Source organism: Acanthopagrus latus, chromosome 4 (assembly GCF_904848185.1).
Source record: "Acanthopagrus latus isolate v.2019 chromosome 4, fAcaLat1.1, whole genome shotgun sequence".
Classification (NCBI taxonomy): domain Eukaryota; kingdom Metazoa; phylum Chordata; class Actinopteri; order Spariformes; family Sparidae; genus Acanthopagrus; species Acanthopagrus latus.
This window is the reverse complement of record NC_051042.1, coordinates 4,635,355-4,777,718: the sequence shown is the minus strand read 5'-3', so window position 1 is coordinate 4,777,718 and position 142,364 is coordinate 4,635,355. Positions and strand designations below refer to the sequence as shown.

Below are 142,364 nucleotides of genomic sequence, written 5' to 3'. Positions count from 1 at the left end.
GCTGCTTGGAGCTTCGGTATGTTGGTGCTCACGTTCGCTCTGTAATAGATATCCCATTTAAGAAGCATGAACGCCACACACCATTTAACACGATGTCATCATGGACTGACTGAGCAGCATCCCAGGTCTTTGGTGACAATATGAATGTTCCTGTAGCACCGCCACAAGGTTTGCATTGAAGGTATTGAGTGAAATGTCTCAACAACGATCAGATGGCTGTAAAGGTTGTTACAGTCAGCTCTAATTTGTTTAAAGCACTATTTTGCAATTGATAGCATGCTAAAATGCTAATCTAAGACGGTCAACGAAACGTTTCTCCTCACTCTCTAAACTACGTATTTGTACCAAAACCCCAAAAATTCGCAACAGCTAACTTGAAGGCGGTATCAGCATGCTTACATCAGGAGAAGCAAAGGAGACACAATAAGGAATTTATTATGAAATTTGAATAGAGTTTTGTTTGCCTTCATCGCCCGCTTGTGTAACGTTCAACATTTCCAAACGTGAAATCAGTGTCAAATGTTTGAATCTTCATGAGGCTCATATGACATTAACAGTATTATAAATCAGTAAAGTAGCTACATTCTTATCAGCCTCGCTGTTCTTCATATCCAGCAGTGACTAGCAAAAGTTTGCATGCTAACACGCTAAACCAAGATCAAACCTTAAAGCCTTCCTGCCCAACCTCATCATGTTAGTGTTGTCTTTGTTAGCTCATTCAGCTCAACCTACGTACAGCCTCAGAGGTTAGCCGTTAGCATGTTAGCTGTTCAGTCACAGTATTTCAAACAACGTTAAAACCACCTTTTCGACACACCACCCGTCCCTAAACAACCACGCGAGTTCAACAACTTATAATGTTGTCAGGTTCATTCGGGTTCAGGTTCAGGTTCGTTGGTTCACTGATTCCTGTCAGCTCTAAACGACGTACAGTATAAATCATTTCAACACCCAGACTTCTGACAGGCCCAACCTAGGACAGGCTGCCAGAGCTCAGAATAATGCTGCCAGGCTGACAGTAACATACTATATCTGTAGCCTTCTTTTCCTGCTTCATTTAATTTTGTTCAGGTCTCCTTTTTACACTGTTCTCTGTTGTGCTTTGCTTGCAGCTCCACTGCAGCTCCAACACTGTCAACTGTTTAGATTATGTACATGTTGAGTTGAAGAGCTGTTCTTCAGTGGAAAAAAAAAAAAAGGGCTTGGTCAACAGTTAAAAGATGCCTTTGGGTCAGTTTGGAGTGCTCAGACAGAAATAACGAGTCCTGTCCTCAAACACATTTCCACAAGATCTGAAGCGAGCTGAATGAACAGCGACGGGAACAGAATCGGGAGAGGGCGGAGACTCCTCAAGTCTTCTCTCCCAGCGAGAGGAAACCTGAGCAGGGTCGGTACCGCGCTGGAATCTACCGCACTGGCATCTGCCGGAGCCAAAACCTCATTCTGGAAGTTTGGAGAGCAGAGCGGAGTGACAGCATTTCCTGCATCCATTTAGAGTCCCACAATATGGAAAACATTTAGACCTCTTCAAGAAGAAAAGTCAAGTCATACATTGGTTTTCTGGTGGTATTTTGGGTAAATGCAAGTTTTTGTAAAAGGAAACCTTTTATCTGCGAACAATAACAAATTGAAACCAGAAGGGGAGCTGGTTTGATTCTTGATTGTGTGGTCTCTGGGCAGAATTGTTCTTTGTTATGGATTTGTAAAATGAATTACATGAACATTTCTATAAAAACAGTCAAACATCCTCTGTGTCTCTGCAGCTATTGTCTGGGTGGTTTGGCTCTGTGCCAGGATAACCAGGCATGATATTTACACTAACCACTGCTGGACCACTATTTAACCACCATATGTTGTATACATTCTCACTGTTTATAAAACTGTAACTGCATCCTTTTCAAAAGTATGCAGGGAGCATTATTGTCACGTGTCAGTCCAGAATCCAGAGACGAAGCCTTCCTGTTTAACTCCAGAATCATTCCTGAATCGTGTTTTTTTTTAAATTTGTGAACGTGTGTGTCAGGTTTAAGACAACACATTCAGCGTTAATGAATATAAAACACCCAAGTGAGGTTTTCTGGAGCTCATTAGAGGTCAGGTCTGCTCTATAGATGGAGCTGAAAATCCTTTCGAGGTGTTTGGGCTCTTGTCACAGCGCTGTGCTCATGCTCTGGTTAGGTTCAGGCCCAAAACCCACTTGGTTATGGTTCAGAAAACATCATGGTTTGGTTTCAAATAGCTGTTTTGGTCCCCACAGACTCAAACAGTGGCCACCTGCACGGCAGCCTTGACTGTAATAATGCCACCACCATCTACCTATATGCGAAAGGTGGTTGATGAGCATATAGTATCTGAAATTTCCTGTTCCACACTGACATGTAGAACAAGAAAAATATCAGCATATTATTGTGCGAATGACTGTTGAGCAATTAGCTTGTTCTTGTACACGTGTTCAGCCATTCTGAACAAAGGCTTGATACATTATCATCATACTTTAAAAGCTGCGTTTTCATTGGTTAAAAGTGTTCAACAATATCAGCACGTCTGTCCTGTGAGAACCACGTACCTCCAAATTAAGACTGTTTTGTGATGGTGTGATTTGTGATTATTTACGTCATTATTTGGCAGAAACCTCAACTTCAAGTCGATTGTTGTAGAAAAAGAACAGATATATGATCTTTAGAATAAAGGTTAAAGATGACATGTTGTATATTCTATTGGAATTCAGCCTTAGTATTCATATGTTGTATGTGTTTGCGCCAATGTGTAAGTCGTTTTGGGAGTGAACACAAAATAATAAATAAATGAATGAATACGTGAACTTTAACTACCAGCAGCAAAAACATGAACTAAGGGAATATGTCAAAAGTCTGAGACATTTTGAGTAATGACAGATAATTACAGAGGAAACCTTCTGTACATTTTCTGATTGATTAGCTCACAAAATCCGTTCAATAAATTGTCCGTCTGTCACTTTCTTTGACCTTCTCCATTTGGTTTCTCTGCCTCGGGGATCGGGACTCTTTTGAGGAAACCGTCAGGTGAATCGTAAGAATAAAGCTCTTCGGGTGATCTAAGGGGTTAAACGGGAGTCGAAGAGTCTCTTGGCTGCTTGTCAAGAGGCGAGCAGCTTCAGGCGGTACTGGTCGCGGCTCACAGCAGCTGAAAGAGAAGGCTGTCTCCAACGCCTCCCCCCCTCCTGTGTCTCTGTCTCCATATAATTACACTATGGCTGACAGACATGGTGCTTAAAGTAACAAAACAAAGACGGACTGGAAAATAAACAGCACCTCAGTCATTCACTGGAGGGCTGAGCCTAGGATGTGTACATTACTGACTTTTATACTAATAGTTTAGTGGAGACAGGAAATAGTTTACAGTGAAAGCAAAGTCATGTCGCTGGAAACCATGAAGGTGACAGCCGCTCATCCTATTACTCAGTGCTGTGTTTTAATGAGGAAACAAGAGGCTCAACCACAACTGTCGTTTCTGTTTTATTCACAGTCACACGAGTGAGTCATGTTTGTTCAGGCTGTAATTAGTTTACAGTGACTTCATGCTCTGAATTTCAGAAACACAACTGACAAAACCCAGCGGATGGATGTTTGTGTGAGCAGATGTATACAAGGTTGTTTGTGTGAGAGCGGAGGTGTAAACGTTTGCTGGAATGAAAGAGGAGTGAGGAGGTGGAGGTGAAGAGATGGAGGTGGAGAGAGCAACCTGACACTCTACACGCTGATGTCCTGAACACTGGAATGAAGAATTAACTAAATGATAAATGTGATGACGATGATCATTAAACATTATTGTTACTGACTGACATTATGTGTAATTAATCAATAAATGCATCTACAGGAAACTGTGGTAACAAATTAGCTTTCAAGTATCAAGTAAAATCACAGATCATCTGCTGGTTACAGCTCCCAGATCAGCTTACCATCCACTCTCTTGTAACAACACAGCGAGTTAAGACTGGATTAGTTTACCTTACATATTCAGATTTAGATGTTTTTACCACATCACGACAAAAACATGATACAATAGTAAACAATCAGAAAAGAGTCCCAGCACAAGTTAAGTTATTTAATGAGCCAACATGGGACTCAAAAATGTTCCTAGTGTACATACAATCTTTGGTTTATCAGTCTGCAGTAAAAATGTAAGTTTAAACACAGACAGAGGTATTCTACCAAATATTTCAACCATTATCAATGAGACTTATCAAACAAAACATGATATTCATCCTGTAGACGATTTTCATTACATACAGCACATCTTGTGTTCCAGAACTTTGTATATTCTAACCCATATCTGTTGGAGTGTTGGTTTGTAAGCTACCGAACAGATTTCCATTCTCCATTCTCCCTTTCTCTAACATTATGAGACTGAGGGTTTTTTGCAACAGTTTTGTTGATTCCTCAGGAAATAGTGCATGGATCTTGATGATAAGCATTGATGTGTCCGATGCACAAAGACAGGACCCAAACTCAGACACGGAAGCAGGCAGGCGGATTCAAAACCAGCAGTGAGCTTTAATTCAGTCAATAGTTAAAATGAAAACAGATGACAAAGCATAAATCCAAGGGGAACACAAGGAGCGTATGAGGAGCAGGGGAAAGACACAGGAACGCTGGATAAAGGTGAGACAGGGACCAACAAAGAGTGAGGGAACAACACAGGCTTCAATACAAAGTAAACTAACGCAGGGAGGAGACGCAGGTGGAGAAACACTAGAAACAGGAGAGTGCTAACGAGACAGATGTGAGACAGGTGTGGGGAAACAATCAGCACAGGAAACAGAACACCAGGAACACAGGTGAGCACGACACAAGAGGAAAGGAACAAAAAACTGACAAAATAAAACACAACGCGTGACACAGTGAGTGAGTGAGCAAGATGTGGTGCAGATCCAAGTAAAAATCCAGATCTTGTAGAGTATAATTTGTTATATATAATAGAGGGCAGGGTATTGTACTGTGTCAGACACTGAGAACATACCTTTATAGTTTTGGTATAAAAGTATATCCCAATGGATATGATAGATTTCTGTGCAGATCCAAGATCTACATTCAGCAGCTGAAGGTCTTTTTAATCGTATTCCAAATGACGCCTGCTTAAATTGGTTTAAAATTTGGAGTGATACACAGTTAATCAGTTTGATATTAGATCAGGCCTGATTGAATTCGTGTTTGTTGGGTTGAATAAACCAACCCTAAGTTAAACTGATGATATTATCATCAGTTGAACATGTGGAAAACATGGCTCTGAGGCTTTAGAAGAGCTTCAGTTTGAGGATTCTGGTGTTGTTGACTCAGTCTCATGAATTACTGGGACGTTTGAAAACAACAGGTCATCAGTTTCACCTGTGGTTTTCTACACCGAGTCCAAATGTCCCAGATGTATTAAACCCACAATCAGCAATTTTGACTTAAGATGAACTATTGTTTTATAACTTTATAAAAATCTTTACTCTTGGTGAAAAACTTCTTCGTGGCAGTTTGCTTCAAACCAGTGTCTTTATTGTAATTATTGTAATTGTCTGAACCAGACTTGATAATGTCTCTGGTTAACCAGCGTGGCATGTCTGCAGTGTACTTACCTTTGTTTTCTTAAAGTTACCTGATTTAATTAAACTCATTAGCTGCAGTCTTCCGCTCAGCCACAGACATTTACCTTCATTCCTGAGGCAGGGTGTCTCTCCTTCGGAGTGGGTGTGCCTATGAAAAATAAAAGGTTTCCCTGCAGTCAGTCTATCAGGGCTTGACAGTAACGCCTGAAGCGAAACATTTACTCCGTCCATCACAGAGACAGAAGAGGACTGAGAGGCGGGGGGCGACAAAATAAAAAGGGCAGGTCGTGATGCAGTTAAGGTGCAACAGTTCCAAATCCATAGCTTAGATTAACAAGTAATGGATGACATTTTAATTTAGGAGATACAGAGGCAAATTATAGAATCTAGAATTTCAGACCATCAAAATCAATGTGGACAGACACAGTTTGATGCTCGGTGCTGTGCCTTCAGATTCTGGCTGGCCTGGGGTGCGCCTTGAGCTCAGACAGATTAAAGACCACTGCTCCAGAAGACACTTCATCACCCATTCATCTTGCTCGAGGACACCTCACCATGCAGCTAGGGGTGCCAGGGATTTGAACCAGTGCCCTTCTGATTACTAGACGACCCACTCTACCTCCTGAGCTACAGCCATACTGTATTCCAAAGAGAATCTGGCCACTGAAAAAAAAAAGAAATTTTCAGGAAATGAGAAAGGAAATGTGATGTCATCATGTTTCAACCACCAGGTCTTCATCAGGGCTCCAAACAATCAACACCATGTGACCCCACATATATAGTGGCATGTATATATATGTATATATCTGGTGTAGACGTGTTTCACCATTTATAAAAGCCCAAGTGCACTGAAAGTGTCCCACGCAGTTGTTTCTTTCAATGGCTGAACTTGCAAACGAGAGGTGTGAGATGCCCACAGCTACCTTCAGGACCTCCTCTGACCTTTTCTAGATTTTTTTGAACCAACCAATGACCATAACTGCTTTTTCCTGCAGTTGTGGTCCTGTTTGGAGAGAGCTAGAAATAAATATATAGTTTCAATGTGATGCCTGCAGTGTGCTATAGAAACATTAGTTAAAACGTGTCAGATGAGGCCCATCACTTATCTGTTTCAGTGCATGTTGGCCTAAAGCGTAAAAACCAATAGACACTTTTAAAGAGATGTTTAAACATTTTCCTGCCATGCTTCTGTGCAACAAAACCAGGTATTTAAAGCCAAAACATGATCTTCTCCTGATCCTTTCCAAGTGATTTTTGTACCTAAACCTAACCAGACCATATGCACAGCGTTGTCGCAACATAAAACTGAAGATTAAACCTAAAGAAACATAACTTTCCACCATAAATAACTTCATAAAGATTCACATATGTAGTTGGTGGTTAGATAAACTGGAAACAACAAAGTAACTGAACTGAGCCTGAACTCCATTTGTACCCAAATCATTGGAACATAAATTTGTTCTGATGTGTCTTCTGTTATTAAAATGACTGATGAGGTAAAAGTGACTCAGTGCTTTGGGCGACTGAGTCACAGAGGCGTCTTTAATCAGCTGCGACCTCGCTGGATGTTTATTCTTCACTTTCTGATGACTCGACAAACACCCTCCACGTTTCAGGATAATACCTTCAAATGTTTTTTAGCATTGTAGCATATGTCAGCACTGCACCTTCAATCCTGGATGACATGCGGCGAGCAGACATCAGAAATATGTGTGCAAGCCTCATCTTTGTCTAATATACTTCATAACAGATTTATGAGTTTTCAAAAAAACTGCCTATTGTTTCGTGGTTTTAGACCCAGTGGAAAAACAACCTGGGACTCGCCTGTCTTCATTCTTTGGTTGGGAGAATGACACTGATAAACAGTGATGATCAATCAGCAACAAGACAGCAAGGACGTCTGAGCTGTCTGCGGTTTCACACAAGAGGGCTCGCTAACAGCCGATGTATCGATCCACATGCACTCTGTGCAGCAAAGTGACAAAACACTGTCAGGATGATGATGATGACGGTCCGATGAGGAGGTATAGTTGTGTGTTGTTCTCTGGTGATCACTTGTGCTGCTTCAGGTTTCTGCACTCATGGGATACGTCAGGGCTGGATTATCACCTGGAGACAGCTGGCTTTAATATCTAGATTAGGATTGGTTAGATTCATGAGGTGTCGTGTTGGGCTGTTTTTTAATCGAATGATTTAATTTTCCAATTAACGTCAGTGAACTCAGTAATGTTTTTTCCTCTTCCCCTTAGTGCTATTTATCCATCTAGATCTAGTTTTAAAGTGAGATGCAGAGTTTTGGAGATGTCAGCCTTCTACTGAATATAACAGAACTAGTTGCACAAACCGCCTAAAAAAAACACATTGGAAAACAACTCCACAGCATTATGTCTTTCCAGAAATCATGACCTTGTTACTCAAGATCATCTATAGAATGCTAACAGAGAAATATGACATGTAAATGTATCACAAAATAAAACAAAAAAATCCATATTGACTCATTTGTGCTACAACTATGTATGGATTTACAACTATTGATTTCTTTTTACTTCACATCAACGATAATAAAATTCAAACGAGAACCTTCTATTTAGATCCATCCTCGCATCAAACTACAAATGTTAATAAGCATGAATCAACACATTTCAGCTGTAACATTTGACGAGGTGTGTCCACTTCAGTCTCAGGACTGATATTTTATTTTTGCTCTAATTAAAGTATTGTGCTTTTGCTGGATGACAGAAACGGGTCCATGAAAGAGGGCACGAGTGATTTGCAGGTAAAGAGAGCAGACTTGTAAACACACTGCTCCTCGAGGCCTTCACTCATCTTGTTTGCAGCAAAAACAGAAAATGTCTCCATTAATTACCCATCCCCGATGCATTCATTAACATAATTATAACATCATAATCTGGACAGGGATAATTATATGGTGAAGGGGTGGAGCGGCAGAGCCAGCGGCAGAATTAGCCCATTTTCCTTCAGTTCACTGTGAGGTCAGCACACACCGCAGCCCTGAAGACGAGGGCCAAAAAAACCCTCCTCCGTGTGCCGCTCGCTGCCTGGGATCCATTTCATCGTCTCCATGACTCTGAGTCCTGACAAAGGAAAACAATTAAGACAGGAGACGGGGTGTTTTCAGATGAGAAAACCAAAAAAAGAAAGAGATGGAAGAGAAACATGGTACGTTTTTCGGACGAGTTCTGCCAGCAGCGCCTCTCCCACCCCGCTCCCTCCTCTGAATCCTTCCATTGTATCCTGACCACAAATCCCACACTTTGCCTGGAAAAGCAGAGAGGAGACTCGACTGAAATATACATTGGAATTTTTGGGGGCTGTATGGGAATGCCCAGAGCTTTTCGAGCTTTATTCAGTTTTGAATGTTGTTACATACAAATCAGAGTTAAGAAGGACGGATACTGTTCATCCAGCGCACATGTGTGACTGCTTGTTGTGTCCTTTCTTCTGTGACATGGTTCTGAACCCAGGAGAGAGATCTCTGAATGCTGTAATGCTTCACTTTTCCTCAGGAGTGCTGCGACTTTGTAATCAACCCCTCTTTACTTTTACAGCTAAAGTTAATTACAGGTTTCAGTGAGCAGCCTGGAGAGGTTCAGGGTCACAAACAAAAATGCCAGACTGCGAGAGCCGAGCGAGGCGCTGCTTCTTAAACTCTCTGGAATCGTTCTTTAACTGCTTGCGTCGCTTTTTCATCTCACCGTTCTTGCTCTAACACAAATATGACTTTCCATAAATGATTGTGTTGTTGAAAGACTCAACAGGATGCCATTACACTCCAAACACAGAACTTTCTCCGAGCAGAGTCGGTTTGGGCCCTGCTGTGGTTTGTTGTGTAAGCTCTCAGTTATGCACTTTATTTTCTTACCACTGGCACAGTGACGCCTCGCACTGTTTTCCATTGCCACTGATCCCTTTTAATGCCAAGAAGATAGTTAAACTTGATCATGAGTCACACGGTTTGCACAATAAAGTATGTAGTGCATACGTTATGAAAGCTTGTGCACTGTACTGATGTACAATGTACAATGTACTGATACAAAACAACAAAACATCCGAGCCTGAAAGTCCATTCTTGACTTTTAGGATAGTCAAAAAATCTGAGCTCAAATTTCCTCTTAGCTTCTCAGAGCTTCTAAAAGCATCTCACGGTCTTTACTAGAAAATATCCCATTACAGTAAACTGGTCATGGCGCTCACACATACATGCAAACACATAAAAACACCCTTATACATGTTTAACAGAGATGAAGCCGCCCCTAATCACATCATATGAATTTGCACACGCTGCAGGATCACGCTGTACCAGATCAGGCAAATCATACTGTACCACCTTTGTTTCCCAAAGCAGGACAATGAAAATTAACATCAAAGTAACAAATATGGAGTACATCATAATAAATACATTCTGATAAAAAAAACTATTCTGATTGTTTTATGCATAATATCTGCATTTAATATCAAGTTTTGTCCAAGTGTCACTGACCATGTGGTCGTCTTCACGCTGAGGTTCTCCCAGTTCGAAGACTTCCTCTCTCTGATCTATACGAAGTCATTTTGATTAAATTTAACTTTGATTAAATTAAATCACATAGTGTGTAAACTCAGTTTGTTTGAGGAGGACCTTCACCCATCAGAACCTGGGCGTTCCAAAATGAAAAATAATTTTTCTGTAACAATTTTCTCTTGATAATGTGGCAGAATTTTACTTTTACTTGAGCAATAAACCCCTTGAATTCATCGTTTGTACTTATTTTTGACCAGGTATTGTTTCCAGAGTTCCTCTGCGAATAAAGCTAGTGTGATCATGACACCTCGAGCTAAGTTTTGCCTGACAAGGTGAGTGTTTAACCATCTTATTGCTCCACTGCATCACACACCAGATAACCTCAATCATCCTGACATCACCATGTTTATGTTCTTTTATTCACTATGATAAAAAGTGATGAAAACTGTGTTGCAGCAGCGACGGCTTTGTTTCATGAGTGATACTGAAAAGTAGAAGGTAACGAAAATTTTCCTCAGTATTTTCTGTCTTCACTGTCAACAATTTCCACTAAAAGTCTAAACTTTTAGGAGAAAACACAATATCCCCAGTGGAGGGTTCATACAGCAGTCTTTGTCATGACATTTTTTATTCACATGAGTGACTTTGGTCTGGGATGTGATTCTCCGTTAGGGTGCGAGAGGTGGAGGAGCCTCCACGTCCTGCTCGTTCAGGAGGGCCACACATCAGCCACATCCAAACAGTGCAGTGGGTGTGGCAGCTGGATGCCTGGAAAACGTAGCTTCTAAACCACGTGTACAGTGAACAAAGGCCTAAACTCAGAACACAATCAAAGACCAAACAAAAAGAGTGAGGAAGCTGTCTTAAAAAACACCGAGCTTATGTAGGCCTCAAGCAGGTGATTTAACTGTCAATGTGGTGGGAGGGGCCAGACCAGCAGGTAGAACCTGAAAGCAAACCAGAGGCACGTTCTATGGCTGTCACCCAATCAGAACCGCTGACACTTCCTGTACAGACCGGAAGGAGTCATACTTGCCAACCCTTTGGAGACTCCCACTTTTCATTACCCTCTGCTGGTTACCTTCCTTCAGATGCCCTGCAGGGACAAATTACCGTTTTTCACATTCGATTTTGTAGGAAAGGGGCTATAAAATCTGCCACCTCGTTTTCTCTGCCAGTTCACATGGGTGGGGGTGCACAGACTCCTTAAGGGCAGGGCAAAAGAGAATGAATGAATGAAAAGAGCTACATATTTCTAGCCACAGATATACACAAGTTTATACTAGAGGGGGACAATTCTGTGGTGTTCCTGGGATTTAACGGTATAATTATTTATGTGATGCTTTCTGAACATCCTGCAGTTGTATTTTACTTATTATTTTGTTATTTCCATCCTTCAAATGTCACCATAATGCAGGAAACACAGTCCTTGAAACTCTTTTGAGGGTATGAATCCCCAGAACACCGCCGTGGTTTTCGAAATGCTCGTGATTTTGTTAAGGTCTTGAGGTTGGCGAGTATGAAAGGAGCATCTAAGGTTACAGTCATAAACCTCTACGTCAAAGAATACGACTAGATACGTCGAGCAGAAGCACATGAGACGATCACAGAAAGCTTCATTTAATACAAATACTTTATTGACAATGTGTGTATGGCATACTTTTTGATGGAATTGCTAAAACATGAGAACATAAACCAGGTTTGTTTTATCTGAGCAGTTTACAAAATGACACTGAGAAACTGTAATGCATATATAGAATCAAAAGTGCATATTCTTGTTCCTTTTACTTTGTCCATATACACATTACACTATACATAAATAATTGCATTGTAAAAATGACTCAAGTATTTACATGTATAATATACTTTATATAATATATAAACTTTATATTAAATCTAGGTAGATTACAATAAGGATACTGGGTCAGGTGAGTCTGTGAGTGTCTGTGTGCTATCTGTGGTTGTTGAGTAGCACCTCCAGCCAGCACGGACAGGAAGTGATGAACTGTCTGGAGTAGCAGGGGCCCCATCCTTTAGCAAAACTGATGCGAACACTGTGGGGGTCCCAGGGCCCCTCGTGGCTCTCTGGCTTCATGCCGTGCTCCGCCATCCAGCTGGAGCGCTCATAGTCAAACACCTTGAGGGAGAAGCCCGGCATCACCCTCTTCACACTCAGCCCTCGGGCACTGGGCGGGTCCAGAGTGGGCGAGTGGATGAACACCGGGTGCAGGCTGCGGTTGTACACCCACACTCCGTCCGGCTCGCGGCTCAGCACGATGCCGTAGCCGATTTTACTGCGAATCTGCTGCACACTGCTGCTGTTGCCGCTGCTGTTCCCTCCACTTCCATGGCTGTGATGTCCATGAAGACCCAATGTGCCGTGTCCGCCCGGGTCCTCCCGGCGGCTGTGGTAGGCGTTGGCATGGAGCTGGCCAAGGCAGAGGCCCGTGCCCTGAGGTAGGTCATAGAAGATGTTGAGCGAGGGTTCGTAAGCTGGATAGAGGCGACCCACGCGCGTTCGATGCTCCCAGTAGGCGACGCTGCACCAGTGAGAGCGATGTCCGCCGGAAGTCGAGGAGCCGATGGAGGTACCAGTGTCTGGGGAGAAGACAACAAGAGGAAGGATTAATGATTGCAAAGTATTGAGTACTTATTTTTCTGACAACTTTTGACTTTCCTCCCCACATTTGATCACATATATCGGTGCAAGAAACAACAAGGAAAAAAAACAAGATGGGAACAGATAGAGAGGGAGATTGAAATGGGGAGAAAGGGGCTTGTTAGCGTCTCATGGGCAGGGAGCTTCCAGTGTCTGAGCAGAAGAAAAGAGGAGGAAGAAGTAATGTTTACAATCTCTGATGGCATTAATTCCTCTGGAGGGGAGGTGAATGATGTGTTAAAGGGGAAGATGGGAGAGGAAGTCCTCAAGAAGGCATGAGCCACACTATCGGATACTCATTCTCCGTTTTCGGTTGCTATCTGATTACAATCAGAATCATCGATATTATTACCCAACATCGTTATTAAAAATAGTGGTGAGCCATGTGTCGTGATTTATGAGGAGTTTACATCATCAGTGGGACTTTGTGGTGTTTTCATCACCATGAAATACCACAAAACAAGTGTTTCTTCACACTTTATGACTTAATTAGATCAACATTCAAAGACAATAACGTTTATTAATTATCGGGTGCCAAAACTGAAGCTTAATGGTGGGTCAGGGGTCAGAAACAAACAGCTACTGTATTATATTGTTAAGATGCCAGTTCCCTTAATCGACTGTCGCTCTATTTTCTCTATGTAAAGGGAAAAATAACACAGCATTAACAGCGATTTATGTGACCTTTTCAACAGAAACAGCTGCGAGCAGAATCCAACATTCTGACGGGTCAGCTCCGGCCTGCAGGCTCCACTTCAGGCTGCTCTGCTTTAAAACTAGAATGTGATTGCCATCAGAACTCTAACAGTCCCATTGATCCTATTGAATCCGTCCTGTTGATTCAAGTCAATACTCAGGACTTCATTTTGATTTACTTGACAAAGGAAACAAACTCATCCAACTGATTAATGTGCAAAATTCAGTACAGCCTTTGACCCGTAGACACATGGTATTTCCTCAATTACAGTATTCAAGTATACTGAGCAAAGTACTTAAAGTATCACTAGTTAAGTATAACAATACTCACTGCGCAGTAAAATGTTCCCTGTTGTCAGTGTTCGTAAAACTGTCTTTTACAATGAATGTGATCGATAAAAAGTACACACATAATGAAAATACCTCAGTGGCTCCAATATTTAAGTGCAGGAGTTGAGTGAATGTACTTCACCACATTCCTCCACTGTTTGTGATCCATGTTTCCGCGCTCATTAAACCACTCAGTGACCCCTCAAGCGTCAGCCCTCACCATGTTTCTCCACTCATTTATTCATGCTTCTCCTCACTCATCTGAGTCTAAACTGCCAACGCTGAGCAGCCCACTTCCTCCTCTGACATCCCTCATCGTCTCCCTCCATCACACTCCTTCAGGTCCGCAGAGGAAGAGGAGGTGGAGAGCGGTGGAGAGAGGAGTCGGGGGTTGGGGAGGGGGTGGTGGCGGGTGGAAAAGCATTCAGCTCTCTGTCAACCAAGCGCAAGCCCATGAACCCTTGAACCCCCAGCCCTCATGCTATCAGCTCACATTAACTCCCACACAGAGTGATGCCATTATTTTGCTCCAGAGACTCTATTGACACAGAGGATTTAAAGACCCATGTGCCTGTGGCCCCATTCCTTTCATATTCCAGAGAGCACCCCCTCTTCATCCGCCAGGGGCCGGGGCGGCTGCCGCGCTTCTCCCGTTAACAAGCTGCTGCGTTCGGGTGAAACTAGACTGAGATTAGACTAGGTGTGTTATGTTTGCACAGCGGCCATTTTTGTTTTCGGGGGGGGGATGGGGGCAGAGGAGGAAGAGGTGGTGGTGGTGGTGGTGGTGGTGGTACGTGGAGCTGCTGGGAAGAGCAGGAGGAGATGTGTGTGGGTGTTTGTGCGCAAACACACACACACACACACACACACACACACACACACACACACACACACACACTAGATGATGAGATAGGGCCTCACACAAGCACACGTACACACACAAATTGGGCCCTCTGATCCAAACAGTATGACTATAACACACACACACACACAAAATTGCACTTCTCATCTGAGGCCCACGTGTGTCATTAGTGAATTCCAGGCTGGCAACTCCTGCGGTCTGGAGTTTTTTACAGCTCTCCAATAAGAGAGCAGGCTGCTCAGCTCGCAGGATCTCTCTCTTTCTCTCGCTCTATCTCTTCCTGACTCTCTCTCTCTCTCTCTCACACACACACGCATATAAAAACACACACACTTTTACAAGCCATGCTCTTCCCTGTAATAAGGTAACACAAACATGTCTGGGGAAACACAGGGAGACTTTATGAGCTCACGATCAAATTAATTCCCAGGACATAAAACAAACTGGGACTTTTTAGGGTTTTTTAGACTTTGTGCACTTTAATTTCTGTCATATAATGAATGATGCTGCAGAAGATATAGTATTAAATCTTGTCTTTTAAGTGTTTAATGCATTCAGCTTTAGTGTACTGCAAAGAGAGAGAGAGACCAAAACTCAAGTATATGATGTGATTCTAGAGCTGTGACTAGTCAACTGAAAGAAATTTGCCATAACTGTTTTGCTCACTTTTTAAGTTTTCTGGTTCCAGCTTCTTGAATGTAAATATCTATGACAGTAAATGAGGCCTTTTTGGGTTTTGGACTCTTGGTTTGAAAGAAGTAGTGACATGAAGATGAAGATTTGAGTTTTGGCAGCTTGTTTCGACAATTCTCGATCAATCTTTGACAGACTGATTGAAATAATGGAATCAAGTCTTCAGTACCAAAGGATAAGTTCACTACAAAATGAAAATGGCTGAAACATGCTGATTTCTTTAAAACATTAAAGAAATCACTAAAATTATCAGCAGGAAGTGAAGACATGACAGTTATGACAGTAGAAGTTAGCATGCTAACCACTTAGCCTTCACACATCAAACTTTATTTTCCACTTATATTTCTTCATCCTCTGTCGGGTGTAATTGTTCTGAAATCTTCTCTCGGAGCATTGGGAGACAAATAAAACGTATTGAAAGTTTAAAAGGTCATCAAAAGGCTGTGAACGGACAAATGTCACATTAAACATTAGCACCAGAGTCCTCCGAGGATCGACTGATAAGCTGTGAAGTATGAAACACTCCATCATGATTTCCACAGTGTCTGACAGCGCGAGTGGTACAGCATGTCATGTTTAATGTTTCTGGCACCGTCCTTAGTGTCATCGTGCTCAGCCTGGCTATCATCCAGCTCAAGGTATAATGAGCGCTCGTGTGAGAATGGCGAGGGAGAGCGGGGGGAGGAAGGGAGGAGGACGTCCGACGTCTTCAATGGAATTTTTCTTAAAGGCGGGTTCAAACTGAAGGTTATCAGTATGTTTATGTTAGAGCGGAGGAAGTCGAAAAACTGTGTGCGACTGCATGAACGTGCATGCCTGCGTCTGTATGTGAGGGCTGGCAGCAATTACGCCGTCCTGCAAGCGTTTAGGCCGACCACCATTTAACAGCTCTGTTTACCAATTAGATAAGTAGCCTTTGTTATTTCATTTCAAAATCACTGTCTGTTAGTGCCAATCTCATCCAAACAGCCAGTACGCTTCACGGTTGTTTTTATCCACGGCCTGAACAAAGGTGGAGAGATAAAGTGGAGGAATGTAAAACAACAGCTGTAATTAAATCACAGGAATCCACGTCTTATACGTCGGGACCTGGTTTGTTTGTGAGCTGATAAAAAGCAGTAGCAATCGCAGGTCAGAGGTAAGGCGGTCGGTTTCCTGCCAGCTCCACGCAGACTGTCAGCTCCAAACAATAAGAGCAACACTCAGTATCAGTTAGACATTTCGGGAAATACTCTTATGCGCTTTCTTGCGGAGAGTTTGACACCACGCTCAAGTCTGTGCAGTAAATATGAAGCCGCAGCCAGCAGATGGTTAGCTCAGCTTAGCATAAAGACTGGAAATGGGGGGAAACAGCTAGCCTGTAACAAAATATGCCTTCCGGCATTTCTGAAGACCTCTAATTAGCGAGTTGTATCTCATTTGCAGAACTTGTAGAAAAGAGTGTGGAAACAACAATTTGTAGTTTCATGGGGCGTTGTGCACCAGATTATTTGTTCACAAGGAGACGGGACATCTGAGAGTGTTTGCATTTTGCCCTCTGTGATGACAAGACTCCAGGAAGTCCCTCACCTGATCCTCTGTACAATCTTTGCTCATGCAAATTAAATAAACAGGGTTGTTTATTAGAATCGTTTTACACAAGACAAATTACCCACCATCTGGCTTTTGTCTTCAAAGTGAAAAGGTATAATTGACATTCGATTCTGGGTTAAATGACTCTGAAGCAGTTGCACGTATTTATCGGCGCCATCTCCGATTCGATACCTGCGATCGACACATGACAACCCAGGTGACATGCTTTCAGGTGCAAGGCTATGACAAGTGTTAATGTTGAGTTCAATGGCGCGTGAACTACAAGCAGGGCTCAACCATTGTTCAGTCAGCGCTGAGTTCAAAAAAGAGACTGAGCTAAAAGTGATTTTAAAAAGTAACCATCATAACATGGTCAGTGACCTCCATGCTGCTTTCTGCTGTTTCCTGTTCTCCGGCACGCTTTTGACCTTTTGCAGCTCAACACTACATCAAGTGAGAAACACAGACCCAAACTGTTACAGTGAGTGTGCTGTTTACGAGGCTGACGTGAAGCAGAATATGTTCTTTTCACCCGCCACCCATGTAGAGCCCACAAGACAAAACAAGATGGCATGCTTTCATCTTCTGGACAGGATCTTCAGTTTTTGGACCCAGCACCCCGCTGAGTTCGATGTCAAGTTTAATGCTGACAGGATGATCAAGACCCCAGATTTGAACCCTGCAAGAGTAATTTCCTGTATACAGGTAGCGTAGTTTAATAAATACTGACACTTCATAACGCTTTTCTATAGACCACACACACCTAATGCAAATAAATACAACTAGAAAACTGGACTATACTCATTTTTTACGCTTCACATGTCCAGTGTAGCCGGAACAGAGCTGTTTCCCCATTTCCTGTCTTGATGCTAAGCTCAGCTAACTGGCTGTAGCTTCGTGAGCAATTCCATCATTACTCAGCCATAAAACAAATAAATGTATGTCCCCAAACTTTTCCCGTAAACTCGCTGCGCTTCCTCCAGTCTGAGCAGCGGAGGCTTCCTCCTGCTAACCTTCACCTACACGGAGAGGAAGACAGTTGAGGGGGGCAAAAAAGGGGGAAGTAGACGAGTAAAAAAAAAAAAAAAATAGAAAAGAGAGAGAGACTGGGTGAAAGAGGGAGCGGGAAAATGAGAGGGAGAGAGGGAGAGAACCTGCCAAGCATAACCAGCATTCACGGAAAAAATGAAGAGAGAGAAAGAGACTGTGAGAAAGAGAGGGAGGGAGGGAGACCCTCGTCTTTCATCCATTGCCAAGGATTAGATTCCCCTCCAGTTATTAGACTCTTCCACTGTGCTGAAAGAAGTGGGTGGGTTGGGGAGAGGGGGGGAGGAGGGGAGGGAGTGTCGGGGGGGGGGACAGAGGGACGAGAGGGGAGGATAGAATTCGGCTACTGACCATTGTCGCTTGCCTCTGAGATGCTTTGTTTTGGTTCAACTTCCTCAAATTTCCCCCCGAAGATCGAAAAAAAAAAAAAAAAACTCGAAATAAAATAAAATGAGGGGGGAAAAAAGAAAACACCCCTCCCTGGCTACAAATGGTAGGTTCTGTGTTGTTTGAGACAACTATCATTACAGAGCAACTTCAATCCAGCAAGCCACATTTAAGCTGGCGTCTCGACTATCTCTGCCATCAGAGGGCTGCGTTATCGCCAGACATGGGCTTTACAGTCGAACACAACGGGGCCCTCGCTCACAAACACACACACACACACACATACACACATTCTGGCAGGCAGGCAGGCAGGCACACACACACGCACACACACACTCCTTCCCTCTCTTTTTCCATTGTAAAGTGGATTTTGTGATGACGCCTGCTGCAGCGTGCAACAAGACATCTTTCTCCGCTTCTCAGATAATCACACAAGAAATACAACTCTCAAACAGCCATCCATCATTTCATACAAACAGACGACCACATTCCTTGAACCTGCAGGTCAACTGAGCCGCAGGAAAGTTACAGCCTGCCCCGGTAAAATTCCTAGGAAGACGTGTTCGGAGGCAGTTTGGAAAGCTCCTCCAAGAGGAAGAGAGAAAGTAACCAGTTTCCTGCATTTCTGCAGCTGAAACTTCAAAGTGCCAGAAAACTTAAGCCAAGGACTGTCTCAGGGTTGCAGACATCATCCCGGACAAACTCTGCTGCCATGCTGTACATCATCCAGTGACCCTGTTGGTTCTGTGCATTAATTCGACAGGTGGACAAATCGTACATATTGCGTCGTTAACATTTGGAGAAAAAGTGAGAGTTCAGAATCCAGGTTCTCCTCCTGGAAACATTTTGTTTTTGGTTCAATTGCAAAACTCAGAATGAGGAAAATTGACTAAATGAATCAGTTTCTGCAAAGGTACTGGTTTAGCTGTTGGTCAAATGCTCAGTTTCGGTGACTGCAGCACAAAGTTCTCACTAGTGCAGCTTGTTTTTTGCACAACAGCCACTGGAGATCGAGAATTTGTCAGTGAGTCAATGAAAAACATCTTACAAGTGAAGCTCGACAATTATCACGCAGTAGACGAGGAACTTGAATACTGAAGACGCACTGCAGCTATTATTATTCTTATATGATGGCTAACTACCTCACCAGAGGTATTTATTAGCTTAATGAGCTAAAACTCACTGTGCGTTCTCGGCTGGTGAGACAACCTCCTTGATTTCTGAACCTGAATTAATCTAAATAGAACTGACTGACGGACTGACTGTCTTGCTGAAGCAAGTTCATTTCCAACAGCAACTGTTTTTAGTGCAACTTAGCAGGAGGAGGGTGTGGCCGGAGCTTAAATTATACTTCTACAGTATATTAAGGTGTCACAGCATGAAGTGATTTATTGTCCTGCAGAGAATCTCCTCAGTGTTGCCGCACCAGTGTTACAGTAGATTGTTTGATCGATCGCAGTTCACTCATTCATTCCACTTGTGACAGAAAAGGGTGGAAACAATCACATCAAAGTCAACGTTTGAGCTGGAAATGTCACTGCTGGCAGAGGATGAGCTAAGATGTGGAGCATTTTTTGATAACAGTCAGGCTGCTGCATGTTGTTTGCACGATCAACACAACACGGCAGCTCGATCACACTTCATGTTCAGCCCCTATAACGTGTGGTTAAACTTTCTGAGAGGTGCAGACAAAACCTGGTCTTTTACCTACAGAGGCACCCCAGCAGAGACTTGAATCAGCCCTGATCGAGACACACTTTGCTGCTTCATGAAAGACCATCCTTTATTTCATAAGAACAACCAGACTTTCCCACAAACCCCTTCAAGAAAGATGATTTAACTCTGAACAGAGACACAAAAGCAGACAGAGAGAAGCCGAGCCGTGCAGTTGACAAGCCTCCCCTCCCAACACATTCCTGGACAGGCCCTCTTCCTCGACACTTCCTCCCCCCGCTCAGCCAGTCACTGGGGTCAAGTTGACAAGTCTCTCATTGAGCCTCACGTGGTCCGACTATATGGCCTTCACTCCTCACAACATAATTACACACATTTATTGGTGGAATGGATCCATTTGTTCCACTATGAAGAAGGAATTATGAAACTCCCTCTAAAACTTGATTTGGGAGAATTTGAAACTCTCTCAGTGCAGACGCGCTGATATGTGGACTGATAACACAATGCACAATCGCTATACATAACTCAAACAGTCAGGAGGTGCAGCGAGGACTGTGAGAACTGAGTGCTACGAAGACAATGTGTAGAAAAACAAGTGCCAACACATTCTGCATGAGCGTTCAGGACATCTTTTTGTATTTTTCACTGATACTTTGAACATGTTAGCAACCCTCTTTCAGTCTCCAGCAACTCCTGAGAGAAATGTCCGGCTGCTCAATGCTCCACTATGTTCACTGGCTAGTTGCTAATTAGCTTATCGGAGACTTATTGCAGAAAACAGCTATGGTCCAGCTGAAAATGACTGTAAAAACACTTAAGCTGTGGCTGTTAAACCTAAACAATGATCTGAAGGAGAGGCGCTGTAGAGTCTGAGGATCTGTGACTTCATCGCTACTATAGCAACACCTCAGATATTCAGCTGATTGATTGTTTATATGAAATATTGATTTATGCTGCATATCCATGAACTTTAATGCAATCAGAAGTTTCTAACTCGTTATGAAATCCTCTCAGTCTAACAGGATTCTTTAAGACCTACATAAGCACTTTCTGTACATGCATTACATGCATTTTGTATGACGGAGTGCTGAGGATGAGCTGAAGAGTCTCACTCTGTAGTCTGGTGGTCCAGCACCAAAACAAAGTTCGTTTTGTTTCGTCATCTTGATATTACAGACAGTTATCAATCTTACAGCCTTGAAAAATACAAACATTAGCTCATTGCTGTGTGTCCTGTGAACAGTTGTTTGAAATAGTATTGAGTATATGTCTTTTCTTTTGCTCATTTCCAAAACTAATGCACATGCTGACCAGGATCTTTACTACAGGTGGAGGTAACGCTCATACTACCTTCGACCACAGGGGGCGCCAGAATCAACACAAAATCCCCTGTGGCTGCTTTAGGTAGTCTTATCTAAGACTTTTAACAGGTCTTTTGTGGATGTTGATCAGTATTGTGCTCATTTAAACTTTATTTTGAACTGACACTGGTCTGAGAATCACATGTCAAACAGCAAATGTTGCCTCTGTTGTGTTAATCACAAATTATTTAGCCACTGCAAACAGTAAATCATCATTCGATCTATATAAAAGACAACTTTTAACATAATTTCAGAATCAACCAAGATAATTTTTGCCCCAACGTGAATCGCCCTTGCATTTATCATCTAGTCATCCCCTGTTCAATCTCAGCATTGAGTAATGATAATAAAGGAGCTGACAGAGAAATACTGTACATTAAACACTTCAGCTTCCTGGTTGAACAAACAACTTTGGAGCATCAGAAGTTGCATTTTATATCTCTTTAAGTGGGTTACGTCAGGGCTAGATCATCACATGACTCTACTCCACAATGCTCACACATGAGTTTGCAGTTTGCAAAATCTGATAGCGAAGCTTGAATAGTGTATGTGTTTGGTTGAACTCTCGGGTGAAGCACAAAAACACACACACACGCAGTTGTTCTCACTTACAACAGGCAGCTACATCGGCTGAAAACCCCTGAAAATGTCACCTCCCTCAAACATACTTCAGCCTTAACTCAGCGCTGCTTTCAGCGCTCGCAGCACAGGCGACAGTTTCCAACATTTCTTAGAGTCAGAGCCTGTCGACATCTGCAAAGAATCTTTAGGTTCAGCAGCATGGCAGGATTCCATTAAAAGCCAAATTGTGGGTTGGCAAAAACTCTGAGGGAACAACGGAAAGCCACAGCCAGTCCTGTAATTTAAACCTTATTTTAAATTGTGATGGCCTGACAACATGGACTGAAAGAGAGGGGGCGAGAATAAGAGTTAGAAAGACGGAGAGAAACAGGATAAGAGACTGAGAGAGAGAGCGAAAACGTGTGTACAACAAACAGTAGAGGCTACCAGGGCAGATGTCGAATTAACACCGAGACAAAGAGCAGTAAAAGTGGAATTAAACATGAGAGGGAAAAGAGACTGGGACGGCAAGACAAGGGAGAAAAGCTAATAAAAGCATAATGTGATTCGTCACAATATCAGACCATGTCTGCATGAGAATCAGGACTTCATCTGATGCATAGCACTTCTTCAATCCATGAGCTTGTAGCAATATGTCTGAAAATGTAAATGATATGCTTCTCTCAGCACTGTGGTATCTGCCCGCACACTCAACAGTGTTAACACAAGTGCATAAAGCAACGTTGCATCTATAAAGAAACCAATCACTAATATGAAATATCAAAACATATGAAACTCAATGATGTGCGTGGGACACCTTCAAGTCTTTGGTGAATACCATTTTCTGGTAACCGACATGATGCTTGAGGCAGTTACATTTGTGTGTTTGCCATTTTGGAAAACCAAGAATCTCAGTCTGCTGTTGTTGTGACTTTTCAGATTATAAAAAAAACTTCTTTGCAGCAGATGATGGACAAACAATGAGCAGGACTTTGACACCAGAATGTGAGGTCTGCATCCTGAGTCCTGTCTGTGGTTTGACTTTGGCGACAGAAGCACTCTGGTTGAGGTCAAGGAGAGACTGTGGTTTGTCAAATGTTGACAATCACGTTGAGTTTCCCGATTTTAATCACTGCAGACATTTCTGTATTAAACCAAGACCACAAGCTTTCCTTAGACTTTGCCCAAGTGTTGGCATTGGCTAAATGTTAACCATAAAAACTTTAATAACGCTACAGTCAGTATGAGCGGATAGTTCATATTTAATTTTGTTTTATATTTGGTTTATTTCAGTGTATGATTTCTAAAGCCAGATCTACAAAACAAATAAAACACTGAAACACAAACCACTCATACACATCATGATTGGAAAATGAGCAGGGCAAGAAAAACGTTTAATACCTGTTAACGATAACATAACTATGGTTTACCACTAAAAGGTCATTCCTTTTCTTTCTTCAGACCATATAGGGGTAATTATGTGTCTCAGTCAGAACCTAGTGCCTACATCACCCACAATGCAACATAGTGACATCACTGTAGGCAGTTTATCAGATTACATGCAGCTTCCTCTGGAGCCACAAAAGGCTTTATACTTCCCTTTTTCACATGCGCAGTCACGCTCCCTAAGACCTGTAAACACACTTTAATGTGTAAAATTGGTGGAGTTACCCTTTAACAATGTTTTCCTTCAAAATCCATTTGCTGTTGTGAATTAGGCACATGTAAACAAACGGAGAGAGAGTTGTAATGACAGTGTTAACATTCTGGCCTTCGGCCTAAAATGTGAAAGCGTTCAAAAAGCGAGTTAAAAAATGAGATGAAAAGAGCTCTGGGTGAGTTATGAGCTGCGTCCCTGGCTGCGTGGCCTGCTTGTGGTGAAAAAGAGCCATGATGGAAAATATTTGAGGAAATGGCAAATGCTTAATGGGCCAGCACTTGATGTTGAATTCCATAGTCTAATGTGTCTCAGTCAGGCATAAGAGCAAGTGTTGTACGCGTGCCAGCAAACAGGCTGGAGGTTCAGGTCACTGAGAGGACCCGTCCGGACTTAGATGGATAGATTCTCACTGCGCGCAGCTGAACGTGGGTGTTTACTTTCTGTCTTTGCATTATTTCAAACAAATTCTGAGAGGGTGTCTCATTTAATCTTCATACTTCTGTGAGTTAAATCCTGACTGCAGACCGGCAAGGCCTCAGTAGATCATTTGCAAAAAAACCTTGTCCAACCTGGACTGACCTGCAAAGCTTCGCACTCTCTGAACTAAACTCACAAAAACAGCACGGTGCAGTCACACTCTTAAAACTGTCTCCCAAACTTCCAAGAATGTCGGTTCAGCACCGTGTTCCTTCAGTATTAACGGCGATATGTTCAAACACGTATCAGATGTCACTCTCCAGAGTCAGACCCCCTTATCCCCCTCCCGCCTCTTTCACTCAGAGACCCTACTCCCCCTCCTCACCTTCCCAATTTCCCAACATTCCTGGGCCGTGCCCCATCAGTCAAAGGGCCAATTCATGGGGTTAATGCAGCAGCGAGTGCAGACAGGGCTTTGAGACAGGATGTTTGGCTGATACCTTGCTCTGCTTAGGCAAACAAGCCACCAAAATATGATTACTGAGGGCAGAGAGGGAGCAGTCTTCTTGTCTTACTTCAGTGCATCTAGGCCGCACTAATGTCCACTAAGTATCATTGCTTTACTTGTTTCCACATGTTCAAAAGCCAGAGCCTAATGACAACAAGGTGGACGAATGTTTGACATGTACAATGATGTCAGATGGTAAAAGCTTGCAGGAACATCACTTAGTTTTTGGCATTGTCTCTTGATCCCTTAAAATAAAAATATACATCGCAGAGTGAAACGCTGGTGAAAACAAGAGCAAACGTGTACTTTGTTTAAGCTAGAGGAGCTTTGAGGCTGTAATGCTCATTGCACAACATAGTGTTGCATAAATCAAAAGGGTTTATCACTGGTACGGTCGACATTTTATGACAGAACTGAGTTTATCATCAGAGTTAGAATTAGCCTAATTGCATACAGACTCCAAATATGAGCAGTCATTAGAGGGAAAGGGGGAGAAATGTGGAATTTCTGACATGTATAGCATCTGCTTCAAGAAAGACAGAGCTACAAGAAGTATAGAAGTGCCCACAACAAGACAGAAATCAATATAAATAATGTCCAAGTTCATTAGAAATGAGGTAAATCCCACTGTTTGTTAATATGTAGGATAATTTAGCCTGCTAGCAAAGAGCTATTAAAATGTTAAGCAAGGAAATGTTGTGGATTTATGTTACTTTTTCATTTATATGGTGCGCTAACCTGCCAAAGTATAACATGTGGACCAACCACTGTTAGCCCAGTTAGATTTAGCAAATAGGCTATCATTTAGCATGTAATCATGCTAATGTTAACATATGCTGACATACGGTGCAGTTTGTTTATACACTGCCTAACCTGCAAATGAAGATCTATTCAAATGTTGGGGAAATCGTTTAAATGGCGTGACATTGCTAAAGTGCTAACCTGCCATTAGGTATGTTGGCTGTTGTGAGATTTAACACTTTTTATTTAGCATGCTAGTATGCTAATGCAAGCATATGCCTATATATGGGTTAGGGTGTTCCCCTGAAGTCAGACTTCTTAAAAGGAAAGTCAGATGCACTTCACCAACCCTGACCTCAAAATCGTAGATGGCTGCTCCACATAACAACAGCTGTGAAGGCCATAAAAAACACAGATCATTAGCACTTCTGTCATATTTGTGTCTCATTATATCAGTCTTGCACACAGTACAGTCCAACTTCTAGCTATGAAAATGTTTCCGTGTTTGTAACCTGACAAAAACTGGTTTTCGAATTTGTTCTACTGGAACACAGTCAACTCCTGACTCCGACTTCTGAGGACTATGGGACAGCCAATAGAGTCACCATGCAGGTCTGGCATGCAAAAATGGTTTGAAGTTAGCACGTTTGTTTGACATCGTACTAATTTTTTGCATGCTAACTTAACTTGCTAATCAGATTGAATTGCCAATGATTTCTGTCTGGTAGGAAACTTATTTAGTAGCCTACAGCTGAGGTTGACAGGAACTAACTAAATTTGAATGTATTTCAGTAAAATAAACGTATTTTAAGTTTATATTGAGTCTGTCTGTGAAATTATGATAAAACGTTGGTGCAACTAAACACAAACAACTCTGCCATGTTCTAGCTGATAATAACAATAATATTTGCGTAATACCGAATACTGTGATTTCATTACAGCGTGACATTTTCTGAGATGGTTATCAAACCGTGAACATCTCACACTGTTGTCACGAAATTAAAGCGGCTTGTGAACATCAGTAACAATTTGATGACCAAATGATTAACTTGTCTGCTGACAAAGAAAGAGCGGAGAGGGAAAAAATGCAGAAGTGCAAATAGTCCAAATAATGTGCAGTTAGAAAAAAAAGCCGCACGCGCTTTATCAGATATATTATACAGCAGACTGTCTTTGTTATCTTGAAGTTATGGAGCAATTATGAAGGAAAAACAGCAGAACTTTGTCTCCCCTCCAACAAATCGCGTGATTTGTGAATGTGTGCGTGTGTGTATGTGTGTTTCTGCCCTGATAGAACCCCTATGTGAGTACTCTGAGACGATCTTATCACTGAGTCAGACAGAAATTCCTCCCTCTCTGTCTCCCTATCACTCACACACACACACACACGCACACACACGCACACTGACAAGAAGCAGCTGAATGACACGAGTCACACAGGGATGGTCCGTGCAGATATAAGCCTCCTAAACTTCCAGTAGACGTTTCCCTCTTTTCAAAGCGGGGGCTGTTTGCTGCGGTTTAAAGGGAACGTTAACTGATCGAATGATAAAAGAGGCCGGGGCAAAGGTATGTATGGACCACACCCTGCCGCAGACTGCTTTTTTCTATAAGCTCAGGCACACAGTCGGTTTGAAAGGAGTAAAACAAAGATGCTGAAGTGCTGGAGAACACGTTCAATGCTTGTATTTGTTCTAAAGAAAACATCAGAAGCTTTAGATGAGCTGCCAGAGGATCACCTGCACAAAACAAGATTCATTTACCCTCTTTAAAGGTCTCACCAGCATCAATGGTTTTGCTTGAGCTCCAGACAATTCTTTGATACGAGCTTCATGTTCAGCTTATTTCCTGTTCTTACACCAGCTTTAGCTAAAAGTAGAAAGAAGTCTGACAACCTGCAGAAGTTAACAACAAAAGCTACATGCAGATTTCTTGGCTGCCTCTGTTCTGCTTTCCTACTCGTGCTCTTGGCCTGAGCTCCAGCTCTTGGCTCCAGCGTTCTGGTGTGGGGGGCAGGGGATCAGACCACACACACACACACACACACACACACACACACACACACACACAGTCACCCAAACACTGCACACACCACATCGTGTATGAAAACCGATCTATTTCCACTCGTTTCACCAGGCAGACAATAGGAGGCCGCCTCTCTCACTACTCAGCTTGAACATGGCTTAAAATCACATCATAAAACTCGACTTCTGATTGATAGGAAACATCGACAGAAGAGACTCTGGGTGATTTTTTTAACACAGCTTCCACAAACAACACCTTTTCTCCCTATTTAGTCAGGGAAAGTCATTGAGAAGTACCTTTGACAGTAGGCAGGGTGCAACTAACAAATATTTTACTCATTAGTTAATCTGCTGATTATTTTTACAATAAACCTATACACTGCCAAAAGAAATAAGACAAAATCTTGTTAAAATATTCCACAACTCGAAGAAATCGTCTTTAAACTGCTTCTTTTGTCAACCGACAGCTGACAACCAAAAGACTCTTAAACTATAGGCATAAATAACACAGAAGATCAGAAGATCCTCATGTTTAAGAAGCTGCAACAAGCAAATATTTAAAAAAAAACTGCAGAAATAATGATAGACACTATGAATTTATGGGGGACATACTGATTAGCTGTCAGCTATTAAATTAATCACAAGCTATGGTGGTAATCGATAAATGGGTTTGAGCATTCTTTTAAGAAAAAAAGCTCAAAATTCTCTGATTCCAGCTTTTTAAATGTGAATATTTTTACTCCTCTAGGTGAGTGAACAGAATTATTTTGGGTTGTGGGCAAAACAGGAGATCTTGGGCTTTTTCACCATTGAAATTTTATAAACCAAAGAACTTATTGACTAATCGAGAAAGAAGTCAACTGATTAAACAAAGTTCTCTTCCTGACACTGCGGAGAAGTCTTTGAGACAGTTTAAAAACCTTCATGTTCGGGAAAAAATGCCCAGAGAGTAGAATCTAAGAAACTAAAGCATCTTGTTTGTGGTCAAATTGTTCCAAGAGTAGTGAGGTGTCCTTCGGGAGGAACCAGGACCCTCACTGTCTCTAACGTTTATGGCAACGGCCCGGCCCATCAACATGGAGAACAAACGTAACAACAGAATAAATGACTCCAACTTTAAGCATCAGCTTTAACGACAAGGCTCAAGCTAATTCCTGGACACATGACGGGAAAGCAACCCCAGAGAGAGCCTCACTGGGGTCCTGCTGACTCCTCAGACAGCTCCGTGATGCCGTGACTACACTAAACAGACTTCATAGGTGCCCATTCGCCTTTCAACACCGTCCACAAGTGAGCCCGGGGAGGCTTGATCGAGTGGGTTTGTGGGTTTCTTCTAACGCTACAAGGACCTCTCCAGCCGACCCCAGCACGTAAACAAATAAAGCTCCAGTTTCATCATCTAGAGGGGGCTGTTTCCTGTCCAAACGCAGCCCTCAGCCTGCACTAACCCCCCCCACACACACACACACATATACACACAAAAAACTCTACACCTCCGCCTCATCAGAGCCGCTCAGCTCCCCCGCCCCCAAAATGCCAGCCTCTTTCCACTGCTCAATTGCCGAGAGGAATGGAGGGATTTGAGGGAAGAAAGAGGGAAAGAGGGGGATGGGTGGCTGGAGAGGAAGAGGGGATTGGGAGTATGCGCGGGGATCTTATTGCAGCTTCATCCCACTGAAATATTTTTGCTGTGTAGAAAAGTAAAGGGAAGAGAGAGAGAGACAGAGAGAGACAGAGAGGCTACACTGCTGGGGCATCGAGATAGCCAGAGACCCCGGACCCCCACCAGGCCCTCCGTGCCTCCCTGACAATAGGAGCTTTATGCAGGGGAGTGTTTGGTTGTCTTAACAGGCTTTGAAAAAAAAAAAGGAAGGAAAGCACAACGTAATAACACCGGCAAATGTAATTTACCCGTTCATGTAAACAGTCAGAGAGGATGCACGCTCGGTGTGTTTGCATGCACGAGTGTGTGCGTCTACAAGTGCACACACGCACAGGCACACACACACACACACAATGCAAAAACTTTTTCCAGCTGTGCTTCCAAAACATATTTCTTCGCGGTGACACACACATCTGTCCGGTCACAGTGTTCGTGTGTCTGCAGCAACGATGCTCGTGTCTCACCTGTGTAGTCTCTTGGCGTGATGTGAGGCGGACTGGAGGGGAGCGGGGGCACAGGTTCAGTGTAAGACAGACTTGAGTCTAGGAGAGGAAGAGGAAGCACAAGACGAAGAGTGAGAACCAGATCATCATTTGACAACAAGACATTATCAAGCAAAATATAAGACTGTCCCTTAAATATTCTCTGGTGAGAGCTCCTTAGAGGAAGGACGAAAGAAAGTTGATCGTCGAGTCTCATTCTGGGGAAACTTTGGGTCGAACGTTGGTATTCAGCGAGGTCGGAATGGGACTAAACAATCAACTATCTTTCTCCAGAATCCTTCCCTTCAAGTGTGAGGATTTGCTGGTATAAATATTTTGGGTTTAGGGCTGGGGGGGGGGGGGGAAGCTAAGCTATTTCAACCTAAATACAGTCGGTCAGAGTGAAGAGCAGACACAAACAGAGCCCGCCTCTTTCAAACTCTGGATGTCACGCTCATCAAAAGGTAAAAAGGAGAACAGGTGAAGTCGGCAGCTTTTCAAAGATAATCTGTGTTTCCAGTTTTAAAAAAAATGACAGTGACGACATCCTCCATGTCTTTCATTGGTTTGTAATGTGGTGGGACATTTTTCCAAACTCACCCAGTGGCTTGTGTTCGTCTGAACGGGACAGAGAGTATGGGGGAGGAGGTGAATCTGGAAATACAACAAACAATTCCAGTTAAGTTGGCGGCTGTCTGGTCTTAAACCTGAACTATCAAATGAGCAATGAAACGACTGAACGTCAAGTCTTATACAACGGTTGCTACCTCATTGTTTGTCTGTTTGTACATATTTTATTCACTGTATCATGAACGAGTGCTCATCCCACGCGGACTTTAAGGACAGAGGACATGTTTAACTTCCTACATTAAATTCCAAACAAATAATTAATTTTTCTGCCACAAAAACAATTTCCTTCCTGAAATACAGCTCATGTTAATTACCACATATCTATCAAGAAGAACTCACGGTCAGCTGTTCGATCATCAAGCAATAAAAACAGAAACATAAAATGTGCATATATCGATCTCTTACTGCTGATCCAAGGACTGTATTCAAGTATTTTTGAGGTACTTTACTTGAGTATTTACATTTTCCACTACTTACTGTATAAAATAAGAATTTAAAAGTTCAGAATACTCACTGTGCAATATCAACTGTAATAAGAAAGTTGAATCAAAGAAGGAATTATTGTTAAATCTTGACTATAAATATCAAATTGCGGTAGTGGTGGAAGTGACAATATATTTTTTTAGGTACTTTACTTGAGTATTTCCATTTTCTGCTACCTTATACTTCCACTTTACAAACTTTTGGAGCTAAATATTGTACTTTTTTATTCCACTGCTACTTTATTTGATAACTTTAGTTACTTGCTACCTTGCAGATTACACACTGCAACGGAGCCAAAGACGTGCTTTTTAAAAGTATCTAGACTCTTAATCAGATAATGAATATAGAAGATAATGCTGACCTGTGTATACATGTAAACATATGTTTAATTGACTTTCGCTTGTACTTTTGACACTTAAACACATTTAATATCAGCTCATTTAAGACTTTAAGCCCAGTATGATTCATATAAGTGACTTTCAGCTTCACCACAGTATTTTAACAAGATATCTTTACATTCCTGCTTCAGGCTGTGTTTCATGAGATATGCTCATAATTTGGGATTGTACCAAACATGAAGAGAGGATTTAATCTAAAACCTCATGACTGCATAACTGTCAACATACGTAGACTTTGTTTTGAACTTTTAAAATCCACCATCATAACTCACATCCAAGTGTTTCATCCCAAACACTGGATCTGTCTTTTCTGGGAGAGCGGCTCGACTCTGAATGAGTTTGCCTTCCATCTTTATTTAGTTTTAACAGACATTTTCACCCACACAGGCTCTCAGGGTGACTTCTGTGTGGAAGCAGAGAGCTGTGAGCTGTTCTGCTGCTGTTCCTTCAGTCCAAAGTGGACATGGGTTTGTGGCTGCGGCCCCTTTAAGAGCAGAGCCAGTAATTGCCGGAGTCCTCAGTCAGTCAGATACCCAGCGAGTCAGTCTGGCGCCAGCGCTATGCAAACTGTATATTATCGGCACTCCTTCACCTAAATAACAAGAGGAGGACCTCCTTGTCAGAGAAAAAAGAGCCTAAGTGCAACTCGAGAGCGACCTTCAATTGGATGATGTGGGAAGCAGCAAAGTTTGTGCGCACATTTAAATAAGTGTGTAATGTGTTTGGAATGTGGAGAGGAAATCAAAGTAATGGTTGAACAAAGTAAAAGGCGAGTTATGAAAATAAAACTGGAGGGCAGGCAGTAAAACTAGAGTGGCGGTGACATTTGTTCCCAGCGGGGCTCAAGTTTATGTATTTACGCATGCAAATGCTGGATGACTTCATCAGTAACAGACGAAGAAAAAGGATGATTTAATGGGTGTTTTCCTCTTTTTTTTTTTTAAGACACTTTCATCAAACCATGCATTCTCTTTGAGCTGCAGGCCTCAGGCACTCAACACTCCGGTTTATTGGAAATCCCCATCTTTCATAACGTATCAATATTTATGATGCATAAAGTGATTAAATTAATGAGATAGATTTTAGTCTCCAGGCCCTCCCCATGACTTCAGGCCTCACGAAGATGTGTGATGCTCGTCATTTATTAACTGCTGTCATTGTTGATCATTTGCAAGTTGAAAGGTCTGACGGGAGATGGTTCTTCTCCACTGGTACGGTCCTTACCTGGCCCACATAGGCGGCTGTAGTGATAGGGGTTGCAGCACACCTTTGCGCTGTCCACTGCGCCGAAGCTCTGGCAGTGGCTCAGCGTTTTGAGCCTGGCTGACGGCGGCAGGTCGCTCCAGCGGTACATCTTACACAGGAGATACTGTGGAAAGACGTGATGCGCCCCGAGACGCAGCTCAGTGCCCGGCACCATGACGCACTCGCTGGACATCCCTCCTTTGGTCTCCACAGCCTTCACCAAGGCGTCCAGACATCTCTCCTTGAGTCTTTTAAGAAAAGCGTGAGCAGTGCTCGCCAGTTCCTCCTCCAGCCCCGCATGCCTCGGTGCGCACTGAGGGCCCCCTCCGTCTTTTTTCGGGGCCCAATAAGCGCTCCGAGGTCTGAGATCCCATTCCCCAAACAAACAACACGTCACCGTCCTACTGTCGCCCTCCTGTCCCCGCCGGGAGCCTCTGTGCTCCGGGGCGCACATGGCACCCCGGTCATCGTCCGCCTGCTCCTCTTCCTCCCTCTCCGCACTCTCCGCCAGGTCTCCAGCCTCCCCCGTGAGTCCCGGAGCCGGGTCAGTGTGTGTCACCGACCGCTGCTCATGCCTGTGGAGCTTTCCTGAGTGTCTGCCGCACGGACCGGTCCGTCCTCCCTCACCTCGTCTGCTTCCATCCCGCCCGTCGCTCTCGGTGACCAGACGGCTTCTCCAGAGTCGCCGAACAAGACCTGAGCGTTTCGACTTGAACATACGACAACCTAGACAGTTTTGGATGCGTCCTGTCGGTCCCGTCCGGGTCCCGGGAGATGCCACATCGATTTACACTCGTCGCGCAAGACCGGGGGTTTGTGCACGGTGCGCGCAACATGCGCAGCCGGTGGTCACCGTCGTCTGGCTCTCCCGCAGCATTAGAAAGACATATTCAATCATGCGCTGCGTTAAACATCACTGAGCGTCTGAAGAAGGAGAAGGCTGACCTGCTGTCGCCAACTCAATTAAGCCACAACTTTTGCCACTAAGCCTTCAGCTCCCCCAACACTCTGGCGATCCCGCACACAGCCCGCAAACCATAGTTAGGAGCAGTATCAGTTTACATTAACGCGAACAGCATCAGGCACATACATCCGAAAGTTTTCCCAGAGTTTCTCCTTCAGCCCCGTGAACCCCCCTGATCCGTAAAATCCCTCCTTCACCCCGAGATAAATCCTGAAAGATCCCGACTGCCACTGAGGTTGGAGGCAGTAATCCCGCTGCAGAGTCCCGGGACAGAGCAGAGGTGGTCGGGGACTCCGGTGCCAAACTCCGGGACGGATTCCGTGCTGAGAAGTTGTTTTAAAGAGAGCTGGAATTACTCCACTCTCCACTCCCCTACACACACTCACACACACACACACACACACACACACACACACACACACACACACACACACACACGCGCGCACACACACACACACACAGTCAAGGCAGAAAGGACACAACCGAGCTTGCGCGACTAAGACTTTCAAAATAAAACCCACATAGAGAAAAAAAACTGCAAGTGTTTGTTCACAAAACGTGTCAAAAATTGAAATAAGTGGTTGTTTTTTTTTCTTTCTCTTTTGTGATCCAAAAGTGTGTATTAAAGTACATGTACTAAAAAAGGCCGTAGATGCTTAAAGGCCACTGTGTTGTTTTAGAGAAGCATCAAAACATTTTGAATTTTGATATTTGCAATATTAATGATACAATAATACAAACTCAGATACAAACTTTGATAGTTTCCATTTTATGTCCAACTGACCTGCTGCACCCAATCTACAGTAACCTAAACGACTCAAAAGAATAAACCAGCCATGAATTCTTTATTATTGTTTGTATTCATTATTTTCTTTATCACTTTCGAGAAATCTATTATCTAAAAAGTTTTCTACGGTGGCCCTGAGGGTCAAAACACAACGACGTTCCATAAAACAAAACGTTTTTTGAGATGTTGTCTTGTTTTGACTCTCAGGGCCACCGTAGTTGTCACTGAGACGAGTGAAAAAAGTGAAAAAAACAAAACAAAAACAAAAACAAACATTGAATCTTTCAGAAATGAAACATGGTGCTTTTATTTTGAAACCAGGATCCCTGAACCTCCCGTGTAATACTGTCTGTACTGACTCTACCTCTCTCTCTCTCTCTCTCTCTCTCTCTCTCTCTCTCTCTCTCTCTCTCTCTCTCTCCCTTCCTCACTCTCTCTCGCTTGCTCTCTCTCTGTCTCTCTCTCTCTGTCTCTCTCTCTCTCTCTCTCTCTCTCTCTCTCTCTCCCTTCCTCTTTCTCTCCCTCTCGCTCCCTCCCCCCTCCTCCCTCTCCCGGGGCCCCAGAGGAAAGCTCTGGAGCCATTGGTTGATTCCCGCCATCATGTGCCAGTCTAGACACTTTGGCGGCTGCTGGGAGCCGCACTGATTGTTGCGCAAACAGGTTTCAAGTTTCTTAACTCTTAAAGACGCAACATCCTGCTCTGCTGTGCTCTGCACGCTCTGGACACGTCCTGCAGCGTCCTGATCACACTGATAAATCACATCGATCTGCTCAGCAGATACATGATAACAGAATATATGCAGAGAATAATCCGAGCCTTCATGGGCTGGATTTATGAATGAGCACAGAGTCTCTCCAGAAACTCAATAATGAGGACAATACCAGTCTAACAGGTAAAGACTTATTAATGAATCTGAGGTGCGTCATGTCGTTGTGTCCCTTTTATAATTATTATTCGCTCATTAAAGGTGAATAAACGAGCCTAAATGTGGAGTCACAGCCACCTCATGCTTTAAGAATGTAAAGCTGCTTATGTGTGTTTATTAGTCCAGACTTCCAAGGTTCAGCTCTAAATGGAGACATGGAGAGTTTAACTGTGAACACATAAAGCTGAGCATTACAGTGAGTCCCTGCAGCTCTTGGATCAGATGGCAAATGTTTATTTCCCTTAGTTTAACCATTTGTTTGTACTCTGATTGGTCATAATATTTGATGACATTAACTTTCAGCAGCATTTCAGTTTTGTAGCATTTATTAAAGCAGGATTTTTACATCATGTATAGTTAAATCAGTTGTAATGCATGCATCCTAATTTATCATTTTATTTTTATTGCAATTAATTGATATTTCAGTGCAGCCAAAAAATATCTGTTGCATTTGCAATGTTTTCCTTTTTCTCATGTGTTTTATTTGTAAAGTGATACAAGAAACAACACTGAAAAAACATCAATGAAAAACTGTATACACATGTTACATCTCTACGTATACATACATGTATGAAAATGTATTTTTCAAGATGAGTTATGTGCATTCATTCATGCCTACAAACTGATCTAAAAAACTTTAAAAATGTTTCCATCCCTCATTTTTGTACGTTCGTCTGACGTCCATTTCTTTGACGTTGTTTAATTAATATCATCAATTATGGTTTTTATACATAAAATCTTCATTTTCTAAGTACCTACTGTATATACAGCATAGTAGGAGTTGTTATTATTGTGATAAATATCTGCTTTAAAAGAAATGCAAAGAATCCAATGTTTTCCCCTGACATGTGATGGAGTAGAAGTAATGAGAATACGTGCGCTTATAAGTTTAATATTATTGTTATATCAGTTATTATTACTGTTTCAGTATTTAAATCATAACTGTACAGCATTAAGGTATTCATGAAATATTAATATAACGATAACACGACATTTTAAATGTTATTTTTTATCACATCAAGTGACATCACATTTTTACTGCAAATCCATCCAAAGTTCAATGTTTAATGAAACTTGTCTTTGTCTTACCTTGAACAGGTATCATGGCCTGCAAGGAAGCTGTTAAGCTAGAGACCACTGTTCAGGATGTGTTTCAACCTTTTGTAAAGGTTTGGATATTTTAAACAAGATGACATTTTTCCAGCTGGAAATTTTTGATGAGACAGTTTGGAGCTAAAAACCCAGTTGCCCAGATAAAATGCTGAGTTAACTACTTATATGTTCTTTAAAATTGAACATAAAGAAACATAAGCCTTTCAACATATCACACTAAAAGTCTGTCCTTCAGTGTACCTGTCACACATTCAAGTGGTCAGAAATTAATTTCAGCCTGTAAGAATTATGCGCAACTTTTGATACAATCCTTCCAAATTGGTCAGGAATCTTTCACAGTAGCTCAGTTTGTGAATGGGAGGACAATTGTAAAGAGCTTTGGAAGAAATATATAAGTGCAGACTTTTACAGATTGAGGTTAAATTGCAAATCCCAACAGTCTGAATAGAGTGTTCACACAGTTGAGCAGAGGGAGCTATTGAAAGTTAGTAACAAGGAACATGGGGGGTAGACTGGGGTAAACAGGGGGTAAGGGTATCCCCCAGTGGCATCAAGCCAGTCCGCCAACAGCCCTGCCAACATGAGCGCCTCCACCACCGCTCAAGACTGGCATTTTAACAACTCTGCAAACGTTGGTTCAGAGGATGTTATGGCCGTAGGATTAGCTTCCTGGTGGCTGACCGTTCACACCTCGTAGCAGAAGCGTTAACCCTGCGTGTCAGTGACATGTCCAGTAAGAAAACCGAAAACGAGTGTGCCCAAACTCTGCTCGGGTATGTGAGGGAAGACAGGGCTGGCTGAAGACGTGGGAGTCAGGTTACAATGACAGGAGGAGAGAGAGAGTTGAGGAAGAAGAGAAGATCTGTGTGTGTGTGTGTGTGTGTGTGTGTGTGTGTGTGTGTGTGTGTGTGTGTGTGTGTGTGTGTGTGTGTGTGTGTGTGGCTGCAGAGGGGTTCACTGGGCACCTGTTCAAAATGTGTTCCCCTGTGTAACTCAATCAGATCCAGAGATGCAGAGAGGGTGTTTTGGAAGAGCTTCATCCAGAGTTGAACGCTTCAGCGGCCACATAAACACAACAGGCACTCACAGCCGCGGGAAACATGATTTATTGCTCTTTAAATCGACATATAGCCACATATGTTTTATTAAAACGATCTCAGAGGAGCACTGACCATCCAACATCAGCTGGCATCTTTTACTGTCAAAACTGGTGTTGTTTTCCATAAATTATTGTTTGTTTCATTATTGATTTAAAAAAAAAAAAAAATGAAAGTCAGATAAGTGAAACACAAATCAAAGTGGGCGTAACGCACATACCTACAAGTCAACACTGGAATATAATGCCAGTGGTCAAAGTGACACAGCAGATCTATTTCTAGGTGTGGCTTAAACACCGGATGCATTTTTATCACGAATATGACCACTGATAATAACCGTTCATAATCATACAGTCAGTTAAATCTTACAGGCAAGGAAAAACTCAATAAACGTGGGATACGTGGAGATGTGGCCTGTGATTGGATAAAAACCATGTGTGTGATATGAACCCAACAGCAGGAAAACTATGTTGTAATAACAGCAACAATGACATCAAAAGGCCGAAAGTCCAACCAAGTGGTAATTAATGTGAGTCAGTTTGCCGTCAAGGACGCATACAGTTCTCATAGTGTGCAATAAAATTTACTGTGCACATAATGAGTGACTTATATACATACATGCCAAGTGCAGCATGTTGATATCATTCCTGCATAGTGCAATACAAGAATTATCTGCAATGAATCGACAGCTAATATGTACAGGGAGCAATCAGCAGATACTTGAGTCAAAGTAAAGATAGCGTGTTGAAATGGTCACTCATACAAATAGTAAAAGCAAACAATGTTTGAGTCCTTTGAGTCATGCTATATATACTTGCAAAAATGGCACGTTGCTGTTGAATTGAGGAGTCTCACCGCCTGAGGAAAGAAGTTGCTCTGTAGTCTGGTCCTACGGCAGCAGATACTTCTGTATCATTTGTCTGACGGCAGCAGGGTGAACAGACTGTGGCTGTGGTTGTGCTGTCTTTTAGTATCCTTTGGACTCTGTGCAGATGTCTCACTTCTCCGGTATACAGCTCAGTACTCAAGAAAAAGTCTTAAAGTTATTTGATTTTAATTGTTCTTAAGTATCAAAAGTACACTACATTGCCAAAAGTATTCGCTCACCTGCCTTGACTCACTCATGAACTTAAGTGACATCCCATTCTTGATCCATTGGGTTTAATATGAAGACCCTTTGCAGCTATAACAGCTTCAACTCTTCTGGGAAAGCTTTCCACAAGGTTTAGGAGTGTGTTTATGGGAATTTTTGACCATTCTTCTAGAAGCACATTTGTGAGATCACACACTGATGTTGGACGGGAAGACCTGGCTCTCAGTCTCCTCTCTAATTCATCCCAAAGGTGTTCTATTGGGTTGAGGTCAGAACTCTGTGCAGGCCAGTCAAGTTTATCCACACCCAACTCTCTCATCCATGTCTTTATGGACGTTGCTTTGTGCATTGGTGCACAGTCATGTTGGAACAGGAAGGGGCCATCCCTAAACTGTTCCCACAATGTTGGGAGCAGGGAATTGTCCAACATCTCTTGGTATGCTGAAGAGTTCCTTTCACTGGAACTAAGGGGCCAAGCCCAGCTCCTGAAAAACAACCCCACACCATAATCTCCCCTCCGCCAAACTTTACACTTGGCACAATGCAGTCAGACAAGAACCGTTCTCCTGGCAACTGCCAAACCCGACTCGTCCATCAGATTGCCAGATGGATATGCGCAATTTGTCACTCCAGAGAACGCGTCTCCACTGCTCTACAGTCCAGAGGCAGCGTGCTTTACACCACTGCATCCGACGCTTTGCATTGCACTTCCTGATGTGTGGCTTGGATGCAGCTGCTCGGCCATGGAAACCCATTCCATGAAGCTCTCTGCGCACTGTTCTTGAGCTAATCTGAAGGCGAAATGAAGTTTGGAGGTCTATAGTCATTGACTCTGCAGAAAGTTGGTGACCTCTAGGCACTGTGCACCTCAGCATCAGCATCCTGAATCTGCTCCGTCATTTTACGTGGCCTACCACTTCATGGCTGAGTTGCTGTCGTTACTTCCACTTTGTTATAATACCACTGACAGTTGACTGTGGAATATTTAGGAGTGAGGATATTTCATGACTGGACTTGTTGCACAGGTGGCATCCTATCACAGTACCACGCTGGAATTCACTGAGCTCCTGAGAGCAACCCATTCTTTCACAAATGTTTGTAGAAACAGTCTGCATACCTAGATGCTTGTTTTTATACACCTGTGGCCATGGAAGTGATTGCAACACCTGATTTCGATTATTTGGATGGGTGAGTGAATACTTTTGGCAATATAGTTCAGTTTTCTGGCAGTAAAAGAACTTGAATACAAGTAAAAGTAAATCATACATCCGGGCTCGGTTCTAGGCATGGGGGGGGTGAAATGCCCCCTCGCGTTGCTTCAACTGCCCCACTAAACCAACCCCACTTCATTCTGAAAATCAACGAAAAAAAGAAAAGTATATTCAAATATAAAATGTTGTAATTTATTCCCATAAATGCTGCTCAGAGAGTAATCACAGTCCATGGCTCTTCTGCTAACAGAGCCAGGTCTCTCTCTCTCTTGCACCATGCATACCATCACTAGCAGCTTCTCTCCGTTAGCATCACATTAGATACCATGGGCACTCCAGATAGTTTTAGCCACAGGCTTGTTAGTTGTTAGCATGCCTGCTAGCCGCTGCTAGTAGTAGCATAGTCCCATCAGCAGTTGCTGCGGAGTTTGTCTCTGTCGCGCTCCGTGGCATGGGAAGCTTCACAAGGGCAGTCTACGTACCGGTTGTGAGGTACGCGAGCCTCCCCCGCCCGCAACGATGCGCAATGATACAGCATCAATCAGTCAGTCAAGATTTATTTTTATAGCGCTGTTTACAAAATTGCATTGTCACAGATTACTGTGTCCTTTCTCCTTTCCGACGCACTATGCTACATGAGAGAAAGTCAACTTTGGTTATTCTGGCACATAAGAAGGCCATAACAGCTGGGCTGGATATGGATGCATTTGTTAGGGTTTTTTGCACACAGAAACAGAAGACTGATGCTGTAATAGGTTACAGCCTAAGCCATGTTCTGTGTAACATGAAAAGATCTTTAGTCACAGAGCCAGCAAAACAAAACAAAGAGGATACACAATATGAAACTTGACCAACAGTGACTTTATTTACCCAAACAATATGAACAACTAAAATGTTTCTTGTGATAAAAAAAAAACATAAAACACAAAAAACTTTTTTAAAAAGACTGTTGTAAAATAGTTATTGTTTTTACTCCAAACTTGAAAACTTGTAACATTAGCAAATGCTGGAGGATAATAACACAAATAATGATATTTAGCGTTAGATTCCATTTAATATTAGATAACTAACTATAATTGGGCATTGATAATTGAAGTTGTCCTCCTATAACAGGAGGGTGGAGGTGGGTTTAAAATTTAAAATGCCAATTACATTGTAGCTTCACATTTAAATAGAAAATATGTTGGTAGACTGACATCAAGAATTTGTTGGCCACAGAATTTGTTTTCTTCATCAATCCACAAAAAGAATTCCCAGTAGAGCTTTGCCGACGGAACCACGGCGAATCTGCGATGCTTACGTCTGGGTTGGCATCATAGACTGGTAGGCATACAAAACATCATCCCTATGGCACTCAACACAGTAGCAGTTGGTGACCAATTAACATTTCTTACTGCCCCCCAATCAAGACAGTCTAGACCCAGGCCTGTATACATCTATATACATCTATATATTACATTCATATACTGTATACTATGTGTTGACCGACTATTGTTAGATCAGATATTCATCTTTTGTTTTTAGAATCAGTGTTTTGTGATACTCAATAAATCATCAACATGTGCTCACATGTTGATGGAGCAGACTAGTACATCATTTTTTATTTGACAATTGAATGTAAACATATATACATTCATAAACTTGACATTTTCTAGCCATCTTATGACATTTTTGATGAGACATTGATTATTTATTATTTGCAGCTTAAAACCAATTACTTTTCACAATTTCAAGCCTGATTTGTTGCAGCTGAATCAAGTTCGCAAAACACAATTGCGTGTTTTTATTTATCAGAAGTACCTCTTATTCTTTAAACATATTGTGCCACAAAAACATCTTTACTTTTATATGTGAGACCTGTAAACAACGAAAATAATTCCAAGGCACTGCCTCGCTTACTGCTGGAAGATTTAGTTCATGAAACATTTTGTGATATAACTATCATAATATCTAGTAAGAGACCACTGTTTGACACTACAAGTGTGAAAACACTGGGTGAGTTTTAGGAGACGTCGGGACATTTTTCAGCCATATTTTTGCCAACAGAACCAGATAAGCCAAAACATGAATGTTTTCTAACCCCAGCCTCACCAAGTGTTTTTTTGTGCTGAATCCTAACCAGACCAAGCACAGAGTTGTAACATGGATTGTGAATTGGATATAAGAAAAATTAAACTCTATCCAACATTTATTCTGCCAAGTTGGTTGACTGGATGAGAGGTAGAAATGTCCGAGATACTAAAATGTCAGCACTCAGAACCGGGACGCAACCCCCCCCCACAACTATCTGCGTGAATAAGCTCCAGTATGAAAATATTTGCATAACACTTTTGATGAATTGACCTTCTAATAGAATCTGTGTGACTCCAACAATCACTGCTGACGCCATGTCAAAGCGTCCCGGTTGCGTGTGTGCTGGTGATAAGGCGTGTGTGGGAAGAGGCGTGTGGTGGTGTGTAAAGGTTGGTGGGAGAGTAGACAGGGTGTCCGGCACCAAACCACCTCCCAAAATAAACGCAGTCCCTGTGTCTCTGTCTGTCCAGTGGCAGACCCGCGGGCTCCCACAGCTCCAGCAGCCGAGAGGAGTCTGAGGCCAGGCGGCCCGTCACAGGAACAACATGTCATCAGCTTCATCGCTCCACTAATGGCCCTCCTCTAGACCAGAGACATGGCAGACAGTGTGTTGCCCCACCAAGGCGGCAGTTTACTCTGCACTCACACACATGCGTACATAAACATTCATGCACGCACAAACACTCTGCTGCCCACTCCCATCCACTTACAGGCCAGCACTGGAGAGACTAGGAGGCCCCCTTATGAAAACATGCAGGGGTGCTGGAGATAATGTCTAGCCAGACCTCTGGACTCACGCCAGGCTGCCCTCTTAATATGAGCTTCATTGGAATCTCTGCACAGAAACACTGCCAAGGGTCAGTAACGTTAGCCAGCTAAAATATTTATGTGTTTGGAGCTGATCCTGACCTAAAGGAATAGTTCAACAATTTAGGAAATACTCTTACTCACTTTCTTGTAAAGAGTTAGATGAGACGACTGATACCACTCACATATGTGCTTATACAGCCAGTGGAAAGTTAGCTTAGCATAGAAAAACGGGAAAGAGAAAAACAACCAGCTCTGTCCAGTGGTAATTAAATACAATACAAAACAGGAAAGCACCAATTGTTTTTATGCACATTAAAAAACAAGATATAATCATAATTTAATAGTTTTAAAAGTGCTGGTTGGTGGCTTTTGCTTGACCCCTTGGACAGTTAATGTTAGGCTAACTGTAGGCTTCTTGCTGTTGACTGCAGTTTAATATTTATAAAATTGGAGACTTGTATTAATATTCTTCACTGATTCTCTGCCAAATAGTGGATACCCATATTTGCCAAACACTTTAACACAAAATTAAGATGCGTACAGTTGGTATTAAGAGATGTTAGTAATCAGTCTTCTCATCTAATTCTTTGCTAGAAGGTGGATACAGATAACCATTCACTTAGATATTGAGTCACAGATAGTCGCAGGTTAGCTAAGCCTAGCTTGTCTTGAAGACAGACAGACAAGGGGAAAGAGTTAGCCTGATCCCTAGCAAAGGTAAAAACAAATCTACATCACAGAATCAGTTTAGTTTGGCTTAGTAAATAACAAGTTGTGCCTTTTGTTTGGTAACTCACCCAGAAATAAAAAATGTGCCTTGTTATGAGACAGAGTCAGACTGGCTGTTTCCATGTCTCCTCTTCATGCTAAGCTAACTAGCTGCTGTCAGTTGCTCCATATTTGACAAACAGAAATGAGACACATATCAACATTCTCATCTAATTAAAGTTAGCTTAGTTAGCATAATGACTAAAAACAGGAGGGAAACGGCCAAATTGGCTCGACCGAAAAGTAAAATGCCGGTATATCAGCACCACTTCAGCTCACTTATAATAATTAAGTTGTATCTTGTTTGTTAACTCATACAAAACCAACAAAAAAGATCAAGCTGAACCAGGCTAACTGCTTCCCTAGCAAAGCTAACTGGCTGCTTTTTGTAGCTTTATATTTAGCATACAAACATGAAAGTGGTATCGGGCCCCTGATCTAGCTCTGGGCAGGAACCTCACACCTTAAGAGAGCACAAGGAGTCAAGAAGCCGCCTGAACTGCTTTCCTTGTTCACAGATCTCAATTGAGCACACACCCATCCCTGTCTGCTGGACTTCTGGCACCAGAGAGGGCGTAATCAAGCCTCGCTCTGCCCTCTCACTCACAGTTCAGCTCTAATGCTCCACCATCCCTTTGAAACTGCACTCAGCTCCCCTTTCAATGAATTTCCACGCACTTTTTTTCAAGGGCCACTTATTTATTTTGTTTCTCTCTCTTTGTGGGTCCGACTCTCACGCTCACCACTGGGGCCGGCCGAGCCGCTGACTGCACTAGTTAGCTCATTAATCACTCTTCTCCTCTGCCTTGTTCTGAGAAACGGAGTCACTAATTAATGGAAAGCACTTTATGACAGAACACAGGGGTTTCCTGGAAATTAACCATTAATCTAGACTTCCATTATAGGTCTAATAGCATGAAGTGGGCGGGGATGGATGGGTTTGAAATGGTGGAAAAGGGTGATGACAGTAACACGACGCTGGAAACAAGAGCTGCTTAAAAAAGTGCGTAAAACCTCATTAATGTTAATGCAGGCATTAGCTGAGTTAACAAGTGGACAGGTTGATGGATGATGCATCAACTAGCTGCATGGTCAAAGAGACGTGTCAGAACATTTAGAAAGGAAGCTGGTTGTGTTCATGTGCACTGATGCAGACTCACATACGGATTAATCCGGGACATTTATGATGATTTAAAGAGAAACTGGGACAACATGAAGCAAAGGTCTGAGCTCACACACAACATTGAGAACATTGTAATTACACAGTACATGCTTCAGATCGTCAGGACATCAGGACTTTATCAGTATCAATTGTTGCACCATATTCCCCCATGCCTCACAGAGCTACTGGTGCATAAATTCCTCTCAATTTGAGACCCTGTAACACTCAAAGTACATTTGAAGTTTGACAATATCCTTCCTATCACCCAGCACACTGGAAACTTGGATGCTTCGCTCTCAGGGCACAACATTCAACTAAACATTTTGAAATCACTTTGACAAAAAGCTACTTTGGCAGAGCTTTTTAAAATCTGATGTGGGTCTCAAAGTAAAAAAATGGCCAGGCAACGATTCCTGCTTTCAAGTTTGTCTGAGGCAAACCTGTCATCCACTCATTATACCATCCCTCAGGAGTTTGCAGGCTTTTTTGTGATGAAATTGTGGGAGCCACTGAAAATTGTTAAATGGCCGCCTTTTTACATATAATCACACACACAAACACACACACACAGATTTAATCACACATCCAACCTTGATGTTTTGATTATAGCTTCGACACCATGTTTCAAAATTTTATTTTTTTTTACTTTTTGATTTAAACCATCCTGACATCAACATTTACCACATATATTTGATCAAACTCAAGTTGATACTTTAAAGCAACATTATGTAGAAATTGGAATTTTGTGCAAATTGGCGTCCCCCTCAGTTTCTGAGTGCGACGCCACGGTCGTAAATGCGTTACACGTCATGTAGGTGCTAACTACAAACATAAGTCATTACGTTACATAGTGCTGAAACAAGGTGGAGAGGCTGAGACCGACTGCAAGACACTGTACCATCAACATGATCCTGAAGTTGGTACTGAAGGTAAAAACAGTTGCTCAATGTTACTTCAGGCTCTAATATATCTGCCATTCAACAGCCTGTCATGCTGATTTGTGTTTGTCCACACATTTCAGTCATTCTCCAGGCGAGTTTTACAACAGAAAAGTGTTTGTCACTGGATGACTGTAGTTTGTGTTCCACTACAGTGTTGCACTCAGTTTAGCTCCTCGGTCATAAGAGGCCCCAGAGGACTCTCATAACCCTTAAGATAATGTACCGGGGAGCAAGACTATCATCAGCTCTGAAACCCTCTTTTGTGAAGAACATCAGGGAATTGTCTTTTTTTAAAAAACATTTATGTTGTTTTGTTGGTAAATGTGAATTGTTGGTGTCATGTCTATATATCCACAACCAGAAAACAAGGAAGTGAGTTTGGTGAGTTCATGCAGGTTCCATGTTTTGCACAGGGGGCTGTTATGATACATGTTATGATACATTATGACAAAAAGATTACTGGTTGAATTTGCAGAGAAGCTGCAGTGATTGGAACAAACTGTCACAAAATTCATGGGGATTGGTTGAATTTGCATTCATTGTTTTGATTGCAACATTGTGACCAACTGGAGAGACAGTGATACCATCTTGTTTATTTCTGAATAAGCACAGTCACTTAAGTTTCTTAAACTTATTCACATTCACACAGTAATCACGTCTTTTTCTGCACCAGTCACAAACATATTCACATACGGAATTGCAGTCGATCAGTATTACAGGTCTTATATGGATAAAAAAAACAAAACCTCGTCCCTAGATCCCCATAGAACTGGGTCTGGTTTTGGTAAAGGCCAAGGTTGTAGGACATGATATTTGTGCGTTTGTTTACTTTCACAGTATTGTATTTTGTTTAGACTTCCATTGGGGGGAACAGTATCTAAGAAAACGAGGAAGGAAACGGGATGAAAACAAAGGAAGAGGAAGGGAACCCAGTGCGATGGAGTCACTCACTGGTCCTGGTTCAGCCGGAGTCATGCGGACAGTGGCGCCACCGCTGCAACTAATGGCTGTGGTCATTTATTTATCTTATATTAAAGCAAGCAAACAAGCAAACAAAATCATGAATCGAGGGAGAATTGATGTGGCGTGTTTCCGTTGTTATCTCAAACTAGAAACAGTCCCTGATCCTGACAGAGGTCCAGTCCCTCGGAGGAATATTCATTGTAAAGTTTACAGCTCACAGGGTGCATCACATCGCTACGTCCTCCTCCTTCCTCTAAGTATTTTGGGGATCTCATGAATTTGTTAGACCGATAACAGACAGAGACAGTGGAGAGATCGTGCAAAGTCTGCAGCCAGATTCAAACTGGGATGTTCTGGTCCATGGTCAGCAGGGCACCACTGTTGTTGTCAGCAAATATTCTATAATACATTTTTTTGAAAGAACTGCAGCCAAAATGTGTGATTGTGAGTACAAAATAGTGTGTTGGGCAAACACGACACTATGAAATCATATGAATAACTGACAAAACTCAGATTAATAATCTGAAATGTTATTCCCATGCAGCTGTGTCTCACAGTGACTGTGTTTCTGGCACGCCCTTTGTTTTTCATGCCGTAGTTTTGTTGTCTTGAAATGCTTACAAATCTTTCTTATGTTTCGCAAAAGCATTTTTCCTAATTATTGTTTTACTTCATATTGGAGCCCACAACGTCTTCATCTGTCTCCCTCTGTGGTTGTCTCTGTCCTGTTTGTTTTTGAATTGGATTTGAGTATACGGAGTTATAGTGTACATTCTGTCTGTTTTCAGTCATTAGTGATTTCGTAATGTCATAAATATCCAGTCACCTTGTTTACACATGGACTTCTTTAGATTTAGCTTGAAGTGAATGTGAATTTGTTAAGGTACCATTTCAGACACAGAGAGGAGATATTAAGAATCAGTTGTTGTTGTAAAAGTGCGGAAAAGCAGGACTCCGGATGTGATATACAGTATAAAGACATTTACTGTAGTGTCACAAGACTTAATGGACACAGTGTGAGCAAGTTATCACAAACTTATACACATTCCTACACATACCATGGATTAGTTATGATCGATTTCTCTCCAAAGCAGCTTGTTTGTCCTTGAAACACCAATATATGTCCTCGAATGAAACACTTTATTCATCTCAATTTTCACCATCTCTCTACTCAGTGGACTATTTCATCATAAGACACCAGACACATGGGGTTTGCTGTAGTCATCACAATACACAAGATTTACGTCAAGTTCCTGACCTTCCCAGTGAGCGTTTGGCAGACAGCAGAGAGTAATTTAATATGGACGAGCTAACAAGGCTAAACTGAGATTGATGACTACAACAAACCTTGTAATCCTCGGGATGTTTTCAGTCGTGATGTTCATGATTTTCCCATTAGAGTCCCGCTACAAATCAAGATGTTATCTTTGTTACGCTGCTGCCTGCGCTGTGGTTATATTTATATGTAATATTTTCGAATTAAAAATGTCATCATGTAGACATCTGTTGTAGCAGAGAGTTGTGCACTGACACTGTCCCACACGTTTCCAACAGTGTTCACAGCCAGAAAAACAACGTATTGTTTTTTAAGGTAACAGCGTGTTTCATTTGGTCGCCTGTCGCTTCAGCTTCCAGTGAAACACCAGATGATTCGTCAGAGACTGAGCAAGAAAGTTGGTGACCGTGACTTAACATAACGGGAATACAATTTCATAACATTACCTCGTCTGTTAACACTTCTGCCTGAGTCAGATCAGATAGATTTTCACTGGCAGTGGTGGTTGTTTCACAAGGAAGACAACAACTCCTATGATCCTGCACTCCTTCATGACATCATCAAGCCATCCATCCATCTTCTTCCACTTATCCAGGGTCAGTTTGTGGTGGCAGCAGGCTAATAAGAGTATTCCAGATGTCCCTCTCCCCAGCAACGCTTTCTAGATCCTCCTGGGGATCCTCCAAAGGGAGGCGCCCAGGAGGCATGACCCACTCCGAGCTGTCTCTGGATGTCTGAGCTCCTCACCCTATCTCTACAGCTGAGCCTGGCCACCATACAGAGGAAACACACTTGTATCTGTGATGTCATTCATTCTGTCAGTACCCAAAGCTCACGTCCATAGGTAAGGGTTGGAGTGTAGATCGACTGGTAAATCGAAAGCTTCGCCCTCTGGTCAGATTACTTCTGTACACTCATGATCAAGATTTTCTTTTTACATGTATCCTCATATCATCATTAGAATCCAGTAATCAAACATCCAATCGTTGCACTGAAAATACGTAACAATGCCACTCAAGTGCTGCAATTGTGTAGTCACCATAATTTAGCTTCAAGCTGCGAGTATAAAGCAGAGAAGAGGAGCAGCTAAAGACTGCGCATTGGTTAACTCACTTCTTTATAATGTCACATCTCCAGATTCCAACTTGTAGTCATATGATCTCATGAATCCAGCTGACTTACAACATGACTCTGAAGCCACAGAGGGCTTTTTACCACTTTGTTCACGTATTTAATAGACACCTAAGATATGTATAAAGATATACATAGACATTTAAAACTACTCAATAAGTTTCACAGTTAGTGTTTATGGATGTAGCAAATGAGAAAATGACACTTTGCCAACTTTAAGGTAGATTAATATAAACACTGACATCTTGACAATGTGTTGCCTCAGCGATGGTGGCACTTTGGCAGCAGAGCTACATTTTAACGACAATATAAAAGTGCACATTATTATTTTAAATTTATGTGACAGGGTAAATCTTTTTCAGGGAGGTGTTTCTGTGCAGACACATTAGTCATCATTAAATAGCCCGTGTTTTAAAAGCAGCACATGCTCCATAAATACTGAAGATCATCACCAAGTTTTATGAACTGTTCTGGTACCTTAAATTAATCTGCTAATAGCTGGCGGTTCATTAACAGATAAGACATTGCATGTATGGTCTGACTGATTTGTTCTGTCTGTCTTCAGTCTGCTGCTGGTGACTAACAGGAGCAGATGACGGGTTGGCAGGAGGACGGAGTGTGATATTAAACTGAGGTGACAGTCTCTGAGGAGGGTGGACTATTTGCCACCAAGTCTGAAGCTCAAGATTCACTCACACACACACACACACACACACACACACACAGGAGTCAAATGCAGCAGGAATTCTTGACAGCTTCCTTTTAAGGTCATGGTGGGAGCCGTGAACGCTGCCAGGGCGATGTCGTCTTTAAGCTAAATGATGATGCTGGAAATAGTGATGCTCGTTTTCTATTAGCACGAGAAAGCGTGTGGATCGTACATTAAAGATTCAAATGAGTGTGTTGTACTAAAAAACTAGAAAACGCTCCTTCACTGCAACCCAAACTGCGAGGAGTGTTTGGGTCAGTGTAGTTTGAGTCAAAACATGGTGGAAACAGAGATTATACACTCAAAGCCGACTACACCCACAGCTCCACCAAACACACTCAAACAGCTCGGACTCTGTTTACACAGTGGAGGCTTAATGTTCAAGGGAACACACTCTGCATCGTATATAATTGGTTGTGATTCTCGCTCTTAACTTCAAAGACCGGGAGGGCTGCGGTTCAAGGGTCAAAGGCTCGCCTGTTGCCCAAATGCCCCCCAATTTCCTGTTTTGTCTGGCGCTGGGAGCGTAAAGGGATCTAAAATGTGAAGGCCATGTTCTGCTGGAGCCGATGAGACAAAAGGCTCCACTCCCCTTCTGTTCACTATCTCTTGCAGAGTTGGGAAGTAATGAAGTACAAATACTGAAGTCGATTTTTCAGGTATCTGTACTTTACTTGAGTATTTTGACTTTTGCTCCCTACATCCGAACACAAACATTTGAACTGTCTCTTCCTCGCATTTTCAAAACAGCCTCCTTACTGTAGTTTGATGCTTTTGGGGAGAATTATGGATTATTTTTATTTTGCCTCATCGCACACAGCCTTCCAAACATCACGTGACGGTGCATATCACACAGGGCAGATGTAGGGGGATGAAATGATGTACGAAGACAGAAACAGACAGAGAGGGAGACTGGAACGGGGAGAAAAGGCGTGTTTGTCTCGTATCTGCAGAGAATTTCATATCTTCTCACTTTCTTGCTGTTCGGACGCTTTACCAACCAAAATGTGACGTCCTGGGAACTAACTATCTTTGTGGTGCATTTAGGAACAGCTAGGACAAATCCTAATGATTCTACCTTAAAGTTTAATAGTCTTTTATTAAACGTAATTATATTAACATGACGTAAGCTTGTGTTAGCTTTGCACAGAAATGGCCAGTAGAAATGTCATTCAGAGGGAAACTTTTTACTTTGATGCTCTGAGGACATTTCAGAGCCTGTACTTCAGTACTTTTACTGGAGTAATGAAGTTGAATCAGTCCTTCAGAGTCTTTTTTTTGTGCTCGAGTATCACAGAGAGGCGTATACTTCTGCCACCTCTGATCTCTTGTGAGCATTTATTTTTACTCTTAAACAGTTAGAACGTGGGTTCGTGTAGGTTATAGCATGTAAGGCTGCACACAAAAGCCTGGAAAATGGAATGTAGCCTCAACTCCTTTATTTCATCTTGTCAGGATGAACCATTTTTTTTACTGCCATGGTAAACAAGAACCTCTCTCTCCCACTCCTTTCTTTTCTCTCCGTCTTAAATCAGCAGTCAGGACAGGTCCTCTCACATGCAGCACGCTATCTTAAGAGACACTTCTCTACTTTGTACTGCACCCCAAAGTTAGAGCAGAGACAATTTCATGTTTGGGAACATTTGCACATGAAAAAACAATCATGTGCTCTCTTTGGTTGAGATAAACACATGAAAAATCCTCATTTCTGCACATCCTCCTCCAGAAAACAGAGTGCATATGTGACTTTTTGAGGGGGTGGGGTAACGTGCAAGCGAGTGTCCCCAGTGCTAAATTACACTGCAGCATGGTCCCTCTCAAAGCCCACATCTGGGATTGGCCTTGACAACTGGATGCCGGGCTGCTCTAATTTTGGTTACTTTGTTTATAACCCTATAATAGAGACAGTACAGGACCACAGGGCTGGAATGAAGGAGGGCAAAGTAAAAGCAGTCATTTTGTAGAAGCTTGTGGGGATAAAGACATTTGAGGAAAAGTCAAAAGACTTGTTTGAATTCCTGAATGTATTAGATTAACAAAAACTTTGTAGCTGCAGCGCTGGTTTGTTTCTTTTTAACAGGATTCACACCATCGCAGAGATTCTCCTTCAAACCAGCAGCCTGCAGGTCGGAGCTTGTTGAGTTGGGTAAGCACGAATGTAATAATAATGAGAAATCTGTAATTATATCGGGAGCAGATCTGGGCTTAGCCAGCCCACTCACTCTCTTTGGAGTCTGAGCATGAACATAATCACTGAATACACTTTGTCAACACGGGATAGACAGAATAAAGTCACTTAGAAGACTTGAAAATAAACATTTACACCTCCCCCCGAGGACAAGGCTCAGCTCACCGGATGGAAACACAAATGCTGAATGTAGCTGCGGTCGACGTTTCTCCAGTATCTCGGGATTAAACTGTCATCTAAATGCTGATTTGTCAAATCTGATATTAAAGATCTAATCCCAAATATGTGAGCCGATTTAGGAGCCATTGAGGAAGGACAGGTGATGATGTGTGGAGCTCTGCAGCCTGAACCTTAATGCGACGTCCATCTTAGTTAACATGTCCACATCTCATATTGAAAAATAAACTGAACAACCTATTTGCCTTCTCAAACCTGGAACTGCCAAGGAGGCTGCAGTGCGTACATCTCCAGGACTGACTATAACTCATTTCAATTCAAATATTGGCCAGAAAATGAAATTAAGACTAAATTAGGTGTTATTTCTGTGGTCTCACAGAATCTCACAGTTGATCAAAGCATGTCACTGTCCATTTATAACCACAAATATCCGGATGTGGTGACTTTTTGTTCTCAGATAAATTGAAGGACTACATGACTGGATCAATAGCACCCTCCCAACACACTGTATCAACAGAAAGTTAATCAAAAATCGTCTTAATGATCAAATATTTGAGTCATTTTTCAAGCTAAATAATTTGATTTGGGGGAATTTTATTAGCAGATAAGCAATCTGAATCAGTGCCGACTGCCACAAAACAAAACGGACAATTGGTGCTTTAGTATTCTCAATAAGATGTTCATGCTGTGATACAAATGTCAGGAACTATATTTTATTACCTCCAATGAAAGAAGTTATTTTTATAAATGAGTGGACTGTTATAGAGTTTTGCCCAACCAAAACAGTGATTGAAAGGCATAATTAGTTGCATGTGAACATGAAGGAATAAGTAAATATGATTGAAAAAGTTTTAGAAAACAAAACATGAACTTAAAGTATTAAATAGGAGGCTTAAAGTCAAATGTTTCTATGACATTAGAACCTCTCACAATGTCAGAGAAGTTTTCAGGTGGACTCAGCCATTTGAATCCATTCAGCCTCCTTGGATAATGGAAAATAATTAAGTACTTTTAAGTCATGACTGAGGGCCTAACGAAACAGGCACACTGAGGATTTTTCACAACAAAATAAACTTCTTCAAGAACATATAATGATCAAACTTTTATTGCAAAACTTGATTTACATCCAGTTGAGATAAGACTGAACAGCTTACAAACAAAATATCTCGGCTCTGTAATGAAGGCTCGCCGATGAATTCGGTTACATTTTTGAGCAATAAAATTAAATAAAAGGAAAAGATGTGGCCGGACAGATAGTGCCTCTGACAGAATGAATTCAGTCGGCTGTGGTTTTGACTCACTTTGTCGTTGTTGTATCGGAGGGTCGTTCCCACGAGAATATCTGATGGAAATCTGCACTGTGATGGGACTGTGCAGCAGTAAAACCCTCAAATCTCTGCATGAGGACAAACGATATTTGGATTGTGACATTATCTAAATAGGGATGATTTCATTTCATAATTTAGGGAGAAATTTGATTACAGGAGAAAGCAGAAAGAAAACAAACATGGAAAACAAGATCCCATAGTATCAGATTCAGATCGACTTTAACTCAATAACAACATTTCTTCCTAAATAACTTATGAGTCCCTCACTATCTGTATATTAGATTCTGTGTATAAAAAAATACTGCTCCGTCTGCTCCGCAGCATCAGAATCTCTTCATCTGTCTGCGTTCTTGTCTTCTCTGCTTCTTCTCATTCACTTCCTCTGGTGCTGACGGACTTTCTGCCATAAACCAGGGGCCCAGGAAGTTCACCCACAGCAGGTGCAGGGCTCTGGCCGGGGCCTGACACACACACAGAGGACGAGATCAAATTATGAGACATGAATCACAGAAATATAACGGCAAACTAAAAGGAGAACATGTTCTGCACAAGCTCTTACCAGCAGCCAAAGATACCAGAAATAAGAGGAGATGGTGCTGAGGACTTGTACTATGGCTGTGAGCAGGATGACGTCCTTCAGGTGCCTAAAGTCACAACAAACACACAATAAATGATCGTTTTTCTACGCACACACAAGAGGCACTTTGTGCTCTTCAGCAAGGAAAGACAAGACAAAACTTTAAATGTTGTGTTAAATGGCATTAAAACAAACCAAAACCAAGCCAAATCAATGTTTAAAGATTATAATAAATGGCATTTAGGATAGAAACAAAAGCAAGCAAATACATAATTAGGATTTTAAAAAGGTACAGTAAACAGTAATATTTTAAGCCCTTATCTTAATGAGACTGTTTGAGCATGGAAAGCACCACCTTCCTATGAGCACCAACTGGGATTTCAACATTTATTTCTCGTTAAACTGGGTGATATTCAGTCTGAAGGCCTAAGATGTCTTTTCACCCTCCATAGAACCAGCTAAACTCAGTTACATCGTGTCACAATCACAAATTTCTGCCGTCATTTTTAGAATGTGTTCATTTGTAGATTTAAAAAGAGAAGATATTGATTAGTGCTAATGTGTTTTCCATATTTTTATTTCTCATATTTCACAGGTAGGCGAAATGTGGTCTTCATAAAGATGTAATGAGTTAATGTTTCAATAAAATCTCCTGAACATGGAACTACAGAAGCTGAGAGCTGTCTGCAAGATGCTTCCAGGACAATAAGAGGAGCAGTTCTATAGTAAAATAAGACATTGTGCTAACTGCTTTAATGTTCACGCACGAGTACTCAAGCGTTACAGCGCTGACAACCTCAAACCGAGACTTGTGGAGTGAGGAGTACATGGGATGGCAGAGCAGCTGCTCACTAATCAGACTGGTGGTTAGATCTCTGACCCCTGCGGTGAAATGGCATTCAAAAATAGTTTGTCGCAGGGTTTGTAATAGAGACGTTTTTCCATCTTCTACAGAGTGCAAATAATAGTCCATTTTCATTCTGGCTCCATATTTCTCAGCTGAAGCATCCAGCGTCGTAAATACCTGTGAATCCTCTGAATGTGAATGTTTGATCAAACATTTTAAATAATCTGTGAAAAGACTTCCACTTGTGTTTTTTACAGTGCACGTTGACAAAATATGGTCTCTCTCATCCTGATATATTTGTTTTCTGGGGATGACTCACTCTGCCATTCCCTGCTCCATGTTTAAGTCGATTCCTCCATCCAGGAGACTTCCATCCTCAGCAAACACCGGCTTGGCCATAGCCGACATGGAGCGGTAGCTCCCGACATACACTGCTAGTGCAAACATGAGCAGAAGCTACAGGAGGAATACAAGGTTTAGGTTAGCACCAGGAAGGGTTTGATATCACAGGAAAATTCATTAGATATCTGGATATGTGGATATTAAATCACCTTGTAAAAATACACTCACCCATGTCCAAAATGTAGATGAACTGTAGAAAACCAGGAGATTTACAGCAGCATATATTGCCTGCAAAGGACAAGCAGGAACCTTTAAGTTACTAATAAATTAGTCGATCAACTGAAAACTACTTTGCAACTATTTTGATAATCCATTTACAAAAACAAAAAATGTCAAACGTCAACTGGTTCCAAAGACTGCAGCATCCCGCCTCTTGACATTTAAACATTTCACAACACAAACGCAGCGTTGATGTTCTTACATTAGCTCCGAGGATGACTCTTGTGTAGAACTTCAGCGTTGCCTCGTTCTCCTCATAGATCTGCTTCTTTCCCTTCGTGCCAACTTTACCTTTGGGCTGTTGGGTGAAACACAGAGATCAGTTTTAGTGACATCAGACTGGTTTTCAACCATATTAACCAATGAATGCATTTTGAGTAAAAGCAGGTGCAAAACAGGTGTTTCAGACATGCCTCTCTGATGGTACTCTGACAGACCTCCTGCTTTCTGAAGGCAGTAAATGGATCAGACATTGTCACTATTTACACTCAGTAATAATAACTGAGATCTCACTTAACTTTCCACACTGGAAGTTTTCGGTGTGATGTTCCTGACTGAAAATTTCTGTAAAAGGGGATGAAAGCGATTGCTTTCGTCATCTTATTTTAAGGAGGTTGTGTTTTCACCCCTGTCTGTTGGAAGATGGTTCTCGGCCCACAATGGATGCTGATAACTTTTAGTGTGGATTCTGATAACGGAACGGATCCAGGTATTTATAGTCTCAATTTCTGTAAAATTGTAAGGCAGAGATGTTTGTCCACATTGTTTGTGAAGTTCTCAAGGAATGATGCACAGATCTTATAAAGAAATATCAGGAGTATGTATGTGGCATCAACAAGTGAGTATAATCTGATGCAGATCCTGGGTCTGGTGTGCTTAAATTGCGGTTAAAGGAGCATTCTGTAGTTTGCAGAGGAAATTTCAATCATTAGAGAAAGATCTTCACTGACTGATTTTTTTACCTACTGAAACTAAATACACAAACTCTATTTGTTTTTTACAATGACTAAATAAACGTAATCTCATACTACTGTTTATATGTGGCGGACCCTGCCACCTCTCTAGCTTCGAACAGGTTTCTGGGACCTTATTTTTCTCTGACAACAGCTTGTTTATTTAGTTATGAATGAGTTTGTATCATTACTTCATTTATATTGCAAATGTTAAAATTATTTTCCAAACTACACCATTAAAGAAAACTCAGTGCTGAGTGCCATTCAAGTGAAACATTTAACTCTAGATTCCCTTTTTTGTGTGTAAAAATGAGTTGAATAGATTCAAACAAAACTTTGTACAGCTGAACATTTAATCAAAATATTATCGAGATTGTAATATAGCCACCTGCAAAGTCTGAACTGCAGAAGGTGAATGTGTCAGATATGTACCTGTCACAATATGTCTTAATAAATGAAACACTGTGGCACTACAGAGATGCCTTCAAATCATAATGTCCAGATGTGAGGGGACGTGCTTGTTTGGCGCATCATCATTTTTTACAGTGAAGATGTAATACAAAAATGTCCATGCTTACTAAATCATGACACATATAGAACTCACAATAAGTAGATGTAAATGTAGATGTTCATTGGCAATGGTAGTACCCTGTCACACGGTTGTATACCGTAAATACAACGTATGATGTTTAATGAAATCATGCTATTAAATCTAAAGTCTGGGTGTGACTGAACCTGCTTAGATGATCTGTGTAGCATTCTGGCGTGTCGTAGCTGTGGTTCAGCTTTGTGAAACATTCAGTCTGTAGAAGAAGCTGCCATCAATCAGATAAGATACTTATTACTGTAACGTAGCAGTGAATGTAGAAGTGACTCATGTGTCAGTGGTGCAGCTGCATGTGTGAGCTTCTCTCACCGCCATCGGCTCTCTGACCCGCTGCTGCTGATCTCTTCCTCGGCCTCTTCTTTGACATCGACCTGTGACCCGCCGCCGCTCCTCTCCGTTTGTTGTATTACAGCATCAAAAATCAAACTCTAAAGTCTATCAGCGGTGGAATTGCTTGTAACACATCAGCATTTGGGATTTCTGGGAATCAACATATCCGGCGCATGAATATGTCGTCATCAACTCCGCGTCCTCCAGTGTTGCGACAGATGGGGGAGTTTGGCGCCAGTGCGCCATCTGCTGGTCACTTCTAATACACCCTTATTAGGCAAAGTAATGCTATTTTTATTTTATTTTTAGTCTTTAATAAAATAGAAACAACAACGTAGCAAAGACACTGCACCTATACGATTAATATTATTCTGTATAAAAAACGCTTTCCCACTTTCTACGCGAAGTGAAATGCCGCCTTTCTCGCTTCAAACAGTGTTCTGGGGACCTCATTTTCCCCTGAGAATAGCTTGTTCACTCAGTTATGGGAAACACAAATATTTAGGTTTTGTATTATTACCTCATGTGCCTTAGTTTGAATATCTTCTCCTCAAAACTACACAGTGCTCCTCATAGCAGACAGTCCCCTTAATTTGACGTTCTGAATTTAGTCAGACCTGTGGGTATTGATAAAGGGTCTGATGTAATGAAAAAAGGGGGGGGGGGATAATCTTAAAACAATCCGTACTCCTAGTTTAATACACTTATAGAGGGGTCGTAAAGAGATGGGGGCGCCATTTTCATTTTCCCTCCTCCATACGGTTTTTGTCTCTCTCGGCCGCCGTAGCCTGAACAGCAGCAGAGGCACTCGGGCGCTTTCCAAACATCAACACGGGAGGCTGCTCCTCTGCTCCTGTCTTTGTATCGGTCAGCAGGCTTCCGCTTGCTTAATACTAGCTAATCAAATGATAGCGCAGTTAAAGAGTCAGTCTCATTCTTAAACTGACAGTTTAAGGCACAACATGGACTATCTGCTGCAGGTGAAAATAGGCGCCCTGATCGGGTTACTTCTTTTAACTTTGTTTTTCGGTTTCATCCCTGCTCGAGTCAAGTGGTTCAGAGACACAAACGGGACAGGTAAGTTGACACTAATAAAACACAAGCAGCTGTTAGCGTTTGCTTGGTGTTCAGCATGATAGTAGACTGAGCGGTTACAATTATGTAGTCCTTCAGTGAAGATGGGGCATTAACATTACCCTTAAATCTCAGTGAAAATGTGGTGTATGGCGAATGTTTCACTTTGATGTTGCTTTAGTCCAATGCCGAATTACAAAGAGGACACTCACTGATCATTTGCACTTTTCGTTCTTTGTCTACGGCTTGTTAAGAGTTCGGAATGAACAAGCCATTCTTAAATCGCTAGAAGTTTGAATTAAGTTTGGCGTTTAGGTGCCGCCTCAGACTAGCAAAAGGAACAGTCTGTAGACAGTGGTCTCCCCTGCCCTCTGTCTCATTGAATCACATATTTAAGAGTAGATAGGGTTGTAAGGGCTATGAACTGTGACACAAAAAAAACATTGCGAAAGAGTTAACAGAGTGGTAGTAGACTGGAGGGGTTTCAGTCACTGATCATAAGTCAAACAAACAGCATTAAGAGCAAAAACACATTTTTTTGTTTGCTTTAATGTTGTGTTTACTCAGGACATTTCCATGTGGCTTATTTAGCAACCTCACACTGCTAACTGTTTCGTTCACCATTATATTGTTACTGTCAACCTTAATCTGTCATGTTTAACCCTCCTGGCTCCCCTGGGCTTGAGTCACCTGATTGGGATGAATTCCTGAAGCCTAAAGCCTCCTAACACATGATCACATACATTTAATCTTATGTATGTAACAAGCCAGCACTTTGTCTGTCGCTGGTGAACCTTTGCCTTTTTAAGTGGAAGTGAGAGTATCATTTCTCTCCGTCACACCTCGTGGGTTTTTATGCTCTTCACTCAGTCATTTGGACTTTCCTGCTTTCAAAATCATGAGGTGTCACATGATCTTCCAGCAGTTATTAAAATTTTGGAAGGAGTGGCAGTGACTTCAATTTGAGTGTCATGTCTGAGCTGTACAATCATCTCTCCAGTTATAAACTAATTAAGTAATAAATGTGATGTTTTCGTGGCAATTTAAAAATGTGAAATGCTCCATTAATTCACATGGAGAATCATGACAGGTTCACTTTTTTTCCATAGCAATGCAGACGTTCAGAGTAATACATGAGTAAAGTTAGGAAAATTTGTTCTGCAGTTCATGGCATTTGTCTCTAGTAGGTGAATGTTCCATGTGTTCATTTGCAGAAACCCACCGCACAGTTCTGAGTCTCATCAGCTGTTTTGCTGGGGGTGTTTTCCTGGCGGCATGTTTGCTCGATATCATTCCAGATTATCTCTCAGACATCCACGCCGAGCTGGATGCTCGGATGGTGGAGGTACGTCTGAGTATGGACTGCATGTCTGAACTGTTTTTGTTGTATTATTTTTATTGTAAATCAATCATGTAACAATTACTTTGATATATCTATTCATCATTTAGTCTATAAAATGTCAGAAGTTGTGAAAAATTTGCATCTCAGAGCCCAAAGTTGACCTCTTTAAATCACTTGTTCAGTCTGATCAGCAGTCCGAAACACCCAAAATCCACAATTATATAAATCACATTATTCTATAAAACCTGGCTAATCCTCGTATTTGATGTTTGGTGTTTATTACTTGATAATTAACTTTAAAACATTTTTCTTGTGTGTAATTCTGTTGACAAACCGTCCAACAAACATGCACAGGTGAAATCCAAACCTCCCTGGTGGAGGTAATAACTATCATTATAATCATATTTGTTTAATATCATATGTCATGAATGTATATTTTCTGAGATGGTTATTGTACCATGAAACTCTCACACCGTTCCAACCCTTGCTATTTATTCTTTAAGAAATGAAAGCCAAAATTAAGTAACAAGTGATCCATAATTACCACCCAAGATATTGTTCAACAATGTAACAGCTATTCCAGTTACATAGCATTTTTAGATATTCTCTCCTTGATCACCGTGGGTCTTTATAGACATCCTGTGCCATAATCTGTTTCCAGTCTCTGTTCTCTAATTTGTTTCTTTATCAAACTGCAGGCTGACTAATCTGACCTGTTGGTCTCAAAACAGACCACTTTCCCCCTTCCAGAGTTCATCATGGCTGCCGGCTTCTTCACCGTCCTCATCCTGGAGAGAATCGTCATGAACTGTCGGGAGATGCGAGGGGCTGCAGAGGAGAGGGCGCCCCTGATATCAGACAACAGAAATGGGCACGGACATGGTCACGGAACAAGTCCTGATCTGGAGGGCAGCGGCCACCACGTCCATGTTGACTTTCAGGCTCATTCCTCCTTTCGTTCCCTCATGCTCTTCCTCTCCCTCTCGCTCCACTCGGTCTTTGAGGGTCTTGCAATCGGCCTGCAGAGCACTGACTCAAAGGTAAGGAGATCAAAAAGTATGTCATCTGATGTTAAAAGGGTCTTGTGTGGACCTTTATTGTATAAGAAACAGGAAGCCACTCCATCATCCAAATTCCCCGGACCCTAATCAGATGAAGCATCCGATGGACATGCCAGTACAATACCAATCCATGGAGGCCCCACCTAGAAACAGATAGGACTCAAGGAGTCTGCCACCAATGCCCTGGTGTCAGACACCACAGACTCACTCAAGAAGTTCTGTTTCCATGCCACGGTGGGTCAGAGCCAGGTCCAATCTACAGTGGTGCCTCCATAGATCAGACTAGTTTCCAGCACATGCCACGGGTGCTCGATCAAATAAATACTGTAAATGCATATCTAAAATTCTCCAGAGATCTTTTAAATCTGCCCAAAGTTCCACAGAATTCAGAACCGAGGGGCTCCTTAGAGTTTCAGGAGCTGCTCAGGGAGCGTACGTGACACAATATTACATTAGTGATCAGAAGGAAATCAGACAGAACAGCCTGAATGTATGTAATTTGGTTAAAGCGATGAGAGGATTTTTTCCCAGAGTTAAACCCTGATAAATGCCTTCAGACAGACCTTTTTTATGCTTTTGGTAAACATAATGTCAAACACAGATATAATAAGTGTGTATGGCACAGATACTCAAGTTGTTTTTTCTGCGCAGGGACAACTTTTGAAAAATGACACGAGGTCTGGGGCCAGTTATCAAACTTACATTATGGAATTCCACTATTGAACATTTATTAATTGGTATCAACAAACAAAAACAACGGGTTTGAAGAACATAATCATGATCCAATAGGCGTCCAGGAATTAATCAAAACTAAGTGAGTAAAGGAATGAGGAGGCGCCTTTCTCCAAGCTCTGTCTGATGGAATCGTCTTCTCTTTCAGTTTATAGCTTCAGGACGCTTTGACAGGAAGGAATCTCGCTGTCATGCGAGTCTGGTCTTCTAGTCATAAGACTGCCAAAACAGTCAGCATAGTTTCAGTGTGTACAACATACAACAGTGTGTTTGTGTGTTTTCAGCTGTAAATGTACTACACTCTTTCAAAATAAGATATATATATATATATATATATATATATATATAGATATAGATATAGATATAGATATAGATATAGATATATATAGATATGTGTGTATATATCGTAGAAAGGAAACAAATCTCGAAATAGACACAATATAATAAAACACCTAAGTGTGCCATGCTGTGGATTAAATGCAGAACACACTTCAGTTTAATGGACTGATTCTGTATACTGCAGTGATGTAGTACCATCCAGAGGATGTGGTCAGCACACACTCACATCACTGTTGGATATTTAACAGATGCAAACAAGCAACCAGCAGTCAGACGGACAACAACAAAAATGAACTATTTTGTATGTATTGACCCATACGTTTTAAGTTTTATATTACTTACACATATTAACAAACAAGTTGCCCACATTACGATCACTGGAAAAAGCAAGCTGACGTATCTATGATGCTCGGAAGAGGCTGACTAGTTTTCTATTGGCCTGTTATTACAAAATTGGATTTCGAGACAGCACGACTGGAGGCCTTTACATATTATGCATGAAAACAGTTTAGGCCATATGCTGCGCTCATTAGATAACTGGACTTACTGACTGGAACACAGGAAACCTTCATGACAACGTTCATGCTCCACCTCCACCACCACCTCGAGCAGCAGCAGAGAACAGCTGTGCTCACGTCACATTCATCATCTGAGCCTGCATCAGCAATGATTAGCTTGAAAGAGGTCATGTGAGACGTAGGATCCACATTTTGCTATTCTGATTATTTTAGGATTCAAATTCAAACAGAGCAGTGTCAACTAGAACACTAGCTGCTAATCTAAAGATCACAAAATAGTTTTATTATCGTACAGTATGGCTCTTTTGGCATTATTGATCTTACATCGTGCATTGATTGGCCTACATCTAAAAATTGTTGTATGTTTTTATATAATTTTCTGGCAAATGAGATGATAAACAAATTACCGTTGAACCATGACAATGAAAAAATTAGATCGCCTCATTGATAAATCAGATATACATGCAGTGCATGCATTTTTTGCAGGCTGTTTCTTAACTGACCATTATGTAAAAGCTATTGAAGCAATAAAACCATGATTCTCTTTGTTTTCTCCAGGTTTTAGAGATCTGCATCGCTATACTCGTCCACAAGAGCATCATAGTGTTCAGCCTGTCAGTGAAGCTGGTCCAGAGCGCAGTGCCTCCGTTATGGGTGGCCGCTTATATCGGTGTGTTCGCATTGATGTCACCTATAGGCATCGCCATCGGCATCAGTGTGATGGAGGCTCAGCTAGCGGCTGGAATGCTAATCCAGGCCGTCCTGGAGGGGCTCGCTGCCGGGACATTTGTTTACATCACCTTTCTGGAGATCCTCCCACATGAGCTTAACTCACCTGGGAAGCAGCTTCTCAAGGTGCTCTTCATCCTGCTTGGCTTCAGCGTCATGGCCGCTCTGACATTTCTGGGCTGAGAGCAAGTCATCGTTGAGTTGGCACATCTGTCAGGATGTGACCGGGATGCTTTGTGCCAACTACTGCAGCTCCCACAAGTTAGTGGGTGACTTTTGTACAGAAAGACAAACTGTCCTCCTTAGAAAAGAAGAAGTAGGTTTACTGACGCAATGTTACACCCAACTCTGGAGTTTAATCATCAAAGAAGCCTGACAACAGATCTATGTTTTATTGCGTTCATGGTACTTTTAAAACGTTATGTGTATATGATTAGTTTTTTTAGAGGATTTTATTCAAAGAGGAAACACTTTCTGCAAACTTTTGCAGAACAACTGAGAGAATCACAGGGGAAAGAGGTGTGTTATCACTGAGTCTCTTCATTTATCACTTGTTTTTAAACCAGCCTGCAAACAGTCTCTGACCTTTGACACTATTGAGGGAACTACTAGAAACAAAGGGCTGCGCTACACGTGCATAATACCTTGTCATTAATTCAATCATGTCAGCACATCAGTACCTCCAGATCATTAATGTTTACATTTTATTTTCAATTAATTCAAACCGGGAGCTTCCATTTCCCAAAAAGCACTGTTTGTGCCTTCACTTTTGTTTTTTTAAATGTTGCTTCCACTGACCCAGATTTATTTGTTAAACACTGGCATTTTAGTGCAATTCTTAGTTTTTTTCTCTGGAGAATCAATCAAAATGTCATATATTCATCCACTACACTAATGTAAATGTAAACTGACTTCCTCATGCCTTAAGAAGTTTTATGCCAAAAAGAGAGAGACAACAATGACAAAATATGTGGGATTTGTTTTTATTCTGTTTGCACTTTTTTAATAAAGAAGCAGTGATGTTGTCCACAATTTTAAACAAGCTGATCACGGTAGACTCTGTCCTTGTTTAGTCCGTTCTGTTTGCACACTGCTTCGTCCTGCTTCCTCCTGCTGCACACTGCTGCGTACTGCAAACATAGACAAAATGCTGCTTTATTAACACACCTCTCTATGCAGAGTGATTTAAGGTCTCTAATTTGATTGAAACTTTAAATTTCAGCACAGAGAGAAGTGAGAGATAGAATTCTGCAAACTGATACCTGTTAACAATGCTTAAAGCAGCTTTCATTGATTAATCAGTTAGTCTATAAAATGTCTAAGAAATTGGGAAAAATACTTTTCCTGGGTCCCCAGAGCCCTAAGTTACGTCTTCAAATTGCTTCTTTTGTCCAACTGACAGTCCAAAACTCAAAGACTCTTCATTTACTGTCATAACTGACAAGAAAAGGAGCAAATGTAAGACGCTGCAACCAGCGATAATTTCATATTTTTGCTTAAAAAATTTCTTGTAAAAAATGTAACTAGTTTTCTTTCTATCAACTAACCAATTAATCGATGCAGCTCTAATTTGCATCAAGAAATCACACCAAGTAGGACACCACAGTAAAGTAATTCATTTTTTCTTAAACTGAAGCGTGGGCCAATCCACACATGTATAATGAAAAATGGCACATTCAATAAACAAAGTAAAAAGCTCCAGTAAATCTGTGCTTTCATTTATACACAACTCAACTAGCATGTGAATTTTATGTGTGCAATAATAGTTATATGAACTGCCTGTGTAGTCACGATTCCTGTTTTAGTCCATCATGTGACGGTCACATTGTTTCCTCAACAGAGCAAACAGGAAGCTGGAGGATGTGGGCTGGCAGTCAGCAAAAAATTAAAAAAATGTTGATGCCAAATGAAATGTGGCAAGCCTCATATTCTCTGCAGATGCAGATGTGCACAGTATTTCGATTAAAGGTCATCTGACCACAAGTGAAGAAAGTAGCAGGACGACACTGCAGTGTTGTTCATGTGCTCTCTATCAGAACAACATTGTAATGTGTGAGAAGTTCTTTGTAAAGTAAAACAAAACATCAACTGTCCCTCTGCATGTGGACCGACATGTATGTTTTTGTGCCTTATGACTCCTCATCTCAGGAGAGACAGTGTCTGTTGTGTAATCTTGATCAGAGTAAAGATATTTAAAAGGAATTATCTTCTTGTTTATTGCATGACAAGGCAGCAGAACCTGTAATCAATGTGATGCTGGTTTGTAGAAAAATTAAGACAAATAAAAAACCTCTATATACTTGATTTAGATTTACTCAAATGAACATTCTTTGTATAACTGTGAAACGTGTACTGTATTGTGTAATGTAACATATAAAATATTGGGTAATGTAGTTATATGTACTTCTACTTTTAAAATTACTTTGGCTTCACTTCACAAAAAAATATGGCCTCAAAATAGCCCAACTTCAGTTTAGAACACCTTAGATAAATAAATCATGAGTACAAATACACAAACTATACTTCATCTAAGTTTGTTATACTTACTTGTCTTGCAGTGTGTAATGATAAGAGACTAAATGTGCTGTTAGTTAAAGTATATTGATGTTTTATGTGTGTTAGCCGGTGAGACCAGTGTTAGAATAGTGTAACATTTAAGATCAGCTTTTTTAGTTTCACCCACATCTAATTCTAATCCAACGAAAGTTTAAATTAACCAACATTATTATCTGACACCGAGTGTTTCCTTTATCCAGCAGACGTCTCTGATGTGGGTTTGTAGGAGACATGGTGCACTTGTCTGGAGCCACCAGGTGGAGGTGTTGATCCTCTCAGTCAGTAGACTCTCTTAGTGAGGACAGCATTTTCAGGACTTGAGGACTTATATATTAGTTTTCTGAATGTAATTAAGTGATGTGATTTATTTTTCTTTAATTCAGAGGACATTTTGACCTGTGACAGGAGGAAAAGCTCAGGTATTGTTAATTAAAAAATAATGAGGCTTACTCACTTTCAAACTCTCATGACTAACTGGAGCGCATAGACCTTAGTTATTGTTATTAGTAACATCTATGCAGTGGTGGAATGTAACTAAATTTGGTATTTACACATTTGACTTAATGCAGCTTCATACTTTGCCACAGATCTCCAGACACAGTGATTTAGATTATTTCAGTGTTTGTGATATACTGAAAGATTTAGTGTTCTTAATGTTTTTGCAAAAATTCTACTTAAACAAGTTGAAACGCCTCTTGGATTAGCTGTGAAATGCATCATCACAAAGCTAAAAACGAGCTGTTATTCTGAGCTCACAGCATGACAGCAACGCTACAATGATCTTATAGAATATGGTGCATATCTGTACGTTGAACTCCCCAACAGTACATGGAGTTGTCCAGCGCTCGCTGCCTGTTTGTTGGCTGCAGGCTGACATAACAGCCATACATTCCTTTACATCAAAGACACAAACTGTAAAGAAAAAAACTTGTGTAGCGCCGTCTGATGTGATACATGGAGGCTTTGTTAACCCCTGTTTGTCTCTGCGAGGGAATAGAAGTTTATTCATGACCGTCCACTAATGAGAGGTGCTGACGGAGGAACAATAGCCGAGTACAGTAAGTCTGCCAGTTCTGGATGACAGAGGCCTCAGTGTGGAGGAGGGAGACCCAGCTACAGCTCATTAACCTCTTCTATCAGCTCAACTCCGCTGTGTTCTCCTCCCCTCAGTTAGGATTCAGATGATGTCCGGTCTAACACAGGGTCTGCTTTTTCATGCAGAGATGACATGCTTTATTCTAAAGAGAGGAGAGAAAAACATACATGCCATGTTTGATCATTCAAAGGTTTTCAGTTACAGAAATAAACGTTCCAATAAATCTGTCTTCAGATGTGCCTTCATTTGCCTTATCTGTTTTTTCTTCTTTTTCTTGAGAGTTGGATGACAATATAACACACATATACGCCCATAAAACATATTAAGATGAGGCTGATGGTTAGCTTAGATTTGGCATTTTTGGGGCAGGTATGAATGTATACAACACACCAGACTCAAGTTCTTTTAACAGAAGCTAATGTGGAAGTACCAAAAACTACAGATCATCGAGTGATCACCTTTACAGCAGAAGTAAACTTGTTTACAGTGTAGTACAAAAGATGGTTTGTTGTCTTCTCCCAATTTATCCCTTCCTGACACAAGTACGGGGTGAATTTTTCAATAACCTTTTTGCCTCTGTGCCAGTTGTTGTCCACTATCTTGCTGCTAATGTACAAGGTAGTCTGGCTGTTTGGGGCAAATAAACATGTAGTCAAACTCAAGTGAGACACATTTTGCTAATCCTCATGTGTGAACACATAACATGTTAGTGTTAATTAGCTTGGCAGCTTCCAGCTTGGTGGGTTTGTTTAACTAAAGGCTCATTTATGCTCTGCATCAGACAGGACGCCGATGGAGCCTTCTGTCCCTACTCTGGGTTCCCTCCGTCTGTATTTTTGCACGTTTTCTGAAAGCTTACAGATACAGATCAACAGCACCAGATGAAGAAGCAGGGTTTCACCAATTTTACGTTTCATCCTGATGTGAATTTGAATGTTTGCATCAAATTTCATGGCACTAATATCAACCTTCTGGTGGCAAAGTCAGAAGAAAACTAAAGTCAGAAGGGTACATCCTCTGGGGATCATGTGTGGCACACGACCAACTGTCTGACATTGAATCAAAGAGCCGTTACCTTTGTAGATTTCTGCTAGTGAAGCAAACCTGACCCCAAAATGATTCAGTGCTGTAAGTAAGAAAGATGGAGGGAATGAAGATGGAAAGAGATACGTGACGGATAATCAGCAATAATAGCAAACATGATTTGGTTCTCACTGACTATAGTTAATGAGTGGCAGCAGAGGACTGGCCAGCTGTCTGATGTTGTGCAGCCATGGATAATTAATCCATAATCTGGGCCCCAAAACAGGTGGTTCCCTCTGTTGAGGACTTCAAAGAATGTGTAATGTGAAGTTGAACGCGTGAGTCCTTCACAGGTGGTCGCCTCCCTCATATGACATTTGTTCAGGCACAGGAAGCTCAAATCCCACCTTTCATGTCACATGTGCTGGGTCGACGTTCAGTCTCAGTGGGGAACAACAAGCTTACAGGGCACCACACTGGGGACAAGACGGATGTGTGAGACAGCAGTGAGAAAAACATGCGGCTCGCAGGTTTTGTACAACATGATGCGGTGTTAATACAAACTATGTAGAGCTGGAATCATTTAGTTTCTCTTTGAGATTTGTTTGCTTGTGTTTCAAAATCTTTGTTGTTTGATGAAAATGATAATCAGACCAGTGTACGGTGGCCTGAAGGTGCACAACACATTTGAAAAACACTTGAACGAAAAAATAGTTTCAGTTTTGTTCATTTGTTGTTGTGTTTTCTGATTTGTCAGCATGTTTCTGAATTGTTTTTGGATTCGGTAATGTGTTTTTGAAGAGTGTTGCTGCTTTCTATTTTATTCATTTGTTTTAAAATCTGAAATGTTGTAATATTTTCTATTATATTAATGTGTTTCATCTGAGTGTAAACCCACCGTGACGTCACCCGTGGATTTGCGGACAACCATTTTGAAGCCAGAATTGGCATCGTGGGCGTCGGCATCTTGCTTTTCTGAAACCAGATTTGGTCACATTTGGATGAGAGGTTGGAGCTGGAAGAAATATCCTGATTGGATCTGACTCAGAATCTGAGGCCACACCGTGTTAACGACTCGTCAACATGCCCTGCTATATATCATCTGTTTGACTTTAAATGGGACCCAATTATAGCGATTGAGACTATAGACTCAATAGGAAACTGTTTACTGAGCTAATAATCAAGTGTAAAGTAAGATCATTTTCTCATCAGCTTACATACAATCAGACTTGCATCCAGTGGAGTCGTCCTCTGTTGGCAGTCTGAAAGGATGCAGATTTAATGGTTCCCGTTTCAGACAGTGACACAAAAAGTCCTGTGTTTGGTCCCTGGGGACCACCTTAACGCAAGCATGACAGTCCAGACCGACACGCCTCTCCTCCACAGTTTGCATTATATAGATTAGCCACTCTTTGTAATCCAGTGTGTCATTGTAATCCTGCCTGGAGTGACGTTTCCAGGAGCTCCTCCCCTCCTGGTCCTCTCTCCTCCTGCTGTCTCTCCAGCCACTCTGTCCACTCCTCTCATCCTGTCTGCTGAAGGTAAGTCGGCTCTCTGGCTAAAATGACCCCTCGACTGATCACTGATGAGAAGTTTGGGGATATTAGTATGGTTTATTGTGATGATCAAAACCTTAAAAGCAATACTTTGAGTTACATTTTGTAATGAGTGAATGTTTGGAAGCTTTGGAAGATTTGTTCAGTGCAAGACTACATGTTCGGTATTTCGCTTAAGTTAATATAGGAGTAGAGTTATTGTAGAATTGTTTTAATATAAGACTGTTTCAAGTCTTTCAAGAGGAGCAGTGGGGCATCTGTGTCATGACCTAACATCCACATCAGAATTTAGCTTCACACCAGACTACATATGAATTAAATACAATGTTTTTTCTCTATGTTTTAGTTTAAAGAATTGTTTAAATAAGATCACTTTATCCACAGTTCTGTGCATTTAAAGGTAACATGTCCAGTACATGTATTTAGATAGAAGTTATAGCTGTGCCACTGTGTCCTAATCCAAGCACAGACAGTAGGTGATGATGATTTACCAAAAACCAAAATCAAAAATTGCATTCATGTTCATATCAATTTGAGATACATAAAGAGCACAGAGTTTCTTAATCTTGAGAAAGTTCTTTATCGCAGCCATAAATGTTGTTTAAAGACTGATGTTCTGTTTTGTTTTGTTTTTTGTTTTTTTCAAATATAAACGAGGCACTTATTTTGCAAAGAAAAAATAATCAGATGCTCCAGCATGTTATTCGTCTTTGAACCAGACTGGGACGGGTGTTTTAGGGTTAGGGTTATAATTTTTACATAAATGTCCAGGAGTGGTAACAGGTCAAATATGCCATCCAAACTAAATCAAGGTAATACAAGGGGAACAAACCAGATTGGAAAAACAAAATTAAAAAGCTGTTGCTCTGTCACTGTGCTGTATCAGGCTCTTATGTACGAGGACGGTCTTCTCCACTGATTCATCTTTAACAGTGACATCACTGAGCCAGTACATTATTTTATTTCACTCATAGAGGTTATTCAAGGTGATTTATATAAATAAGTTTATCTCAGAAATGTTTGTGTTGATCAGTCATGTAGATTTTGCCTCTAACTGCGTTAAAACATGTCTGTTTCCATGACCTCATCTAACAAACTCTGACTCGAACAACCTGAACGTCTGGACAGCTCTGAAAGAAAGACTTAGCTCTCATGTTCTGTTTGTGCCAATTCTGCTTCTGTCCTCACAGTGTTGGTGAAGCTGCTGTGAGACGCTGCAACCATGGCTGCTGTAAGTTGAATCACTCTGAAACAATTCAACAGAGAGCACTTGAGTGTCACCTTGTCTCTGTTTAAGCCCTCTCATCACGGTCTGGCCTCTCTCTTCACTGGTGGAGCATCAGCTGCTGGAGGTCTGACCGTCAGCGCATGATGCTGCTTAAAGCTGTTATTGTGCCGGTAGATGCCGGCTCTGGGATGGACCCTTAAGCTGTTTTTTAAGTGGTGGCTTTAGAAGTCCTTTCTGTAATCATGTGAAGCAGATTAAGCAGCCGTCCACTGCTGTGGATCGTTTGGGGTCTCGACTAAAAGTCATTATAACGCTGTGGAAGTATCCAAGCAGTAAAGCATGTATAATAACAACGCTCTCGCTTTGTTTCATAAACTACTTCTGCAGTGATGTGAAAGACAAGCAGTGAAGGAGTGTGAATAAGTACATTTACTCAATTACTGTACTTGAGAACAATGGTGAGGTACTTCTATATGTTTTTTCCATTTTCTGCTACTTTATAATCCTACTCCACTACATTTAGAAAGAGGATTACAAACAGGATTACACTTCTGAACTAAAGTATGACGTACTCGTCTGTAACGATGCAGTCGATACGTCATCACTCTTGTCTGAGTGAAACCAAATTTACTCGTTATTCCTCTCGTTATGTCTTTTCTCTCATCTTTATTTGCATATGTTTGGTACTGAAGTAATCCAAAAGTTACACAACTTTCATATTGTGATACTTCGATTAGGTAACTGACTACATTTTTCTAGAGGTAATTAGTAACTGTATTGGAATCTAAGTAACCCTCCCAACCCTCAAGTTCACTGAAGAACTATTTGTATGGTTAACTTTCACGTTTATCAAACTAATATTTCAACACAAAATCTTTACTTTTACTTAAACGTGACTTTTTACCACACTGGGTAAAGGATGAGATCAGTTGATGTGGTTGTTTATGGCAGCGTACCCAAGAAACTAGAGGATCATCTGATGATAACAACCTGCACAGGCCGATATGATGGTAACATTTTTAACAAATTTGTGCTTTTGCAGACTGGATCTTACCGTATGGTGTCGGAGGAGGAGCAGGCCATGAGGTCTAAGCTGGAGCATCTGACAGTGAAAGATCATGGGCCGGTGTTCGGGCCCTGCCACAAGCTGCCCGGTCACACTGTGCAAAAGGTTCGAAATAATAACTGCAGCCTACACAAATCTCTACCCCAGAACAATCACTACGTATCTGTAATGTACTTTATATTTCATACAGCAGATATTGTGTGTTTTGCTCCATTACACTTGCCTGACAGAGGTGCTAGCTGCCACTCACAGGACATGTAGGCTGCAAACATGATGATCTAATAGAATATGAGGAACTGATGTAGATTAAACTCCCCAACAGTATATACACACAAGGACGGTTACTGTTAATAGAATGTTTATCTTTATTCTAATAGTTTTTTTAATTATATTATTATTCAAATTGTTATTCTTTCTCTCTGTGTTTGAGGCACTCTTGTGCTGCTACTGATCTCCCTCTGTACTGCTGTGTTACCTGTGAAATTCTCCCAAGGGGGATCAATAAAGGAACATCTTATCTTATCTTATCTTATCTTATCTTATCTTATCTTATCTTATCTTATCTTATCTTGTCTTTTCTTATCTTATCTTATCTTAACTAAAGGAGTTGTAGTGAGCTCAACTTTAAACATCCACACCAGTAAGATGACACAAACACATTAATGCAGCAGTGATGTTAATCCAAAAAACAGTAGATATAAAAGTAACACACAAACAGGGAACATTTTGCTGATGATACTCAGATACTTTTCCCTGTGCAAGGTTTGAATGCAGTAATTTCACAGTGAAGTATCAGTAGTATTACTAAGTGAAGCACATCTGAACACTTCTTCCACCACATTTGTCTGATGTGTCTGATGTCATCTTGTTTTTGTCTGTTTGCCCTGCAGGCGAAGGACGAGCTGAATGAGACGGAGGAGAGGCGGGCGTCGTCACTGAAGGACCTGCGGGCCATGATGAAGGAGAGAGCGGCGGAGGGGGACGACCTGGCCAAACTGGTGGTGGAGCGCTTCGGGGACAAACCAGACTCTCTTCTCCTGCGCTTCCTCAGAGCTCGCAAGTTTGACGTTGTCAGATCCCACGAGCTCATGAAGGGTTGGTAGCAGGCGTTAGACAAATCTTTGTATCAGTGATTTTTATTTCACTCTCAGATATCAGAAGCTGTTTGCTTTCATTCGGTGTCTGCAAACATTTTCAAATAGTTTCAGTAATTGAGGGCGAGACCTCGTTTGTGCTCCTCGTTTGCATGAGTCCTGCCCATCGCTGAGACAGGGAGGCATGTGTTCATTAATTGGGGGCTTTTAAATGCTTCTGAGTTTCCCCCTGACAAAGACCTCCTTTGTGTCCAAATGGGACAGCAAGTGTACTTCACTTGTGAACCCCCAGTGTTCTCCTGGGAACTGATTGTGTCGGTCTGGGAGAGGAGATGAGATTAAAAAGTGGTTTTGAAGAGTGGTTTGACGCTCAGAGGACAAAATACCATGCTGATGAGCTGCTCGTGTTTCTGTGTGTGCTTACGACTTCTGCTTCTACTCAGCGGTGGAAGAAGTATTCAGAACATTTACTCAGGTTAAGTTAGCAACAGAGTAGAGATACTCTGTAGAACTAGAAGCCATGCATTCAAAATCTAACCGAAGGAAAAGTGCAAAAGTAGTATGTAGTATGGAAACTTCAGTCTGATTCCCTGGACATTAACATGAGATGGAAACTGAACCCAAACTCCACCTGAAGCCGCGGGCTCTGAGCAGATCAGATTAAGTGCACTTGGTCAGTGCAGACTAATTTTGTGCTCCTGGATTGTTATTCTTGCTGTAGCTGTGAGATTATTTGGTCGTCAACAATGACACAGGAAAAACACAAATTTGTGAATATGGATCAGAACTTGTTATTGTGAGAGGAGAATGCGATGTGAACTTGTCTTGTGGGGTTAATTGGTGTTGGCGAGTAAAACACAGAACACACACTAACACACACACACACACACACGCACACACACACACTCTGGGTTAATTGGTGTTTCGGTATGAAGAGGCTTGGAGCTAGACTGTAGAGGCACTGAGACAGTGGTGTCATTGTGTTTGACACTAAACAACCTTCACTGTACACAAAGGGTCCATGGACCATTAGGGCTTCATAACAGAATGCAAATATGTATGTGTGTGTGTGTGTGTGTGTGTGTGTGTGTGTCCTCTAGGGTATGTGCGCTTCAGGAAGGAGTATCCCGAGCTGTTTGAGAACCTGACCCCTGAGGCGGTCCGCAGCACCATCGAGGTCGGTTACCCCGTGGTTCTGCCCAGCAGGGACAAGTACGGCCGAGTCGTCCTGCTCTTCAATATTGAGAACTGGGACCTGGAGGAGATCACATTCGATGAGGTAGCTGCATATAAAGCCCCACAGAGTGCAGCAGCACCTCCCCGATATTAATCACCAAGAAAAGGGGCATCTCATAGCTCACCTGGTAGAACAGGTGGCCTAGGTTCAACCTCCTCCTCCTGGGTTCAAGTAACTAAAGCTGTCAAATAAATGTAGTGGGGTAAAAAGTACAAATATCCCTAAAGTTGCATAGACTGGATGTAGTAAATACTATTTATAATGGACCCTCATCACTATTGAAAATGTCTTTGTTTGTGTGTGACAGGTCTTAAGAGCATATTGTGTGATCCTGGAGAAGCTGCTGGAGAATGAAGAAACCCAGATTAATGGCTTTGTCCTGATTGAGAACTTTAAGGGCTTCACCATGCAGCACGCATCAGGGATTAAACCGGCCGAGCTCAAGAAGATGGTGGACATGCTGCAGGTCAGAGCAGACAAACAAGGAAAGCTGACAACTTTTTCATGTGCGGCCTCAGAGCTTTTTTAAAACTGTTGTGTTTGTGTGTTTTTACGCAGGACTCGTTCCCAGCCCGCTTCAAGGCCGTCCATGTCACTCACCAGCCCTGGTACTTCACCACTACGTATAACGTGGTCAAACCCTTCATGAAGAGCAAGCTGCTGGAGAGGGTACGGAGGGACGACGTGTGCCATTAATGCTTCATTTTAAATCTGACTTTCAGCTCGTTTTTTCCAACTGTACATCCGATTTGTACGGAAGCTCGTTGCTGCCAAGCCAGAAAAACAAAAACAGATCAGTATCACATTTTTTCACTGTTACAAGATATTTTCTCTTTATAACAATATGCTTATTATCTTGTGATAATGTTAAATGTTTCATGTTAGATGTGTTCATTTATTATTCTAACCTTAAACGTTTCACACTTTATCAGAAGATATTTTCATCATGTTATAACATGGGAAGCTTTATTTAAATGATATATTTGATATTACAAAATACAAACTATTCATTTTATAACAAAAGATTTCTCTTGTTATAATAAACTATTTTTATTCAGATAACATGAAACACTTTGTGTTATAATAAGATATATAAAACATGATAACCAGATATTTTGATGATATATTATCCCATTATGATGTGAAACACTTAAAACATCACATTAAAACATTAAAAGGTTAATGTTAAGGTAAAAAATTTGGCTATATTTCAGGTTATACACTAGAAAACGTTCTTGTTTTAACTATAGAAGCTTTCACAAAACAAGATGAATAGTTAATTGTTATAATGTAATTAGATTGGATGTTATTTAGTGGAAATACCTTGTTGGAGCATGAAAAACATGCTGCTCTAATGATAATGACCTGTTTTTCTTTGTCTGGTGGTAAAGTTGCTCCAGTCATGTCCTCTAAACACTGTTTCTATCTTTCTTCAGGTCTTTGTTCACGGTGAGGAGCTCGACAACTACATCAAAGAATTCAACGCAGACATCCTGCCTGCAGACTTCGATGGTAAAGCCCCGGTCTCCGACTGCCAGGCCATTGCCAACAAGATATTTGGCTCTGAAGACACCGCTCTCTGAGAGAACAGTCCTCTCATATCAACCCCAAGAGTTATAGTGTCCTTCATCCTAGATGCTTCTTTTGTGATCAGATATGTGGTCTAATTTGAAGCTACTGACATTTTTATTATTATTCAGGCAGTTCCTATGAGTGAAGAAAAGTATCTAGAGTTAGGAGAAGGGGGCAAATATACGATGGTATATGTGAGAAAGAAAAAGGACGTTTAGATGTTACAGAGAGAATAATTGATGGTTAATGTTACAACACTGACATTCCTTGTTACTTTACAAGCGGAGGGAAAATGAGGGAGTGTTTCGCCTTATAATGAATTTCACATCATACACATCAGCCTTGTGCCTACAGTCTACAGAGTACAGAAGTGAATCAAAGTCTCGGGGGAGAATTTTAGAAAGATACGAAGAGGGAAAATTAATGTTTTAGGAGCAGGAGCCTCCTGATCCCGATTCAGTGCCACAGAAACACTTCTTTGTCTCAGCAGCCTTGTTTGAGTTGTGACACTCAGATGCCTGACAGACCACAAAGATCCATTCTGCAATTTGCACTGGATTGAGACATTTAAAATAAAATAGATTTTTTTGTGCGTGTCCGATGTTTTTTTTTATGTCATTTTTACCGTTTGTCGTCTTGTTGCTTCACCTGATCTGTTTCATTGAGCAATATTTTCAGCCTCATAAAAGAGGTTTAAATGGGTCTGTAACCATTCAATAACAGTTGGTATTAGGTAGAAAGTTGCAATCTAAACTGGTCATAACTTAATGGTAGTTATTAGAATTAATAGGTAATAATGGGGGTTTTCTTAGTATTACATATTACTGAACATTACATTACTGAAACTATTTGAAAATGCAGTTTCTCTGTACTAATACTATTATAATATACTATAAATTATTAGTATCTATTATATAGAATATACCAATCATTTACCATATACATACATACTGACTAAATTCTTAGAAATTGAGGAACTGTAAAAGGAAGGGTTACTAATGGATCAGACCAAAGCTACAATGGAGAGGCCAGAGACAGACAAAGTACTCTTAACATTCAATAAAAATTGAAATACTATGGTATAGTAATACTCTCTTACAAGTCCTGCATTCACATGATAAGTGTTAGGACAACCCCAACTCTATAAAGTTGTGTCCTGTGTAAAACATGGATAAAGGCAGAATGTAAACAAACTGTCTTTACCGACGACAGCTTTAAGATCTGTTTCTTGAATTCTTAAATTTTGCAACTGGTCAAAGTGGGGTTAATTAAATGACTTTATATCTTACTGTGTAGTTTAACTTTTAGTAATATATTGTATTCTATTTGTTGTTTTTTTTTCTATTTTGTAAGTAATGAATCTCTCAAATAAGTGTAGGGAAGAGAAAAAAATGTTGTCTGAAATGTGGAGTAGAAGTAAAAGTTATTGAACTGAAGTACCTGAAAATCGTTTTTAATTGCAGTACTTGAGTAGATGTAATTAATTTAGTTTCTGCCACTGCTCCAGATTACCACGGTCCTGGTCAGGGTAGTTTTTTGTCTCACTTGAAGCTTAACTCCATGGTTTGATTTTTTTTAATCCAGCAGGCAGAGGGGCTCAGGAACACCATTTAAAATCACTGGCTTAACTGTTGTTACAGTGAATTTGCCAGATCCAAACAGTGATTGTTCAGTGATCCTCCGTACATCTGCACTGTGCATGTGAGCCAGTTTGCAGTTCATGTCAAACACATCTCATAAAGCTCACAGACGAGTTAAACACGTGTGACCTCAACAAAAGGAGCATTTTTTTTTATGATTTGTTCCTTTAAATGTCACTTATATGAAATTAAAGAAACAGCTACTCAGTTTATTAAAACACAAGCAGGCCAGACAGATAATCTGAAGGTATCTACTCTGTTTTAACACCATATGGAGTTTGTTATGTCACTTAAGTAGCTTAATTTGTTCAGGGGACAGACACAGTGAGCAGTACAGTACAGTGTGGTCGTCACAAGGGGGCTCAACTGTATCACTTCTGTCCCCATGTTGGCTATAAACCTTCAAATTAATCAGATAACAACTTCTCCATCTACTTGTATTTTGCTTCTTTTATCGTCAAGTCAAGTTAAGACAACTGGAGACCATTTTTCTTTTGAGAAAATAATTTATTTTGGAACACAATAACCATATTTCCTCACGTATTTAGATCACACACACCACTGGTTTTCTTCAACAAAAACACCCAGTGTTCAATATCCGAGTACATCATGTTGTGTGACTGTGCGCGCCCCTTCTCCTCGTCGACACATCCCTTAACCGCCTCTCAGCATCAACGTGTTTGTCAGAACAAAATTAAAGTTGCGGGCAAACACACTGTGGGCTCTCATCACTTGTTTGGGCTAAAAAGATTTAAACTGAACTGAACGTCATCTTAGAAGAACACTGAGCAACGTTCATCCCAATCCAAGAAGTATTTCTTTATATACTGGAGATGTTTAAACAAAAATTTGTCCAGTCAAATTAAACGTGAGCCCACAATCTTGACAAAACAGGATCTTTGAAGCACCGGGGTCAGGATAGATACAATGGAGCACATTCTCATATCAACACAGGTAACCGACATTTCAGAGCCAACACTCCATGAGAAAATCATCTGAATGTTTATGACGTGTTTTGGTCTTATATAACGTTGACACTATTTCCTGCAACATTAAAATAACAAGAGATCCCTCCTGGTTGGTTATTGCCTTTATTTTCACAAATGTTCCCTCAAATATTTGAATATACACTATATTTATATTATATTTCTTTAGCTTTTCCATTGTTAAAGTGAAGAAGTTTTGGTTTTCATTCAGAGGTGGTGATATGACACAGTATACACACACTGTACTCATCAACACTCGCACTCTGATGCATTTGCACGATAACACAAGAAGTCGTAATAACAATACAAAATACAAAAAACAAAAATACCCCAAAATAATCAACAAGAAAAAAAAAATACATCCAAATAATACATCCAAACCTGCATTTTTTTGTGCAAAGTCAGGGGGGAGGCAAAAAAATCTCAGAAAGAACACAAACGGCTCTCGCTGCAGAAACCGGGTTTTGTGCTGGTGTCGTCAATACTCCTCTGATTTCCCTACGAGCCAGAGTAAATCCAAACCACACCTGATTGTGTTAAAATGAGAGCTGTGGACAGAGCGAACCCTGAATCATGTCACCTCTCTGCATGCGAATGAGAGGACGTTTGCCATGAGTGACTGGCAGTTGTAGTTTGGTCTCCCTGACAACAGATGGCAGCAGTGGTTTGTGGTTTGAACAATGGAGGATGAAAAATCTTTTTTTTTCTGGGCAAAGAAACTCAAACTGACACTTTGCAGTTAGGGATGCACTAAAGCGTCTTTAGGATGCATCCGCCAGAGACAGCAGCCATGGCAGTTCTGATATAAATTAAATAGTTCATTGTTAGTGTCATTATAACATTTAGTGTTTCCAATTTTAGTTGAATGAAAGGGGACACTCTTTTCTATTTTTTTTTTTTTGTCAAACGATAACAATTATTTGAACTGATCCCTTCTTGTTAAAGAATAAGATCCTTTTTGTTAAATCACAAATAACCAAGCACACCACCAGACTCCATTTACAGAAACATCAAATGTCACTTTACTGTCATAAAGCACACTTGATTAAAACCCGTCACCAAAATCACCTCAGTTTGTCGACTCAGCGTTCCATCAGTCACCAACATCTGTTTGGTTGAGAGAAATCCTTAATCCACCACGTCATGTGCAAATATCTCTCTACAAGCTATTATCATCTGCTGCTTCTCTGACGTCTCCTCGTCTGATATTTTCAAATCTAATGTAGACTGAGGATTTATTTCAACCACATCAGGGTTGGTGATTATTGGAACACTGTAAAGACAAACTGAGGTGTTTTTGGTGGCTGTTATTTTGTTTGAATGAAGTGTGTTTCATGGCGTGTTTCTGTAAATGGAGTCTGGTGGATTTGGTGAGAGTGATTTCACGGCTGGCTCTGGTTGGACAAAAGGGAAATAGGGTTGAAAAATAGTGGAGTTCCCTTTAAATCCAGTGACGGTGGTCTGCTGACTTTCTGCGACAGACTCATTTTACTTTCAAGTACATAAAAATAATTGTGAAAAGAGGCCACCAGTATTAGATCAGTATTGAGTTAAGAGGGATAACGTTTTTTTAAGCCAGTGTCTGTGAGATTAACACCTGGATTTCATAGTATTTGCACAGAATAATCCACAAAGGGAGGTGAAATGTAACAAGAGATCTGATATCAGAATCAATATTACAGTACCGCTCATGTGACCATTATGAACATTTACTTAGATCAAACTACTATTTGTCAGCGGAGACTTTAACTGTAAACAAAAACTGAATGACTGTTTAGCATCAACACAGGTCTTTGATTCTTACCATTCATATGTTTTTATACTCTGTGCACTTCCATTACTGACAGTATGAGCTACTTATATGAGATGTCCTGATATCCCAAACCTCCTGCAACTTAAATTGACTCTATAACATGCAAATGATATGAGACCCAATAGTTAGAACACACAAACTTTGGCTTTAGAGTTTCAACAACTAATCGATTAGTTATCAGTTATCAAATTAATCGCCAACTTTTTCGATTGGTTTTAGTAATTTCTTGAAAAAGTCAGAATTCTCTGATTCCAGCTTCTGTGACAGTTAACTGAATATAACTGGGCATCTGAGGAGGTCGTCTTGAGCTTTGTGGAACACTAATCAACATTTTTCACCATTTTCGGACATTTTCTAGACCACACAACTAATCGATTTATTGAGAAGTAATCTACAGATTAATGAATGAAAATGCCTTACAAGAAAGCTCACTCCCTTCATTATTTCAAACCATCCATCTGTCTCATCACAGTGTTCAGATTACTTGGCTGGACTGGAAGCAGCTTCCTAAGCCCTTACAACAAAGTTCTCAATTAGATTCAGGTTTTTAAAAGTCCACAGGTCCCATTATTGCAGTTTGATTTCATCAAAACACGACTAAGATGGATTTCAACATTTTTAAGTCCACTCTGTGGAGCTAAAATGCTAAAGAAAAGCTTTTCAATGCAGTCTAAGAAACATAAATATTCCCTTGCATTAAATCTCTTCTTTCTTGCATGCAGTGGTCTCCATCTAACTGAAACCGACTAGAATTTAGTCCAATGAAATAAACATTTGGTTCCTTTGCCCTCCTACTAATCACACCTCACAGCTCAGATTATAAAGAAAAAAACCTGCTGAACCTTCCCTTTAAACAGCACCACAGTGGCTGCATTTTCAAAATCCGACACCACAGAATCATCTGCTGGTAAATGTAATAAGATGTCTATGAGCACTTAACCACTCAGAAGCTGGCTAGTGGCAGGTCTGTGCAATAAGAGAAGGATATCAGAGTCTTGGCTGGACCTGCAGCTGATCAAAGGCAGACGACAGAGCAAGAGGGCGCAAAGACACGGACAAAAGACGACACAGGGAAGACGCAAGTCATCTAACTTTTCGTTATCATCCTCGCTCCCTCCAGTTCTCCAGCTTAATCATCAATAACCTCCATACTTCTTATGAGGGCGGCAGGGAGTAAAAGGATTGTGTCATACAGGATGTAAAGTGCACTGAATCAAAGTGATAGAATGTGACTGTGGGAATGTGCATGGATCCCTACTGGAGCTGATTCCCACTCATGTCTGAACACATTTCAAGTGCCAAATCATATGTGCCAGGAGGATGTCATGAGCTGGACATAACATGTAAAATCCCACCGTAATACTTCTTTTTTCTACTGTACATTTTCTACAAACAACAGAGCAACAGTTCACCCAAAAGAACGGACATGTTAGGGGGCAGAGAATCTGGATCACGACTACCAAAAACATAAAGATCACATGCTCCGTCACGGGGTCTTTAACTCTCGGTCGACACAGGCGCACACGGACATCCACACTACATCTGTGAGTTAGATACATACATACTAGAAAGACGCTGTGTTGGTTAAGACAGCAGACTAGGCTATATGGCCTTGGCGGTGATAAGCAGTGAGCTTCTTACAGGTGCCGCCAACGGGCACCGACTGCAGCACAGTCAGTTTACAGTAATAGGAGGCTTCATGTGTGCTCTTGTTTTTCATGAACTACTCTAAAGTGGTGCTCTCACTTCCCTTTCCTCTCATCATATTTGGTCAATGCCTCCATTAGCCAAGGACCACTGGTGCGTACACATAGAGAAAATGTTCCTGCTCTGAATTCAAAGTCCTCGCAAAGGAAAAAGAGCACAAAGGCAGTTATTTGTTTTTGTTCCTTCACATACTGTAAGGTGATGGTGATTACAAAGGAGAACCGTGGTGAAGGTGTGGAGACATGTGTGGGTCTGGAGAGGTGAGTAGCACCGGAGGAGAAGGCAGAGAAGAAGAGTTTAAGGTTCAGTTCAGGTGTCTCCTCAGTGCTGGGACAGTGGTGGGAGAGGAGGGTGAGAGGCGATGGGGGAGGAGGAGGAGGAGGAGGAGGAGGAGTGAAAGAGAGAGACAAAGGTCAGAGGTTTAAGCTTTTTCCTCCACGCAGGAGCTCTCACTGAGGTGTGCACTTTGGCACGGCGGTTTCTGTTTCTCCCACTGGCACAGAGCGTTGGCGTAACCCACAATCACTTTGTCCATCCAGGTGAGGGGCTGAGGGAAGAGCACTGCGCCCTCGAAGAAGCCCAGGTGGCCTCCGTGTAGCGTCAGGGAGAAGATCACATTGGGCATCTTTGCTGAGGGAGGACACAACACACAGTGGTTAGACTTCAGCGTAGTTTGTTCTCAGTATCTGAAAACCAACAGCGGACACAAATGTCCAAATATGGGCCTGGCAGGGTTTATTTCATGCCTGTTATAGATAGGGAGGGTGTGTTTGCATGGTCAAACAGATAACAGCATGACTCAATGTCTGGAAGGTTTGTTTAAGCAGTGAAGCAATGTAACTAAGAATATGAACATATACGTTTGGCCAAATAGTGTAATCATTAATAATAACAGAGAGAACTCTTCCACTAACACCTATGGCTGTTTCTTGACACTACAGCCGTGTTTTCAATATACGCAAGAGGACACTAATCCATTCATATTGAAATTACTGAAGCGCTGAACTCAAAAGAGATCATCTCCGTGCCGCAGTAGAAAGCGATAATCCCTTTCTGATTTGCTGTATGAGCCTACGAAGAGGCTGCAGCTGTGGGCGACCAAGCACAGTGGTCTTATGACAAGGATTGGCCTGGATCTTCTTATTCTCCTGCTCTTATCTGGGTTAGTGGGTGAGCCCGATGCAGCCGACTAGTGATTATGACCACACAGGCTTTCATGACTGTTCATGACAGCTGCAGCGCTGCACTGGGACTCAGTGCTCGTCCAGAGCTGGAGCCACAGTCTCAGGGGCGGCTAAGTGACAGGTGGGAACAGAAAAGTCTATAGTAGGACTCATACTTAAAGGAACAGTTCACCCAAAAATGAAAATTCAGTCATTATTTACTGACTGACGAACACACATACAAATAATTAGTAATGAAGGAAACCAATGATGGATATTTAGAACAAATAAACATCTGAAGTAAAAATGCAAAAATCTTGGTGCGAAATTAAGAATAACCAGTGATGGAATGTAACTAAGCACAAATTAACCAAGTACTGTACTCAAGTACTATTTTGAGGAGCTTTACATGAGTAATTTTATGTTTGCTACTTTGTACTCCATCTCCAAAACATTTATTTGATAACTTTAGTGACTTCTTAATTCACAGACTCAGATACTTCAGTACTACTTGTGATGTGTAACTAATCAGAAAATGTTGTTGGCAGGACACTGAGTAAGGCCACTCAATGCTGACTGCAGACAGAGGATGCTGCTTCAGAGCATTGCATTTTTACGTTTTATTGGCAATTGTACACAAAAAAATACAGATGCCGATAATCAGAAAAATGCCCAGATAATTAGCCGCATCAATAGCTGGTCCATCCCTAATGTACTCACCCTGGTGCTGATGGAAAGTCAGGTAAGGTTATGTAGTCTGCAAAACATTTCTGGAGCTTCACAGCAAAATAGTGCTGCAGCATCGAGCATAATCCAAGTCTCTGGAAGCCCCATGACCCAAAATTGATTAGAAAAAAGTTATAGACACCTTCAATAAGCATTTGAGCTTGTGCACCCACTTCAGATGGGGTGCCAATGCTTTCAGTTTGGCAGCTACAGTGAAGATTTGGTGGGATCTCTGGGCTTCCGGCAACCTGGATCACACAGAGCAAGTTGTATGGAGCCATTATATCTTTTTTAGGTTGTAACTTCATCTACAGTTGCTTAGGAGAATAGTGCAACTCTGTCCTGCTGTGAAGCTTCAGAAATGTTAAGCGGAGTTCCAAACTTTACCCAAATTTTCATCGGCTTTGAGGGTGAGTAGATAAAGACTGTAATTTAATTTTTGCGTGAACTTATCCTTTAAAGAGAGCTTGAAGCAGAAGGGCATGGCATTTATTTTGAAATGTAATAATCAGTGACTCAAGCTTTTCTTGGATTCACAGGATAAAACCTGTTTTCCTGGTGCAGCGGTCGTACTTTCGAGTCCCCCTTCAGTTAAAAATGTGTTTCAGCTTCACTTTGTAAAGAGATATATGTGCAGAGGTTGACACTAGAAGGCTGTTTTCGTTTTTATTTTTCCACAAACAGTTTGGAAGCAAACTAATAAGCTAACCAATAAAATATAGAGTTATATATAGTTATAGTTAAAGATAGTGACAAACAACAGAGAACCTTTACATATTTCATGTGTGGAGGGGACAATTTCAATATTACATCCTTCAGCAAATCTCTTACATTAAAGAAACAATAACCCATGAACACTACAAATCAAAGGTGAATACAAACCCAACACAAGACTTTGACTTCCTTATACGGGACTCCATATAAAGCTGTGAACTTATCTTATCACACATCTCTAATCTAAGCTAATGACATTGTTATCAACATGGCAAGTTATGCTGTCGTTGTGTGTCTGAGTGACTGTATCTCTTTTTAGGTCAGAGGGGCAGCTGATCTGCTTTCCAGTAAGTGTTTCTCTCCAGAGACTCATGCAGGATAGAGTCGCTTCTGGTCAGGACTCATCCACCCACACACACAAACCTTTGCATGAGGGATTTTCCTTTTCTAAAAAAAGTGGACAGTGAGTTTATAAATAGCACACAGGCTGATGAGAAGGAACGCTTGGTGAACACCACGTGAGGTGGAAGCAGGCACAGAGTAAATTGCCTTCTATTGTTTTTAAAATGAGGTTTAAACACTGTGGATGCACTGGAGAACTGAATATAAGATGTTGGAAATCTGTGAAGGACTTAAACTTGCTTTAAATAGACAGAGGAGGGACACTCAGGTATTTGTGTGAGTGACTGTTACAGCTGCTGTACCGCACCAAGCCATTACTCACAGTCCTGACCTCTGTACCACACCCTGTTCTGTTCAGAGAGCAGAACCAACTCATCAGAGCGCCTTCCAGACTGCAGACGTCTCTTATTCTGAGATCAGAATCTAAGGTGTTAAATGGGAGCTGTTAGACAGACAGGTCAAGCCTGTTGTATTTAAAAGACTTAATTGAGGCTTCAACTGGAAGTATGTGCTGCCAACTGGCTGCAGGTACATCTACTACTGAAAAAACACAAGTAGAGAGCTGCACTGTGCAGACCCAAAGACAGACCATTTTTTTCATTTTGTTAAATATTTGGAATTCGTCTGCAGTATTCACGTGTTTTCAGACTGTCAGTGTTGTTCATTACTCTATAAACAGACTAAGAAAGGAACCCTGTGTTTTGCATTATATAATTAGAACTATCTAGAAACACTTTCAGTAACTTTTATCAGCAGGATATTCTGCTGCTTGAGCATTTTCTCCATGATCATTATTTTTTATTAGTGAAAGCACATTCTGAACTGTTGCTGGCAAAAAAGGGAGGAGTTTGCTCTAAACTGTAATGATCAGAGTTTCTTGCTACATTTCTTTTCATGCTTATTAGTTTAAATCAAACCAATACATTGTGGTATTGTTAAGCATAGCTGCTTTTAAACTAAAATACATTACTAAGCTGTGTCCTTGAAGGTCACTGGTTTGACCCAGCCATGAGGCAATGTAAGATTTTATCTCAGATTGCAATTAAAACAAGGACAAAAGCCCATCAAGTTGAATTTGCGATATCTGGAAAATCATGAACTGGGATCATCCTGAACATCCTCACTGTGCCACCGGTCCTTTATTGTTGTCAAACAAAAGATGTGAGTCTATCTGTGATAGTATTCCTTCACAAAATGTATGTTTGAATGCAATACTAAGAATTTAAAGCATACTCTGGTGATTATTGGGATAATAATTGATCAGGATAATCATGACATTTAATTTTCATCATGTCCAATGCAAAGTTTGCCCCAGGAAGTTTTCATATACATCTGTTGCCGAGCCACAGCATGACAACAACACCCCCACCACCTCACTCACTGTTTGTTCCCATTCCTGACATGGTTGCTACAGTTAAAATGTTTGAAGTAGCTTATAAGGATTTCATAAAACTCAAGACTCATTTGTTCACTTTGACCCTGCATGACTCCCTCCCAGCAGTCAACATTTCTTGTGACAAATGTACTTATTGTAAGTCACTTTGAACAAAAGCCTCTGGTAACTAGGGTGTAATATTACTGCTATTGCAATGAAATATGTTACTGTTAGTTACCTGCTAGTGTGCGAGGGATGGTGAGCAGTGATTCATGGACCAGAGGATCATCTGCAGAGTTCACCAACAGCAGCGGCACCTTTACCTGGAGAATAATACGTATGTCAAACAAATACACAGAGAGACAAAAGACAGAAACATAATACGAGATGTTGTGAGGCGTGTAGGAAATCTTACATTGTGAATATAATGTACACAACTCTCCTTTTCATAGTATTCTTTGAGAGAGCTGTGGCCATGGAATTTTCTGTTGAAACACAAGAAAAAAGAAAGTTTATCTAATTCACTTAACAAATACATCATAGACATTTCATACTCTCACCCTGAACATTATTGCAAGCATCAGATATAACACAGATAACGATAAACCGCTGAGAACTTTAACTTTCTCTTTTTTGTTTCTCCACACACCTCATGATGTTGTCGTCGATCTGCATGAGAGACGTTGCTGTGTACAGCCGACTGAGATCTGCATCTACCACTTTAACTGAGCTCCCTCTAAACAGACTGTGCCTGGAACAAGTAAAAATACACACAAACAATCATTATTTATGAGAAATGTTTAATTCAATCCATCCTCAATGTGCAGTCATTTCCTCAACCAGTATGTGAGATATTGTGGACCATGACAAAAACACTGATTGTGGAGAATTTCTGTGTTTTAATGCCATTTTAACCATATTTGGATGAGTATCAAGAAACTGTGAATTACAGTTACTTCTGCCAGGATAATCGGGACATTACTTTTTTATCATCTCATGCCAAATATGTACAGTATGTCTACACATTAATGCCTCTATGAAGCACTCTGACACCCCTTCCCTCAAAAGGTGCTTTATATATCTAATGTCTCTTACTTGATTACCATTAATAACTGAGCAAAGCAAAACCAAATTTAGATGGTATGTAAACTTAAATTTAACCTCAATATGTTAATAGAAATATACTTCGAAAACTGAAAACTTCTTTGCTGCATCTACAGACTGAGCCGTAGTTATTATGTGGAGGATCAGGGAATGTTTACAGGATTGACAAACCATGATGTCAGTTATATCAATATGGACCAACAGTGATACCTGTGTGAGAGAATGATTTTCTTCATGTTGTCTGCCATGAGAAAGTTATAGAAGCGTCTGAACTGGTCCCACTGCAGGAATGTTTCCTGGGCCCTGAGAGATAAAGACAGACAAACACACAGGAAGTGAGCTTTGTGCAGCCTGTCTGCATTCCAAACAACACACCAAATGTCCTGTGTAATCCACCGGACAAAGAGTCACGCTGGTGGAGAGAGTAGCAATGGTGTCAGGCATCAGTATGCAGCTCACTGACAGAGAGAGACCAAACCAGCACTAAAACTAACGACAAATATCTGACCAGTAGAAAGCTTGTTTTTCTTTCTAACATTTTCATACAATTTAATCGGAAATACAACTAGAAAAATGATCAGGAGTGTGATCTGTTAATCACACATTATTTGTGGAAAAGAGGTACAGTCACAGCTCTCAATACTGACTGAAGGGCCATCTTAGGTTTGGACGAAAGGGGACTCCATTAAATGAAAAAAAAAAAAAAAAACCCTGCAACACACCCCTGGCCAGTGCCCACATCCAAACTTTAACAGACCCAGCCTGTCATGTGTGCCAAGAGACGCTGGCTGCATTTAAAGCACAGAAGGTGTGGTTCAGTCCAACATGAACGCAGAGTGCAGACTCTCCTCTAACACCCACATGCTCTGCTGGTTTAAAAACACTCGTAATAGATTTGTTTGTCCTGTGCGTTCCTCAAATGTGACTCTATGTACACGACAAGTTATTCTGGGCATGTCAGGACAGCCAGTTCGGTTCATTGCACTGTTCTGGAACATCAAAGAACACACACAAACCATCCACATGACAAAGTTAGAGCAAAGAGTTGAAAAAATGACATATGCAGAGCAGTAAAGACAATTCTGAGACAGATGGCCCTCCATGACGACCTTTGACAACTTGTTTTTCTTGCTGGTTGTGTTTAAAGACAGTCTTTAAAATGACAACATCAGCAAAACAGCTATCAATCAAGACAAAAATAGAAAATAGAATAGCTGAGCGACAGCTGACAGGAGAGGCTCTGTAAACCTGTCACTAATATATAATTACATTACACAACCGCATTATGCGGAGCTTCATTTATATTCAGAAATGTATGGACATCAAGTGCCGGGGTTATAAAGAGGCTTTGGTGACACAATGCATTTTAATTAAGAGATGAGAGTACACCAACCCACCTGAGAGCACTGTACCCCTGACAGACGCTGACACAACACAGCACTCGCTCCTGGTTCGTCCTGTTCTCGCCCAGGAACTTACACACGATGTTTCCACCCAGGCTGAAGCCCACCACGATCAGCTGGGTCTGTGGATACGCCCGCTTAATGTAGCCAACCATGGATGCAAACTCCCAGGTGCAACCTGGATGGACGACAGTTACTATTACCGATCAATACATAACACCTTCAGTGGACGAACATTTTTCTCTTGCTCAGCAGTTCCAGCTGAAGGTGCCTTCAGCTCAGGGTATTAAATTTGTGTCTCTATTAGAGCTTTATATAAGCTCGGGTCGGAAAATGTATAAGCTTTGTGAGCTGTAGTAGCTCATATAGCCCTTTAGATTTTACTTTGAAATGATCTTGTACTGAGATTAGTCTATATGAAGGAAGATCATGATATTAAAATACCTTTAACTAGACCAAGTCACATCAAAATGAAGCCAAATTTCAGCTGTGCTCTAAATAGACTTGTATTTCCATAGAGCGTTTTCAGGCTGCAGACCACTCAAAGCACTTTACCACATGTGTCACATTCACCTATTCACAGTATCATTCATACACTGATGGCACAGGCGGCCATGCAAGGAAGCTCGTGGCCCAGACAGTTCAGTTCTGCTGCCAGTAGTGTGGGCTGAGTATGTGACAGCAGAATGCACTGTGCATGCAGAAGGCTGTAATTTGACTTTATTTCTATTTAATGGGACACTGGAAGGAGAAAGATTGTGCTGCTGTTCACTTTAATTAAATGAGCATACTTGAACCAAAACAGGCCAAATATCGCCTTTTTGTGTGTATTTACCCAAAATAAGTTCACTGTTAAAAAGGTATAATTTTATGTGGAAAACCTTCAAAATTACCAAAATGATTCAAACGTTTACTGTAAATCCTATTACAGGTTCATTTCTCAGTAGTAAAGTAAACTTGAAGTCAGATCATCGGTCTCACCATAGGTAAACATGCGTGGAGAGGTGAGCTCGATGTTGGGGAGAGCTCCCAGGTGGTTCAGCACGGCGCAGCGGTAACCGTCCTTCTGAGCATAATCCACAAACGTTCGGATGTAATGCTTTTCACTATGGTTACCAATACCAGGACATATCACCATGGTGATGTCATCTGGTAAAACAGGCAGATGGGTCAGAGAGAGAAAAATGTGAGCATAGATAAGATCAAGAACATTTCATTCTCCTAAACAGCACATCAGTATATTGAAAAGGTTCAAGCGAGGCAAAGCTCTGCAGCTGATCTAAAACAAAGGATTAGACTGTTTGTCAAATATAGCATCAGCAAAACAGAATCAAAATAGTAACGGTACTTTTTTGTAACCAGAGGTCATGTGAGTCTTAAGCTTTCAGAGAAGATCATGAGGTCAGAGTTGAGCTGATGGGTCAGGGTTCAGCTGAGGCATTCAAAGAAAGGAATCTTTAACACTCTTCTCGCATAACTGCATTATAAACATGCTGTTTAAAGATCAATGACTTAAGGCTTTAAGTATTAGAACTGCAGAACTAGAAGGCCTGATAAAAACATTTAAAGTTGGACATGATAACAGAAGTGGATGTAATTGATCAGTTTATCTTTACAGCCAAATCCAAGTTATAATCTGTCTGACATGCAACAAGCCTCCTATAGCTGACCCTCGAATTAGATAAGGTAAACCTTTATCAGGAACAACAAGATGGGAGAAACTTCAGGAAGGTCAGCAGTGGACTACAGACTAGACAGAAGTAGCAGAAGTAGAATTACAAAACCTAAAAATAGAATTACAATTAGGGATGAACCTAATGACCAATTCCCCTGATGTTTTAGTGGAAGTTTAAACTTAGACTTGTCAATGATTTGAAAAGTTAAAAACACTAAATATTGAGCTTAATTTAAAGTCAAATGTTTAAACACGTATATACAATTTGAAAAGATTAAGCACATTCTTCACTAATCAAAATAAAATAACCACAAACACATCTTGGACGCAAAAGTTGTTTACATTACAGACATGATATTTTAGTGCAAATTACATCAATATGTAATTTAATTCTGACCATTATTAAAATAAGTTTAAAGGACTAGTATTTCTGGTGCAGACTAGCAAGGATAGCTACTTTTAATTGAAAAGTTGGCTGATCACGCACAGTAAACTGAGAGCTACAAAATGTGAGATTTCTATGTTTGGCATCACAGTAAAGGGTCAATCAGCCATCATCTAGCAGCCAACAAGAATTAGCTGTTGTTTAAGAAAAAGCCTCACCTCCTGTTCGATGGTCGCCCATTGGCTCGAAGAGGTCAAAGGTCGATGTGGCCCCATCCTGCATGGGTAAGTACTTTCTGACTCCACTGGGGTGAGGTGAGCTCACCCGACCCAGTTTCCCATACAGTGCCGTCTGGAGGTGACCGCTCTTACCCCACAATAAGGGAGGAATGTACCTGGAAAACACAAAATACGACTCTGCTATTAAATCTGATCCAGAGAGATGAGCTGAGTCTGCTAATGCAAGAGCACAAAGTCAGCTCCCATTATCATTAACATACTGTATTGTTATCCTGAGCAAATACATTTGCATTGATGGTTCATGACATGAACAGTCTGGCACGTATTTTGCATACAGAGTCACATTTCTGCAGCAGCTTTTGAAACTCCCAGCAGACATCAGTGTTTAACGTCGGTGTGTTGCTCTTGTTTTGAGAAGCTGTGTACTTGCATTCCAGTGACGCCTCTGTAGGAGTTAGCTGCAGGAGTCAAGGCTTTGGATTACGTAATATTCCTTTGAAATATTGTTCCTTTTGTTGTGCATTATCATGAATCACCATCTTATTTCAACGCTGAGACCAAAAGAACAACTTGACAGGAAAACCCTTTAAGGTGATGCTTATCATATCATAAAAAGGAACAGCACACTAATGCATAATCATACCTCGTAATAAGACCCAAAACAACAATTTGTCTGCTTTTTATGTAAGGTTGCAGCCATAACAAGGTGCTGAAGGGGAATTCAAGAATACTTAAGTTCATATAAGACAAGCTTTTAACAGAAGAAATCTGCCTTGTTCACAGTTTTTAGAAATTACACATTAGCAAACATTTGGTCACATTTTCCTCACTCTCCTTCGATTATGTAACACCCTGCATTCATCTGCATTTTTTCTTCTTGTTGACAATGACGTGATGAACATCAGGCCATCTTGGGAGGCGATGAGATAAACAAGAGCAGCAGAACTTTAAACTCGAGCACAGACGTGGACATTAGTTGTGTGTATACAACACAGAGGCGTAGCTTCAGGAAGCAAAGGGCTCAATTACATTAACAGTTACACAAGCCCTTCAACCTTTAACTCTTGGTTGCCTCGTCCTTCCCAGAATTACTGCACCTATGAAGTACACTATTACACAAGAGAACAGTCAATCAGAAAGCAGACTACTTCCATTTGCTGATAATGTAATCACATCTAGCATGTGCTGTGAGGGGAGCTGAAGCTTAACCACACCTTTCCAGAAGGTACTCAGCAGCGTTAATCTATGTCTACGGGAAGAGGATAACCTCATTGTTGTAATGTGGACGGAGGATAAGCACATGGCCACATTAGTCGAGTTCACCAAGAGACAACATACATCACAAGCAGCTCTTATCTCTGTTGGTACTTTGACCGATGCAGTTTGAGAAATACCTTTTAATAAGCCCAAAAAAATACATTTTTGATGCTTCAGTTTAAGATATGTATCAACTGATTGTTCACGATCAGAGATGCACTGATACAGTATATCAGTCAAACATCGAAACTGGCAGCTATTTCAGTTGTCGACTGTTGAGAAGATGACGCTGACTGAAAGTCGACATCGATGTTTATCTGATGTGTCTCATTATTTTGCTCTTGCACATTTATGACAGCAGTAAATATCAGTCCATTGATCACTCAAGTCGACTGAAGGAAAATTAACAAATAAAGTTATCATTAGTTGCAGCCTTCAATATTACCGAAGCACACAAACCTTACATTAAACCTCTGCTTATTGTTGAGTCCCAGTCTCTGTACTTAATGACCTTGTGAGTGACAGCAGGCTCTGATCTGTTCATGTATGTGGCTGACAAGCCCTTTGTTTGAATTTGAACAACACAGACTTCCCCTGGTAAATGTCACCTTCTCATGCAGCGTGTGATGTTGTCTTTGAAAGCTATTAGGTAACAGAGAGGGGAAACGGATGCATCAGTGTGGTTTGATGAAGCAAAGAATTAAAGTCTGGATCAAAGTCCAGGAGTAAAGTCCCGGGCGTTTGATACCACAGAGCTGGGAAATCACCAGGCACTAATGATAATAGAACAAATGACGCTTTTCTCTCTCTGATTTTTTTTTCTCTGTTCCTGGTCATTAATTAATCTTACTCATTGTTACAGTCACTGTCTGTGGCAGCTGTTCGTCTGTGTCTTTTCATTGTTAGAGTTTGTGTCTCTTTAAAGAGTGTTCCTCAAAAGCCCAACCAAAAACAAAGACTGCATATTAGAAGTCCCATATACTGTGCACCAGTTGCATTTCAAATAAACGTATCAATGCCTACATTTGCTGTCCCTGTCAAATAAACTAATAAATGCATAACTAAATGAATACTAAAGAACAAAATATGTATAGGGTTCCTCATATTGTGCCAGGGATACACAGAAATCTTCATTATAAAAAAAAACATAACTGAGCAGTTTTAAAAGGGACAGTTCACCCCAAAGGGAAAAACAATTTTTCCTTTTGGGGATAGCAAACTAGCAAACTGAAATGACTACGCTAGGTAACAGTCAAGGAGGACGACAGTCATGTTTACAGAGCAAAAGTTTCTAAATGAAACTGCTCACAACAAGGTCTTTGGATTAACTTGAGTAACAAGGTCATGATTTCTCAAAAGAGACATTGGTGTTGAGCTGTTCAAATGTATTTTTGAGCACTTTCAGCACTACAAACCTGGTCTCACCTAGTTCCATAATATTCAAAGAAGGCAGACGTCTCTACAGCTGATAGCTGCAAAACTCGGCAACTTGCACCAAAACAATCTGGATGAATAAATAGCACTACAGATAAGAGAACATCTTTATGGGCTTAACGGTCCCTTTAAGAGTCCTTCAACCCTTTATTATACTATCTTACTAAGAGCAAAAAATGCATCATATAATTTAATGAACAGTCTTTAGTAAAACCTTTACGTGAAAATGATTCCCTTTTTTTTTACTACTACATAAGTATTGTTAGCTGCCATATGACTACATAGTCATTGAGAAGAATTTTTCAGTAACTAGATAGTCTTTTCAAATTGACAGCAGGAATGTCACGAGTCAGTAACTCATGAATGTGGCAGAACAAAATAATGTCACACTTCAGCTAACATTGTCTACTATCAGTCATCTTATCAACAGTCAACAAGAGGAATATCTGCCAGTTTTGACTGTTTGGCTGATATATATCAGTGCATCTCTGATCCTGAACAATCAGCAGATCATCAGACTTTTCCTTTTTAAATTCACTACCAAAGACAAAACAAGTTGCTCTGGATACAGATAAAACAAGCTAAAACAAACATGCAGTTTAAGAAAAAGTCATTTGTTTCATATCGTCCTATGTTAACCCTGGTATGCTTTTCCCCAAATGCAGCAAAACAAAAACGCCGTCCTGTGCCTTCTGCTGTGAAATTGATCTCTGTTACGCAACGCCGCGGGATGTCATCACGAGCAACAAACAAGCATGAACCCTCAGTGACACAGAGACGCCACACAGATGATGCCAACGGGGTCCAAGGCTCCAATTAACTTAAGTTCAGCTACACACTTAGTAAAATATGGCTGTTCAGGAGGGAATGATAACAATCCAGGCACAAATGTAAACATCAGTGTGGCCTTCAGATTCACTGACACTGCAGCTGAAAGGCAAAGGGCTCTGTAACAATCGGTTATATAAGCAGACACTCGTGATGAAGGCTTGAAGGGGGACACCCTACACAGCTGAAAGTCACTATGGAGTATTTCACCACCAGCAGACCACAGAACAGGATATTACAATGCTGACCTGGTTTAACCTACACAGGGAATACCTGCCTGACACTGCTCTGGGACAATGACAACCACTGGTTTGCATCAGTTATTATACATCTAATGGAAGATTCAAATGATAGTAGACAGAGATAGCCTGAGAGGTAGACATGCATCATCACATATGCAAATGTCCTGGTCCTACGGTGAATGAGTCTATATTTGTAATCGGAGACAAAGAAACCCAGGCTACCTTTTGGATAGCCCCAAAAACACAGACTGGTGTATAATTCATGGCGGAGCTGAAGCCAGACTTCTCTGGTACAGACATGTGGCACACTCAGGAAAACTGATGACAGATGGGACCCCTGCCAGACAAACTGCTACCTCCACTGCTGCCCCAGATGGCAGGCGAAGCATTTCCACGGTTATGCCTTTAGAGAAAGACACAGAGAGAGCTGAGGACTCACTCTTTGGTCAGCTGTGGACAGGACTTGAGAAGGAAGCGGTTGAGGGGCGTGTCCTGGTAGGTGAGGTCCGGGGGAGCGGTGGGGCTCTTGAGGTTCAAGCAGCGGACGATGACGTAGAGCACCGTGGCCACCGCCGCCAGCTTCATGCCGTCGAACATCGCCGGCAGCTCCGGGGAGATGGTGTGAACGTCTGACTCGTGGGTGTTCATGATGATTCTGAAAAAAAAAAACAGTGGACCACATTTCTTTCAGTACTTTTCCTTTAATCTAATCAATTCCATGTAAATTTTACATTACAATCACAGATATCTTGACAAAAAAAATGAACCTGACTCCCTTCAATTATCTAAACTTGTACACAATGATAAAATTAATTTCTTTGAGTTCTTGGTTAAATGGGCTCAGAGACACCTGTCATCACTTTATGCGAGTAAACTCCATTTCTAAACTAACATTAGCTACTGTTGCTCTCTATAAGCAGAGTGGACAGAGGCACTGAGATGAGGCACTCGAGAAGCATGAAGTCAAATCTTTTGGGGTGTCGTGGAAAATGAATCCAGAGGCCATCACCAAGAAATCCACAGTCGTACTGCATTTAACAACCTAAACAAATCATCCTCAGGCTTGTATAGGAAACTAAGAGAGACAAGGAAGGTCTTACTTCTCACATCATGTAACATCTGCTATCATTGATATAAAAGTGACTAGTATATCTAAATGTCTACAAACTGGTGCACAGAGTGACTTTATAATAGAAAAAAGAAAAATGTATGATGTCTGACTGACCTAAATAGTCCTGATGGTGCTGAAGGCGCTGTAGCAACAGATCTGTGGGAATACAGAGACAGTCAGATAAGGCACAGTCGGTTATTTAACACACTCACCTTAATTACATTACAGCATACAAAGGACCAATGGAAAGGCTCGCTACGTAAGGGATATTGGTCCTGACATTTTACTGACAGATGACAGATGTAAAACACCACTACAGTTATAGCTGAACACAGTTACGCATATGGTACATATATATTCAAAGCATTAAACAAAGTCATGCCAGCTGTGAGTTGATGGGAGAGGGAACAGGAACTGTGAAGAGCACACAAAGGACACAACGTCTCCTGTTATTGCAAAAAAGGGAAGTTGTGGTTCAGGATTTCACAAAAATAGACGATAGTGTTTCACATTGTTCTCATCAAGTGGCCATATAAAAATACCATAAAAATAAAATGGGCCGAGTGTTGCTACCATTACTACAGGCCATGATTTCTCACACACCTTGTGTAATGAATATAAGAACAGGTTGAAAAAACGTCGCTTTTACTTACATTTCTTGTTCAAGTTAGCCTCCAAAAACGACTTGTTCCAAACTTCTGTCAATGGTAAGTCACAGTGATGTGGTCAAACCTGAATACAAAAAAACAAACAAAGTAAATACATTGAGCCCTTGAACATTACTAAGATAAAAACACTGTCCAGAGCTTCAAATTCATGATGTGTACATGCTTTTCTCTATTCTAATTTTAATAACTTGGTGTGTTTTTGACTGGTAGTCAGAGGTAATTAGAGACAAATCAGCAATTACCTAAATATTTACAACACCTTGATGGATTACTGCTTTACACCAGTGTGTCTGGCCTCAAACCAGCCTATAACTAACATTCTCGATCACCAACAAACCATGAGTAAATGTTCACATTTTACCAGCCACTCAGTAGATTACTCTTGATTTTGACTGGTGAGTAAAGCTGATCATAACTTGTAACATTTGGTTGGACCATTTATATTCATCTAAGCATGTTCCTGTTCCGATTAAGTTACAAAACATGTTTCCTCTGTCATTGTTTTGTTGTAGTGGTGTCTGCAGATTGTTTTGTTCCTCATCCATCCATATAGTTCCTAGTTTTGGTTGTAGCACTAATATCATTTATACAGTTCATTTTCGGTCGTTGGATCAGGATTAAAAGGCTTTTTCCGTGCACTTTGCCTTAAGCTGGCATGCATGAGGGATTTTTTTGTTGTCTTTTTTATTTGTTATCCAGATTAAAATGCTCTCTTTCCCAGTGTATCTATGATTATCTATCTCTAACTGATTTCTGACAGTGTCTACTCTATTTGTTTAAAAGTGTTACAACAAAAAAGCAGTTTATATCCAAGATCATCGCCCAGGAAATAGCTTTAAATCGTGTGCACCTGTCAACACAGCTCAGCCCAAACAGACATGGCAGCTGCATAAAATTAGCTCCATCGCATATTTCATCACACATCCACGCAGCTAGTACTGTCCCACCCACCGCAAACAAACCCGGTGAATATTGTGACAGCTGTCTGTAGCTAATGTACGAGAAGGTATGAGAAGGTGTGTTTATTTGAATCCATAAACCATCTAATTTAGCCACAGAACAGCTGCTAACAACAGCGCTACCTCGTCCTTCTTAGTCACGACTCACAACAACCCAGAGAGGAGTTTACACCATCGTGGATACATTTATTTATCAAGCTAACCTGGAGAGAAAGGGGTTATAAATCTGCACATTACTGGATGAAAACACCGGGGGTTAGTCTATGAATCTGTGCTATGGTTGTCTGAGAGCAGGCCGACAGTCTCCGCAGCATCTTCGTTAGCATAAACGTTCAGGTCCCCGGAATATGAAAACCAAACCGCTCGCTGGGATGAGCTCGCTGACCACCCTGGACATGATGCGCAGGAAATTCACATTCAGGCAGCATTTACACAAAACACGGCTCCCATTACCTCGGTTTTTCTTCATTAACTCTCATCTATCCTGCCCCTGGAGCACAGAGTCTTTAACGGTCCGTGTTCCTGCCGTTAATTATCGATCTAATGAGGTGAACATCATCTGAGAGCACCGATAAACCTCAGACACAGACAGCAGCAGCATCTTTAACGTAGCCTTCATACCTCTGCTGCGGGGGAGATGAATCACCTCCTTGCTGCTCCAGAGCGACAGGCCTCGATTAAGGTCGTTGCATTGTGCTGATTAGTTTTGTTCGTTTGTTTGTTTTACGCTCCTCTACACCATGGCTGCCGTAGATTGACGCCCTCTGGTTCACAGAGCTGAAGCTAGCTGAAGCAGCAGCGGCCGCTCCGACATCATCACAGTCTCCACTTCCGAGAAGATTCTGGAATTAGCATTCCGGCGCTCTCATTGGTCCAATCCACCGATGACGTCGCGTTTGCGCTGCATGTCAGACAGTTTCCACGCCCCTATCTGTTAAACGTAACAATGAGTGATCTTTTTATGTATTATATTTCATTATAAATACAAATATAATACATGTTTTTTTCGTGGTGTTTCTTTTTATTACAAACGAGCTTCCGATAGGCCGAATCAAATCACCTCACAACGTTCCATATGTGTGTAGATAATCATTTTAGTATGTTCGTCACAAAATCGACCAGAACGTGACAGGAACGTGAGCACAGACCTGTTACATAACCCTCCATAGAGCTCCGCGAACATACCAGCACTTGAGTTGTACTTTACTCGCTACCACCAGACACGAATCTTTGGTCAGGATTTCTTTATCAGAAGGTTAATTTTAAATTCCTCATCTAACTCAAGGGTTTACACATACATTGATACATTGTAAGGGATGGAAAGTGTGAATTTGAAAGAACTCTTACTTACTGTATGTACAGTATGCTGCTGTTTATTTTGATTTAACTGACGGCAGCTTTTATGTGATACATCCTGCAGTAGAGGTTTACTGGAACAAGAACAACAGGGAAAACAACAGAGGATTTAGTCCCTTGCTGTCAGTACAACCAAACATCCACTAGGTGGCGACAGAGATTAACACGAAGCTCTGAGCACCAGGGATGAACTGTAAAATACAGTCAAATAAAGTTGGATGATGACTTAATTCACCGTGAAAACAAAGAATGGCAATTGCTAAGATAAACCATTTCTAACAATGTCATAACGATGCTTTGGACTGTCAGAGATCACAAGTTTTGTACCTATGTTTCTGATTAATTTCAGCCGATTGTCATATTTTTCACCTAATATGATGATAAAGTTACTTATTAATCACTTTTTTTAAAGTGCTTTTTTGAAATGGCTATGTAGCACATACAATCAGATTAGTGACAGAATGCTAAAATAGGATTTGAATAAAATACCCCAAGAAAATATAAACAATAAATATAACAATAATGAATACAAACAGACAAGTTGGAAATAAAACTATATGCAAGAGGAATTCAAACTTTAACTTTTTGAGGAGCAATTTAATAGATTTCTGCAAGTCTCAAATCCTCACGTCTATACAATTTAATGTCAATTTATCTTTTCTGCCCAAAAAGTGAACGATCAGACTGAAATTCACTGCTGGAAACTAGGTATTTGACTCCTTTGTAGCTTCATGTGAATCCCAATCTCTGGTGGGACAACTATAGCCTTACACATCATAATAACCAACATTAATAAATGGTGAAGTTGTCGTTAATTAAACTTTAGTCAGTTGTAATTTCACTATTAACAGGTACCATAACAATGGAATACTTAATATTAAACATATTCATATGTTTAATGTATCAAGCAATTGTAAAGGTTTATAAACATCAGTTTCAGTGTTGTCAAATATCCACAGTTAATGAAAGATATTAATGCTTGGTGTCCACAGCCTCTTCCTGCCAGTTCCCTTGGTCACAGAAGTGGAGCTGGTTTGGCTGCACTCTGCCTGCTGAGTTCCTAAATACTTGGCAAGGGTCATGTAAAGAGTTTTCCCACGGGGATTAATTCAAAGCACCACAAAACTGTTAAATCACTCTATTCTCTCAAATGTTGCGGGAGTGGGACATCGTGCAGGCCCCTCTTCAGACCTGACGAATAATAAGAAATACGTGTTTAAATGTCTTTCTGCTCTGAATGTAAGATTGTTTTCATTTGGAAATGGAAGAGCTGCCCAAAATATCCTGTCAATAATCCCAAAATATCCTGTCAATAATCCCAAAATATCCTGTCAATAATCCCAAAATATCCTGTCAATAATCCGAGAGGCTATTCACATCCCCGCCTACATTGTCAGTGCGGGGGCGGTGCTGCCTTCACATGCTCATCATAAAACAGTTTATTTATAAGACTAATTATTAATCGTGCATCATAATACAGAATATTCGTGGATTGCAGTGAGTTTTCATTTTTAATAAGCAGGTACCAGAGATATCGAGGTGACATGATTCGAATATTCAAGTTTACGTGTTCACTAACAAATATTAACAAAGAAAGTTGGCTAAATTTTGTTGGTGTTTCAAGTAAACATGGCAACAAATTAAAAAACAAGAACCTCTAATTGACCGAATAAACAAGTGTCAAATGTGAAACAATAAGATAATCATGAATTCAACTTTTCGGAAAAGTTCCTTACATTACTGTCTGTGTCTGTTTGTCGTCATAGCTCCGAGCTCCCCGCCCAACTCACGTCACACGTCGTTAGCCCGGGTATTATCGAAAAATCCCGGTGGCTCATTTAACACTTCGGCGTTTCTTTCCGCCCCAGTCAGAATTCCGATATTTCCCGACGGCACTTAAAGGCAGCACTGGTTGGAAGTTCAGCGGCGCGGCGTCGCTCCGCACAAACAATCAGACAGACAGACAGACAATCACAGACAGACAAACAATCAGACAGACAGACAGATTGAGAGGAAACAAATATGAAACGTCCTGGATATGTATTAACAGCGGCTGTAGCAACATGTACTCTTCTGCTGTGCCTGAATTCAGTCAGAGGTAAGTGTCCTTCACATTAATCTGATTACTCCTATTCACTCCTCAACTCCTCTTGTTTGTTTGTTTTCGTTGACTTCAGATCTCATAGGTTTCTACTTCTTCCAACACCAGACTGCATTCACTTCTCCACACAATCCACCAGGAGACTTTGGCTCTGAGCTCTGCCACCTAGGCTTTTTTCTTTTCTTTTCATTTTCCTTCCACTGACTCATAGCGATCCCGTTTTGTTTTCCTTCTGTGTGTCTCCTGGTGGAAATTGGGTGCTGTGATGAATGACAAACAGGGGAGATGTGCAGCAGGGGGGCCATTTAACAACCACAGCTGCTATATCTGCTAAATGTCTTAGGTTTTAGTGCTGCTTTAACAATAATATCAACATATTCTTATTTATCATCACCAAATTACCTTCAGTATCTGGGTCAAGTCATGTGATAAAGCACTTTATACTGACAACAGATGATGTGTAATTTATATGTCCTTCATCTGAGGATGCAGCTCATCATTGTCAGGTAGAATGAGTGTTTCAATGTGTGAGTGCTCTGTTATTACAACTGAGGCTCTGTTATTATACAGTCTGTTGGACGCAATGATTATATTGTAGAATAAGAGGCAGGTTTGTAAAAGAATTGTCCCTCATGAGCAGCTCTGGTGTGTGTTGTTGTCCACAGGGAAATGTGATGATGATGCATCTACATCATCATCAACAGCTTCTCCGTAAATAATGGATTTGTACCTGAGCTGGACGATATGGCCATGAAACAAAGTCAAATAGCAGCAGTGAAAGACCATAAAATCAAAGTATTTAGCCACATTGATCAAGCAATCAAGAAACAGTGTTTGACTGTTATTTGTTTTAATGTAATTTCATGTAGAAAACACAGCATTGTACTGTAAAAATAAAAAAAACCCTTTAAATTGGTCATATTCATGGGAAAATACAGTAATTTCACAAGCAAGTAGTCACCCTAACATTAACAGTATTATATTGTTAGATTCTGCTGATGTTTACATTTAAACGTACAGTGTTAAACCTTCCACCATTCAGCAAAATTGTATTATCATGATTATTTTAGTTCATTTTTAGTTTACTCTACAAATTAACTTGTCTTACTTCTATAGTCATTGTATAAGACACTCGTTTTTGCATTAACTCCTTTATAAACACTTTTTTCATTTTGTGTTTTTTGTATATTTCACCAATATTTGACATTCTTTGTTGTCTTAATTGTTACTGGTTGTCACTGATTTTCTGTTGTGCTTTAAATTTTTGGAGCAATCTCTGGCACAACAATTTCCTTCGCAATTAATAAAGTTCTGTTTCATCTTATTTTATCCAATCTTAAAATCAAACCTTAATTTGTACAGAATTATGATGTTGAAAATACAGCATGTGAGGATTGGGTAATGATTTCTAATAATAGTAATAAATATTGTTTTAATATATCAACATTTCACATAATGGCCATGTAGATGTAGGTCTAATCTGACACTAAATCTGCTAAATGATTTGACTTTCCATACTGTAATTTTTTCCTCATTATGATAAAACTAGATTATAAATCAAACAAAAAGGAGGACAATTGGTACTTGCACAACATTGACTCAATGAGATCTTTGATCAGTAATCATCAGTAATGTGGAAATAATGAATAAGTGCACAAAGTATTAGAACAAGAAGAACAATCACTTAACCCTTGTGTCACACTCAGAGGTGGTGCAGATGGAGAGTCAAATAACACCATATGTGCTCGCTTCTGGTGCCGACATGAACCAGCTGTCCACTCCCTTACCTTCAGTTCAACCTGGAGTTGTGCAGCCAACCAGGAGCGCTTAAAACTCAAACAGGGGGACACCCAGACTGTCTCTGCTCTACATGGCCGTGACGTTTGTGTACATCCACTCATCACCCACCTGTCAGTCAGGTGTGCTGCGTGTCCTGAGCCACCTGTGAGCTGCTGCACTGTCATGTTGTGTAACTGCTCATTCCTGAAAGAGCTGCATGCATCTGTGCAGCCCGGCTAATCCTGCAAGCTCTTAATCCAGCACGTAGACACGTTCCGTTGTCAGTGTTGGCGAAATAAAACTGTTTGTTATTATTTAAGTATAATGTTCAGTATCTGTGGGATAAGAAATCCACTGTTCTCACTGTGTGTTCTCATGCTCAAATACATTTAAACAGGCTGAGTTTATACAAAAATGAAAAAATAGCTGTTATGTAGTATTATGTACCTCTTCGTTATGCAAAGTCAGGTGAAGTTTCATCGTCCACAAAACATTTCTGGAGCTTCACAGCAAAACAGCGCTGCAGCATTCTGCATTCTGCATGTATGAGCTGTATGAATCCATTTTATGTTTTAAGTCCCCAGCTACTTCAGACATTTAGAAGAGTGCTGGAAGAAAGCTGTGAAGCTCCTGAAACGTTTTGGAGACTACATAACTGGGTGAAATTTTCCTTTAAATATGGAGCCGAAAACATGAAGCAAAAATACTTCTACTCTGAATTATCACACCGTTTTTCCAGCATTTATTCACAGTGCACATGTTTCATTAAATCTCATGAAACTGTATCACAACTCACACTTCTTCCTGTTTACACTGTTCTCTCTGGTTAATTACTTTGTCACAGTGTTTGTGCTCAGACCTGCTCTCATGCTGGAACATGTCGCCTGTTTGGTAAATCTGGTCTACCCAGTTCTTTGACTGTCACGTATGTTCTAGTATGAAACAGTTTGAATACAGTGACAAAATCAGCAAAATTCTCTTCCTCACACACTGAATTTAATGTTTCTACGCCTGTTTATTGTGATGGTCCAGCAGTTTTCATCAGTTTCCACCTCAGAGTTGCCAAAGAAAGTGACCTGGGGCCGTTCAGAGTTTGAACAGTGACTCTGACGTGTCAGCTGATGAGTCAACAGGTTTAGGTTTGGTGATTTTGGATTACTCTACTGTGAGTCATAAACGGGTGCCCCGCCGCTCCCTCTGGACATCTCTGCCATTATTTCCCTGATCCAGCCAGGATCTGTGACTCAGCACTCTGGGCCTGCAGCAGCAGCTCTTGTTGGTACAGACACTCCCGCAACAAAGAGGAAGCACACTTGATACCCTTTCCCTTCCCTGTATCAGATTCCGAAATATTTCAGCGAGCCAATTGCTCTCATCAGGGTTGTTTTGGTTTTGGATTTTGAAAATGATCATAAAGATTGTGTTACCACCTAGGGGCTTTAAGTTTGAAAGTTGTGGCCAGATACCAGCGAGGAAGGGTCCAAACCTTCAGAAATATAGAAACTGCACATGGACAACGGACGTCTTTTGTGCAGTCCATGTCTATAATGTGGTCATTGCTCTTTTCTTGGCAAATGTCCACTTAAATATGTATTAAAGTGATTTTTATACTAACTGTTTGTCATATTCTCCTTTCCTCAGGTGACTACTGCGAGGTGAATCTTTGCCATAATGGAGCAACGTGTGTGACGGGGGTCGGAGACGATCCATTCATCTGTATCTGTGCCGATGGCTTCGGGGGAGACACCTGCAACCTGACAGAGACAGGTACAGCAGGGAGGACGAAGAAGCACAGTTAAATCACACAGCTTAACAAAGGCCTTTCCCTCCAGGTCACCTCGAAACACGTGTGAAATCACAAGCAATAATACCTTTGACTCTGAGCTCTGTCTTGAACATCGGCTAAGAACAAACTCAAGCCAAAGCCGTCTGTCTCATGGTATGAAAAAGTAATTATGCGTTCATTACGGGCTATTTATATTCCCTTTATTTAGACCTTTAGTCGGTCTAAAATGCAGCTGCAAGGATGTTGACCGTACGCAGTCAAGGCCTCACTTCATGGTTCCCTCTTTATTTTAGAATTCACTTTAAGACCTTGCTGATTCATTGTAACACTCTTAATGGTTGGGCCTCATCTGACATCACAGACCTTATTAACTGGTACTCAGCACTCAGGTCCTCTGAGATTCTCTTACGTATCTCACAGTCACGACTAAAACTGAAGGATGATTTGCAGTTGCTGGTCAGCATTCGTGAAATGAGTTGCCGTTAGATACCAGATGTTCTCCCTCCATCTTTGTTTTTAAGACTCCTTTTTACTCACTGGCATTCTACCCCATTAACCCTTTTAATCTGCTGTCTTCTCTTTAACTTTATATTTTGTCCCTTGTTGTTTACCATTTTCATTGGTTTGTTTTTCAGTGTGTTTTTTTACTTTTCACTCTATATTTTAAAGCTCTTTTGTGCAGCACTTGTCAGCTCAAAGGAACAGTTCACCCAAAAATGAAAATTCAGTTGTTATCCACTCACCCTCGTTCTGATGGAAATTCAGGTGAGGTTTTGTAGCCTATAAAATATTTCTGGAGCTTCACAGCAAAGCAGTGTAGGACCATTGTGCTGATTGTACTGAAGTTGGGATGTGCTCTTATGCCTTAAGCTTTGATTTTGGCTTTGAGAGCCTGTAAATACATTTTTTTCAAATCAATTTGGGATCTCACATCAGCTCCAGACTCGTGGATTACACCGTGTGAGCTGTATGGAGCCATTTCACGTCTTTATTTTTGTCGATTGTTTTAGGAAACTTCACCTTTAAGCTATGTTGAAATGTGTTCTAGAATTAAACTTGACCTCTTCCTCCTCTCAGGGCCGTGCAGTCCAAACCCCTGTAAGAACGATGGCTCATGCGAGATCATCGCTCCAACCAGACGAGGAGACGTTTTCAACGAGTACGTCTGCAAGTGCCAGCCGGGCTTCGAGGGAGTGCACTGCCAGACCAGTAGGTTACCTCTGGACGGGATTTATTAGTCTGAGCTGCTGTTTAAATAATCACACATTTAAGTTCTCCATAAGTGGCTGTGAATTGTATTCTCCGTGTAGTGCACAGTTATTGATTTGTCAGTTTCTCAGGGGATATCTTGTTATTTATCCAACTAATTTAGAAAGCTTTTAATTAACCAGAAGTGATGATGTGAAGGATTTTATGTCTTAATACAATCATAACACTTCTGAAATAATCCTGAAACAAGAAAAAGGTCATCAAATGGGAAAATGTCAAGTCAGATTTTGTCCTGATAAACTTTGCAGTCGGCTCAACTTGCAGCAGATTTTCTCTCCAAGTGTGAACACATGAGGTTTTTCCACCCTGTCATAGCGTCAGCGGTGAACGAAACGTGTTGTCCGCTCAGCAGTTTCATGAAAGGATCTCATTCAGCGAGCTCTGTGGTCATTCTGTTTGGCTAATTAGCAAAAGGCCACTCCAAGTCTCTAAGCATGCAGACGCCTTCATCACGAATTCAACACTGAGTCCGCTTGTGCTCAAAGCTTGAAGCAAATCAAGTGAAGAATAGGATAAGGTGAATTCCTTCATATCCTCTTAAAATAATGACCAAGAGGATTATTTTCTACAAGTGTGAATGTTGTTGTCACAAACTACTGACAGCTATAATTTGGATAGGAAATAACTAGAAGTTTTATGAGTGTTGAGTGTAGATTCATTCTGTTATTGTAGTTCTAAATAGAGAAAATATAACTTAAGCTGCCAGGACTTTGACTCGTGCCGTCACCGAAGAGGAATTTCTTATGAATGAGCAGCTCGACCCAAAGCCCACAGCCTGACCACCAATTGTAGTGTTGGTGCTGTCTGGTCGTCGACTCCCAAACAGTTTCTAATTTGAGTCAGTCAGACGTCACCGGCCGGGCTGGTGTCGAGGTGCTGGAATGAGTTCGAACCTGTCCCATTTTTCAATCCAGTAAGACCAGAGGTGGAAATACTCTGGAAAAACCCAGCCGGGACAAATATCACAGTTAAAGAGATGTTTCAGAGGGAACCAATCTATCTGTATTTATTTCAGAATGATGAGTGAAGCACAAAAGTTGTCTATTCCCAGTTTAAAGTACCAACCAAGAGCACATTACATGACTGATTCATGTTGGCACTCAGAGTTTGTGAATTTCCACCTGGGATACATAAAGTTTGATCTTAATCTATAATATTAAGTCATAATTCATTTGTTTGTTTGTACAGATGTACGTAGTTACTTTCCACTACTGGTAAAGGGATAAACATGAATTCACACTTGAAACTAATTATATGAATGTAGTTGCTTCACAAGAAAAAAATCAGTTGCTTCGTTTCATCTGCAGGTAAACAAGAGCAAGAAAGCAAAGAGGGAAGAAATTTAGAATGACAGTTATTCAGGATACCATATTTCACTAATTGTCACTTGGTTAGAATGAATGTCGAGTCAAAACAAAATAATCCTGAAGAAAAAACACTGAAGCTATTTTTGCCGCTCCTCCAAGCAGGATCACCTGTTTCTTAGTGTTATTAGCAGCGTTGTGCCAGTGTTGTCACAGACATACAGGCATTTGTTTCTAAGTTGTGAGCAATCCTCTTAGTGTTAATGGGAACAAGAATTAAACAGATCCATGTGGCATTACGTCAACCTGTCCTCTGCTTCAGGTCTCTCTGAGAGAGCTTTCCAGAGTAGAGAGACGGGTCAAAAAGAGCTGGACAGACATTACATTTCATTTAGCATCATTCAGTGGAATCATTCGATGTAATAAACATGTGAATCAATACTCGCAGAATCATTTTTTCAGTGTTCTGCTGTGGGCTGGAGTGGATCTGCTTAGAGAAAGAAGCAGCGAGTGTCTCTGCAGTGAGGACTGTCTCAGTGTATACGGAGCATCATAAACATACATTAAGATCTGGTCAAAACCAGCAATTAACAGACAGAAATACTGTTTTTGACCATGATCATAATGCATATATGTAAAGACTGTCATTACCAGTGCATCATGATACAGGTCCTCCTCCACTGCTGGTTTTCTCTTTCATCAGCGAGTTTGTTACCTGGTGTGCCTCCAGGACTCAAGAATCCAGCTGTATATAGAACTAGTATTGAAAGTAAGGACTGTTGTGTTGTATGATTGTCTTTTCATCTGGTTTTTCAGTCTGAAAATATTTAGGTCATTTTTTAAGATTAACATATGCTGAAGTAAAACTTGCTGCTCTGCTTTGTTTTTTTCCACTGCTCTAAATAAACCATCTGGACATGCTGTGCAAGTACGCCACCTTGTGGAGATTAGGGAGCATCACATAGTGTGCAAATAGGATACAGGAAGTGACTACAGACTTGTTTTGTTGCCATGGTTACTGTGGCATTACTCAAGATCCTTGGCAGAAGGAACAAAAAACCTGAGATGTGACATGTATTGATTAATTAGTGACCCATTAAAGCAGGAAATGTAAATGGTTGAATCTCTGGTGTGAGGAGAGACGCACTGACATTTAACAGATGCTTCATGTACAGATCAGACCAAGAACATCACAGAATATCCAGACTGCAGTGACAAAATATCTGATACAAGCAGGAACACCTGTGAAGAAGAGGATGACTGAGCAAGTGTTCTTCTGCATGGTGCAGGGTCAGAAGGTCATCGCACTGTGTACAGATTTAATCAACAAAGTTACAAATATGTGTTGATCATAATACATAAGTGATCCAAAGATTTCAAGGGGATGACAGGCTGTGCGAGGCTCTGACAGCCAAGAGAGAGTGAGACATGAAAGGAGAGGAGAAATGAATAGAATTTATTTTAAAGGGTCCAGTTTGTACATTTGATCTTAAGAGATGTCGGAGCTCGATGTCACTTATGTGGTTGCTACAATACACAGAGTTGGCTTGTGGGCTGACTGATGGTGACACAACATGGAACCAACCTCCCGAAAGGTCCTGAGTGTGCACGAAATACAATTACCAGTCGCTGCCTATCACCCACTAACCGGCTGCGACCTTTAAACTGAACGTCCCGTCTCGTCAGCGTTGCCTTCAGGAACATTTCTGTCATCATGTTGAATTTAAGACAAACTCTACACTGAGGCTTTTGTGTCCCTGCACCTGCCTCGACCCCTGTCTGTTCCCTCTGAGATGTCTCTGGGCAGCAGGTGTGCACTACACATCTAACAATCATCCTCTTTTGTATTCTTGAAGGTAGTTTGAAGAGTAGAGGAAAATAAAGTGAATTCTTGTCTTTTCCAGATGTGAATGATTGTGCCATCCAGCCCTGTAACAATGGAGGGATATGTCGAGATCTTGACGGAGATTACACCTGCCAGTGTCCCTCACCGTATGTCGGAAAGCAGTGCCAGCTACGTACGTACACCAACTACCATTTAATTTAAGTTCCCTGATATTCATAGTCGGATGTCTTTTGCTTTTCCTCAGAAACCTTTTCCAAAAACAACGTAAAAGATAAAAGAGTGTGTTTCTGAAACTGGCCAAACGACAAACTACTATCTGTGTATCAAATCTGATAAATATGAAATAGAAAGTGGTGTAATATGCTGAGTAAGTACTTTACTGGTGGAAAATGAAGTGCCGAAACAAGTTTTTTCCCACCACAGATAAACATAACACTTTGTTCTTCTGTGCTCTGTAATCAGGCCATTAAAAGTTTGGAGAGTTAAAAATATATTTAGCAACTCCAAAATAAATACAGGAGTAAATGTAATCACTTGTTTAAGGCTTTATAATGTTTAAGTTTCTGTGTCCCAGGTTGCATTTCTCTGCTGGGGATGGAGGGAGGAGCGATCGTGGAGTCACAGATCTCAGCGTCCTCTGTGCACTACGGCGTTCTGGGACTTCAGCGCTGGGGCCCCGAGTTGGCGCGACTCAACAACCAGGGCATCGTCAACGCCTGGACGTCAGCAGCCCACGACAGGAACCCCTGGATCGAGGTGAGAGAGAGGGGGCCGCTTTGAGATAACGAGGCTGAGCAGTGAGCGTTGTGATTAACGCTTGGCTGTTAACAACAGATCAACATGCAGAAGAAGATGCGTCTGACAGGCATCATCACTCAGGGCGCCAGTCGAATGGGCACGGCTGAGTACATCAAGGCCTTCAAGGTGGCGAGCAGCTTCGATGGAAACGCTTACACGACCTACAGAGTGGAGGGCCAACGGAGGGACAAGGTTAGATGACTTCACTTGAATTCGATTAGGGAGTCGTCGGTTGTGAGATTGTGGGCCGATACTGATGTTTAAAATAGCCCTTCATTACTCCCTCGTTTGAAAGAGCACAAATTCATATACATTTATGAAACAACTTCTTTCACATAAAGACACTCCATGCTGGAGCAGATAAACTGGACCTAAGTGCACGTAACGGCAGGCAGGAATGTCAGTGGGTTAGGAGGTTTTCTCCAGGCATGCAGCAACATCAGGGAAACACAACCGATTCCTCAACAAAGACTGAATTGTAAAACTGGTTTTAAATTCAAACTAACTAACAGAAGAGATGATGTGCAGGTGGCGAGAGGCGGAGAAACACAGGTGGGGGTAATGAGTGGAAAAAAAACACTAGGAACAGGGCTGGGTCAGCGGAGGAGAGGAGGTGCAGGTGTGGAGGGAAAGCAGACTGTGGACGAGAACAAGAAACACACAAAGATAACACAGATATAGAACAATGACAGGATGATTTTACAGTTTAACACTAAAACAATCAATTCAGTCAGTCAATCTGTGCATCCCTACATTAAATCAAGGTGTCATGCTCGCAGTTCCAGCAGATTTGAGATAATCATGAACAGCAGATCCCACAGGAAGCATCCCTTCTTCCGCCTGCTCGTCTTACTTCATCGTGTCTCTGTGCTGCAGGTTTTCATGGGCAACACAGATAACGACAGCACAAAGACGAACCTCTTTGACCCTCCCATCGTCGCCCAGTACATCCGGATCATCCCGGTGATTTGCCGCAGGGCCTGCACGCTGCGCATGGAGCTGGTGGGCTGTGAACTCAACGGTAAACACACAGAAAGCGTGCAGCATGTCAGCTTCAGCAGATAATAACACTGGCTGCAAAAAACAAATCTGATATAGCAGTTATAGCCTCTGTGAACTCTACCCTGAAGACTCTGCCTCTGTTTCACTGTTTGTTTCTTCTTACTGTGGCTGCGCTGACGAGCGCAATGACAGTCAGAGTGTTTATTGAAACTACATAACATGAAAATATATACCATAAACAGGATTCTGCGACCTCACTGCGTAACAATAAACCAGCAATTCAGGGCAAACACAGAGACAGAAATGCACATTTGTGGTTTTCCTCAGCTTCATCCTTTTTGTCCTGTGTCTTCTTTGAATATAACATTTGAAACAGTAACAGAGAAACATGGGGAATGTATACACACTGCAGTGCAGCTCTATGCACCTTATTGCATGCTTTCTTCTACTCTGTGCACCTCTTTCTGTTCCTCTTGGTCAATGGTGGGTGTACAATGATTTCAATCAGTCACTTTCACAAATTTTCTTGGAATTGGTGAGGTCAGTTTGTCTTTTCTTTGGGTGTCTTCATTTTCTCTCCTCTCTCTCTCTCTCTCTCTCTCTCTCTCTCTCTCTCTTCCTATCGCTTTGGTGTCCCCTCCCTCCGTCCGTCCGTCTGCTTTCAATTCACAGTGTATTCAAACGCGGCAGGTTGCTCAGAGCCGCTGGGGATGAAGTCTCGCCTCGTCTCAGACAGCCAGCTCTCGGCCTCCAGCACTTACCGCACATGGGGCATCGACACTTTCACCTGGCACCCTCAGTTTGCCCGACTGGACAAGCAGGGGAAGACGAACGCCTGGTCTCCTGCACACAACAACCGCTCAGAGTGGATCCAGGTGAGCGAAACCTCAAAGTGTCATTAATGGCGGAAAAAAAAAAAAAAAAATTAAAAAATGTGTTGAATGTGCCTATGTTGGAGTATAACTGTTTTTGTCATCTTCTCCAGGTCGATCTGGAGAAGACAAAGCGCCTGACAGGCATCATCACTCAGGGGGCCAAAGACTTCGGGGTGGTGCAGTTTGTGTCGGTGTTCAAAGTCGCCTACAGCAACGATGGAGAGTCGTGGCGTTTGGTGAAGGAGGAGAACTCCAGTGATGATAAGGTCAGACATATGTGATTATCTAACACAGTATACTGCATGGAGCTCTGAGTGAATTAGCCCCATTTAAACAGGTGAAAACACTTTTGGGATTTTGGCTATTTTGCGCCCATAACATGTCTTCTATCAGACTAGTAGAAAGGATATTTCTAAAAGCACAGTGAGGTGTTTATTAACGCATGCAAATTTGATAAGATTGCCTCATTTACATATTCATGTTAACATCAGTCATCAACAAACTCAATTAATCAATCACCACTCAGTAATCAACTTCATGGTGATATTTGAGTTAAATATTTACCCTGTTTACCATTTTTGTTTAAATATTTATGAAATTTGTTTTCTCAGAAGAAGTTTCAGAAATCAGCAGCACTTACTTTCACCAGAGTCTCCAGTGCTGTTCCTCTCTATTTTCTGCTGTTTTTCTTTGAAGAGGGGAAGTTCATATATCATTCATAGCCAGATTTAATATAACAATCCATCCCTAAAAACATATATTTTTCTGATTTATGGAGTGATGGAAAGAAAATATAAAAATGTTTAGTTGTATTTCATTTTACTTCTCATTTTGTTTTATTTGCAGAGACATGATTATGACAATATAAACATGTACAAGAAATAATTACACTTCATGAGGTGAATGCATTGACAGTTTCCCTGTTCTAATATGTCAAGAAAATGAAACAAGAATTTTGAGCCCAGCTTTGCATTTAAATTTCTGTTTTTGAAATTCCAATCCCAACTTGAACCAACTTGAATATAAAGCATCAGAAAGCTGTTGGCCTGTGGTGTCTCTCGGCCCACGTCTCATCATTCATCACCTCTTCTCTGAGTGTTGGCACAGTCCTCAGTCTGTCAGCTCACAGTTTGTCAACAGAAGTCCAGAAACCCACAAACTGTCAGCTTCTGTTTCTGTTGCTCTCTTTGCCTTTATAATGAGATATTTTGGGTTCTTCCCGGAGGAATGTGAAGCCTCATCACGGCCTCTTTCTCTGAGATGCTCCAATAAAACTGGATAGGAAGCTTTGATGTTTTTACTGGAAACAGAGCTAACAGGCTCGTGGGATGTTATTGAAGCCGCCTGGAGCTGTTGTCTGGACGTCTTGCTGGAGCTGAGACTTTTTACATTATAAGGTTGTCAGAAGTCTCACACTGCTCAGACTGATGACATTTGGTCAATAGATGTTTTTTTTTGGTATCATGAAATTGTTCGAACCTGACGGAAGTTATTTTTGCCCTCCTTCCTCCTCATCATCAGTTTGTTCTCATAACAGAGAACGTGCTTAACCGTACACTCATCTCTCTGCAGCTTTTCCCAGGTAACGTCGACAACAACTCCCACAAGAAGAATCTGTTCGAGCCTCCGTTCTACGCCCGGTACGTCCGAGTCGTCCCCTGGGAGTGGCACGAGCGCATCACTCTACGCATGGAGCTGCTGGGCTGCGATGACTAGAACCTCATCGGTTACCATCTAACAGTTCTGCATCTTCATCCAGTCGCTCCATCTCCTCCACCCACAGCAGAGGAATGGATCCTCTACAGACCTGTGATCAGCTCTGTGATCCTGTTGGCTGCTGGGACTTTAACACTTGTAGCACTTTTTGAATATAGAGACTTTTTTATGTTCATGTTAATAGGATTGTTTGACATCGCTCACAAACTAAGACACACCCATGATTTGGACTGTAATAGTTTTAGATATAAACAAAATTTGCTCTTAATCCAAATTATTTACTCCTCCTTGATTTCAGGTTCTCTTAAAATCTTAAAAAGTTCTCTCAAAAGCACACATTTTTCCTCTTACCTGTCATCCCTGAAGATTGTTTTGGTGTGAGCTGCTGCATTTTGAAGATATCCACACATCCTCACTCATAAACGAGAAGAAACCGATTGCTTCAAAATTACCAAGCAAAGCAAACTTATAATTTAAATTGTTGTTTTTTTAGCTCGTGGAACATTTAATAGTCTACTTTACATGGCAATTCTGAGGTAATCTTTTCAAAATAAAGTCATCTTTTCAAATATACAGTGCAAAACAGATCTGATCAGTGTTTCCAAAACAACATGGCCGCTGCAGTGTGACAGATTTTAGGTTTTGCCAGGAATACTACTTGGTTAGCTTTAAGAAATATTGTGGTTTGAGTTCAAATCACAATGTTAAGTTTTAGAAGCTGAGTTAATTTTAAAAAATCAGGAAACTGTTTACCTTCGAATTACCGAAGAAAGTAGACGATTACATTGTAATTCTATGAGCTAAAAAGTTTGATAAGGATGCAATTAATTTTTAAACAAGCTTCTCATGAGTAGATGTATGCTTCCTCCTGCACGGTGATACAGAGAGAAAATAGTTCCTGTATCAAACTGCTCACAAGGGGGCCTGTGGACCATCTTGAGTCACCTGGTTATGATTTCTGGAAAGAGACATTGCTGATGAACTTATCAAATGTATTTTTTGGCCCTTTGAGCAGCACAAGACGAGTTTCATCAAGTTATCTTATACTCAAGAGAAGGCAGACATCTTTAAAACCCTGCAACTCACACCAAATCTGTCCAGATGGATAAACAGCACTACAGGTACCACAAGAGGAAGAAGAGGGAAAATATGTCATTTTGATTTTAGGGTTGACTGTCTCTTTAAGTCTGGACTTGATAACAGTGCTCTTCCCCTCCTCCAGTTTGACTTCAAGCTAAATTGCCAGTTTTCAACTTTTTCTTTCATTCCTTTGCACTAACACGTCAATTTACAACCTCGCTGTTTCTTGTAGTCTTAACAGTCGCAGAGGATAAACATCCAACCTCACTATCATCCAGCTGCTGTTTAGTTACTCAAGCACAAACATGAAGAACCTGAACCTGTGCAAAGAATATTTTGGTGTTTTTAAATATGAGGAGCAGATAACGTGTCCAAGAGCAGCACCCAGCTCTGTCCAGCAAAACATGGGATAAAAACTGAAAGGCTTTTTAAAAGTTTTCATGTTTTTTTTATTTTAACACATTTTAGCTGATTCTTCTGCTTCAGTCTTACGTATTAACTTCATTGTAATTTAACTCTTTTTACAACAAATGTGAAATATGTAGAAATATGTGTAGAACATAAACATTGTTTTACATTTTTTTTATTCATTGTTGGTCTTGAACTGAGATCATTTATTAAATGTTAAAATACACCTTTGTGTGTGTTTCTTTTCAATCAAGAGACACAAAAACAGTCTTTGTCACGCTTCATAAATGTACGTTCCCAGTTATGCAACGGTTTGTTCCCCGCCGCTGGTCGTACAGTCCCACCGGTCATACGATGTCCGTGGCAGGGTGTCTGTGGCTGATTTCTGCATGAACAGACTGATCAGTGAGGCCACATGCAGGGGAGTTAAACAGGGCAGCATGAGGGAGACGAACATGCTTGGGGCGGCTGTGGAGGCTCGGGAGGTAGAGCGGGCCATCAGAACCGGAAGGTCATTGGTTTGACTCCCTGGCTGTATATTGAGGTAGCATGGTGTTGTTTCATATGAAGGAACTTCAGCATTATTTAATAGGTTTTAAAGGCCACTGGAAGATAATTAATATTAATTCGACTATTAGTTATTAAGATTCCGTGTTCAAATTGCAGCATTAACATGTTTATTTCCATTAAGGTATTTAGATTTCTGTAGGCTTATAATTGTAATTCTAAGAGACAGGTGACTAGTGAGAAAAAAGACACGTAAGAATAAGAATGTAAGAATAGAAGCCTTATGAGCTTTACATTATTTAAAGGGGCACTGTGTAGTTTTGAAGAAGAAATTCAAACTCAGTATTTTATTATTTACAGCGTTAATGAGGATATAATATAAATTCATTATGTATTTTGTCCATAACTGAATAAACAAGGAAAAGTAAGTCCCCAGAAGACTGTTTGAGGCTAGAAAGGTGGCAGGGTCCGCCAAATATAAGTAAAACAATATGAAATCGTGCTGTCATTTAAGGTCAGTTTGTTTATTCAGTTTAGATTTTCAAGATTGTTTAGGCACAAAAAATAAGTCCATTACGAGGTTTATCCACTGCTTGAAATGTAATAACATCAACTTATCTATAACGAAGTTCCATTTGTCTGTGAGCTGTTCCTTTAACGTGTATTACCGTGGTCCTGTTCACACCAACATCAATCACAGAACAACGTTTGTCTTATTCCAATCGGATGAAACATAACAAACGCATGATGTTTAAAGATGAACACGTTGGGTGAAAACAGCTCTGCATCCCTCCGACACTCTCAAAGCAGATGTCTGCTGCAGAGCGTCTCCACACAGACTGCAGCCAGCAGCTGTGTTCTCCTGGAGGCGCTGTGATCTTTTATAGGAGACCTCGCTATGTTGTGGAAAACATGCACATCCACGTACAGTATGGACGTCCACAGCGAGGACAGATGTGTGAGAGATGCTCCGTCCTCCACCGCAATCATTTCATAGATGAAAGCTGTTGCCAGGGGCCAAACATACCAGGACCGTGAGCTGAGCAGGAGGACGAGTGTCTAACAGGGTGTAATTACTCCTGTAAACAGCAGGCTGCAGCCCGGCAGTCCAGCACGGAGCACACTCAGAACATCTTTGTGTGGTTTGAGCAGTTTGTGCAAGAAATCAGAGGAGCAGCCGGTTTATTTGAGTTGGGTTCTGTTTAATCTTCAAGATTCATGTCAGATACAAAGCACTCCTGAAACGTCCTCCAAGGGAGCTTTAAACAGTGGGGTGCTACAAAAATAGGTTTTAACACTATTGTTGTTACAGATTATGAAAATGTTTAAGCACTTATGAGAGACCTGTTTATAAACCGTTTCATGAACCTTTGGAGTTTCTAACAATGCTCCACTCATGCTGATGGAAAGTCAGCTGAAGTTTCATAGTCCACCAAACACTCCTGGATCTTCACAGCAAGGAAAACACTTTGCAGCATTCTGCTAATCAACTGAAGTGGATGGGGACTTCTTTAAAATTGTAGAAGTACGATAGAAAAAATGTAAGTAAAATGTTAGTGCAATCAATCAGTGGAGCTGGTCTGGTGTAATTAGAGTCCCAAGAAGCAGTGATTTGATTTGAAAAGACATCATTTAAACTTTTTTACATTTTTAGATGAAATCTCCACCGTCGCTGCTAAACTAAAAGAGCAGCATACATGGACATACGTCAAGGGTGTAAATAAAAACATATTATTATTATCACCATTTTTGAGTAAACTATATGATTTTAAGACAGTAATTAAACTTCTGCTCTATGTTATAAATCTGAATAATTCCCTTTTTAAATATAAAATATTACTCTGAATATACTAATCATACAGTTCAGCAGAATATACAGCACCATGTTTGGTGAGAAACAAAAACTGACTGTTGGTGGTGAGATTATAGACCGTAGATCAAAAGTCTTTCATTTAAAAAGTTTTTACCTTTTAAATCTTTGAATTGTTTTAAAGTTTTGCAGACTGCAAAAAAAGAAAAAAAAACTTAATTGAAATAAAATGTAGTTGTATGAATCTAAACAAGACTATTAAAAATTAAACGAAACAGAAGCATGTTTAGTCTCGTTTTGCACACAGTATGTTGACTACAGCTATAAATGCACAGTACTGATGAAGGGACTCTGGGGCTCCTCCACTCTCTGCCATCCCTCCTCTGGTCGCTGGCTGCTCTCAGGTGAGTCCTCACAGAGTGACAGATCCAGCTGGAGCTGCAGGGAGCAGCATGGTGAGGTGAACACTTACAATGAAGCTGTTATCCGTGCACCTGTTTTATCATCCACGAATGGAGGAAAACCACACGTTCGCCTTTTCTTGATGTTTTTTTGTTCTGGTCCAGAAAATCGCCATCAGATGTTCAGCTCCTCTTGAGGACGGACTTCTGACTTCTGTGCGTCTCTTTTTCAGAAGTTTGTCTCTGGAGTTGTAAACCACGAGAGCAGAATATCAAGAGGATTTTAGGGTAAGTGAAGAAATTCAATTTTTAACATGATGAATGAGCGTCGAACACGGTGTGTCCAGAACAAGTTGCCACAGGTGTGTTTCTCACTTATAACCTACCTGCAACAGGGAACGAAGCCGCTGACAACTCAAATACTAACTCAATATTTCAAATCAGTAATTTGGTACAAAACAGGAGAAAACCATCTAACCAAGTTTTTGCGCATCGAAGTGTATTTGAGTCTCCAGACAGAGGCAGAGCTCATGATCGCAGCTTCGTGCTGCCCTCTACTGGCTCTCTCCTGTCACCACATCATATGGTCATAACATACAGAGGGTTCATAATAATGTATTTTTATAGCACCTTTTCAAAACACAGCTACAAAGTGCTTTACAGGGCTCAAGGTGGATCAAATCATAAAACAAAAATCATGAAAACATAACAAATGTAACACAAAGAAAAAGCATAAAACGGAATGTGACAGTTCACAGCAAAGAAACATTAAAAAGTGGGTTTTTAAAGGTGATTTTGGTTTTGAAGTCTGCAGCCACGACCTGCTCAGGTCAGTTTAAATTATAGGAGCCCCGACTGCAGGGCTCAGCATCTCTGTGTATAAACCTATATATGCACAAAGGATCTCAGGGATAGGAAAAATACATGGGGCATTAAACACGTATCAATAAAATCTCTGATTAAAACCTAAAAGACACAGGTATCCAGTGTGAAGGAGCCAGGATCCATATGATGAGGTCACGTGTTCTGGCCAAAAGAGTCAAAACTTTGGCAGTGACTTTCCGATGACCTGGAAGTAGGAGAGGGGTATTTTTTTAACTGATGCCAGAGAGAAAGGAATTACAGTTAGGCTGTTTTCTAACTTAAAATCAGATAAAATCACATTTCTCTCCACAGGACTGAGGAACATTAATGATCAGGATTTACTGTTCCATCCAGGATGATGATGGTAATTTGCAGCCTCGCTCAGCTGGTTCTCTCAGGCTGGGCCTTGACCGCCGCCGCGAGCCCGGACAACTTCTTCTACCACAACTTCCTCAGTGGAAAGGACAACGAAGAGAGTATGCACATGTTCAATGATCATGTATTTTGTCCGGCTCATATGTTTAATACACACACGTACAATGTTTTAGTCAGCTCCACTCTGCCCGTGTTTCCTACAGTTCACTTCAGAGGCGTGAAGCTCTTTGTGGACTCTGCTCAGCCGTCAGTGTTTGCAGTCAGAGGGGGAAACGCCACCATGCCCTGCAGGTTTTGGCACGAGCCTGAGCTGAGCTCGCCGAGGGAGGTCCGGGTCAAGTGGTCCTGGCTGCCCGCTGCTGGGGGACCTGAGACAGACGTGCTGGTGGCGATTGGCCTCCGCAGTCGAAGCCTTGGAGAGTTCAGGTTGTTGTCGTGACAAATGATAAATGGATGATTGCTCTTTTCTTTTGTTATCAGTGGCTGTATGACTGTTGAAAGTTAACTCACATGATGTCTGCCTCTTGGTTGGTCAGAGGGCGTGTGCGGCTCAGACGGGATTTCCCAGGAGATGCTGCTCTTGTGATGACTGAACTCCAGCTGAATGATACAGGCCGATACCGCTGCGAGGTGGTGGACGGACTGGAGGACAAGAGCTCCTCAGTTCATCTGGAGCTGCGAGGTACAATATGTCCAACTACACTGACACCACGACTTCAATTCTCAGAGTGAGACCAAACATCAGATCCTACCATTCTAATGAATTCCTCCACCCAGGTGTGGTGTTCCCCTACCAGCACCCTCATGGCCGTTACTACCTGAGCTTCCTGGGAGCCCAGCAGGCCTGTGAGGAGCAGGACTCCACGCTGGCCACATTCTCGCAGCTCTTCCAGTCCTGGAAGGAGGGCCTGAACTGGTGCAATGCAGGCTGGCTGGCAGACGGGACAGTCCAGTACCCCATCACACAACCCAGAATGCCATGCGGGGGGCACGGCCTCGCCCCGGGTGTCAGGAGCTACGGCAGAAGACACCTCCATCTTCATCGCTACGATGTCTTCTGCTTCTCGTCTTCAATCAGAGGTGAGGCAGCCTTTTTGTAAGTAGAGTGTTGCTGTGTGTGACCAGGGTTTCTCGATCCTGGTGGAAAATGTCACAAGGTCAAGAAAAGATGTCATGATGACCTACGAGATTCTGACTGCACCTACACCAGGGCTAAAAGGGAAAACTCTAGTGAAATGTCTGTTGTCGAATGTTGGAGATCCACAGCGTGATCCTATCTAACAAGTGTGAGGTTTATCTAAATATACCACTAAATATGTTGCCTTCGAAGGTGAAGTCTTCTATCTTCAGCCCTCTCACAAGATGAACCTGAGCGAGGCTCGGCAGACGTGTCAGGAGTACGGAGCCAAGATCGCCAAAGTCGGGCAGCTCTACGCCGCCTGGAAGTTCTCAGGGATGGACCACTGTGACGCCGGCTGGCTGGCCGATGGCAGCGTTCGGTATGCAATCACCAGGCCACGAAGAAACTGTGGTCCCTCTGAGCCAGGGGTGCGCAGCTTTGGGTTCCCACCTCCCCACCACAAGCACGGAGTCTACTGCTACAAGTCAGACGATGAATGAGCGCAGGGCCCATGAAGACAACACTGATTTCTTATGAGCATAAAAGAGATATTTCTACTTTATACTACTACTACTACTGTTTCTTCCATGTGAGGTACTGGATTGTTTTACATTTGTCTCTGTGATTCAGATAACATGGAGGAAAAGTAATTATTTGCTTCACCTCGGCTGTTAACACTTTAACGCTGTATTTTTTAAGATGTTTTGTTTTTATAGGTGTTTCTGCCTCATTGGTGATGGTGGTGAAGACACAGATAGAAAACATAAAAAGAGAGGTGTCAAATGCAAGATAGCTGTAAATCAAAGAAGGGATGCTGCAGTTATTTGATATATACATCTTTATGTCTAGGCCACCAAGACGCCACAACATTACTTAATTTAATGTATTTACAAACTTAAAAAAGTTGGGAATCACTGGTGTAAATCTTATTTTTACTATTATATCTTTGTCTCATTGTATTTTTCTATCAAAGGTACAATATGTATGTGTAAGTTTTTAAACATCCAGAATTTAACTTAAATTATCAAAAGAATGCAAAGAAATAACATTTTGACAGTAAGTCAGAGAACTCATTGTATTGTTTTGCTGAAGTTAGCATGCTAAAGGCTAGCCCCAGCCCATCCTTGGCTAACTCAGCCAACTAGCTTACTGTTTCCAGCAGTTTGCAGTTGTGATGTTTGTTTGAAGTTTGAATACAAGTGGTGGCCACTTCTTACATATTGTATCTTTAATACATTTTTGTGATTTTGTTTACTTTTTTAATGTCTCTCCATTTATAAGGTATTACGATTAGCATTTGCAAGCTAACATTTGTGCCTGAGCTTGGCATTCTATCAGCTGATATAGGCCATATCATGCTCTTCAAAGCTCATAAAAAACTACTAAAAGTAGCCTTGAGTTGAGATTTTGTTAGTGACAGGCCATATAACCATGTGTCGCAGGTGATTTTCACAATAAAGGTTGGTGTAGGCTGATGGATATTTATATACATGATTTTTGTATTACAAATGTCTTTCCTAACCATTAAAGTGCCTCTACAGAAGATTCTGGAGAAAAAACATGTTTGTTCACCCAAAAGAACACAACTCTGTTAACCATGAAGGAAAGAAAAGAATCTGCTCAAACAACTGAATATACAACTCAAAACAGGAGTTTTATTTTAATAGAAAACAACGATAATATATTTCTGGTTTCGCAAACAGCAGCTTCATTTGTTCAGTCTCTAGAGAACACTGGACCAAGTGTTAGTCATGTCCAGCTCTGAGACTGTCTGAGGTAGGCAAAAACCAAACATCTTCTCTCTCCATCCTACAGTTTCAACAGTTTTAACATTAGAGCCCGACCGATAAATTAGTAGGTGATACCAGACTGTCACAGATGTATATTTATCAGTGTATATGTTGTAATATAAAGGTAAAATGTGTTTTTTAGAGATTAATATGCAGAATTAATCTAATTAATCTAGAATATGCAAAAGACTTGCTCTAAAATATCCTGCCTCCACTACTTATCTTTGTCTTAAGTGTCTGATGACCACATTTGCAGGATTAAAGCAAAAACATAGTGTATATCTATCAAAAGCAGAATACTTTACTCCCTCACATCATTATCAGCCCACAAAATTAAATGTTGGTCAGGCTCTACTTAATGAACTATTTTCATACATTAAACCGTGAAACAGTATGCGTTTAAATTTGATTAGTGTTCCATAAAAGAAAAAATAAATTCACTCTGTAGATGTAGGCATAACAATATAAGAAAATCAACTGTTAGCAGCATAAAGAAAAATCATAAGATCCAGGGGTAGGGTGTTTTTGACTTCTGTCCAACCTTCTTATCCTGTTTCTTCATCACACTTAAAAGAACTTGTTACATTCATAACGTGTAAACAAACAAGTGGCCATTTGTTTTAATCAAACGGAAGTCATGTCACCTTGCAAAATACTGCTTGCTTGTAGTACATTTGGTAAAACTGGCCCCAGAAGGCAATATGGCATCTCAGCTGAGGAAGTAGTTAAAAGAACTTGTAAACAACCCAGTCTTAAACCTCCACTGAGGATGGAGTGGGCTAACACAAAGATACAACCAAATGCAATCAATAGTAGGTAAAAAGATAGCATATATTTTGTGTGTGTACCCTTCCCTACTCAAACTCGGCTTCGAAGAGGAGTCTCTCAATTTTCATCCTGACAACTGCCTTTTTCTGAGGGGTAAGCTTCTTGAACATTTTCACAAGGTTCATGAAATAGAATTCATCGCAGTCTTGTGGTCTTTCAAAGTTTGTCTGTACAGTTTGGTCACATTTAGAAGACTCTGGCTCCATGCTCCTCCTCATCTTGTCCACACTGTCCAGTTCATTTGACTTGGGGATGACCAGAGTCACTGACTGGCTGCTGCTCGCTCCTTGGCTGTCTTGGTCCTCTGAATCCGAGATGATGGTTACATCCTCACCGTCGTCACTGTCCTCCTGTGAAGACAACATTTTTAAAAAAAGAAAAGAAAATCTTTAGAGTTCAATAGTACATCTAGTCACATTGCAAGTCAAACTGGGTTCCACTCCACACGTCCTTAAAGCCTGAAACACACTGGCCCAACTGTTGGCCGTCTGAAGCGTTTGGGGAGACTCGGACGAGTTCAGGAACAAATCTGTTTGGTGGGTTCAGCTGCACTGGAAGCTTTTGAAACCACACGGACAGCGTCAATTCTGATTCAACTTGCTGTTGGCCATCTGAGCCATTGGATACTCTGATTGGTTGTATGCTAGCTGTATGACCATTCTGACTGCGCTAGCAAATCAGCGTGGTGTGTGGGAGGAGCGGAATACTGTCTGTGCTTTGTTTTTCTGTGCACTCCACTCCATCATTTCCTGTTTTCATGTTTTGGAGTACGGCATGAGACTAGCGCAACCTGCTGTTAAGGGGGCTTATTGCAGCTTGTGAAAGCACAGAACGTACACGATACTGTGGAGTTGGCAGTACTTCGAGGCAGTATGTTCAATGCAAATTTTCTGTCGAACAGGTCAGACGAGAGGCAACGGACTGGCAGTTGGCTCTTGGTTTGATTCTGAGCGGTGTGTGGGGGCCTTAAGAAACATCTGCAGCCATAAAAGATATTATGAGGTAATGAAAACATTCAGAGGTCTTAGAAAACTGCATTAAGAAAGCAGATGTGTAAAAAAAAGCAACATGACAAACTAAATGCATTTAGGACACATCAGTGCACATCTTTTGTGACAAAAAGCTCACTTAAAAGTGCATCAAACGTGATATACAGCCTTACCATGTCATATGAAAGGGTGCTACTCTCCTCAGGAGCCAGCAGTGAAGCAGTTTGGTGTTGTTTTGACAGCTGTGATGATTTCTCAGCTCTCTTCTGTTGGTTATGGCGGCAGGCCGCTAGATGGTCAGTGAATTCTATTCTCTTTATCAGCGTGGCTACGCAGTACAAACAGTGGTAATGCCGTAGTTTTCTACACGTCAGCCCACATCTTAGGATTGTGTGCTCTGAAATATGAACAATGAATTAAATTGTAAAAATAATTAGTAATGACTCATTACATTGAATCAGTTAATCAATCACAAATGGGGGGATGTAAGAACATTACCTTCAAAGACAACGGCTCTCTTTAGATGACATCTCATATGATTCACAGCTCTGAATGGGGATTCTGTGGGCTTGAAATCTTCAGGTAGACATACTGGACAATGATATCTGCTCGGAGTGCAGCAGTTGACGCATTGTTCCAGAGGATGAGGGGATAGTCCCTTCTGGATCGATATATGAATCTGGAATAGATAATAATTAAACTGAGACATCCAGGAACTTCATACCTACGAAGAGTCATGTTGTCTGCTTTGGTTATGAGAGAAATACAACTAGTTTAAAAATGTGAGTCACTTATACTGGAGACAGTGATGTGATGCTACAAGATAATTAAAATTTGTTATTAAGAACAACAACTATGCACAAGTGTGTTTTCATTTCAGTTTTAAGTCTTCTCCTGATTTTGACACAGTTTTATCTCTTTTGTATCTGCCGAGTGACTTTTTAAAGAGTAACGATATTAGTCGGCTAACGTTAGCCTTGCTAGCTTATGGCTACGAATGAAGTCAGTTGATTAGTTTATGTCGTGTCGTTTGTTGTTAGCCATAACATTTTTAAGGACAGCATTGTGTTTTCGGATCTCCCAAATCACCACTATGTGTTTCAGAGAAAAAAGTGAATACTAACAAATATTAATCTAATTTGCGCTCGTTAGCTGGCAAAAGTTACCTGCGCGAGAACTATGTTAGCTAAACAATGAGCTAATAGCTCGGCGAAGTGAAGTCAACAACACAACTTCTCTGAGATATTTCATCTACTACATGGCTGAAGAGTGAGGCTAACACAACGGTAACACATAAGTAACTTGTTATAATTATTAAGCTGTGATAATCATTGACTTTCTTCGTGTGTTATCTTACTTTTGACTGTCGACCACCGTCCATCATTCCCGCAGTAAAGTTCAAAGAGTTATCCGTGGTTGTTTTTCTTCTTCTACTTCTTCTTCTCCGGGTTTTTAATGTCGGTTGGCAAACCAGGAACGTCATCGCCCCCTACTGACCGGAATGTGGAGCAAAAATACATATAAAAAATAATTAAATGTTGTTTTAAACTACATTCTCTCTATTATTCTTTTTTAAATACTCTGCTATTATCCTATAAAGTTCTTTAAAGTATTCAATACGAAGATTATTCAGTTCTTCGTACATATACAATATGTAAACAAACAAGTGGCCAGTTTCACAAGTTGAATTGCGAGCAGACAATTATCAAATGATGGGCAGTGTTCCACAAATATCCAACAAACTGCTAACTTCTACATGCTAATGTATGGGTGAGAAGTATGAAGTAAGTAGTAAGTAAAAAATTATTTCCTGGATGTTTTTCTTCCACTCCGGGTCTCATGTCGGTTGTCAAACCAGGGACATTACCGCCACCTACTGGAGGAAAGTGTGGGGCAAAGAAAATATGAATTATGAAGTATATTATTATTTTCATTTTTTTTTTAAAGTACTTAATAAGAAGATTATTTAGTTTCTATAATGACACTTACAAAAAGAATGGTGAAAAATATATGCCAACTTTGAAATATACTATGTATACACATAGAAACGCTACTACACATGTAGATGTTAAGATATGTGCCTTGTACAACACCATATCTACAGTGTAGATAATATTTGGTAATGCTGCAGTAGATCTCATCTCATTATCTTTTCGCTTTATCAGTGAGGGTCGCGGGGATGTTACCGCTTTATCCCCTTTTTCAAGGGGTGGCGGGGGTTACTGGAGCCAATCCCAGTTGTCTCTCGGGGCGAAGGCAGAGTACACCCTGAGCAAGTCGCCAGCTCATCGCAGGGCCCTTAATTTCGAACCAGTGACCTTCCAATCACTAGCAACTTGCTCTACCTACTGAGCAACAGCCGCCCTGCAGCAATGGATGATAATTTAAAATGGTGAACTTATAAATAAATGCTCCAGTTAGCTTTAGAATATCACACATGATACTGTGAACCTATTCTCCAATATTCTTTCCTAGCCAACAGAAAGCAAAAATGGAAAAAAATAGTTATAGTGATGCTAGGAAGTGCAGACAAACTAGATCAAATTATCTTTTTATATCCATCCACAGTGAAACCAGTAGTATTTCCATGCTTCCTAGTTATTGTGTATTTTTGATATATAATCTCCTATTAAGTCAAAGATAACATCAATGTGCCACTTTTGTTCATTTTTCAATTAAAAAAATGTTGACTGTTGACTACTATGCCCTGCTGCTCTCTTCCAGTGTATTCCCCTGACCTTTGACCTCCAGCTACTCCCTGCAGAGCTTGTTCTGCATTCCTATCCAGCTCCTCATTTACCATCAGACCCACATGAGCAGGAACGCACCCAAACAAAATCTTCATCTACTGGAATTCAAAGATCACTGTTTCTTGACAAGAGATACTGAACCTGGGTGCTCCCTGGACAAGTTGCCAGCTCATCACAGGTTCAGTATCTCGCTCAAGGTCACTTCAACATGCAGCTCAGCCTTGCTGGGAGCTGGGATTTGAACCAGCGACCTTCCAATCACTAGTCGACCTGCTCTACCCGCTGAGCTACAGCCGCCCCACGAAATACATGTAAACCAAAATAAAATCTATTAAAGTATAAGAAATTAAGAAAGCTAGTAGTCTCATAGTCCACGAAACATTTCTGCAGCTTCACAGCAAGCATTTTCTTGAACAACTGATGTAGCTGGGGACTTGTTTTAAAACAAAGAAAAGAAGATAAAGATAAAATCTATGACAGTAAAGTATAAAAATCTATTACTGTAGAGTATATGAAATAGCATAATTGTATAATAGAATTGATGCTCAGTCTCTTCTGTCTTGACGATGGGGCCACATGGCCTCATCCACATCACATTCAACATCCTCTCTTTGGGAAAAATATTGACACTTGAAGCAGTTCTCTACAAACAGGGAGCACATTTTTGTCACACAGTTTCGGTGTAATCTTTTAATCTAATCATTTCCTGGAATGCTTATGTCTGAGCTGATGTATTTTCTCTGCTGTCACTCCACTCATATGCTGTTTTCTTTGTAATGTGTGTGACAAAAGGAGTAAGATCGATTTGTTAATGTGTCAGTCTGTACTGGAAAGAGTCAGAGTGGGACTTTTTCTACTAATCAGAGAACAGTGCTTTTTTTTTTTTTTTTACTCTTTAAGGACATATGAGCCTTTTCTTCTTCTTCATTATTGACAATGTTCTGCCTTTATCTGTTCAATATTGATTATCACATGTAACTGCATTCAAGGACAGCTCCAGACAGAAAGTCTGTGTGTGTGTGTGTGTGTGTGTGTGTGTGTGTGTGTGTGTGTGTGTGTGTGTGTGTGTGTGTGTGTGTGTGTGTGTGTGTGTGTTTTGTGTTAAATAGAGAAAAAACATTCAGCCAGCAGGTGGCAGTCAGATGTTGGCTGCTTTCAGAACAATGAACAGAACAAAATGTGCAGAAACTGTTAAACTTCCTAAAATCTCTCTCTATTAAAACAAAAATGACATCGAGAGAGAGACAAGATCCTAACTTTGCTCTGACTTAACATGAACAGCCAACTGTATCATCTGACCAGACTGGATGGAGGAAAACCTCGACTTCCTGACATTCACATTTAACACTACAGTCATGCAGAAAATTTGACATTTATGGAGGTACAATCAAGTTAAATGTGAAGAATGCAGGATGACAAGTACATGACTTCTAAAAATTGGAGGTAAAATGTGACAAACTAACAGTGAGGGGGAGGAGGAGGAGGAGGAGGGAAAAAAACACAGAACACAGTGTACAGTTAGTGTAGTATGTCCACAGACCCTGCAGTATCTTGCACGTCTATGAGACTTTCATCTGTGGGACGGTTTAATATTTGCTGTGAAGCTGATTCAGAATCTCAGGTCTTGTTAGGTTCATGTCAGGAAACACTGTGATATAATCTTCACTAATAAAATCGGTCACAGCTGAATGTTCATTACGTTTCAGTACTGTGATCCCAGTTCATACAAGCATGTAAAATACACAAAATGACCATAGACCGTAACAGTAAGGAGGTGCCATGTGAAAGGTAAAGGCACCAGTTTACACATACATAAGGATGTCCAGCAGACTCCAAAATAATCACAATTCATAGAAAGGAAGCGGGCTGGCACACACGACTGTAAGTGCACGACACAAACCTAAGTAACTGTAGCTGTTTTAGTTTGGAAAAGAAAACAGCATCATTTTACAGCCACAGCACAGAAACATTTGTATTAATGCCCCAACATCTTTTTGACAAAACTGAAATAAAATGAAATCTTAAAATAGCATTTTATCAAATAAAAGCAAAAAACACAAAATATATGTTCAGGTTCTGAGGCTTTAGACGATGTAAATCACTTTCAGCTATTGATTGAAACCATTATTCAGTTTCTTATTATTACTACTTTCATTTCATCTGGCTAGTTACGTCAAGTGGTTCTCCAGTTTATGTCATTTCATACCAGTACAATATCGGCTTTTTAGTACATTTATCCATTTAGTTATAGTTGCTCATCATTTTTCAGTTTAACAATGTATTAAAACACATGATGGGGTTACATATAGACATGTGACCAAGTCATTTGGTCACATGTCGCTAGTAGTTGGTAACTCATGTTGGGCAAGGAAAGACAAAAAAACAATGTCAAGAAATATTGCCACCACTATCACTTTGAAACAGTGAAATACTGACAACCAGACCATAAAATTCTAAACTAGAATTACTGTTTGCAACTTGTATGTCTCCTTTGCGTGAGTGATGCTGTTGTTGAAGTTGTGAAATTGTATTGTAATTTCTTGAGACATGGTCAAAAGTGTGTTTTGCGAGGTAACAGTGACCCTGACTTCTGTCATAGCAGACAGTGGAACAGAACATAGACAAAGGACTTGGACATACTGATAGACCTACAACCCTAAAACATAATGCCAATCATAACTTTTTGCTGTAGTGGTGTATTTTACAAGGTGGTACTGCTACATTTACGTAATTTAACGATCTAAGTACTTCTTCTGGATACAAGAGCGTAATGTATGTGTCTTTAATTAAACAGCTACATACCAAAACAGGAAAATTGTCCTTTGATTTTAGATGTTGGCCCATCAGACCTGGTTAAGCTTTGTTCAACTTCAAAAGGAAACATTTCATCTGATGCATGCTCAAGTACTGAAATCCTATATAAAAATGAGTTGATAAAATAATTTTGACATCCCTAATATTATCGAATTAAAAGGTATTATTTCCAGGGACTTTCTGAAGACTTTCAAGGCTAACTCAGCAGACATAACATGAGTATGAAATAAATCAGTGCATCACAAGCTGAGCAAACACAGCAACTGACACAAAAGGTCTTATTTAACTAATTAATTACCGGCATGAAAAACAAGATTAGGCCTTGTGTGTATCCATTAAGCACCGAGAATATCAGTCATTGTTCAAAGCATTAAAATGGTAGGCTACTTCCTGGAAAAAAGACTGGTGATTGCTCATCTCGAGTTAATGAAATGCTGACGCTACCAAGTGGCAGCTGGGGTCAGACACAAACCCAAGGCATCAGTATCTGGCGATCTTTCTCCAGGGAGTCACAAGCTGCTGTTTTGAAGGTGACAGCATTGCAATGATATCACATGGTAGTCCAATGATGCTTGTAAATAGCTGATATCAAGCCATTATCATAGCATCAGTAAAAGTTGAGAGGTCAAGTAGGTATATACATACTATCAAGTGTATATACATAATGTATATAATGCACATAGAGCCCGTTCTAGTATCTTTTCTCTCTTATCTAAGTCTTTTTTTTAGTATTTCTAGGTCTTGTACTTATTGTTGTCTGTATGTCTGTCTACCTGCTGCTGTCACAAGTGAATTTCCCTGATGCGGGATGAATAAAAGTCTAAAGTCTAAGTCTAAGTTGTCTTTGCTTGACCCCCTCAAGACATTATACCAGATTCAACCATGAATATAAATGCCTATGTGCAACATTTTGTCCCAGAAATTCAAGAAAATCTCAGTGTCAGGCTCCAAACTGGCAGAATGAATCTGAGTCAATCTATGAATAGAAATCTTACAAGCTCAATTCGACACTTGGCGACTTCCTCTTCATAGCTGAGGTTCTCGAGGGTGTAAACCCCAAACTAAGCAATATTTTGGTGTAACCTCAGGAAACTGTGTCATGGAGTCGGTCGGGAAGTTTCTAAACAAAACACAGAGAGGTCAGCTGGTGAAACAAACACCACAAAAATGTCCTGTATCCAGATCTGTTGTGTTTTGTTTATTGTGTGTCCCTGATGCAGGCACTAATATGAATTAAAATCAAATCAATTTCACTTATATAGCCCAAAATCAAAGTCACATTACCTCTGGGCTTTACAAACTGGACAGTGAACAACATCCTCTGTCCTTCGAGCCTCGATTTGAATGAGGAAAGACCATATTAAGTTAAAAAAAAAAAACACAACCTTTTAACGGAGAACTGTCTTGCATGGCAGCATGGCAGCCGTGTCTTGTATATCATGTGTACACTGATAACGCAGCTGAATGCAACTAGGCTAACACAGAACATTAATAAAGGGAAAAATGTGACAGGTGACTGTAGTTAACATGTATCTGTTAAGGTCCAAGAAGTTAAGAGAGGCCCTGTCGTCCTATAGATTACATAAGTTATATGCCACCAACAATGACCCGCGTCATGGTTTTAAAACTTCCTATTTTACCCTCTTATGTGTATTGGGGGTTTTTTTTGTTTTTTTCAAGGCATTTTCCCCTCCTTAGATAAACAACCTCTACTCAGTATCCTCATGAGGACAAAGGTCTTTTTACATTTTAGTCTTTTCTAATCAAGTGTATGACATTGATTCATTTTTCAAAGATGTAGTGATGAGCAAAACTCAACTAAAAGTGGCACCAGCACAGTTTAAAAATGCTCAATACACTGAGGGCGAAAAGTAAGGTGAAATATAATTAGCTACAGAAATAGAAATAATAACAAAAACAGTATTATGGAGCTGTAGTTTAACTACTTTATATATAACCATGTGATTTAAACTGTAGAAAAGCATAAAACAGGTTGTGTAGAAAGTGAGATGAGTGTGATGTCACAGCTGTACAGTCTGTGTTGCCAAAGTGAGTTAAAGTGGGCTGTACCTGCTCTGGCCTGTCAGAGCTGACCAGTCAGAGCTAGAGCTTAGATCGGGCCCAAAAAAATGAGCCTGTGCACATTGTGTCCATGCCCCGCCCGGGCCAACACATTAACTGTAATTATAAACCCAACATCTTTTTAAGACGTGGGCTGTTATAACTGACGATATCTAAACTCTAGTCAGAGCAGAGCAGAATGGGCTTTCAGGTGGGAGTCTTTAAAAAGACAGGCACCTAAAACAGCCTTTCAAACAAAACATTAATAAAGGTGCTGTGGCGATGGACTGTACGAGCAAAATAATGTGATAAGTATGAACCTGAGAATGGCCATTACACAGGACTTTAAAGGGGCACTATGTAGTTTTGGAGAAGAAATTCAGACTCATAATTTTAATTTTTACAATATGAATGAGATTACAAGAGAAGAAATGGTCAAGGTCCCCAGAACACTGTTTGAAGATCTTTTCTGGACAGCAGCAATCTGTCAAAAAAAATAATAGAGAATTAAATTAATTAAGAGGACACTTTCCATTTTAAATCTTTATAAATGAAAAGTTGCTGATATTGTATCTGTGAACATATTTAGAAAGTGGCCCATGTGACTGGATTGTTAATTCACTGGACTCCATGTCTAAGTAGAATGATTTTGAGCTGATTTTCTTCAGGGCTCGAAGTAACTAATTACAACTACACAAATTATCGTAATTAAGTCATTTTTTTTGGTACTTGTCCATTGTGAGTATTTTTTTCATGTCTGTTTTACTTGTACTTAAAGGTGTGCATTACATATCTTTGTAATCTACCTAGTAGCTGAGTAAATTTTTTTATTTGTATTTAAACCTTTTATCTGCATTTATAGCCAGTGAAGCGATCTGATCACAAATGGGCGGTGAAAACCCTGACATACAGTCAAAAACACAAAACTGTGTAGCCAGCCCAGGTTCTGGAGAGGTGAACCGAACAGTAGCTGGGATTCATTTAGACTGAAGATTTGGAGGATCGCAAAAACTGCCTGCTATTGATAATGAATAAAAATTAACTAATAGGCCTTCTCTGAGTAGCTTTTAAGAAGAATACTTTGTACTTTTAAGTATTATCTAATAGCAGTAGTTTTACTTGTAAATGAGTAATATGCAAGTAATGTAACTGTTCTCATTCTTGAGTACAGATTTTCAGTAAGTCTTTCCACCACAGTAATGACGTTACTATATGTGAGATATGTGTTGAGCAAAAAGTACAATATTTGTGGAGCAATAAAATAGCACAAATTGGAGTTGAGAGAGAGGAATCTAACTGTACTGTACTTGATTACAGATTTCCATCATTGTTTTTTTTTATGTTTTAAACTATAACAATGCATCTATTCAAACACATTTTAATAAATAATCAAGGAAAAAAAGGCAAAAGTACAATATTTGCCTCCAAATAGTGGAGGGATAAAATAGCACAAATTGGACGTAAGTCACGTTCTTTTCATTTTTTTTGCTGTAAGGATTAATTACATCATAGTTTATGGTTTTGGGAGGCGGGGTGAGCGGGGGTGGGAGGTGGACTGAACTGCGGTCGCACTCGCTCGTGATTGGCTGGTTGTAAGTTTTCCGTGCTCCTCGAGGTGTTTAAATAGCCAATCACGGAGCTCTCTCCAGTATGTGTAGCTGCTCCATTGAACCGACGGCCCTCTCTCGGTGGAAGACCGCGTCCGAGTGACAGCCAGTCTCTGCTCTTACCTTACTCACTTAACTCAAGTGCCATGGAGGAATCAAGTAGTTGACCCTTCCTGCTGCAACCTTCTCTTTTTAAGCTTTCTTCCCGTCTGATCATTTCGATCCCGAACCGGTTTGTTGACGTTTTGACCTCTCGCGACTGTTTTACGAGCTCCGACCATCCGCAGACATGAAGTACATCATCGGCATCGGCGGGTGAGTTCCGGCCGGATGAATGGGGGCGTGTGGTGGGAGCTAAGCTACATGCTAGCAGGCTAACTGAGCTGCTAGGCCGTGAAAGCCCGGCACACGTGGAGAAGGGCGGTCATGACATCCGCCAAATGGTCGCTTCCTTTTTGTTGTACCGCTGTTATAACCGTACAATAACCAGATACGTCGGTGTTAATTCACAACTTCTGCTAATCACCTCCGGTTAATGAATAAACAAAGCTAAAGCTAACTGTCACCAGCATGTTATAGAGATGAGGAAGTCCGCCATATGGCCGGTTGACCCACCCTTTTTCCGGCTTAATGAAGTAGATATTAATTCCTTGTATCAAGAAAAATATGCTTAATAATATTACTGATAAAATAGTGGTTGTTTATGACTTAGGGCTGTTTTGCTTTTTAATCTGTTCAAGTCTACATATTAAAAAAAAAAAAAAAGTGTAATATGTGTTGGTGTTACAGTTAGTGTTTCCATGTGGGTTGCATCATCTTCCATTCATTGCCATGTAATGCTTTGTTCCCTTCAGCGTGACCAATGGAGGGAAAACCACCCTCACCAACAGCCTGATCAAGAACCTGCCCAACTGCTGTGTAGTACACCAGGATGACTTCTTCAAGGTGAGCCCCATTCACAACACACGTTTGTCTTCTATTTTAAATTGTGGATATAGTTAAAGGGATTGCTCTGAGTAGCATAAGTTGGTGGGGTATGAAGTTAACACTTTGCTGCCTGTGTTAGTGTGTAAAAATGCTATCAGAGCCTCCCATACAGCAGAGTGCAGCAATAGTGGAATATACCTGGGTACATCTTATCCATGTATGTTTCAGCCCCAAGATCAGATTGAAGTTGGTGAAGATGGCTTTAAGCAGTACGATGGTAAGCCTGAGTTTTTATGAAAGGGTTTGTTTGTGTGTGTGTGTGTGTGTGTGTGTGTGTGTGTGTGTGTGTGTGCTCGTGTGTGTGTGTGTGTGTGTGTGTGTTTGCTACAGCTGCTATGTTTATAACCTGCATGCAATATAAACAAACTTCAATCCTGAGCATGTTTCTTACTTATTCTTTGCAATTTTCTATACGTTTCCCATCTCTTTTTCCTTCCATCCTTCCCCCCCCTCCGCTTCGCTCTTCAGTCATTACTGCTCTGGACATGGACGCCATGATGAGTACGATCTATGCATGGCTGGAGAACCCGGTGAAGTTTGAGAAGTCTCATGGCGTCAATAACACCCTGGATAATGAGATCGTCCCCAAGTCTGACCATAAGGAGGAGGAGGAGACTCACATCCTTATCGTGGAGGGCTTTCTGCTTTACACCTACGGGTAAGAAAAACGTGTGATTGCTATTTTTCTTGTTGTGTTTGGCCCAGTATGCGTTGAGGCTAATTTGTCTCCACCCCCGCAGACCTTTGATCGACGTGCTGAACCAACGTTACTTTATTTCCATCCCATATGAAGAATGCAAAAAGAGGAGGTGGTAAGTGTTCTGACTCTGTTCTGACTGGTGTTTGTGTAGTCTAGTCTGCTGTCTCACTACCACATGTAATTGGTGTTATTTGTCTTTCTCTGCAGCTCAAGGAACTACACGGTGCCAGACCCCCCCGGCCTGTTCGATGGCCACGTCTGGCCCATGTATAAGAAACACAAGAAAATCATGGAGACAACAAATGTTGACGTTTGTAAGTATATACATTTTGCATTCTTTATTTTGCATGTGATTGCATTTTCCTGTTTAGAGGTGAAAGTTTCTCCTGTTGATTAAATGTTTTATATGTTGTAATTACAGTGCAGCTAGATGGAACCAAGTCAAAGGAACAGCTGTTCAACTTTGTCTATGGCGACATCCTGAACAACATCCAGACATCTCAAACAAAGGTACACAAATCATCCGACGATCCTGTTCCGATACATTTCTAATCAAAAACGTGAATTTCTGATAAATGTTTTCTTTGTTTGCAGGTCGTATGATCGGCTAAAGGGAGCACATGCTCAGCCTGCAAGCAGAAGACCACCCTGCCTTAAGTTTCTACCTGGCAGCTCATTTAGCTGACTGCTATGATTTTTATGAAAATGTAAATGTTTAACTGATGGCATCAAATGCTGGCATGATTTTTATATCGACCATATTTATTGCTTTGTTACAGCCTATACTCCAAGAGAGTTGATGACACGTTCAGAAGATGGTTGCATTTAGTTGCAAATACGTCAATAAATGGCCTCCTATCAACTATCTTCTCTTGTGGTTACTATGAGTAGCTGAAAGGTTTTAAAAATGTAACACTATGAAGTCTTCACTATAGTATCCCATTCTACACTCAGCCCTGGGCCACTGCTATGTTAGGCACGGCGTCCAGACAGCCTTCACTATCTTGCTCCCAGGCGACAGTTGGTGGGAGCGATAAGTGAACTCACAAAGTTAAACCTCGTGACCTCAGGTTTACAGCACAACTCTTATCTAAATTCAGACGCAGAGGGGCCACTTTCCTAGAAGTGTGTCTTGAAGAATTAATGTAGAACAAGACAACTTCAAAGGTCTTTTATTTATAAAAGCCTGTTTCCTGTATGTAATATGGTGTTATGATATTGGGCTAAGGTGTTAAGCACATGCAGTAAATACTGCATATGAAAGTTTTTGTTTTTGTTGCTGTTCAGTATAAATGGATCCGAGCAGTTCGCTTGGAGAATTTCTTTGAGTGAATGCCTTGACAGCAGTGGTTTAACACTACACACAGAGACATTTATTGTGAGAGATGCTTCGCCTCAGTTGCAATAAATGGTCAATCAATAAGTCACACCGTCTGTAAAGCTGCAGTAACCTTTTGACTGCAACAACAGCTTCATGTGTTGTAACTGCAATAACACATTCACGTGGTGTTATGTCTGTGTGTGTAAGTGGTAATCCAAAAGTCATACATTAGTAAAAGTAAAGACTCATCATTTAAATATTACTTGGCTAAACATGATGGTCACTCATATCAATAGTACTCAAGTGAAAGTCTTAAAAGTATCTGATGTTAAAGTTTAGTCGATGTGTTAAGTATTGAAAGTAATTTTCAGGCAATAACGGTATTGAAGCATCAAGTACAAAGTACAAATAGACTTAAATTATAGTAAATTATCGGATCCAATGTTCAGCATTTTTCAAATGATTGGAATCTGTTTTGTTAATTTATAAATGTACTACTTTGACTCTGATGCTGTGTGCAATATGCATAGTAATTAGTTACTAAAGTAATCAAATAAAAGAAGTGGAGTAAAAGGTGCATTTAATGCTCCCAAAATGTAGTGGAGTGGAAAAATCGGCCTAAGGTGCTAGAAATATAAAGTACAAGTATCTCAAAATTGCGCCTGAGGACAGTACTTTGGTAAATGTACTTAGTTAAATTCCATCACTGTAAAATAGGCCTGCACACAATAAATGGTTACTGTAATGGACTACGAGGAGGGGCTGAGTTATGTAAGTGGAAGTCAAATTTTCATCTTTGCCAGCAGTAGAGAAAGCTTTTTAACTGAGACAACTTTGCCAGCTGGTGAAGTTATGCAATGCCATAACAATGCATTTGTCTTATGAAGTAATATTGTCGGTGTGTAGGGACAACATTTATTTTACTGTAATGGAAAAATACAGCTGATCTGAATGCATCGTCCACAGAAGTCTGAAGTGAGCGGGCGTGTCGGGCCCCTCTGAGGAAGTGAAATAGTTTTTTCTCGCTGTCCTTTCTTTACTCTGCTGTGAAAGAACACGTTATGTAATGTTATTATAGACACGTATGGAAGTAGGTCAGAGCTGTACATATGTTGGACAGACCTCCTGGCCTACATCTGGGAAGTCATTTTTCCCCTTCCACCTACTTCTAGATGAGAGTTCTGACTCCATTATAGTTACAGTTTAAAAGATCAGTTTCACTATGTTGTGGATTCATCTTAGTCCAGAGAAAGTCCAATTCTTTTTACAACAAGTCATTCGACTCATCTACCTTTGAAATTATATTTTTAGATCTTTTTCCATTTTACAATCACTGTTTTCCCTCTGCTGAATGTGTCAGTCTGGAATAAAACAGCCCTCACATGTTGATATTATGGGGGTTTAACAAAGAGAGTGTGTGTTGTATTATTCACAGAGCACAAAGCAGCTCTTATGTGTGTCTCTAGTTCCAGACAGGCTGCCTGATTGACACACCAGCGCCTCTGCATAAGCAGGATGAACACACCCAGGCAGCCGGTGGACATCTGTCTTCGAAAGCGTGTTTTTCCAACACACTTTGAGTTGTTTAGTTACAGTTTATGACTGAGGTTTTACTGTCATATTCATGCGTTTTGATGGCCTCAAATAACTTCTCAGTATTTACTCCATTTCCTCCCATGCACATCACAACATACTTGTTCACATCTGTCTGAACTTTCAGCTCTTCTGGTGTGGCCTGTGGTTATTTACATTCTTTATGCAACATATATTTATTCATCAGCTCTTAAACAACCACTGAAGCTCTAGAATATTCCTTGCTTGCTACGGTTATGGCTTAAAGAGTAATCCCACCAATTTGAAACATTAAAGTCTGTTAACAGGTCTTGGGGAGTACGACTGCATATGTAAAAAAGGAGTACAAAGTATTTTGTGGCAGTATTCTCAGCTGGCAAGTTGCATTGTGGGTAATGTAGGCACCAGGTATTGAAAAAGAAGAAGACTGCATGAAATAAAAAAGGTGATATTTCTGGGTCTTCTCTATCAGTTTTAATCATTTGTTTTCAAACTGTCCACAATGAATCCAACAGTGTTACAGGAGTGAAATCGATCATATTCACACGGCGGCCATCTTTCTCTGACAACACACAGTTGGAAGCGCTGCAGGGCTCCTGGTTGCAAATCCTAATAAGGTAGGGAATCTGACACGAGTATCATTGTCTGCTTCCTGATAATTCAGCAACTAAAAGACAATGGATAGTGAAAATCCAGAGGGACATCAGGGTCACATAATAAGGCATAACAACTAAGGACAGATCTTTGGTCTTGTGAGAATTTTGCCTACTGAGCTGGCTAACTTTCCATTTAACACCAAGCTAATAGAAATAAAAGGATTTACTTTAGCGACTCTTCTAGACTTTCCTAATTTTATTGAATCGAATTGTTTAACTTATGATTGTCGAGAGTCATTTTGCAGGGGTAGTGACGATGACAATAACGTATCCACCATTTTAGAGCCACTTCCTTCACAATGTAATGTAATCTAATGTAATGCTGATGGAAAAAAAAGTCTTTTTTGGCTCTCAGAGTATCACAAGATGATGTAATTAAACAGTTTGGCCACAACCAAAGTTAGAAACCTGGTACTCTTCCTATAACATGTTGTTATAATCTGTTATCCTCAGTTGGAAAACAGATTCATAGCATTCATCTACTTCCTGGCTAACAATACGGTTTCATACTGTGGCATGATATGATAGGAAAGGTCATAAATATCTATACACATTTATTAAAACCTCCATTGTCAAAAAGAAATGTTAGCTGGGAAGTGGTGGAATGCTAAAGTTAGCAAATGGCTATCAAAAAAATGTTGTTTGAACTTGAAATATGGCCTGATATCCCTCCAGATTCTCAGTGTCCATCGTCATTTCAGTTGCTGATCAATAGAGAAGCACTGAAATTAAAACAGTTGTTAGAGTCAGTGTATTTATTGGACTTGCACCTTGCATAACATTATCCCAGGGTGTAAGCTGTGCAGTACTTTTAAACCTGACACCTACATTACCCACACTGCAACTTAGCCACTGACTGACATCTGGAGGCAATTTATCAGATTACATGCAGCTTCCTCTGGAGAAGGAAAAGGGCTTGAAACCACCTCTTTCACACGTGCAGCAGTACTCCCAAAGACCTGCAAACATACTTTAATGTGTAAAATTGGTGGAGTTACCCTTTAAGTTTGATGTAACTTCAGTTCAGGGTTGTTGTTTACATTGAGTTTGAGTAGCTCTGATTAGTACATTCAAATGTATGGAGGGGGAGAGAGGAAAAGAGAGATGGCGTGTGAGATCATATTACAATCATATCCGTTTGGGATTTTCCTGCAGCCAATTTTAGTCTCACACAGGACAGACACCAAAATATTTTACTTCTGTTTACACTTCTCTGTCTTCTTCTGCAAACTTTTCAAGGCAGAAAGTTTAACTTCATGTTCTCAGAGATATCAGTTTTTCTGGCTCAAAACCAGATACTCTGTGTACTAATGTTTTCATATGCCTCAAAATTTCACAATATGCTCAATTTGAGATGATAATAATTTTCTTTAAGGGTAGCTAACTGGTTTTAAGATGGGTGTAACTTCACGGCATGTGCAAGCTGGTCAGTCTGCAGAAGTTATGTAACCTTGCCTGCTGCTGGCACGACCTCCACTAAAAGAAGACAGAGGACTAATGTTTCAAATCTGCACATGGCTGCATATGATATACTGACCTCTACTGCTGAAATATTTTCTTTATGCGGCTTTTTCTACCTTACACAGCAATGTAATGGCCTAGTCGGGGCTATTTCGAAATGTTAAGAGGCTAAAACGGTATTCTCTTTGCTAAAGGGGGTCCGAGCCTGCTGAATGTAGGTTAGTGTGAACTCATTGTCCTCAGATACAATATTTCATGGACAGATTGTTCCGTGGTGATAGACAACACTGACACCCGGACTGCATCTCGACAACAAACCCTGCAGTTTTTTCAAAACCACACCAACCACCACCCATGGGGTTACGAGGGTTGCCTTACTGGCTCTTACTGGATCTTGTTTGTGTCTGTGAGTAAGTTCATGTCTGCATTTCTGTCTGCATCAGGTCCAGAAAGATGCAGAAAAAAAATTGGAAGGAGTTGTGTATATTTTTTAATGTATTCACAGGTTTTAGTAAAAAAAAAAAAAAAAAAAAAAAAAAATCTGTCAGACAGCTGCAGCTTGTGCAGAATGCTGCCACCAGTGTCCTCACTAACACCAAGACCGGTCCTTAAAGCTGTAATATGTAGAATATAGCCAGAATTCAAAGGTGGCTCCAAACTAAAGGGGGCAGCACAACAGCTAACTTCGGTTCACTGTGCTCTTTGCTGTCACTGTCTTTGCATGTAGCAAAAAGCTGCCATTAGCAAGTAGCTCAGTTAGCAGTCGTGCTACGTTGCTCTATTGGCTGTCTGGAGTCTGCCCACACCATGACCTCTGATGTGGAAGTGGTCAGCAGGACTCACAGTGAACTGGGACTGAACACAGCATCTGAGACTGCCAGATCCCCGTTTGAAGTAACAGTACAGAAGTGATTTGCAGTGGCTCTGAACAGGACCATGACTCCAGGGACGAGAAGACATGACAGGTGAGGACAGAAGAGGCATGAGGCAGCAGTGGAGCGAAAGAGAGCGGGGCATCAGCTGGAATATCAAATCAAATCAAACTAAATCACTTCTTACCCAGCAAACTGAGGATTTATTCTGACCTAACCAGAGGTTATTGGAAAAGCTCAACCGAGACGGTGCTGGTGTGAGTTTTATTTCTATATGTCGAGTTTGAATGATGTCTGAAAACAATTAAGCTTGTCTTATTTCAGTTAAAAAGAAAAAAACTTGATCTCGGAAAGTGTTTTTTTTTTTTTTCCCTGTGGGTTTATTTTATTTGTTTAAGTACGTGTCTGCCAACTGAAACTAAAGACACTACCAGACTATCACCACTTGTGGTACAGTGGTAGTCCAAGACAGGACGGGCCGAGCTAGGTTGTTTTCATACTAACTTCAGGAGGCAACTTTTGCAACACATTACGTCGATATCTTTGACATCAACACTGTTGTTTCCCACATTTAAACATTTTTTAAACCAAAGGTCTGGTCAAAATCTTACACATTGCCCCTTTAAATCACTACACTTGATTTGTGTTTGCCAGAGGATCCTTGCTCATTTAAATCAGGTACATAACTATATTTTGAGTAAATAACTATTTATTTGCTCAATTTTTTTTTATTGCGCTCTAAATGCTATTTTTTTTATTCTTCGCCTCTTTATTAGCTTGTTTTGTTTTGTTGTTACTGTTTTGGATGCAACTTCAGCATTCACTGAATGTCAAGCACTTTGAATTTCCTCGTGTCTGAATGGTGCTACATAAATAAACTTGCCTTAAGTGTGTCTGTGCTGCACCCATCTATTGCTGTCTCCTTACACACCTCTCAGCGCACCCAAAAAGCAGAGGAAGCAACAGTCTGCTGTGGTTGACTCAAATAGAGCATATAAACAACACCATAAATCCTCCCTTCAGACCTCTAACTCCATACAGTTATGGTTTGGATTATCACATCTCCACCTCACACAGGTCAGACAGGCCTCGGCCGTGCAAACCACTAACCGCCAGGGCAGCAGAGGTGACTGTGGCTGCTTGTCTGAAAACAATTTTTTCTCTCCCTCACAGCTTTGCAATGCATCCTTTGACATAATTCCTGCTGTTTTCTTCTTCCACCCGACCAAAGAAAATAACAAGAACGGGGGAACATTCATTTAATCAAATCATTCTTTCCCTCCACCGCAACTACGCCGCTCTTCAAAGACCTCCTCTTCAGCCTACGAGTTGTTTCTATATTTACTGCTTTTACTACAGTCTAAGAGGAGCCCACGAAATGAGCCATTGGTGCCATAAAAGCTTTTGTGACGTTTGCAGTTGTTGTACGGACTTGTTTTTGAAAATGTGATTCTCTCAAGCCGACACGGCAGTGAGCTGAGCGGGGTTGATGCCACACCTGTGGGGCCGATGTGAAGACAGCTTTTCACCTACTGCGGTCAACCGGCTCTGTCTGTGTTTACACTGAGTGGAGCTGGCCTGGGAGAAATTACACCACAGTGCAGACACAACAAGACACTCTGTAACCCATACATGGCATTAGACACTCTAATTGTACTCATTTCACTGTTGGCAGGAGAAGTATTAGATACTGTACTTCAGTACAGGTACGACAAGTTTAAAAATGCTCAGTGAGAAGTTACAGGTAGGTCAGTTTTTAGTAAAGTAAGGTTACATGAACATGATAAGGTCAGTGAACTGAGGTGACTGGCCCTTTTCAAACTGTTCACATGGCCTACACTGATTCATTAACATATAGATACAACTTGTTTGTTCTGAGAATGTGTTTTTTGAATATGCACCACGACAACACAATATTTACTGGCATGAGAAGGATCCGGTTAATTGAGATAATGCACAGACTTTGTTGTGAGCAGTATATAGGATATAGGAACTATTTACTTTCTACCAAACCACACAGCTGGTATGGCATGCAGGAAACGTGCATTTACTCAAGGACGAGGGGCTTGTGCTCGTCCATGAGTAGATGCGTACTTCCCTCTGCATGGCGTTGCGTTGGGTAGAAGGGGAATAGTTCCTTCATGAAACACAGCAACAACTGTGGATCATCTTGAGTAACCAGGTCATGATTTCTGTAAAGAGACACTGCTGTAGAGTTTTACAAATGTCTGAGCAACACAAGCTGAGTAACATCTGGTTCTACAGTGTTAGAGAGAAGACAGACTGATGTCTCTAAAACTCAGCAACACACCAAAACACTCGATGCGGATAAACTGCACTACAGTCGCAGCTTTTTCGTGTGACCCATTGGAGGACGCCTGACCCCTTGGTTGGAAGCTGTACTGAAATAGGCTGGAGCGGTCCATTTACAAAATTACTAGTCAAGAAAGGAACAGTACAAAATGTACAAAGATTTGGAGGAGTTGATAGGGGCCCAGCTGCTGGTTTCAGCTCTGTGGACCCAAGCAGGTTCATCCAGACACGGCTGGATGAACCTGCTTGGGTTGCCTAACTGATACATATGTGTCCGTTTGTTGTTATAGTTTTAAATGTTAAAATGTTTTGTCTATGTCTTTTTTTTTTCTCTCTCTCTCTCTGCAAAGCAACTT

At 40.9% G+C, this 142,364-nt stretch overlaps 9 protein-coding genes and 1 long non-coding RNA gene across 22 annotated transcripts; 5 read left to right on the top strand and 5 right to left on the bottom strand.

Annotated features, from left to right (window-relative positions):
- Positions 1–11,734: 11,734 nt before the first annotated feature.
- On the bottom strand, positions 11,735–33,511 carry LOC119018830 (mothers against decapentaplegic homolog 6-like). 2 transcript variants are annotated; one of them, XM_037096828.1, is made up of 4 exons: positions 32,164–33,511; positions 30,029–30,082; positions 29,411–29,488; positions 11,735–12,689 (listed from the first exon to the last, which is right to left on the bottom strand). In XM_037096828.1, exons 1-4 carry the CDS (start codon positions 32,900–32,902, stop codon positions 12,043–12,045), a joined length of 1,518 nt encoding a protein of 505 aa, XP_036952723.1. In that variant the 5' UTR covers positions 32,903–33,511; the 3' UTR covers positions 11,735–12,042. The 2 variants fall into 2 exon arrangements, with proteins under 2 accessions (XP_036952723.1, XP_036952724.1); XM_037096829.1 differs by lacking the exon at positions 30,029–30,082.
- A 19,149-nt stretch (positions 33,512–52,660) lies between these two features.
- Positions 52,661–57,025, bottom strand: tmem208 (transmembrane protein 208). Its single transcript, XM_037095290.1, has 6 exons — positions 56,816–57,025; positions 55,149–55,244; positions 54,896–54,955; positions 54,645–54,781; positions 53,461–53,545; positions 52,661–53,362 (listed from the first exon to the last, which is right to left on the bottom strand). Exons 1-6 carry the CDS (start codon positions 56,819–56,821, stop codon positions 53,225–53,227), a joined length of 522 nt encoding a protein of 173 aa, XP_036951185.1. The 5' UTR covers positions 56,822–57,025; the 3' UTR covers positions 52,661–53,224.
- A 584-nt stretch (positions 57,026–57,609) lies between these two features.
- On the top strand, positions 57,610–63,672 carry slc39a1 (solute carrier family 39 member 1). The gene is made up of 4 exons (XM_037095289.1): positions 57,610–57,913; positions 59,125–59,255; positions 59,984–60,292; positions 62,461–63,672. Exons 1-4 carry the CDS (start codon positions 57,799–57,801, stop codon positions 62,812–62,814), a joined length of 909 nt encoding a protein of 302 aa, XP_036951184.1. The 5' UTR covers positions 57,610–57,798; the 3' UTR covers positions 62,815–63,672.
- A 1,390-nt stretch (positions 63,673–65,062) lies between these two features.
- On the bottom strand, positions 65,063–71,284 carry LOC119018005. 3 transcript variants are annotated; one of them, XR_005074633.1, is made up of 6 exons: positions 71,145–71,284; positions 69,975–70,108; positions 68,524–68,888; positions 68,205–68,281; positions 67,714–67,782; positions 65,063–66,425 (listed from the first exon to the last, which is right to left on the bottom strand). It is a non-coding gene; the product is annotated as an uncharacterized LOC119018005 (long non-coding RNA). The 3 variants fall into 3 exon arrangements; XR_005074632.1 differs by having other exon boundaries at positions 68,528–68,888; XR_005074634.1 differs by having other exon boundaries at positions 68,528–68,888; positions 70,051–70,108.
- rlbp1a (retinaldehyde binding protein 1a) lies at positions 68,902–75,653 on the top strand. 2 transcript variants are annotated; one of them, XM_037095287.1, is made up of 8 exons: positions 68,902–69,674; positions 70,053–70,093; positions 71,133–71,261; positions 72,047–72,251; positions 73,351–73,529; positions 73,795–73,953; positions 74,046–74,156; positions 74,924–75,653. In XM_037095287.1, the coding sequence occupies exons 2-8, from the start codon at positions 70,085–70,087 to the stop codon at positions 75,068–75,070; spliced, it is 939 nt and encodes a 312-aa protein (XP_036951182.1). In that variant the 5' UTR covers positions 68,902–69,674; positions 70,053–70,084; the 3' UTR covers positions 75,071–75,653. The 2 variants fall into 2 exon arrangements, with proteins under 2 accessions (XP_036951182.1, XP_036951183.1); XM_037095288.1 differs by lacking the exon at positions 68,902–69,674 and adding an exon at positions 69,685–69,848.
- Positions 75,654–77,771: 2,118 nt separating this feature from the next.
- On the bottom strand, positions 77,772–97,821 carry LOC119018635 (monoacylglycerol lipase ABHD2). 2 transcript variants are annotated; one of them, XM_037096453.1, is made up of 12 exons: positions 97,512–97,821; positions 95,917–95,995; positions 95,378–95,419; positions 94,592–94,807; positions 90,371–90,546; positions 89,074–89,241; positions 88,087–88,270; positions 86,900–86,992; positions 86,235–86,336; positions 86,001–86,070; positions 85,824–85,908; positions 77,772–81,835 (listed from the first exon to the last, which is right to left on the bottom strand). In XM_037096453.1, the coding sequence occupies exons 4-12, from the start codon at positions 94,798–94,800 to the stop codon at positions 81,627–81,629; spliced, it is 1,296 nt and encodes a 431-aa protein (XP_036952348.1). In that variant the 5' UTR covers positions 94,801–94,807; positions 95,378–95,419; positions 95,917–95,995; positions 97,512–97,821; the 3' UTR covers positions 77,772–81,626. The 2 variants fall into 2 exon arrangements, with proteins under 2 accessions (XP_036952348.1, XP_036952350.1); XM_037096455.1 differs by lacking the exon at positions 97,512–97,821 and adding an exon at positions 97,344–97,415.
- A 2,293-nt stretch (positions 97,822–100,114) lies between these two features.
- Positions 100,115–114,436, top strand: LOC119018634 (lactadherin-like). Of its 2 annotated transcripts, none has more exons than XM_037096452.1 (10): positions 100,115–100,344; positions 103,768–103,893; positions 104,990–105,121; positions 108,390–108,503; positions 108,906–109,087; positions 109,166–109,321; positions 110,006–110,150; positions 110,822–111,006; positions 111,117–111,272; positions 112,579–114,436. In XM_037096452.1, exons 1-10 carry the CDS (start codon positions 100,269–100,271, stop codon positions 112,720–112,722), a joined length of 1,416 nt encoding a protein of 471 aa, XP_036952347.1. In that variant the 5' UTR covers positions 100,115–100,268; the 3' UTR covers positions 112,723–114,436. The 2 variants fall into 2 exon arrangements, with proteins under 2 accessions (XP_036952347.1, XP_036952346.1); XM_037096451.1 differs by having other exon boundaries at positions 110,804–111,006.
- A 1,468-nt stretch (positions 114,437–115,904) lies between these two features.
- Positions 115,905–120,832, top strand: LOC119018637 (hyaluronan and proteoglycan link protein 3-like). Of its 6 annotated transcripts, none has more exons than XM_037096457.1 (7): positions 115,905–116,931; positions 117,162–117,216; positions 118,147–118,268; positions 118,371–118,593; positions 118,704–118,849; positions 118,945–119,247; positions 119,498–120,832. In XM_037096457.1, exons 1-7 carry the CDS (start codon positions 116,868–116,870, stop codon positions 119,785–119,787), a joined length of 1,203 nt encoding a protein of 400 aa, XP_036952352.1. In that variant the 5' UTR covers positions 115,905–116,867; the 3' UTR covers positions 119,788–120,832. The 6 variants fall into 6 exon arrangements, with proteins under 6 accessions (XP_036952352.1, XP_036952351.1, XP_036952354.1 ...); XM_037096456.1 differs by having other exon boundaries at positions 115,905–116,982; XM_037096459.1 differs by having other exon boundaries at positions 116,897–116,982; positions 117,094–117,216; positions 118,105–118,268.
- A 90-nt stretch (positions 120,833–120,922) lies between these two features.
- LOC119018638 lies at positions 120,923–124,397 on the bottom strand. The gene is made up of 4 exons (XM_037096463.1): positions 124,252–124,397; positions 123,393–123,573; positions 123,068–123,291; positions 120,923–122,255 (listed from the first exon to the last, which is right to left on the bottom strand). Exons 1-4 carry the CDS (start codon positions 124,375–124,377, stop codon positions 121,932–121,934), a joined length of 855 nt encoding a protein of 284 aa, XP_036952358.1. The 5' UTR covers positions 124,378–124,397; the 3' UTR covers positions 120,923–121,931.
- A 7,787-nt stretch (positions 124,398–132,184) lies between these two features.
- Positions 132,185–134,678, top strand: mibp2 (muscle-specific beta 1 integrin binding protein 2). Of its 2 annotated transcripts, XM_037096464.1 has the most exons (8): positions 132,187–132,441; positions 132,981–133,071; positions 133,282–133,330; positions 133,582–133,771; positions 133,854–133,925; positions 134,021–134,127; positions 134,235–134,323; positions 134,408–134,678. In XM_037096464.1, the coding sequence occupies exons 1-8, from the start codon at positions 132,416–132,418 to the stop codon at positions 134,414–134,416; spliced, it is 633 nt and encodes a 210-aa protein (XP_036952359.1). In that variant the 5' UTR covers positions 132,187–132,415; the 3' UTR covers positions 134,417–134,678. The 2 variants fall into 2 exon arrangements, with proteins under 2 accessions (XP_036952360.1, XP_036952359.1); XM_037096465.1 differs by lacking the exon at positions 133,282–133,330 and having other exon boundaries at positions 132,185–132,441.
- Positions 134,679–142,364: the final 7,686 nt, after the last annotated feature.

Excerpts from the sequence above, each read along its gene's own strand:
- LOC119018635 (XM_037096453.1), bottom strand. The coding sequence starts at position 94,800 with ATGAACACCCACGAGTCAGACGTTCACACCATCTCCCCGGAGCTGCCG. Across the intron at positions 86,337-86,899 it reads AAAATCATTCTCTCACACAG|GCACAGTCTGTTTAGAGGGA; the intron begins GTATCACTGTTG and ends TACTTGTTCCAG. Across the intron at positions 81,836-85,823 it reads CATCCCTCGCACACTAGCAG|CAAAGATGCCCAATGTGATC; the intron begins GTAACTAACAGT and ends GTCCTCCCTCAG.
- LOC119018638 (XM_037096463.1), bottom strand. The coding sequence starts at position 124,377 with ATGACGTTCCTGGTTTGCCAACCGACATTAAAAACCCGGAGAAGAAGA. Across the intron at positions 123,574-124,251 it reads ACGGTGGTCGACAGTCAAAA|ATTCATATATCGATCCAGAA; the intron begins GTAAGATAACAC and ends TATCTATTCCAG. Across the intron at positions 122,256-123,067 it reads GCACCCTTTCATATGACATG|GAGGACAGTGACGACGGTGA; the intron begins GTAAGGCTGTAT and ends TTGTCTTCACAG.
- slc39a1 (XM_037095289.1), top strand. The coding sequence starts at position 57,799 with ATGGACTATCTGCTGCAGGTGAAAATAGGCGCCCTGATCGGGTTACTT. Across the intron at positions 57,914-59,124 it reads CAGAGACACAAACGGGACAG|AAACCCACCGCACAGTTCTG; the intron begins GTAAGTTGACAC and ends GTTCATTTGCAG. Across the intron at positions 59,256-59,983 it reads TGGATGCTCGGATGGTGGAG|ACCACTTTCCCCCTTCCAGA; the intron begins GTACGTCTGAGT and ends GTCTCAAAACAG.
- LOC119018830 (XM_037096828.1), bottom strand. The coding sequence starts at position 32,902 with ATGTTCAAGTCGAAACGCTCAGGTCTTGTTCGGCGACTCTGGAGAAGC. Across the intron at positions 29,489-30,028 it reads AGACGAACACAAGCCACTGG|ACTCAAGTCTGTCTTACACT; the intron begins GTGAGTTTGGAA and ends TTCCTCTCCTAG. Across the intron at positions 12,690-29,410 it reads CACGCCAAGAGACTACACAG|ACACTGGTACCTCCATCGGC; the intron begins GTGAGACACGAG and ends TCTTCTCCCCAG.
- mibp2 (XM_037096464.1), top strand. The coding sequence starts at position 132,416 with ATGAAGTACATCATCGGCATCGGCGG. Across the intron at positions 133,072-133,281 it reads ACCAGGATGACTTCTTCAAG|CCCCAAGATCAGATTGAAGT; the intron begins GTGAGCCCCATT and ends TGTATGTTTCAG. Across the intron at positions 133,926-134,020 it reads GAATGCAAAAAGAGGAGGTG|CTCAAGGAACTACACGGTGC; the intron begins GTAAGTGTTCTG and ends CTTTCTCTGCAG.
- rlbp1a (XM_037095287.1), top strand. Across the intron at positions 73,530-73,794 it reads AGGAGATCACATTCGATGAG|GTCTTAAGAGCATATTGTGT; the intron begins GTAGCTGCATAT and ends TGTGTGTGACAG. Across the intron at positions 73,954-74,045 it reads AGATGGTGGACATGCTGCAG|GACTCGTTCCCAGCCCGCTT; the intron begins GTCAGAGCAGAC and ends GTTTTTACGCAG.
- LOC119018634 (XM_037096451.1), top strand. The coding sequence starts at position 100,269 with ATGAAACGTCCTGGATATGTATTAACAGCGGCTGTAGCAACATGTACT. Across the intron at positions 108,504-108,905 it reads CGGAAAGCAGTGCCAGCTAC|GTTGCATTTCTCTGCTGGGG; the intron begins GTACGTACACCA and ends TCTGTGTCCCAG. Across the intron at positions 109,088-109,165 it reads ACAGGAACCCCTGGATCGAG|ATCAACATGCAGAAGAAGAT; the intron begins GTGAGAGAGAGG and ends TGTTAACAACAG.
- tmem208 (XM_037095290.1), bottom strand. Across the intron at positions 54,782-54,895 it reads CATCTACATTTTGGACATGG|CTTCTGCTCATGTTTGCACT; the intron begins GTGAGTGTATTT and ends TTCCTCCTGTAG. Across the intron at positions 53,546-54,644 it reads ATGGAGCAGGGAATGGCAGA|GCACCTGAAGGACGTCATCC; the intron begins GTGAGTCATCCC and ends TTGTGACTTTAG.
- LOC119018637 (XM_037096456.1), top strand. The coding sequence starts at position 116,868 with ATGAAGGGACTCTGGGGCTCCTCCACTCTCTGCCATCCCTCCTCTGGT. Across the intron at positions 118,850-118,944 it reads AGTTCATCTGGAGCTGCGAG|GTGTGGTGTTCCCCTACCAG; the intron begins GTACAATATGTC and ends TCCTCCACCCAG. Across the intron at positions 119,248-119,497 it reads CTTCTCGTCTTCAATCAGAG|GTGAAGTCTTCTATCTTCAG; the intron begins GTGAGGCAGCCT and ends TTGCCTTCGAAG.